A 144,179-nucleotide genomic window follows, 5' to 3' on the forward strand; every position below is an offset into this window, starting at 1 on the left:
GCCTTCTGCCATGTGAATCCCCGCATCTGGTTAGGTCCCACAGAGTCGGCCTTCTCCCGGTCCCGTCAACTAGACAATGTCACTTGGCGGATCCTAGAGGAAGAGCCTTCTCTGTGGGGGCCCCGGCCTTCTGGAATCAGCTCCTCCCAGAGATTCGCACTGCCCCCACCCTCCTTGCCTTTCATAAAAATCTGAAAACTTATTTATGCCGCCAGACTTGGAGTCACTAGACCCCAGCTTCTGGCCATTGAATGTGTAGGATGTTTGCAGTGTGTATTTGAATGAATGACTTTTAAATGTTTAATTCTTTTAAATTATTATATTATTATTATTATTATTATTATTATTATTATTATTATTATGCCAGGCTGCACATTACGAGCCCCAATTAAGTCCAAAGTGTAAATTCAAACACACACACACTGTTGTAAAGTAAACAAAGAGTCTGTTTATATTGTACACATGCACTTTAATCATCCAAAGTGCTCTCCCACAAACCACAAGCCTGGAATGCTGTGAAAAGCAAAAACAAAAGCAGAGCAGATAAAGGCAGCTGTGAAGACGTCACAGCCACTCCCCTTCAAGAGTCCACTGTGATATATTCCAAAAGTCCTGGTAAATCCTGAAGCAGTTCAACATCAAAATCAGCACTCGTCTCTCACCAAACGGATAATCTCCCACACCAAGAGGCAGCGATGCTGGCAATTTATCAGCAGCCCTATTAGCCTAATTGCCCCAACCACAGGTGTTCTCCCTTATCTTCTATAATACTTGTGCAGTTGTTCAGTTCTCGTCATAAACCTGTGCCTGTGAGCATCTATGAATCCCTCTTCCTCCAAATCTAATGATGATTCACTAATGGGATCATTAGCTAATAGGCTGCCTGTAACTACCTCATCATCCGTTCCTACTTCACTCCCATAATCTTCCCTTGACACAGAATCTTCACTGTCCGAAGCTGTTGGCAGTAAAACCGGTCTCTGGTAATGTGAGAATTCTCCCAAACCAACCCCCACAGTCCTCGAAGCAGGAACTGGCCCAGAGCCAACCACAACTATTATTATTATTGTTGTTGTTGTTGTTGTTATTATTATTATTATTATTATTATTATTAAACATTAAATATGTTAAACTAATTATTTATGTCAATTGGATTTAGATGTATTTTATATATATATTGTGATTTTTATTAATATGTTGTGAGCCGCACTGAGTCCACAGAGAGGGGCGGCATACAAGTCCAATTAATAAATAATAAATAAATAAATAAATAAATATGTTTTAATCTCCAGTCATTTTATCATCTTAGTTAAACAGCAGTGTGATTCACTTAACTGCTGCAGTGATCTACTTAACAACCAAGTCCAAAAAGGTTTTAAAATCGGCAACAGCTCTCTTAGTAATCGTCTTGCTTGGCAACGGAAATTGTGATCTCAGCTGAGGTGAAAAGTCAAGCAATACCTATATTGATTATTTCAGGACCTGTCAAGAACTGAGTCATCCAATTGGCTTTGTACCTAAAACAGGATTAGAGCTCCAGCCAATCTCCAGCCAGGTGTTTTAATCATTAGACCAAACTGGCTGTCTCTCAGTCCTAGCAAATACAACAACAACAACAATTGCGGCCCTATCTGGACCGGGACTCACTGCTCACAGTCACTCATGCCCTCATCACCTCGAGGTTCGACTACTGTAATGCTCTCTACATGGGGCTACCTTTGAAAATTGTTCGGAAACTTCAGATCGTGCAGAATACAGCTGCGAGAGCAGTCATGGGCTTCCCTAGGTATGCCCATGTAACACCAACACTTCGCAGTCTGCATTGGTTGCCGATCACTTTCTGGTCACAATTCAAAGTGTTGGTCATGACCTTTAAAGCCCTTCATGGCATCGGACCAGAATATCTCCGAGACCGCCTTCTGCCGCACGAATCCCAGTGACCAATTAGGTCCCACAGAGTGGGCCTTCTCCGGGTCCCGTCAACTAAACAATATCGGTTGGCGGGCCCCAGGGGAAGAGCCTTCTCTGTGGCGGCCCCGACTCTCTGGAACCAGTTCCCCCCAGAGATTAGAACTGCCCCTACTCTCCTTGCCTTTCGTAAGCTCCTTAAAACCCACCTTTGTCGTCAGGCATGGGGGAACTGAGACATCTCCCCCGGGCATATACAATTCATGCATGGTATGTTTGTATGTATGTTTGCTTAGTAATGGGTTTTAAAAAATATTTTAAATTATAATTATTAGATTTGTCATGAACTGTTTTATTGTATTGTGAGCTGCCCCGAGTCTACAGAGAGGGGTGGCATACAAATCTAATAAATAAATAAATAAATAAATAAATAAATAAATAAATAAATAAATAAATAAATAAATAAATAAATAAATAAATAAATAAATAAATAAATAAATAAATAAATAAATAAATAAATAAATAAATAAATAAATAAATAAATAAATAAATAAATAAATAAATAAATAAATAAATAAATAAATAAATAAATAAATAAATAAATAAATAAATAAATAAATAAATAAATAAATAAATAAACAAATAAACAAACAAACAAACAAACAAACAACAACAAATCCTCAGATACTGTAAATATTTCACTGAATGTCTGAATCAATGTACCATGTGGTACTAAGTTTAAAAAAATAATTTTGTAACTTACTAACTTAATGACTTCAGAAATTACATCCTCTATAAATAACAGCTTAGAAGATTTCTGGGTGATACTCAGAACCCCAAAAATGAGGTTAATATTAAACTCAAATACATACATTCCTGAATCTTTCAGTAACTTTAATTTCTACAAAATCAGTCTGAGTTTCTGAGATAGTGCTGTGAAGGATAAACTGAAAAACAATTTGCATAATTTGTATAATTTATTGCAAGTCAAAAACGCATTAATGGACACATTTCAGTTTATCTCCCTTACATTGCACAGAGTGGTAATTTCAGACACTAAAGGCAACAAAAACTATGCTATTGAATGGTTCAGAATTTGATGTCAACTTTTAGATATCAACAGAATCTAACTTTAGAATGAGAAATAAAAACAGACGATCTTGAAGGAATCCATTTACATATATGGTAAAACTGGGTGTGTTTTTTTCATTAGACCAGAAATTGCAAATCTCAAACTTGGCAATTTCAAACAGGTAGACCCTGGTTGAGGAATTCTGGCAGTTGAATTCACAGCTTAAAGTCGCCAAAGTTGAGAAATATTGCACTAGTGTCATTCTAGGTGAGAACAGAGAAATCTATTAATTTCTGGCACAATACTTATCTTAAATAAACAATTATGGAGCGGTTAAATCAGCAGCTTATTCTAGTGCCCCTTGTTGACTTTTCCCATAAGTAAGGAATTCCCCCAATTTTTGGGAAAGTAGAAAAGCAATCAAGAATGCAAAACCATTGATGGCAAAATCCAATTTGTTGACATTTTATGCCTACGAAGAGTGCTTTTGACCAGTGCAAGAAGGAAAGAGGACACAATTATTTCTTTGTTGAAGAAGTGGCACCTCACAGCCTGAGATTCTTTTGTGGTTAGCTAGGCAGTGGCACTCCAGTCAATGTGATCAGGTGATGATTAACTTGTGCAAGGTCAGAAAATTGGAGCTTCTAAACTGGGCTTCATGTAGTGTTTGCTGTCTCTCTCTCTGCAGCCATGCAGTGGTCATTTCAAGTTTTTCATTCTGGATCCTGTAGTTTCAACTTATCCCAAGGTCCTATAAGCAATACCTAGGAGATTTTAGCCCACCCAAGGATGGAGGTTTTGTTCAAGACAAATGTAAAAATACCAGCAAGCCTTGCTGGAAGTTCTGCCATAATCATTCCTTTCAATAAGGTAAATGGGTTCATTCATGGGTCTACTGCATGGAGAGGCAAAAAGAGAATTCTCTGTGTTCAGATCCTTTTAAAATGTAGATGGTAACTGCAATAATCTGACTTTATGCTGCAAATCCTTACTTATTAGCTGTCAACGTATTGGCAGAAAATATGACTTCAGTAACTGAATTTAAACATGCCTGGGATAAACATATATCCATTGTAAGATAAAATACAGGAAATAGTATAAGGGCAGACTAGATGGACCATGAGGTCTTTTTCTGCCGTCAGTCTTCTATGTTTCTATGTTTCTATGTCAATGCCTGAAATGCACTACCTAACTCTGTTTTTGATTAGAATAGAATAGAATAGATTAAAACAGAACAGAATTCTTTATTGGCCAAGTGTGATTGGACACTCAAGGAATTTGTCTTGGTGCATATGGAAACATAGAAACATAGAAACATAGAAGGGCGACATACAAATCCAATTAAATCTAAATCTAAATTCTATACTCTAAGTCAGTGATGGCAAACCTTTTTGCTTCGCATGCCAAAATGGGGGGGAGCACACATCCGTGCCCACACCCATAATTCCATGGGTCCATGCGCATGTGACCTCTCTACTCCCAACACACAATGGCACTCTTGTTTTTTGTTCTCTTCAGGCTTCAGAACTTTTCTAGGAGCCTGGGGAAAGTGGAAACAGCCTCCCCACCACCCCGGAGGCTGAAAACAGACTGTTTCCCAACTCCCAGTGAGCCCAGAAGGCCGAAAATCAGCTGGCTGATGCACACATGCCTGCCAGACCTAAGACCACATGTCCATTGATATGGCTCCGGGTGCCACTTCATTTTTTAAAAATTTTATTTTGTCCAAAACACAATGAGGTTACAGGGGATATACGCATAGTACATCAACCAATGGAAGAATAGATGAGATGATGTAGGAATAATATAAAACATAGGAAGCGTAGTAGAAGAAGAGATAGAGATATAGTGATAGAAGAAAAAGAGAGTTATAGAAGAGAGAATAGGACAGGGGACGGGAGGCACGCTGGTGCACTTATGCATGCCCCTTACTGACCTCTTAGGAATCTGGCGAGATCAACCGTGGATACTATAAGGGTAAAATGTTGGGAGTTAGGGGATGACACTACTGAGTCCGGTAATGAGTTCCACGCTTCAACAACTCGATTGCTAAAGTCATATTTTTTACAATCAAGTTTGGAGCGGTTAATATTGAGCTTGTATCCGTTGTGTGCTCTTCTGTTGTTGTGATTGAAGCTGAAGTAGTAGTTGACAGGTAAGATGTTGCAGCATACAAATGTTGCCACCCCTCTCCGAGTCTATGGAGAGGGGCGGCATACAAATCTAATAAATAATAATAATAATAATAATAATAATAATAATAATAATAATAATAATAATAATAATAATAATAATATCTTGTGAGCAATACTTAGATCATGTTTAAGGCGTCAGAGTTCAAGGCTTTCAAGGCCCAGGATTGTGGTATGCATGCCATAGATTCATCATCATGGATCTAAGGGGTCAGCGTGACAATTTCTCCAGAGTAACAGATATCTTACCTTGTCTTTTACCATTTTTCCAGAGCATGGGCTTATTTCCTTGAACATTCAAATCGAGCTGACGCATAGTGACTAGCTCTTTATCATTGTGGTTTTTATTTGGCCTCGCAGTAAGAGTTACTGACTTAACGTGCTTTATAATTTTTCTGATACATTTTATAAAAGAGTCCATCCATTTTCACAGTTACAATCTATATATTATTACATGCTGGTCACATCTCTTGGCATTTCTCAGGCATCCTTAAAATAATGCATAGCCCAAGGCATATTGGAAGCAGATAAAATATTGAATGGAAAAATGGAAAAAATGATGGAAAGATGGAAAGAGTCAACACAAAAGGAATGCATCAGGAAGGTCCACAAAATATTAAATATTATTTCTCAGGCATCCTTAAAATAATGCATAGCCCAAGGCATATTGGAAACAGATAAAATATAGAATGGAAAAATGATGGAAAGATGGAAAGAGTCAACACAAAAGGAACACATCAGGAGGGTCCACAAAATATTAAATATTTTTTAATGCATAGCCCAAGACTTCCTGAATCAACAATTAGGTAGGAAATGTAGCCCACACTGCCCCCTGCTGCCTGGCCCATTAGCTAGCAAGAACATTGAAAAGTCACCTCTACACATGTCCTAGCACAAATTATAATACTGACAGCAAATGAAATCAGCATTACAATTAAATGTCATATCTAACATTCATTCTGCTGCACCATTTTGCTAAATGGTAATGACATTAGCAATCCATGTATCATATTAAAACACCAGCTGCCAGCTACTTGCTAACACCTGCTCTCTCCTCTCTTTTCTGCTGTTCAGGAACCAGAGGGGAAGAAAATCTTATCTTCCATTCAAAAACATCCAGCAAGGGAACCTGAAACCCTTCCACTACTTCTGAAAGTAATATACAGTGGTACCTCATGATACGAACTTAATTGGTTCCAGGAGGAGGTTCGTAAGGTGAAAGGTTCGTAAGACGAAACAATGTTTCCCATAGGAATCAATGTAAAAGCAAATAATGCGTGCAAATCTTTCAGGAAAATCCCAAACCTTAGAAGGGAGGTGAACAGAGGGCAGGGAGGAGCAGCTAAAGGGGGCAGGTGGAAGAAGCAAGGCTAGGCTAAAGGGTGAGTGGGAAGGAAGAAAGGCAAGGGGGGCGCCCCTCACTTTTCTTTCTTCAAAAGACACCCTTTCAGTGCCTGTGCAAGCACGCTGTTCTCTGCAAACTCTTTCCCCCTCCAAGCCGCCCCTCCCTTTTCTTTCTTCAAAAGACACCCTTTCAGTGCCTCTGCAAGCACGCTGTTCTCCTACTTTTGTTAATGCAAAGTCTTTCCCCCTCCAAGCCGCCCCTCCCTTTTCTTTCTTCAAAAGACACCCTTTCAGTGCCTCTGCAAGCACGCTGTTCTCTGTAAACTCTTTCCCCCTCCAAGCCGCCCCTCCCTTTTCTTTCTTCAAAAAAGGGGAAAAAAAGAAACCCCTTCATCCCAGCAGCAGCGGCTTGGGTTCGTAAGGTGAAAATAGTTCGGAAGAAGAGGCAAAAAAATCTTAAAACACCAGGTTCGTATCTTGAAAAGTTTGTTAGAAGAGGCGTTCGTAAGATGAGGTACCACTGTATATTGTATGCTTGTTAGGGTAGGTGGGTTATTTACAAAAATCTAGATAACCACTAGAGCAGTAAGGGGCAGCCAAAAATTTTACTGCCACACTATGGGTGTGGCTTATTTGTCATGTGATTGGGTAGGAGTGGCTTGCCAGCTATGCGACCAGGTGGGAGTGGCTTGAACCATCATTATCGTTCAAGTGAACTGTTAAGTCCTTGACTTACAACCTTACCAGTGTCACTCACTGGGGTGACAATTTGCTTCGCGTTTCCTGTGCTCTCCTTCCTGGATTGCCTCCCTGCCTCAGGCTAGGTAGCCATGCAAACGGGTGCTGGCAGAAGCATAAATGCTGCCAGCGCCGCTTCCACCCACGCCTTCTGCTTGCTCCTTAGGTGGGAGATGGCTGCGTGAGGCTGCAGGGGAGCCAGGCAGGAGAGAGGGAAGCTTGTCCGAGGCCAGGAAGGAGGAAAGAGGAAAAAAGCAAGGAGCGCAGACGCATACGCATACGCAGCAGGGGAAAAAAGGAGAGCCCAGCTGAGACCGGTAATCCAGAAAGTTTTTAAGATGTTGGATAATCATCTGTCTGAAGTGGTGTAGGATTTCCTGCCTAAGCAAGGGGTAGGAATAGAAGACCTCCAAGGTCCCTTCCAACTGTTCTTCTATTCTATTCTAAGAACATCCATCGTGGCTTCAAAACCTAAAGGACTGGTTTGGACAAAACTCAACAGCACTTTATAATGTGTCTGTTGATAAAAATAGGATTGCCAACATGATTGTCAATATCCAATGACATATATGGCACAAGAAAAAGATGATTCATTAAATGTGTATGCTACTGGATCTATTAAACTTATGGCCAGCATACAGTCCAAAGTACAATAACAGAATCATTGAACCTAATAATAAATTATAATAAACAATGAATTAAACAGTGGTCAATTAATTCATTTAAAGCCAATTATTGTCTTCCTTAAATCCCGGGACTATTCCTCTGTGATGTGAGAAGCAGAATGTGTAGAAGAGAGAGAAGAGCAATAAATAAAAGTTAGAAGAAAAAATGTGCTGACAGGCCCAGCATTGTATAAACCATGTCCTCTTTCTTGATCCTGACATCTTGATAGATGTACTGGATCCTGCCCATAAACCATTCTTTTTCTATCATAGCAATGCTTCGTCCTGGCATCCCTCCTTTGCTCATTCTGTTTCTTCAGGAAGATATGTCATAAAACAACTGTCTAGATATTTGATTTCCTAGCTTTTCCAATATTGCTTGTCTGTTTTATAGAGATTTGCCAAAATGCTACTCTGTCATTTGTGATAGCATAATAGGTGTTAAAATCATTTGTGTGTCATCCTGTTGATTCTGCACAGACAGATTCGATCCTTTACCTAAATTGATGCCATGAATAATGTTCTCTCTGTTTGAGATTGTTTCTTGTTGCTATTGGTTTCCCAAACTATTTACAAGGTAGTTCCTGAGATACCTGGTGGTGAGATGTGCTTAGAAGGAGACATAAACAATTCTGTTATTTTTGACTTCTGAAAGATTCTAGAAACAGTTTCAGAAGCAGTTTGAGACCATTAACGAAAATAACGTATTAAAACTGCATGAAGATTAGAACTTTAATGTGGTGACAATATTCTTTCTTTCTTTTTCTTTCTTTCTTTCTCTTTCTCTGGCTTTTTTCTCTTCCTTTCTTTTCTCTATCTTTTCTTTCTCTTTCCTTCCTTCCTTTCTCTTTTTCTTTCTGAATGGCATGATTCAAGAAATATTGCTTTATGTTTTGAAAATTAATCATTGTTGTAAAAGATAGCAATGGATGCATATGTAATCATTTATTTATAAATGTACAGGTAAAGCCGGCACTGTGAGACTTCGCTGTTTGATGATTTCAAACATCAACGCCTCCTTTGCTTGCATTCTCCATTATCTTCTGTTCTATACCCCATTTCTTATTTAGGAACAGGTTTTTTATCTTAAAATAAGAGAGAGGATTACACAGGGAAGCCTCAGCCTGTCAAAGTGACCAGGATTGACTTCCAAACTGCAGCCTCTACGAAGGAAGCCTGGTGTTAGCATATCCTTATCATCCTTGAAACTTTTTTTATTTCCATACAGCTGTTTCTTTTCAGAGTGTGTGAAGAGATAATATGCTGAAGCTAGAAACAGGAAGTTTGCATAGATGGAACATTTTTGTATTATAAACAAGGGGGAAAAATAAAATCTTCCAGAAAGCTAGGAGGGTTAGAGGGTTAGATGTGGTATGGCACCCATACCACATCTCGGACATCAACACCCTTGAAAACGTCCAAAGACATTTCACCAGAAGAGCCCTTCACTCCTCCACTTGAAACAGAATACCCTACAAAAATAGACTAACAATCCTGGGTCTAGAAAGCTTAGAACTACGACGCCTAAAACACGATTTAAGTATTGCCCACAAGATCATATGCTGCAACATCCTACCGGCCAATGACTACTTCAGCTTGAACCGCAACAACACAAGAGCACGCAACAGATTCAAACTTAATATTAACTGCTCCAAACTTGACTGTAAAAAATATGACTTTAACAATCGAGTTGTCGAAGCGTGGAACTCATTGCCGGACTCAATAGTGTCAACCCCTAACCCCCAACATTTCTCCCTTAGACTATCCACAATTGACCTCTCCAGGTTCCTAAGAGATCAGTAAGGGGCGTACATAAGTGCACTAGTGTGCCTTTCGTCCCCTGTCCAATTGTCTTTCCTTTATCTCAATTATCATATATATTTTCTTCATTTCATATATCTTCTCCTCTATTTTTATATATTATCTTTACATATATTACTTCATGTCTATTCTCTTCCACATGTATTGTGTATTGGACAAAATAAATAAAAAATAAATAAATAAATAAATATAGTATAGACAATTTCTAACAAAGTAATTGGCAGATAGCAGACAAGCATATGGAGAAATGAAAAGAACTGTCTAGCAAAGCAGGAACATTTAGTCAATGAAACTTGTCTTCTTGGACAAGGCAACGTGATGTTGGTCATATTGTTCCTGCAAATAATTATTGATGTTCCATCAACAAGAACATGGAGACCATGATTCTATTCTTCTGTGTCCCAGTGTCAAATCTACCCACCACTTTCTATACAGTAGTCCCTCGCTATACCGCGCTTCACCTACTGCGGCTTCACTTCATCGTGGGTTTCTGAGGAAGTCGATCGGCAGATTTAAACAGCCCGCCGAACTCGATTGGCAGGTTTGTTTAAAAAAAGTATATCTAAAATTGTAAATACTGTATTTAAATACTGTATCTAAAATAAAAACTGTGTGGGAAGGGTTTATAAACACTTAAAACAATGAAAACTTACCAAACAATTACAATATAAATACTTAAATAAGTACTATCAGTCGATAAATTCCCCATCGCGGATTTCACCTATCGCACCCAGGTCTGGAACGTAACACCAGCGATAGGTGAGGGACTACTGTAGTTCCCTGGAGCAATGTTTTACCAGGAACATTGAGGAAATCTACCATCAGAGAAGCTCTCAGACAACCAATGTAGAAGAAAACCAATCTGAATGAATTTTGGTCACTCAACTCCTCTCAGACCAATCCTTCTGGACATTGAAAAACACACATGCATACTTCCAAGTCAATCCATTGTGCAACTTTTTAGAAAAAAATTGAGTGGATGCTGGTGTAATATCCATATTTTTCTAGAATAGAATAGAATAGAATCCTTTATTGGCCAAGTGATTAGACACACAAGTAATTTGTCTCTGGTGCATATGCTCTTAGTGTACATAAAAAAGAAACATTTGTTAAGAATCATGAGGTACATATGATTGTTATAGGGTACAAATAAGCAATCAGGAAACAATCAATGTTAATATAAATTGTAAGGATGCAAGCAACAATTTACCATCATAAGTGGAAGGAGATGGGTGATAGGAGCGATAAGAAGACTAATAGTTATGTAGTCTTAATGAATAATTTGAGTGGTGAGGGAATTATTTGTTTAGCAGAGTGGAGGTGTTGGTGTACAGTGGTCTATAGTGTAGTTTTGAGGGTAAGAGTTGAAACAAATTATGTCCAGGATGCGAGAGGTCAGTAAATATTTTCATGGCCCTCTTTTTGATTCATGCAGTATATAGATCCTCAATGGAAGGCAGATTGGCAGTAACTGTTTTTTTCTGCACTTCAAACAAATTCCATGACCCTGATTTGGAGTTTTTAGATAAATGATTATAGACTTTACAGTAATAGTTGTACACAGTTTTAGAGACCAGGACAAAATATTGCATTCATTAGGGCTCCAAAACAAGTGCTGATTTTATGTGCTGGTCTTTCAACTGCTGTGGGGGAAAAACCAGGTATTAAGCAGGATCCATACAAACTGAAACAGAATGCATTAAGACATTGGAAGCTCAATTTATTTGGATGTGTTTTATAGACTTAGTTCTGATGGGCTGCCATTCAATTTGGTATGCTCTAGTTATTTTGTAAGGTCTTCTAAATTTACTGTTCTCCACGCCAGACCTTCAGGATGAATTGCATTTATTGTTTAAAATATTATTTTTAAGTGTAGGGGAACTATAGTCCTGAAGTTTTTGTTCATTCAGGCTGAATGAAGGCCCTGTTGTGATGCTGCAGAATCAGGGACTGCTGTGTTCAATTACTGTGCTTTAAGGACTTATTTCGGCCCTACCTGGGAAGCAGTGAAGTTCAAAATAGAATTACAGCAGGGTTTCAGATCTGCAACTTCAAAAGTCACCATCATGTGGGTAGAGAACAATATAAGAGATTACCTGTCCACAACTATAATTCTCAGACTGGCTTAAGCTACAACACAAAGAAGAGCAAGACAGATAGCCTTGAGTATGTTTTTTTTTTTAAAGATTTTTTATTTACATATAAACAATTAAACAGATAAACAATAACAACTTACAGTACATTGCGTACAATACAGACAAAAAATTGAAAGACGTGAATGTAGTATCTCTCCTCTCCCCTCCTGAGGCTGGCTCAATTGACAGCCTCCTTATTTTAATTTTTAGCGGTATTATAACCAATGGTTTAATCAATATCATATAATTTGTGATTTATAATATGCAGTATTGCATTTTTTGTTCTTGTTTTACAATTTGAAAACATATATTTCATTAACTAAACCGAGAAAAAAGTTGTGTTTAATTCTTTAATGGTTTATATTTATACCATTTTGTTGTCACGCAGCACTACTAGTGGTTGTTCTTTTGTTCAACCATGTGTAAAAATCATTCCAAATTCTATAGTATTTTGAGTCGTCTTGTTCTTTTAGCTCCATTGTGAACTTGTCTGATTCAGCACAGTCCAACATTTTTTTTAATTAAGTTTCATTCGTTTGGCATAGCTTCATTTTTCCAGAATTGAGTTATGGTTATTCTTGTTGTTATTTTTAAATGTTGTATAAGATAATACTGTTCCTTTTTCATTTGATTTTCAATGATGCCAATATTTCCAGTTTCATTTCTAATTCAATCTCAGTTATTTCTTTTATCCATTTTTGGAGTTTCAACCAAATTCCTTTAACTTGTCTACAGGTCCACCACATGTGGAAATATGAGGATGTTTAACCATCTGCAGCAAAAGGAATATAAACAGTGGTGAAATCCAATTTTTTTTAAACTATGGGTTCTGTGGCCGTGGCTTGGTGGGTGGAGCAGGGGAAGGATGCTGCAAAATCTCCATTTCCACCCCACTTCAGGGGAAGGATACTGCAAAATCTCCATATCCTCCTCACTCCTGGGGGGAAGATACTGCAAAATCTCCATTCCCACCCCATTCTGAGGCCAGCCAGAGGTGATATTTGCTGGTTCTTTGAACTACAGTGGTACCTCATGATATGAACCCCTCGCCATACGAACAACCCGAGATACGAACCCGGGGTTCAGAAATTTTTTGCCTCTTCTTACGAACTTTTTCCTTCTTACGAACCCGCCGCCACCGCCGAGAAGCCCCGCCGCCCGGCTGTTGCTTTTTGAAACAGCCGGGGGACTTCTCGGTGTCCTCCTGAACCCGAACCCCAAACCCGAACTTCCGGGTTCGGCGTTCGGGAGGCCGCCGAGAAGCCCCCCGGCTGTTTCAAAAAGTGACAGCCAGGCGGCGGGGCTTCTCGGTGGCCACCTGAACCTGAACTTTTGCCGAACTTACGGGTTCGGCATTGGGAGAACACTGAGAAGCACCCAGCTGTTTCAAAAGGTGACAGCCGGGCGGCGGCGGGTTTTTTCCCGATGCACGCATTAATTCATTTTACAGTTTCCTATGGGAAACAATGTTTCACCTTACAAACTTTTCGCCTTACGAACCTCCCCCGGGAACCAATTAGGTTCGTAAGACGAGGTATTACTGTACTCAAATGTTCCGCTACTATCCAGAATCTGCTGGATTTCACCCTTGAATAAAAGGTGAATTTCACTCCCACATCACTTTCAGTGAATCTGTAGGAGACTGAATCCCTTGCTTTATCAGGGGCACCCAATGACATTTCTTTTGTACTCATTATGAATATTTTTTGGGAAAGTAGGCTTCTTTTCCCACATATTCAAGCTTATCCTTGGACATTTATTTCAGTTGAGTTTTTCCCATAGCAATTGCATTCATGCAGCACAATAGCGGCTTATGCGCTGCTCAAAAAAATAAAGGGAACACTCAAATAACACATCCTAAATCTGAATGAACGAAATATTCTCATGGAATACTTTGTTCTGTACAAAATTGAATGTGCTGACAACAAAATGAAGGAGCCTCAGCGAAATCGCAGTATCGCAAAAACACCGGTCCTCGAAACCCCGCCTCCAGACTTTGGTGCTTTTGCGATGCTGCAATTTTGCTGAGGCTCCCCACGGTGGGAAACCCCACCTCTGGACTTCCGTTGCCTGCTGGGATTCCCCTGCAGCATCGCAAAAACACGGAAGTCCAGAGGTGGGGTTTCCCATGGAGGGGAGCCTCAGGGGAATCCCAGCAGCACAAAAATGGGCGCTTCGCTGGCAACGGAAGGTCCGGAGGTGGGGTTTCCCAACGGCGGCGGCGGGTTCGAAAGGTTAAAATACTTTGGAAGAAGAGGCAAAAAAAATCTTGAACCCCAGGTTCGTATCTCGAAAAATGAAATTGATTGTCAATCAGTGTTGCTTCCTAAGTGGACAGTTTGATTTCACAGAAGTTTCACAGAAGTTTGAAGTTACATTCTGTTGTTTAAGTGTTCCCTTTATTTTTTTGAGCAGTATATTAATTTTGTGGTTTAAAATGTAAGCAAACTCAGTCTTTTTCTGGTGCAATGTATTCTATTAACCCCAAAAAGCTATTCATTCAAATAATGAATTTAAGATATTGTTTGAACACAACTAATGCTTTCCCTATCCTGGACTAATTGATATATTGCCTTTATTATCACATCTGCTCGCATGGGGTGGCTCTTATCATGGGAGAGAAGATGAAGCAGATTCAAAATAGCTTTCTCCTTCTCTTATTTTGGGGACTCAGTGCCTTGTTCCTTGTTTCACGGACTCATTTCCCTGTTCCTTTGCTTTGCGGGACTGTGCGCAGTCAGAAGCTGCCATTTGTGTGTGTGTGCATTTTGCTCTGGGACTTGCCAAGAACGTGGGAATGTTGGTGGGGGGGAGGAACTTGGAGCATTAATGGGGAGTATGAACTCTCAGCTGGCTATATGTATGATCTTCGTGCCTTTTCCTGGGTCATCATCACAATACAAAGCAGGAATATTGATAACAAGACACATTATTTATTAAAATAAGGACTTCATATTTTCTTCAAACATATATCTACATATTGTACATTGGACACGATTTATACGTGACTCAAATATCTTGACTTCAATCCACTTTTTTGTCTTGCTTTAAAGTATTATTATCCGTTCCAGTGTTCACTTTACAAAACATGTTTATTACTTTCAGCAGGAGTTCGATTTTGGTAGATTGTGACAGTTCATTAACTTTTCAGGATCCAATATATCAGCATCTGCGGAATTTTTTCATTCTTTACTTTTAGTGAAGTCATACAATTTCCATTTCTGAGCAAAATGCAACACTTTCTTTCTCTGGTCTTCAAAATTTTCTCGCAGTCCTTTCCTCCAAAGCCGGGGTTCCAAATCTAGCATGCCACCAATTATTTCCTTTCGAAACAGGAAAGAATATTATTTTTTCTTAAAATAACAGAAAAACCCACACCTGTTCGAACAAAGAGTGTCAAGCAGAAAAAGAAAATCATTCTAGCTTTGCATGTTAAGAAGAGATGAGTCATCTAACTGGCTACCACATTAAAATGTTTTATGCACGCTAGACCTCCCAAAAGCCATGGAAGGCTGGGGGTGGAATATGGATTTGAACTAAAATAATTCCCAATTCATCTAGGTAACATACCTGGAGTTATTCCATAAATCTATTCCTGACGCTTGTAGGAACAGAATATCTCTGTTTTTAAATATATATATATTCAAGTCCCAGTGGGTATGGCTAGCTGATGAGGCCAAAATAAGGCCGAAATAGATCTATCCTAGTCTCCCTTAATTTTTAAATTCAGCAAAAAAAACATGTGACACATACAGATAGAATTGTCGGCTATCAATAAAATTAACTGCCTTGGAAATGGCCCTGGATTGGGGCGAGAGGCAAATAAGGAGCTGTGATTCGACACAAAAATATGTAACCCTTCCCTGGTGCAGAGCTGAAGGGATTGGATACTGTAGCTTAGAGGATAATTCTCTGCCTTACAAGGCAAAGGTTACAGGTTCAAGTCCCAGTGGGTATGGCTAGCTGATGAGGCCAAAATAAGGCCGAAATAGATCTATCCTAGTCTCCCTTAATTTTCAAATTCAGCAAAAAAACATGTGACATGTGTGTGTGTGTGTGTGTGTGTGTGTGTGTGTGTGTGTGTGTGTAGATTGTTCTGAGTTCGGGTTTTGCCCCGTATAATATTTTTCATGTCTATGCGACGTTTCGGTGAAATCACATTCACCATCATCAGGCTGAAGTTGTAAGCTTCGTGCTGCTGTAAATATATTATATTTATTATATAATATATATTATATAATATATATTATTATTTATTTATTTATTTATTATTATTTATTATATTTATTATATAAATATATTATATAATATATATATTATATGTAAATATATTATATATATTATATATATATATATATAATTTTCTTTAAGGAAAGCCCTTCATGGCACCGGACCAGAATATCTCCAGGACCGCCTTCTGCCGCACGAATCCCAGCGACCAGTTAGGTCCCACAGAGTTGGCCTTCTCCGGGTCCCGTCAACTAAACAATGTCGTTTGGTGGGACCCAGGGGAAGAGCCTTCACTGTGGTGGCCCCGACCCTTTGGAACTAACTCCCCCCAGATATCAGAGTTGCCCCCACCCTCCTAGCCTTTCATAAGCTCCTTAAAACCCACCTCTGTCATCAGGCATGGGGGAATTGACATTTTCCCTCCCCCTAGGCTTATAAAATTTATGTATGGTATGCTAGTATGTATGATTGGTTTCTAAATTGGGGTTTTATAAATTAATTCAATATTAGATTTGTTACATTGTATCATTATTGCTGTGAGCCGCCCCGAGTCTGCGGAGAGGGGCGGCATACAAATCTGATAAATAAATAATAAATAAATAAATAAATAAATAAATAGTTATCGGCAGTTTTGATATGTTGCATGCTGGGAGCTTTGACAAGCAATAAAACCCCAGATACAATGTTTGCATCCTCAGGTAATTCTAAAGAATATAGTTATTAACCCATGGCCTACAGTAAAGTTTTTAAGTAAATACACAAAAAGCACTAATCTTGCGGAACAGAAGCTGAGCATTTTAATACCTTTCCAAAGTAATGAGGGAACATGTACTGATTTTCAATGACGTGAGCGAAACCACCTTGCAGGCCAAAATCTACAGAGAAGTAAGGCAAACCTTTTGGCACCTAAATACCAAACAAAAAACAAAATCATCATCATTATTATCCAGACAGTACGTAAATTATTTCTTTCATACATATTAAATTCCAAATCCTTAAAATGTTTAAATTGATGGTTGGCTTATTTATTTACCTTCCGATAAGTTTCCAAACTTATAAAGTTTCCAAATTTATTCAAGCTAAAATTTTGCACTGTGGGCTCAATCTCTTTAACAACCCATGACAAATAGGAGACACAGTAAAAGAAACACCCCCACCCCCAAAAGACAAATTGTTGTCACATGGTCTCCCATCAGAGCTTTCGTTACCAACATAATACAAGTAGAGGTTGTCTTAAACAATGAACTACCGATGTAAAATGGCAAACTAGACACTTTTAGTAATCAATAATGTTAGGACTTCCAGACTCAATATTAGGTATCGAGCCAATCAATAGTATCTTAAAATGTTATAATTGTCTAAGTAGCAAAGAACTTTCTCTTGGGCCTGCTTTCACATTCTGCTATCTGCCTTGCTAGGAGGCTTGTTTAGTAAGATTTTCTTGGAGGAGCAAGCATGCCAAATGTTGAAGAAATTAAATGCACCCTGACAATTGCTGTCTCCAGTAATTGTTGCTCAGGCAATTACAGTATCTCCTCTTGCTGTTAAACAGTCAGCCTGGGCAAATTGGGGCCTACAGAGGGAAAAATGTGATGGACTACAGTGAAGCAGCAATTTTCCAGGAAGAAAATTGTTCCTCTATAACCTTCATCATGTATTTTACTATGTGTATATAGATATATACCCACTAAAACCCTCATTGTGTATTGCAGAGGTCCCCAACCGCCGGTCCGCGGACCGGGACCGGGCCGTTGGGGGTTTTCAGCCGGTCCGCGGCGGCGCTGCCCTCCCGGCAGAGAACATTATGCAGGACGGGGTGGGGCGTCGGGCGGTGACGCAGCCCTCCACACTTCTCCACAGGGCGGGGAGAATCAGGAGGCTCCTTTGGTGGCTGGGGGCTGCCTGGCTTTGTGATTTTGGCTGGGGGGGGAGTTAGGAAGGTCCTACTTCTCCCCCCCCAGCCAAAAATTCAAAGCCTATCTGCTGGATACGGGCGATGAGTGGGACAGAGCGGCGCGGAAGCCTCTTGCAGCAGCTGCCACAGCCACCGGCTTCTGCGCCGTTCGTCCCGCCCATCGCCCGTATCCAGCAGAAGCTGCTGCCCGAGTGCTCTTGGCCGGCGGGATTCAAAGTGCTGGGGTGGGGGTGTCCTGACAGCCCCCCCACCCCAGTGCTTCGCCTCCCGCTGGGACACCCCCCACCCCAGCACTTTAAATCCCGCCGGCCAAGAGCACTCGGGCAGCAGCTTCTGCTGGATACGGGCGATGGGCGGGACGAACGGCGCCGAAGCCGGTGGCTGTGGCAGCTGCTGCAAGAGGCTTCCGCGCCGCTCTGTCCCACTCATCGCCCGTATCCAGCAGATAGGCTTTGAATTTTTGGCTGGGGGGGAGAAGTAGGACCTTCCTAACTCCCCCCCCCCAGCCAAAATCACAAAGCCAGGCAGCCCCCAGCCGCCAAAGGAGCCTCCTGATTCTCCCCGCCCTGTGGAGAAGTGTGGAGGGCTGCGTCACTAAGCTCCACCCCTCCATAACCCCACCCCCATATGACCAAAGGCCCCCCCCCCCTCCTCCCACCGGGCCGTGGAAAACTCGTCTAACTTAAAGCCGGTCCCTGGTGCTAAAAAGGTTGGGGACCTCTGGTGTATTGGACAAAATAAATAAATAAAATAAAGACAGGTGAGACAAGAAGCATCATAGCCCAGGGTCCAGATTCAAAGAGAAAATGTTAGAATGGTAACTCCCTAAAATGTCTCAGGATACATCCATTAGGATGAGAATAATAAGGGTTTAGACTGGCAAGATTCTGTCTATTGTGCGTAAACAAATAAAGAAATAAAGAATAAACTGAATTAAAACCAAGTTAAAATTTAGAGGTTATAGATTTAAAGGTTGCAAAGTTAAAGAGGCTTTGAAAAGTTAAAAGATTCAAGTCCAACCTCCCCCATAGAATCTCAATAGGTGATTTTGAGCCAATCGTTATTCCTTGGTCCAAAATACCTCACAGAATAACTATTTGGGAAAATAAAAATGAAAGATGTTCTCTTTATAAGCAGCACTAAAACCATGGAAGAAAGGCAGGATAATAAATAGCCTTTCTTCCCAATTCTGCATCATAGCTCTTCTAAAGGAAACAAATCATCTAGCTGAAAATTTCAAATTATTCCAGGTCTATAACCCAATTCAAGATCCCAGAAGCCACTACATATAATGCAAGCCATGCATCTTTCACTAAAATCTTAGTGAATTTAATGGGACTCAACAAAGTAATTACATATGGAAGACATATGGAAGTGAAGCAGAGAAAATCTACCAATAATGCCAATACCTTCAAGAATTACCTTATGAGATAATTAAAAAGTATTCCCGTTGATATCTCTCAGAGTTTCCTTGAAATATGCCAGTTACTATGGTTAGATTTAGCCTTGGAATTCAGATGTGTTTTTTCATCAACTTTATTTAATGTATTTTTTCTATGTAATCTTTTATTATAAAGACGCTGTCTTTTGAAAAGCACTGCTTGCATTCACATGTAGAAATCAGCTTTGCATTACAAATGACGAGCTTGGAATACTTACCGATTTGCGAACATCTTTTGAGCCTAGATTAATTAGTTTTTTATTCATGGCCCATTCTTCATCTGATTCCATTATAGCTTTCTGGGGGTGAAAAATATTGCAAGAATATATAAAATGTCCACTAAATGGCAAAGTGTTGACGCGAAGTACAATACATTTGGACCTCTCCCCACCCTCAAATTATGATCAGAAGGGAGACTGAAGATTTTTGGCCGCCTGTTCAATTGTGTCCGGTTTTTGGAGACTGTAGTTATTTTAGCAAGGTTTTTCAGAAGTGACTTTGCCATTGCCTCCTTCATAATGCTGCAAGAAAGTGTCTGGCCCAAGGTCAGCCAGCTGGATTTGCGCCTGATGATCTCTTGGTTTCTACTTTTGATACACCTTAACCACTACGTCAAACTGGCTCTCCGAAATGTCATTAGTACATACTAATTAGGTAATTCAATTTAGGTATTAGAGTAAAGCATAGTGAAGATTGATGTAGTAATAACTTTACTCTGTAGATTTCTCTTTTTATTTCACTGTTTCAGAACTGCAATTTAACTGTAATAATAACAATAACAATAATAATAATAATAATAATCGCAATCCCAGGGGACAGCAGAATTGAGGAGAAGCAGCTAGAGAAATTAGTGAAATACGAAAATCTAAAAATTGAGCTGCAACGACTCTGGCATAAGCCAGTGAAAGTGGTCCCAGTGGTACTTGGCACGCTGGGGGCAGTGCCAAAGGATCTCAGTGGACATTTGAAAACCATCGGAATTGACAAAATCTCCATCTGTCAATTGCAAAAGGCCGCTTTACTGGGATCGGCAAACATAATTCGCCGCTACATCACGCAGTCCTAGGTGCTTGGGAAGCGCCCGACTGGAGATGAAATATGAAATCCAGCATAGTGATCTCGTTTGCTGTGTTGTATTGATAAATAATAATAATAATAATAATAATAATAATAATAATAATAATAATAATAATAATAATATATTAGATTTGTATGCTGCCCCTCTCCGAAGACTCAGAGTTCAAAATAGTTCAAAATAAGAATTTTCACGTTATAGAATAATGCACTCTATTGCCTCTCAATAATTGTGAAAATTTTGGGGAGACTATTTTCATGTATACCCACTCATACATCACGACTATCACCATATGAAGGGAAGAGGGAGGGGAAGGGAAGGGAAATTCAGGCCAAAGAATCATAATGTCAGTAAAAGCTCCCATATTTACTAATATCTTCACATGCCATTTAAATTACTTCAAAATACACAGTATATAAATGGCATTTTGGATTCAACGGATCTGTTGGAACAAATCCAAATCAGTCATTTTTAGGAAAAAAATAATTTGCATTTTACAACATCCTATATTTCACTTCTACTAGTGGGTATCATTCATGAAAAAAGCTTGCTTTCTCCTCTTTGATCCCCTGGGAAGTGGATCAAAGCGGATACAGTGTTCCCTCGATTTTCGCGGGTTCAAACTTCACGAAACGGCTATACCACGGTTTTTCAAAAATATTAATAAAAAAATACTTTGCTGTTTTTTTCCCTATACCACGGTTTTTCCCGCCCGATGACGTCATACGTCCTCGCCAAACTTTCATCCGACTTTAATAAATATTTTTTTTAATAAACTTTAATAAATAAACATGGTGAGTAATAATCTAAATGGTTGCTAAGGGAATGGAAAATTGCACTTTAGGGGTTTAAAGTGTTACGGGAAGGCTTGTGATACTGTTCATAGCCAAAAATAGTGTATTTACTTCCGCATCTCTACTTCGCGGAAAATCGACTTTTGCGGGCGGTCTCGGCACGCAACCCCCGCGAAAATCGAGGGAACACTGTAATACCACCTCCATAGCTAGTTTAATGTGACTATTTCCAGGTAGTGGCATACTTTAAAAATACTTTTTTGCTTTAAAAGGTGAGGGGGGGGGGGAGAAAAAAGAAAAGAAAAAAAGAATCGTCATCTGAGTCTTTAACAAGCAATAATTTTCTTTGCTGATGGAAGGTCTTGTAAAACAAAAATACAGTTTCTATTATGTGCCTATAAAAGGAAGTACAATAAAATGAGAGATGCCTTTGCTAGTTTTGGCTAACTTTCTTATAAAAACAAATCATTTAAGAACCTGAAGACCATATTATCGGAGTAGTTTCATATAACTCATTTAGGTTTTCTATGCTTTAGGGTCAAAAGAAAACAAGATTAGTTTAAAAAAAATTGTTACCTTGAAATAGATGGGAGCCATATCCCCCACTTCCTTTGGGAGAGGAATACATTCATATACCATGTGGTATTGTTTGCTTATACTTAAATTTGTCTCCAGAAATACACAATCCAATTCTTCAGCTTCAAACATCTTTACCAAGGCTTTTCTGAATACCTGATACAAGAAAAGGTGGGGTGGAGGGCAGGAAGGGAAAGAAATAGAGAAGAAAACAATAGTTTTCAAATATTATTAGGCAATGTGACTATGCAAATACAGTGATACCTTGTCTTACGAACTTGACTGGTTCCAGGACGAGATTCATAAGGTGAAAAGTTCGTAAGACGAAACAATGTTTCCCATAGGAATCAATGGAAAAGCGATTAATGCGTGCAAGCCCGAAATTCACCCCTTTTGCCAGCCGAAGTGCCGGTTTTTGCGCTGCTGGGATTCCCCTGAGGCTCCCCTCCATGGGAAACCCCACCTCCAGACTTCCATGTTTCCACGACGCTGCAGGGAAATCCCAGCAGGAAAATTCCAGCATCGCAAAAACGGGCGCTTTGCTGGCAATGGAAGTCCGGAGGTGGGGTTTTCCAGCAAGGGGAGCCTCAGCGAAATCGCAGTATCGCAAAAACACCGAAGTCCTCGAAACCCCGCCTCTAGACTTTGGTGCTTTTGTGATGCTGCGATTTCGCTGAGTGTCCCTCGCTGGGAAACCCCACCTCCAGACTTCCGTTGCCTGATGGGATTCCCCTGCAGCATCGCAAAAACACGGAAGTCCAGAGGTGGGGTTTCCCATGGAGGGGAGCCTCATGGGAATCCCAGCAGCGCAAAAATGGGCGCTTCGCTGGCAACGGAAGGTCCGGAGGTGGGGTTTCCCAACAAGGGGAGCCTTCACCTGGCAATGGAAGTGCAGAGGCGGGGCATCCCAGCAGCAGCGACGGGTTCGAAAGATTAACATAGTTTGGAAGAAGAGGCAAAAAAATCTTGAACCCAGGTTCATATTTCGAAAAGTTCATATGACGAGGGGTTCATAAGACGAGATATCACTGTATAGAATAGAATAGAATAGAATTTTTATTGGCCAAGTGTGATTTGACACACAAGGAATTTGTCTTGGTGCATATGCTCTCAGCGTACATAAAATAAAATATACATTTGTCAAGAATCATGTGGTATAACACTTAATGATTGTCATAGGGATCTGCAGTGAACTGAAAAATTTTACGCTTTTCATAGTGTTAGAAGAAATACATTCTGGTTCCAAGTTGGGGGTGGGAAACACTGGAAATAAAATGGAGGCTGGCTACAAGGGGAAAAAAGATCTCAGTTTATTTGGTTTCCAGGAAGTTCAGGGACAGCAGCATGTTTCTGCGATGGCTGACATAGTGAGTGGATGGATTTTTATAAGGTTCTGGGGTTTGGTGATTGAGATGCTCCAGGGGGTTGTGCAATGTAGTGAGCCTTGTGTCTTTTGCTATTCTAATGGCGGTGGATAAATCCTATTATGTCTTTAAGGTCATGTCCTACCCTTAGAATTTGGGTGGGGGAGTGTAAATTGTTAATTTGATCAGCTCCAGCCTTCTGTGGAAGTTTGTGACTGAAGGGGATCTGTTTATGAATAGATTGTCCCAATCTTTCTGAATGGATACAAAATCTCCTATCCAAGAGACCTGTTTTCCTATGGCAGGAAGAATGGGGCTGTGTTCTGTCTTTGTTAAAAATTCTTTCCATTTCTCCTTTAGGGGGAAAGATCTATCCTGCCTCTTTTAAATATTATGCATAAAGAATATTTTAACCAGGGGGTGGGAAGCTTCCTACATTTTGCATTTTTGCTGCATGCAAAATAAAATATAAAAATGAATAATTTAGCCTACTGGATAATTTTAAATATTTATACAGTATGCAGAATGTCAGAGGAACATCTTGTGGGGTCCTTGGTACACAGAGTCTTCTTATATGTCAAACGAAAGGTGTACTGAAGTTCAATTATTGGGCAACATGAATAGAAGTAGAAACAACAGGGGGTCCTTTAGGCACATTTACACAGAAGTTAATTTCTTCTCTTATATTGACTCCAAATGCCACCATTCTTCCACTCTGCCTTCCAATTACATAATTTGTCAAAATGTGGTATTTTCATCAGGCTTCGTTGACCTTTAAGTGCAATAATAATATTCCCTTAAAGAAAAGCAATCATATATCTCTCATCTCTGTTCTGCAGAGGTTTATCTAACCTGTTAACTGTAACAGACTTGACCTCTATTCACAGTCACTCATTATCCTGCATAGGCTGGAATGCCACAAAGAATTACGGAGATAATCAATTTGTATCTCTGTCCCGGTCTTTGGAAACTGGGACTTTTTAGAAATAAACAGAAAAGGTGGAAATCACAGTCCAGATTTCCAGTAAATGAAAGATGAGTCTATAACCCCGACTTGAAATATTGTAATAATATTCAGTAAGGAAGATGAAAGTGCTAAGAACTGGAGGTCCTCAAAATAATAACCCTAAGTCTGCATCTGCTTGAATCATGGGCCGATTGTACAGCATCTTAGATATTATAAAACTCACATTTCATAATATACATAAGCCAAATAGGATGAGGAGACAGGTTACACTCTTTGCCAAAAAAATATTTGGAGAAAATCTGAAGACAGCCAACAAACTTCCATTTTAGATTATTTTTTTTCCCACTGTGCTGAGAATTCTTATCAGCCTCAAGGTTGTCGCAGAGATAGTCAAAGGCTATCAACCAAAATCCTGGCATCAGAAGGTCTGAGTTTCAATGACAATTAAATGCAAAAATAAACAGAAACAACCTCCTTCCTGACCAGCATTTTCAGGAACCATTTTACCAGTCAGCTAAATATCCCGTTCTTGTCATCCAGAGTAAGAAATTAACTCAATGGTTAATTCATTACCACTTGACATTACCACTAGCATACATTCTGGGAGACTTTTGTGGCAAAGTACACACACAAAAAACTGCTTTGTCACAGTAGTTACTACGATGAGGTTCGGTTATCATTCAGCATATATAATAACCAGTACCAGGTTTAATTCTCTGGAAGATTTAGGAGACAATTTTGATATTTTTATAAATATTGCTTGAGGTTAGCTAAGCTGAAGTTGCCTAGATTCCCAAGGACTTCTAAAAGTTGTTACTTATTTGTTTGCTTATGTATTTTGTAACCTAAAGCATGAAGACAATTAAAATAACATACATATTAAAATACACAGAAGCCGACAATAAAGCATGCATAATTTACATGACTAAATTAATGGCCTAAAATTGCTTGGCAAAGGAATCAATGTTCATTTGAAAAGCCCAGTAATGTTAGCCATAGAACAGACCTGGGCAAGGGGGGGCCTGTGGGCTGCATACGGTCTGCCCGCTGTCTGTGACCGGCCCACCCTCTATCTGTAACCGGTCCACGGATGTCAGGGTCTGCTCCAGTGCGAAGATGAAAGAGCTCACTGCATCTGCCGGGACTCCTCCGGTTCCTGGTTTCCTGATGAATCATGAGGAAAGCAGGAACCGGAGGAGTCCCGGCAGACGAGTTGAGCTCTTTCATCCTCGCACTGGAGCGGACCCCGACCTCCTACCGAGAGCGGCCAAGCACAGAAACCACGCAAACACTCCAGAGCAGTGACTGTGGTGCACCATGTTGCCGTAAAGCAAACAATTAGGGGTCTGTAGAGTGGGTCTGGGTGTTTAGGTCAGGCTTTACAGTACAGTGGTACCTCTAGATACGAGCTGCTCCACATGCGAGTATTCCAAGTTACGAGCCGTGACACGAGCGAAATTTCTGTTCGACACCCGAGCTCAAATTCCAGATACGAGCCGAGCTTCCGCTAGTTGGCGCAAAAATCTCCTTGCTTCCGGTTATCTCGGCATGAAAAACAAAGTCTAAAGACATTCCTTCGAGATACGAGTTGATCGACTTACAAGCTCAGGTCTGGAATGAATTAAACTCGTACGTCGAGGTACCACTGTATTGGGTAGAACTGCGTTAATTATATTAGTCCGGCCCTGTAAAACCATCCCAATTTCTCATGCGGCTCCATGGCAAAATTAATTGCCCACCCCTACCATAGAATAATGCTTTAAATCAGATCATCCTGTCAATATTTTTGAATTTAAGAACAAAACCTGGAAACAAGAAAACCTGTATTCCCAAATTTCCAAAGAGAAGTACACTCAGTCCAGCAGAGAACGAAGAACAGTGCAATGTTTAATTTTTATCGATTTCCCTTCCCTGTAGCCTTATCCGCCATTACCCAGACCAAAATATCTGGGAACCCAGAGACAGCAAGGAAGAACAAACATTACATCTCCCAATTTACCAATGTCAGTGTCATAACAAGCAAAGTTTCTCGCTTGGGAAATTGACAAAATCCACAGCGTAACAACGTGACTGATGGAACCAGAGACTTAAGACTAAAATAGATCAAAGCTTGACTTTCCAAAAGACAGGGCTTAGCTCAGCTCTGAGACAAAGGCCTTCGCTAGGCCTATCAGCTCTGAGCTTTAAAAATCTGGATGACCATCTGACGGCAAGAAAAAAAACTACACTGTATTTTATTATTTATTTCCTGCTACAGAGTGTCATCTGGATTTCTGCAATTGAGATCCAAAGTCCTCCCTTGTTATAGATTTCATTAAACCTTCTCTGAGATTTTGTATTTCATATCCGTGATCAGAGTGCAAAAGTTTATGCCTCCACTGAAAACTTTATATATTTCAGACTGAAAGCAATAATGGCAGCATTCCAAAAGACATGTCTGACACCCATTTTTAATATTGTTTTTCCTATGTGCTTGGATTGTAATTTTGTTTATTTATGATATATCCAAATTTGTGGTGCAAGCAGAGCACAAGAGGTGATTTTAAAAGATCTTTATTTTGCAAATTAGATGGTACTTGCACATTGCAGCTGACAAAACCAAGCTTTATTAACAGCAAGCTATCTCCAGATTAAATAGTTGCGTGCCCAATTTTTGTGCCAAGTAAATGTGTCCGTTTCAACAACAAAGGCGAAAGATGAACAGGGAGTTTTGCACAAATGCTCAGAACTCCAGGTTTTATGAAATGTTTAAGAACACTGGGGATGGATCTATATATATAAAAGCCAAGTTCCACTCACTCATCATGAAATCTCCAGAACTGTAAAGTCTACAAACTTGAAACTTGGCACATATGTTCCTCTTAGTTTCTAGGTGCAAATAGATATGCCCAGAGGTTGAGGAACCCAGGTGTAAAGCATGGTATCATGATATACAATACCTACAGCATACAAAACCCACATCATAAAAAGCCGGATCAAACTAGAAGCTATACTCACCTGAATTTCTTCCCAAATGTCTTCATCTAGAACTGTGGCAGCCGTGTAATGCTGCATAGGAGTGATCAGGCAATGACCTTCAGTAAGAGACAGGTACCTTGGCAAGGATAAGTAAACCTAGAAAAGAAAATGCAACGTTTGAGCATCCAATTAGTGCATATTGACCTTAAGATTTCCATGATTCATTCCAGCTAAACTAGACCTGATATAAAACTTAGAGAGACTCTCACTTTAAAAGAACTAAAAGTTCCGGTAGTGGGGAATCTGCTAAGTGGTTTCCACATTCAGGGTTCTACATATCCATATAGGACAGGATCCATATGGGACAGGTTCTTGAATGAGACAAAATGGCAAAACAGGAAACGTTATTATTTCTCAGCCATAAGGTTCTTTTATTTGTATATAGAGTCTGAAAAAATACACAGAGAGAAAGGAAGGAAGGAGGAAGGAAGGAAGGAAGGAAGGAAAGAAAAAAAGAAAGAAAAAAAGAAAGACAATAAGAAAGAAGGAAAGAAAATAAGGAAGGAAGGAAGGAAGGAAGGAAGGAAGGAAGGAAGGAAGGAAGGAAGGAAGAAAGAAAGAAAGAAAGAAAGAAAGAAAGAAAGAAAAAGAAAGAAAGAAAGAAAGAAAGAAAGAAAGAAAGAAAGAAAGAAAGAAAGAAAGATTGCCATGACATCCAATTTGGACCAGAATCCCTTCACTAAACATATTCAAGCCCGTTTCTTAAGGATGCTGGATTTCTGCAAGAAGCAGAAGATTGAATGTGATGCCTTAAAATAGTTTCTTTCAGCTCTTTGAAGCTAATTCCAAATTCATTTTATAAGGAGGAGACGCTATATCTGTTGTTTTTAAATATCTGAATGACTTTGTTTGCCTTTGTGCCTTTGTTTGCTTCTACCAATTGTAATTTCACCTTTCCTCTATGACTCTTCTCGTCTTAGAACTCAACTCTGCTTTGGCCTCCAGTTATTTACTCTCCTTGTGCCACCTAAATATTCAGATCTTGTGTACCATTGCAGCAAGGTCATCAACAAATCTGAAGTACGGAAGATTAAGTTTATCATTCAAGACAGAGCCGGACGCATATCTGCTGCATCCTTGAAGTGGCTTTTTCCTCTTAATTGAAGAGCCTGGGTTATTCAAAAGCAATCATTCATGTCATAAGAAGCCATCTTAATTTTAATTTCACAACATCATGCACAGAGAACAGCCTTCGTTCAATCCGTCCATTTCTACGTCAAAGTAACTGATGCTCTTCCCTTACCTTGTTACCAATTGCAATGATTAAGTGTTTAGGTAGTTCAGAGCTACCAAAGCAATGAGGGCATTTTTCCATGCACGCGGCAAGTCGCTGATGCTCACGAATCGCTTGGTTTCTCTCCCTTTCCTCCTCTTTCCCACTCTCCTCCTTCTTTGCTGCTTTGGAAACGAACATGTCATCCAGAGTGTAATAATCTCTATCCGTTTTGTCTGAAAACTAAAGCAAAAGATAGATCAGGTGAGCTGAAAAGCTTAATCAGGCGGTAGGGAAAGCAAGTATTATTATTATTATTTTAATTAGATTTGTATGCCGCTCCTCTCCATAGACTCGGGGCGGCTCACAACATACAATAAAACAATTCATAACAAATCTAATAAATTTAAAAACATTTTAAAAACCCATTATTAAACCAGACATACACACAGACATACCACACACAAATTGTATAGGCCCGAGGGGGGGGGGGATGCCTCAATTCCCGCATGCCTGACGGCAGAGGTGAGTTTTAACGACTTTACAGAAGGCAAGGAGGGTGGGGGCAGTTCTAATCTCCGGGGGGGAGCTGGTTCCAGAGAGTCGGGGCCGCCACAGAGAAGGCTCTTCCCCTGGGACCCACCAGACGACATTGTTTAGTCGACGGGACCCGGAGAAGGCCAACTCTGTGGGACCTAATCGGTCGCTGGGGTTCATGCTTGGCTGCATAACAAGCAGGAAGAGGGAGATTGTGATCCCGTTGTATGGAGCGCTGTTGAGACCACGTTTGGAATACTGTGTTCAGTTCTGGAGACCTCGCCTACAAAAAGATATTGACAAAATTCAACGGGCCCAAAGACGGGCTACAAGAATGGTGGAAGGTCTTAAGCATAAAACTTATCAGGAAAGACTTAATGAACTCAATCTGTATAGTCTGGAGGACAGAAGGGAAAGGGGGGGGAACATGATCGAAAAATTTAAATATATTAAAGGGTTAAATAAGGTTCAGAAGGGAAGTGTTTTTAATAGGAAAGTGAACGCAAGAACAAGGGGGCACAATTTGAGGTTAGTTGGGGGGAAAGATCAGAAGCAACGTGAGAAAATATCATTTTACTGAAAGAGTAGGAGATGCTTGGAACAAACTTCCAGCAGATGTGATTGGTAAATCCACAGAAACTAAATTTAAGCATGCCTGGGATAAACATATATCCATCCTAAGAAAAAATACAGGAAATAGTATAAGGGCAGATTAGATGGACCATGAGGTCTTTTTCTCCCATCAATCTTCTATGTTTCTATTAACTAAGGTTATAAAATTTATTTGATGATTTCTAGAAACTGATATATACCTCTAGATATAACAACTGTGTACTGTATTGTTTTGCAAAAGGATAAATGCAAAGAGTGCAGTGGTGCCATGGGTCCAACCTCAAAGTACTCAAACAATTCTGGGATTGCCATGACGTAGCTTGTATGTGCGTACAAAGACAACATGTGAAAACTCCTACAACGACCAAGCTGACCCTGCAGAAAGATGCAATTGCTTCCAAGCTCAAAGGAGCGTGCTTCAACCAGCTCCACTGACGATATCTGCACAACCAAATCTCATTTCATTTTTATTTTATTATTCATGCAGAATGCAGCTGCGAGAGCAGTCATGGGCTTCCCTAGGTATGCCCATGTTTCACCAACACTCCGCAGTCTGCATTGGTTGCCGATCAATTTCCGGTCACAATTCAAAGTGTTGGTTATGACCTATAAAGCCCTTCATGGCATCGGACCAGAATATCTCCGAAACCGCCTGCTGCCGCACGAATCCCAGCGACTGATTAGGTCCCACAGAGTGGGCCTTCTCCGGGTCCCGTCAACTAAACAATGTAGGTAGGCGGGCCCCAGGGGAAGAGCCTTCTCTGTGGCGGCCCCGACTCTCTGGAACCAGCTCCCCCCAGAGATTAGAACTGCCCCTACTCTCCTTGCCTTTCATAAACTCCTTAAAACCCACCTTTGTCGTCAGGCATGGGGGAACTGAGACATCTCCCCCGGGCATATACAATTTATGCATGGTATGTTTGTATGTATGTTTGCTTAGTAAATGGGGTTTTTAAAATATTTTAAATTATACTTATTAGATTTGTCATGAATTGTTTTGTTTTGTTGTGAGCCGCCCCGAGTCTGCGGAGAGGGGCGGCATGCAAATCTAATTAATTAATTAATTAATTAATTAATTAATTAATTAATAAAATATAAATAAAATATAAATAAAATATTAAATAAATAAATAAATAAATAAATAAACAAACAAACAAACAAACAAATAAATAAATAAATAAAGGCACCTTGCTTTTCGTCAGTGGGAGCTACTGCCCAAATCCATAGCTTGTCTTTATTCTTCTAGTCTGCATTAGATGGAGGATCATGATAATGCAAATTGCAAGTGATGACAATGAAAAAGACGAAGTCATGATAGGTAAATTTAGGCATTCAAAAGTTGCTCCAGGTATGGGGATAAGCGGAATCTATTAAATCAAGTTAATATATAGATACAAGGCCACACTCTGCTATCTTACTAGCACAAGCCCATAGATTTGCAATAGCAGCTGTATTTATTTTGGTGCCTAATATTCCCAAGTCCCCTCTCCTCTTGATTTATGGGAGATGTTTTCCTCCCTGTTTTATTGTTTAATTTCTACCTTTTGGTTTCTGAAGGAAAAAAATGTGCAGGAAGTAACATGAGTGGTGTTGGGCGAACCGAACCTGCAAAGTTCGGGTTTGTGCCGAACTTTATTTATTTATTTTATTTATTATTTAGATTTGTATGCCGCCCCTCTCCGCAGACTCGGGGCGGCTCACAACAAAGTGAAAACAATTTACAACAAATCTAAATTACTGTTTAAAATTTTTTAAAGACCCCATTTTCTAAACACACATACATACAGACATACCATTCATAAATTGTATATGCCCGGGGGAGATGTCTCAGTTCCCCCATGCCTGACAACAAAGGTGGGTCTTAAGGAGCTTATGAAAGGTAGGGGCAGTTCTAATCTCCGGGGGGAGTTGGTTCCAGAGGGCCGGGGCCGCCACAGAGAAGGCTCTTCCCCTGAGGCCCGCCAACCGACATTGTTTAGTTGACGGGACCCGGAGAAGGCCCACTCTGTGGGACCTAATCGGTCGCTGGGATTCGTGCGGCAGCAGGCGGTCTCGGAGATATTCTGGTCCAGTGCCATGAAGGGCTTTAAAGGTCATAACCAACACTTTGAATTGTGACCGGAAATTGATCGGCAACCAATGCAGACTGCGGAGTGTTGGTGAAATATGGGCATAGCTAGGTAAGCCCATGACTGCTCTCACAGCTGCATTCTGCACGATCTGAAGTTTTTAAAAAGTTCGGGTTTGGCAGAACACCGCGAAATGCCACCCGGGAGGAGAGTGAGGAATCCCATCGTGGGATTTCCCACCTCCTTTTGCTTGCAGCACCGCTGCGGCATCCTTTTCTATAAAAATAAAAGGAAGCAAAAGGAATTCCCCACTTCCTTGCTTATTTTTTACAGAAAAGGTCAGTGGCTTGCTGCAAGCAAAAGTTTGGGTTCGGGTTCAGGTTCGGCGAACTCACCCAAACTTCACGGCAAAGTTCGGGTGAGTTCGCCGAACCCGAACTTCGTTGGGTTCGCCCAACACTAAACATGAGCTTCATTACTTCATCACTGGATCTTTCTTCTTAAAGGGAAGTTACTTTAAAGTTATTTTAAAGTTTTATTGTGCCCAATTCTCAGAGACTGCCTGGACCCGTACTTTTCTTGACGAGGTTTTTCACGAGTGGTTTGCCATTGCCTCCTTCCTAGGGCTGAGACAGAGTGACTGGCCCAAGGCAGGAGTGAAATGCTCCCGGTTCACTCGTGCCTATCAGTCGTCGGAGAGCCTGTCGCGAAGGGAGCACGAGGCTCCACCCACTTGCCCGGACACTGCCAGTTGGGTTCTTTTACCCTTTGCGCATGCACAGAATGTTTTTTATTATTAATATTTATTACATTTGTATGCCGCCCCTCTCCGCAGACTCCGCAGACTGCACATGCGCAGAGGATTAAAGAACCCAAATGGCGGTGTCCAAGTGAGTGGGCGGAGCCTCACACTCCCTTCGCAACAGGCTCTCTGACGACCAATAGGCACGAGTGAACCACGAGTATTTCAACTCTGGCCCCAGGCCAACCAGCAGGCTTCATCCCCAAGGTGGGACTAGAACTCACAGCCTTCCAGTTTCTAACTTGATGCCAGAACTACTATAGCAAATTGGCCCTTTTAGAAAACAAGAAACGTTTTGGTTATTCTGTGGCAAACTGAAGCTTTTATGAAGCTACGCATATAATTTCATGAACTGATTGGTTTTTTTTTAAGTAGCACTTTTTAAATAGTTTAATTCTTGCGTCAATAATTAAATTCTTCCACAAGTCGGTATCTTTTAATGTGTGCTGACAGCTGAATACTCAGTGCCACTGAAAGTTAATATAAAACAATTTTAAAGTCTTGACAATATATCATACGCAGAGTGATTTCTGTATCTTTTCCTTGTACTAATTAATCTGAACAACACATTGAATTTTAAATTAAGTCATCTTGTAAATTATTTTAAAGTGCCATACAAAAGAAGAAAGTAGGGTTTAAACCTGGGTTGTCTTGTCTGTGCATTGTGTTTCTGTTTTGTTTTGTTTATTTTACTCTTTTGTGCCTTTCAGATTTCAGAAGTGAGGGTTTTGTTGTTTGTTTGTTTGTTTTGTGTCTTCAAATCAGTGTTGACTCCTGATGGATGTAAATATAGGCCTTCTCTGTGGTGGCTCCGACCCTCTGGAACCAGCTCCCCCCTGAGATTAGGATTGCCCCCACCCTCCTTGCCTTTCGTAAACTCCTTAAAACCCACCTCTGCCGTCAGGCATGGGGGAACTAAAACATCTCCCCCTTGCCCATGTTGTTTTGATGTTTGTTTGATTGATTGTGTGCTTGTTTTTTATATATATTGGGATTGTTTTATGAATTTCTTAACTTAAAATTGTAATTGGATTGGTGGGCATTGGATTTGTCACTATGTACTGTTTTTTGCTATTGTTGTGAGCTGCCCCAAGTCTGCGGAGAGGGGCGGCATATAAATCCAATAAATCTAATCTAATCTAATCCTAGAGTAGCATTTCCTTTTATGGTAGCTAAACAGAGATCGTGTTTCCCCGAAAATAAGACCCTGTCTTATATTTTTTTTGAACCCTGAAATAACCGTTTGGCCTGATTGCCATGCACTAAAAAACCCGATTGGGCAGGGGATGTCTTATTTGGGGGGAAATAGGATACCTATAGTAAGCCCAATAAGGATTTGTAATAAACTGTAATATCACAGTAATAGATATGAAGAGGCATGTAGCCATTAACCTCCACCCATTTTTTCCTTTATGAATACAGTGTTCCCTCAATTTTCGCGGAGGGATGCGTTCCAAGACCGCCCACGAAAGTCAAATTAGAGATGCGGAAGTAAATACACCATTTTTGGCTATGAACAGTATCACAAGCCTTCCCTTAACACTTTAAACCCCTAAATTACAATTTCCCCTTCTCTTAGCAACCATTTAGATCATTACTCACCATGTTTATTTACTAAAGTTTATTAAAAATATATATTTATTAAAAGCGGACGAAAGCTTGGTGATGACATATGACGTCATCGGGTGGGAAAAACCGTGGTATAGGGGGGGAAACCGCGAAGTATTTTTTAATTAATATTTTTGAAAAACCGTGGTATAGACGTTTCGCGAAGTTCGAACCCGCGAAAATCGAGGGAACACTGTATCTTTAATCCCTTTAAAAGACTGTCCAAATTACTACCATCATTTTAATGACACCCTAATATGGAAGAAAAAGAAAATGCCTCTATTTTTTTTTTTACACCATGTATAATGTCCTTTTTTCACCCTATATTCTTTTCACCCTTCTCTTCTTCTTCTTTTTAAAAGTAAACTATCTTTATTAAAAGTTACTGTTCTATCTATCTGGGTTACTATAGAAACCACGCTCAATAGGTTGTCATGTTCTTATTCCCAAGTTACAGTATTGAAGCCTGGACAAGAACAGGACAAAACTTCCACATTAGTGGAGCCCAATTATAGGAAAAGTGCCAACTCCAAAGGCTCAGATCTAATTCTCAGAGGCTCATTATCCACTAGGAGAATGTATCTTACATGTCTTGAGGAACATATGCTTACTGAGCATGTGTACAGATTGCAAATGCCTCCTTTTTTCAGAAGATCACTTGATGTTTGCCATCAAAACAGTGTCAACGCTTGGTAACATACGAATCCTTTCTAGGGTGAAGTTTTGGATATAAATTTGACATTATTTTAGAGGTGTCTGTCTGTCATCTGCACCTCTATAACTGTCTCGTTCGGTTCTGCAACCCAACACAGACTTCAGAGGATAATCAGAGCTACAAAAAAAAAACCAATTGCTGCCAACCTGCCTTCCATTGAGGACCTGTATACTGCACGAATCAAAAAGAGGGCCATGAAAATATTTACTGACCCCTCACATCCTGGACATAAATTGTTCCAACTCCTACTCTCAAAACGACACTAAAGAGCACTGCACACCAAGACAACTAGACACAAGAACAGTTTTTTTCCTGCATGCCATCACTCTGCTAAATAAATAATTGCCTTACAACTGTCAAACTATTAACTGAAGCTTCATTACTACTACTATTAGTCTTCTCATCGTTCCTATCACCCATCTCCACCCACTTATGACTGTATGACTGTCAATTGTTGCTTGTATCCTTATGATTTATGTTAATATTGATTGCTTCCTGATTGCTTATTTGTACTCTATGACAATCATTAAGCGTTGTACATCATGATTCTTGACAAATGAATCTTTTCTTTTATGTACACTGAGATCATATACACCAATGAAAATTCCTTGTGTGTCCAACCACACTTAGCCAATAAAGAATTCTATTCTATTCTGTGTGATTTAAGTTTTAGTTTTAAAGCAAAGATTATGAAGAAACCATGTTGCATGATGGGTGAACTAGACTCAATACTTCATCTATCACTAACATCGGGGTTGTTGTTTTTTTCCTTACCAATACCATCTGAACCTGAAAAAATAATCCAAAAACATGTTTTAATAGGTTTATAATAATGTGTGGGCTTAAAGAATTGTAATTATTTAGACGAGATACTGTTTATTTCACATCAGTGCTTGCTTTTGATAGTACAGCTTGATAGTAGTTTTTCTCATCACTCCTATCACCCATTTCCTCCCATGTTGACTGTATGACTGTAACTTGTTGCGTATATCCTAAGATTTTTATTAATATTGCTTCTTCATTGCTTATTTGACCCCTATGACAATCATTAAGTGTTGTACCACATGATCCTTGAGAAATGTATATTTTATTTTATGTACGTTGAGAGCATCTGCACCAAGACAAATTCCCTGTGTGTCCAATCACACTTGGCCAATAAAAATTCTATTCTATTCTATTCTATTCTATTCTACAGCTTGATAGTATTGTTACTGTTTCAATTCAAGAGGGAAGTTCTTGAAATGTTCAGCTTGGAAAAAAATACACACACAAATACACTATACCAGGGTTAGGAAAAGTTGGCTCTTCTATGATTTGTGGACTTCAACTCCCAGAATTCCTGACCCAATCATGCTAGCTCAGGAATTGAAGTCCACATGTCATAGAAGAGCCAACTTTGCACTATACAAATGCATAAGATATAAATCAAGTAAAAAACCAGAATCAATAACCACCTTTATCGCCAGGCATGGGGGAGTTGAGATATTCCTTCCCCCTAGGCCATTACAAGTTATGCATGGTATGTTTGTGTGTATGTTTGGTTTTATAATGATGGTTTTTATTTGTTTTATTAATTGGATTGTTACATGCTGTTTTTTTATCATTGTTGTTAGCCGCCCTGAGTCTGCGGAGAGGGGCGGCATATAAATCCAATAAATAATAATAATAATAATAATAATAATAATAATAATAATAATAATAATAATAATACCAGTCAGATTTTCCTTCAGTTGCAAATTTTATGTTTCTCCTCTATATGTAATAATAAGACTCTAATTATGTCAGGTTGACTTATATTTTTTCTATGTTTATTGGGTTTTGAAAGTAATTATGTAGGAGGAAACGTTTTGCATTCTGGAGAGGAAATAGTTCAAAGGGGTGAGAATTGAAAGTACATTGCATTTTCTTAGATTTTTCACTTGCCCATTACTGTTTATTATTTTGAAGCACCAGATAACAGCAGAAAGCAAATTCTAGACATGCTGGGACCTGTCTGTAAGCAATGTCTGTTTTCAGAACAGACACAAGCCACTCAAAAACCAAAAGTGAGGAGTTTCCATCAATCACAAACTATGTGAATTTCCAAATGACATGAGCGCACACTGAAAAACACACACTGTTGGACTATGGCTGATTTGCTACTGCAGCAATTACATCTGCCAGAGACAAAGCTTTGAAAATTCTGGATTACCTTTCTACAGTCAATAATACGTGTAATTCTATATATACATCATAGTACATAGTACATAGTACATTGTGCTGAAAAATATCTCCAGAAATTTCCCAAAACAAAAGAGATCACCCTAAAACTGAGAATATACTAGCTACATGGCATCGGACCAGAATACCTACAAGACCACCTTCTGCCACACGAATCCCAGCGGCTGATTAGGTCCCACAGAGTTGGCCTTCTCCGGGTCCCGTCAACAAAACAGGACCCAGGGGAAGAGCCTTCTCTGTGGCGGCCCTGGCCTTCTGGAATCAACTCCCCCCGGAGATTCGAACTTCCCCTACCCTCCTTGCCTTCCGTAAAATGTTGAAGACTCACCTTTGCCACCAGGCGTGGGGGGATTAATCTCCCCCTCCCTTTTTGCTGACCTGATTATGTTTATTATGTTTTTTATTTAGTTGGATTGAGTGAGTATGACTGTGTAGTAGATAAGTTTTTATAATGTATTTTTAAATTAGGTTTCCCCCCCCCCCCCATTTTTTCACATTAGATTTGTATGTATATTGTATTGCTATTGTGTTGTGAGTCGCCCCGAGTCTTCGGAGAGGGGCGGCATACAAATCTAATAAATTATTATTATTATTATTATTATTATTATTATTATTATTACTACTACTACTACTATTACTATTACTATTATAAGTCTAGTGGGAATGTGGAAGACCATTGTTATTTCAAGGAATTTAGTTATGCAATCTGTGTTCTCCTTTATATAAAGAATAGTCTAGAAACGGTGATGTGAACCTATGCCACGCGTGCCACAGGTGGCACATAGCGCCTTCTGTGGGCATAGAAACCGTAGCCGCAGTTCTGCTCCACCACGCATGTGTGTGTGCCTCCTGCCGGCCAGCTGGTCATTGAGTCTCTGCTGTGCATGCAACGGGGTAGGGCGCAAAGTGCATGCAGGGGGCGTGCATACATTCATACGGGAGCAGGGCATGTGTAGAGGAACACATGCGGGGGCACATGAGCAGGGGCGGGACATATTTAGGGGGCACAGTATGCACGGGGCAGTTTGCTGACTCTGTAAACAGCTTAGAGAGGACTATCAAGCACTCTAAACTGGTACAGTGTTCCCTCGATTTTCGCAGGGGATGCGTTCCGAGACTGCCCGCGAAAGTCGAATTTCCGCGAAGTAGAGATGCGGAAGTAAATACACTATTTTTGGCTATGAACAGTATCACAAGCCTTCCTTTAACACTTTAAACCCCTAAAGTGCAATTTCCCATTCCCTTAGCAACCATTTATATCACTCCTCACCATGTTTATTTATTAAAGTTTATTAAAAAAAATATTTATTAAAGTCGGATGAAAGTTTGGCAATGACATATGATGTCATCGGGCAGGAAAAACTGTGGTATAGGGAAAAAAACCGCAAAGTATTTTTTAATTAATATTTTTGAAAAACCGTGGTATAGACTTTTCGCGAAGTTCGAACCCGCGGAAATCGAGGGAACACTGTATATAAGTCTAAGTGCTATTGCTATTATCTCTAGATCCAAAAGAGCCAATTGCTTGGGCACCTGAACGCTACCCTAACACTTGGCAAAACAATAAGGTGATCAGTTTTAATCTCCCCCATCCTTCCCACTATAAGGACAAGACCTGTTATAAGCCCGTCACACAACTATCTGTGATATGTGTTATGTTAGCTAGATCTTCTATTTAAAAAGGGGCTGTACCCATTTTTCATGAAAAAAGAAAAAGGAGAGGTTTGCCGTTGTTGTTTTAAAAAATCAACCATTTTAAAGTATGTTGATGTAAAAGCATAAATAAAACACCAGCAAAATGACAGTCCTATTAATTTATTGCAATGAGAAGAACACATAGTTCTATGGCGTTTTAAGGAAAACCAAAATAAATATATTATGGAATAAGCCTAGGATGGCAATGTGCTTGCCAAAATGCATTTACGTGTCTGCCCAACTCCCTACTCTATTTAATTATATTTGTTTAGGTTCTTTTAATAAAAAATTAAAAAATGGAAAGCTAACATGCTGAAACAAAGAAATAACCTCAACACACTAAGCATTTCTATCAAATCTTTGTTTTCCATACCTGAGGAATTATTACTGCGGGGAAAGGGAAGATGACTTCAGTGCTTTTGTGAAGGCTTCAAGGTCATACTCTCCAAGCCTCCATTTCAAGATAGTGCCAACTGTCAAAATGTCAAAACTGCTCACTGGTCCAAAGGTATTGAGAACACCTGATCTAAACTTTTATAGTTGACATTTTACTTTGTGAGAGTATCTGAAGCTGAAGAATTCCACTCTGAATCTCCAGTAAATCATTATTTGAGCATTTTGTGCATTGTTTAAGGAACTGCTATCATTAGAAATATAGAAACATAGAAGACTGACGGCAGAAAAAGACCTCATGGTCCATCTAGCCTGCCCTTATACTATTATTATTATTATTATTATTATTATTATTATTATTAATTATATTTGTATGCCTAGGTGCTAATGATCTTCCCAGAACCTTGCAGGCTCTTTCATTGTCACTATCTATGAAGAATGTTTTCCAAGCTTTAAATCTTTGCAGTTTTTTTCCATTGCTCTATTTGCAGTTTCTTTCCAGCTCTAACAAGGTGCTAATGATCTTCCCAGTTCTTACCGGCTTGCAAGCTCCTTCATTGTTACTCTCTCCGAATAAGGTTTTTTTTTTAAAGCCCTAACCAGGGGATAAAATAATGTGTTGAAGCTGACCCAGACTAATGATGCTAGCCAGACGAATATCTAGTAGGCAGATTTCCCCCCGCTATTTTTCTCGCCAAAAACTAAGCTGTGTCTTATACTCTGCTGTGTTTTATAGTCCGAAAAATATGGTAATTTGAGGTCTACTTAGATATATGATTCTAAATTTATTAGCATTTTTAAAAAACTAGTTTTCTATTAATCAATTTCTGTGGGCTGTTTTCATTCTTCCTTGTATTGAACTAACATTTGTTCTGGTAATAACACTAATGCAATATCAATTCAAGATGCACCTTCCACATGAATGCAAGTTACAGCTGCCGTGAAAAACTGCCAGAACAAAAAAGGTGTAGAAATTGTATAAACGGCATCAATGCGATTTTAAATTGCCATGGCAACACTGACATCATCCAATCTCAATGGTAGAATATGTATTCCAAGAATGTTAGATTCCAAATACAGTGATCCCCCGGGTATTGCGACCCCGATCATTGCGAAATGGCTATATGGCGATTTTGCAACCCGGAAGTAAAAACACCATCTGCGCATGCGCGCCCTTTTTTCTATGGGCACACATGCGTAGATGGCGCCGGGCAGATCAGCTGCTGGGCGGCTTCCCTAGGTCTTCCCCCTCTTGCTGGCGGGAGGACGAGCGGCGGGCATCAGCGAGGAGTTTCCCCACCGCCCACGCAAACTCCTCGCTGCCGCCCGCCCTTCGCCCGCCCACGCCGTTCCTTCTCGCCGCTTCCCAGCTGAGTCCTGAAGCGAATTGGCTTCAGGACTCAGCTGGGAAGCGGCGAGAGCGAGCGCAAGCGAACGGCTTGTCCGCCGCCCGCTCGCGCATCGCCCGCCCACGCCGTTCATTCTCGCCGCTTCCCAGCTGAGTCCTGAAGCGAATTCGCTTCAGAACTCAGCTGGGAAGTGGCGAGAGCGAGCGCGAGCGAACGGCTTGTCCGCCGCCCGTTCGCGCATCGCCCGCCCACGCCGTTCATTCTCGCCGCTTCCCAGCTGAGTCCTGAAGTGAATTCGCTTCAGGAATCAGCTGGGAAGCGGCGAGAGCAAGCGCGAGCGAACGGCTTGTCCGCCACCCCGCTCGCGCATCGCCCGCCCACGCCGTTCATTCTCGCCGCTTCCCAGCTGAGTCCTGAAGCGAATTCGCTTCAGGACTCAGCTGGGAAGCGGCGAGAATGAACGGCGTGGGCGGGCGATGCACGAGCGGGCGGCGGACAAGCTGAGTCCCCTTCCCAGGAACCCCAATCTTCGGCTCCTCGCTAGCGCTGCGGAAGTAAAAACACCATCTGCGCATGCGCAGATGGTGTTTTTACTTCCGCAGCGCTACTTCGTGAAAACCCGATCATTGCTAGGGGTCCTGGAACGGAACCCTCGCAATGATCGGGGGATCACTGTATATTACAGAAAATAAAACATAGGCTATATAACTTTTTAATTGATTATAAAATGGAAACAGAAATAGTTAAAGGAAATATGATTAGTTGGGCTAAAAATGTAGGACATAACATATATTTAGAACAATGGGAATTAATGAGGAAAAATTATAAAATAACAAAATCTGTTCCATATAAAGAAAATATCCAAAAAATGTTCTATAGATGGCACCTAGCACCAGCTAGACTAGCCAAAATATATCCAAACCTGAAACCAAATTGTTGGAGGGGTAAAAATAAAAATGGGACCTTTTTTGGTGAACATGCCTCCAAATAAAAAAGATATGGAAAAAAGTTAAAATGTGGATCTTCGAAATTACTACAATTAAACTGATATTAAAACCAGAGACCTTTCTTCTAGGCATAATAAATCAAAAACTTAAAAAAGACTACTATTATTTAATACAACACATGATTACTGCAATTAGAATTACAATAGCGCAAAATTGGAAAAAAGAAGAAACACCATCAGAAAGAGAAATGATAAAAAATATATACGACTGTGCAGAAATGGACAGATTACCGTATATACTCGAGTATAAGCCGAGTTTTTCAGCCCCAAAAATGGGCTGAAAAACCCGACCTCGGCTTATACTCGGGTCACCACAAGAGGGCGCCGGATCACCACAAGAGGGTGCACCGCGGGAGCCTGTCAGACATTGCTGGCTTGGGCGGGTGTGGGAAAGGGCAAAGTGCGGCGGCAAAGGGCGCTCCAACCGAAGCGGCTGTGGCAAGAGTGGGGCAGTTGCCTCCTCCCCAGTTCTAGCAAAGACGCCAGCCCTTTGCCTTTGCTCTTAGAGCTGGAGCTTCAGTCTTCTTGCAGGTGCCTTCCCTTCCCTGGCTCCAGCAAAGGCGCCAGCCAACTGCTCCGATAGCGTGCGAGAGGGGGAAAAGGCGATGGTGAGGTCGGGGGGTAGATTCCTGCTTCACGAGTCCCCCCCCCACCTTGCCGGCTTCCCCTCGCCTTTTTTCCCCTCGCACGCCATCGGGGCAGTCGCGGGGAAGAAGAGAGAGAGGGTGCAGCCCCACTCGGAACCGCGGCTGGCGGCGGCGGAGGAAGGCTCTCTTTCGCCCAGCGCTGCTTTGGAAGGCGCGACGGGAAAGCGCTCCGGCGTTGTCCGGGCTTCTCCCGCCACGCGCAGCCCAGCAGCGGCGGAGGAAGGCGAATGTGGTTTGGAAGCTGGGAGGGGGGCGGAAGCTTGCCACCAGGCTCGGCTGGGGGGGGCTTGGCTTCTACGTGGGGGGGGGGCGGCCGGGTCCGGCTCCCGCCGCTGACGCGCCCCTCTGACGCGCCAGACCTCTTGTCTGCCCAGCCCGAGGCACGAAATCGCTGCTTATGCCAGGCGGCATTGCTTGTGTTCCAGGCGAGCCGCCTGGCATAAGCAGCGATTTCGTGCCTCGGGCCGGGCAGACAAGAGGTCTGGCGCTCCCACGGGGAAAAGACGGCGGCTTAAGCCCTTCCCTGTGCTCCGGAAGCCGCTGACGCGCCCCTCTGACGGCATTGAAAAGGCGCGATGCCGGAGAAGCGAGCGATCCGGGAATCCAGGACAGTTTTGCGCGAAAACGGCAGCAGGGAAAAATCAGCCGGGCTAACGGCCGCGGCTCAAAAAAGGTTGGGAAACACTGAGATAGAGAGAAAGTGAGAAAGAGAGAGTGAGAGAAAGAGGGGGAGAGAAAGAGAAAGAGGGATAGAAAGAGAGAGAGAGTGAGAGATGCTCAGTGAGCCTTTCTTTGAAGTTGCCTTTCTTTCTTTCTTTCTTTCTTTCTTGCTCTTTTTCTTTCTCTCTTTTACCTTCCCTTCCTCTATTTCTTCTTTTCTTTCTCCTTCCCACCTTCTTCCCTCCCTCCCTTCACTCATTCCTCTCTTACTCTCCCCTTTCATAGGTTTCCTTGCTTCCTTCCTCTGTTCCTGTCCCTTCCCCCTTTCTTGCTTTCTTGCTTTCTTGCTTGCTCTTTTTCTTTCTCTCTTTTACCTTCCCTTCCTCTATTTCTTCTTTTCTTTCTCCTTCCCACCTTCTTCCCTCCCTCCCTTCACTCATTCCTCTCTTACTCTCCCCTTTCATAGGTTTCCTTGCTTCCTTCCTCTGTTCCTGTCCCTTCCCCCTTTCTTTCTTTCTTTCTTTCTTTCTTTCTTTCTTTTTCTTTCTCTCTTTTACCTTCCCTTCCTCTATTTCTTCTTTTCTTTCTCCTTCCCACCTTCTTCCCTCCCTTCACTTATTCCTCTCTTACTCTCCCCATTCATAAGTTTCCTTGCTTCCTTCCTCTGTTCCTGTCCCTTCCCCCTTTCTTTCTTTCTTTCTTTCTTTCTTTCTCTTTTTCTTTCTCTCTTTTACCTTCCCTTCCTCTATTTCTTCTTCTCTTTCTCCTTCCCACCTTCTTCCCTCCCTCCCTCCCTTCACTCATTCCTCTCTTACTCTCCCCTTTCATAAGTTTCCTTGCTTCCTTCCTCTGTTCATAGAAACATAGAAACATAGAAGTCTGACGGCAGAAAAAGACCTCATGGTCCATCTAGTCTGCCCTTATACTATTTTCTGTATTTTATCTTAGGATGGATATATGTTTATCCCAGGCATGTTTAAATTCAGTTACTGTGGATTTATCTACCACATCTGCTGGAAGTTTGTTCCAAGGATCTACTACTCTTTCAGTAAAATAATATTTTCTCATGTTGCTTTTGATCTTTCCCCCAACTAACTTCAGATTGTGTCCCCTTGTTCTTGTGTTCACTTTCCTATTAAAAACACTTCCCTCCTGGACCTTATTTAACCCTTTAATATATTTAAATGTTTCGATCATGTCCCCCCTTTTCCTTCTGTCCTCCAGGACTATACAGATTGAGTTCATTAAGTCTTTCCTGATACGTTTTATGCTTAAGACCTTCCACCATTCTTGTAGCCCGTCTTTGGACCCGTTCAATTTTGTCAATATCTTTTTGTAGGTGAGGTCTCCAGAACTGAACACAGTATTCCAAATGTGGTCTCACCATCATTCTATATAGTGGGATCATAATCTCCCTCTTCCTGCTTGTTATACCTCTAGCTATGCAGCCAAGCATCCTACTTGCTTTCCCTACCGCCTGACTGCACTGTTCACCCATTTTGAGACTGTCAGAAATCACTACCCCTAAATCCTTTTCTTTTGAAGTATTTGCCAACACTGAACTGCCAATACAATACTCAGATTGAGGATTCCTTTTCCCCAAGTGCATTATTTTACATTTGGAAACATTAAACTGCAGTTTCCATTGCTTAGACCATTTATCTAGTAAAGCTAAATCATTTACCATATTACAGACGCCTCCAGGAATATCAACCCTATTGCACACTTTAGAGTCATCGGCAAATAGGCAAAACCTTCCCTACCAAACCTTCCCCTATGTCACTCACAAATATATTAAAAAGAATAGGACCCAGAACAGATCCTTGTGGCACACCGCTTGTAACCTGACTCTGCTCAGAATACTCGCCATTAACAATAACTCTCTGATGTCTACGCTTCAGCCAGCTGCAAATCCATTGAACTATCCAGGGATTAAGTCCAATCTTCACTAATTTATCTATCAGCTCTTTATGTGGAACCGTATCAAAGGCTTTGCTGAAGTCCAGGTAGGCAATATCCACGGCACCACCTTCATCCAACACCTTTGTGACATAGTCAAAGAAATCAATGAGATTAGTCTGACATGATTTGCCTTCAGTAAAGCCATGCTGATTTGGGTCTAATAAGTTATTGTTTTTTAGGTGCTGATTTATCCTCTTTTTGAGTAGAGTCTCCATCATTTTAACTACAACTGATGTCAAGCTAACTGGCCTGTAGTTACCAGCTTCTTCTCTACTGCCCTTCTTGTGAATAGGCACAACACTGGCCATTCTCCAATCCTCAGGAACTTCTCCTGTTAACAAGGATTGGTTAAACAAATCAGTCAGGGGGGTAGCAATGACAGATCTGAGTTCTTTAAGAACTCTGGGGTGGATGCCATCTGGACCCATTGCCTTATTTATCTTTAATCGTTCAAGTTCTTCTAAGACATCGGCTTCTAAGATCACTGGAGCTGAATCCGTACAGCTGGAAGCAATGCTATATCCCTCTATAGTATTATTTTGTAAGGTGTCTTTTGAGAAAACTGAACAGAAGTAGCTATTGAAATGGTCAGCGATCTCCTTATTCCCATTAATGCATGTATTATTCCCGGTACTAAGCTTCGTGATGCCGCAGTTTTTCTTCTTCTTATCATTAATATATCTGAAGAAGGTTTTATCCCCCTTCTTTACAGATTTGGCAATTTCTTCCTCTTTTGAGGCTTTAGCAGCATATATTATCTGTTTCGCCTCCTTCTGTCTCATTTTATATACCTCCCTATCAGCTATACTTCCAGACTCTTTATACCTCCTATAGGCAGCCTTTTTTTCATTGACTATAGCCCTTACATCATTGCTAAACCATAGCGGTTTCTTCTTCCTTTTACCTTTAGTTATTTGTCTTACATACAGTCCAGTGGCTTTTAAGATGGCCTTTTTTAATACACTCCACTGGATGCTCGCTCCTGCCATTTTATCCCTCCTCTTTAATTCATTATCTAAATATTCTCCCATTGCATTAAAATTTGTTTTTCTGAAATCCAATACTTTGGTTGCATTATAGGATTGCTCACAATGAGTTTTTACATCAAACCACAAACATAGATGGTCACTGCAACCTAAATTTTCTCCCACCTTGACATCTGAAACCCAATTCCCATTCGTAAAAACTAAATCTAGAATATTCTCCCCTCTAGTTGGTGTCTTAACCAGCTGTGCCAGAGCTGCTCCTGTAAAGGCCTCTACTATATTCTTACTTTTGCATGTAAGGGCACTGGGGATATTCCAGTCAACATCAGGCATGTTGAAATCACCCATAACCACAATATCTCCCTTTACTGCCATTTGGGTAATTTCATCCACCATCTTGTTGTCATATTCCTCGGATTGCCCTGGAGGCCTATAGATCACCCCAATTCTAATGACAGAACCTTCTTTATTTTGCATGCAAATCCAGAGAGTCTCTAGATCTTGACACGTATTTTGAATTAGTGTTGTTTTTAGACTTTCTTTAATATAAATGGCTACTCCACCTCCCCTTCTCTCTATTCTATCCTTCCTATACAGTGTATATCCTGGTATGGATATTTCCCATTCATTAGAATCCTTAAACCATGTCTCAGTTATGGCAACCAGGTCCAAATTATCTCTAGATATTATGGCCATTAATTCACAGAGCTTGTTGCTCAAGCTTCGAGCATTTGTGCACATTACCCGAAGAACATTATTTTCGTTATTAGTTTGCCCCTTATCATCAACAACTACATCTATATTATTTGCAGCTCCCTTTTCATAAGCTTCCAAAAACTGCTTTATCCTCATTGGTCGGGGACAGAAATCACCCACATCAGTTACATCTCTGTCCCCTTTACCTAGTTTAAATGCCTGTCCAAAAAAGTTCTGAATTCCTCACCGAGCACCTGGGTACCTCTGTATGATGGATGCAAACCATCCCTCTTAAACAACTCCCTATTAGACCACCTACTGACATCATGACTTACATAGCCAAAACCTTCAGCTTTACACCACTGCCTTAACCACACATTAAACTCTCTGATACACGTTGTTTTATCCTCTTGGCCACAAACCGGTAACACCTCTGAGAAAGTCACTGAATCAGTTATTTTACCCAGCTCCACACTTAGACATTGAAAATCTCTTTTTACTACATTAACATTTCTCTGGGACAAATCATTTGTGCCAAGATGCACCACCACATCAACGTTATTACCTTTACTCACAGTCTTAACAATGTTTGTAATCCGCCTCCTGTCCCTGCTGGCAGTGGCCCCTGGGAGACACCTCAGCACCTTAACCACATCCTTGCTCTGTCCCAAATCAACACCTCTAACGGTCGAATCACCCACAAGAAAATGTGTCCTCTTTTTATTTCTACTAACTGTACTTGATGGTTTGGTGACATTTACGACAACTTCCCCTTTGAACATCCCCTCATTCTCTGCCTGAGGGACCTCCTGTCCCTTCCCTCTTTCCTTCCTTCCTTCCCACCCTCCGTCCATTCATTCACCCATTCATCTCTTGATCGCTTAAAGCTAGTTTACTGGTTTTCTTTAAAATAAATATTCTAAAACATGTCTCAATTAATGTAATTTTATTGGTTTCTATTTTTATAAGTTACCAGTAGCCACTGCATTTTCTAACCTCGGCTTATACTCGGGTCAATAAGTTTTCACAGTTTTTGTGGCAAAAATTGGTGCCTCGGCTTATACTCGGGTCGGCTTATACTCGAGTATATACGGTAACCCAAAAACCTAAAAATAAAGAAGAATCAAAATACTATGAAATTTGGAAGAAATTTTATGACGGGGTCGAGACAAGAAAAAATAATGGTAGTAAATAAACTAGATGTTCCTAAAATCAATCCGAGACACAAAATTAAGATCAAATCAATTTGACTTTAGATTAATTGAATGATAGAACAAATGTTCGATAACCGCTGATGCCATAAGCTGTATATTGATATATATATATAAAAAGAACTGTGTAGCTAACAGTTCAATGGGGAGGGAGGGGGAATTAGGGGCAGCTCTGTATAATATATTTTAGAATCTAAGTACAACAACTATACAAATAATGATTATATTGTGGAATGATACAATATGTTCAACACCATATGCCTGCTCTTTTTAATCTTTGTATTATAATAAAAATTTATTTTTTAAAAAAATAAATAAATAAAATTTAAAAAAAGAAAAGATTTTAGACAAATGGGCTACAAATGCAAAAAAATATGAGTTTAAATGCATGAAATGTTATTTCATTCACATTAATAGATGAGAATCTGTATCTTAATTAAATATTAAATAGGTAGATTTCATTACTCAAATGTCTTTATTAAATAAGTTGATGTTGCCTGGAGATTGAAATGGACTCTGCAGTTCTGATGTACATTAGGATTGTTAGCTCAAGGGGGAAGACTGCTGAAGTGGAGCAGTGAACAATTCAAACAGGTGCGCTGAAGAAAGGTGCAGACTAATGTGGGATGGTGTCAAAGGTGTCAAAGGAGGGAAGAAGGCCATGCTCTACTGTTGTGGTTAGGTCTGGCCCAGCTCCTGCCCCAAGGACTGTGGATGTGAGGGAGACACCCACATGCTGCAGGCCTGTTTTGCTCCTGGTGGAATCTGCTGATGAAGGCTCCTCTGACCAAGAAAACATGAGTGACAGGGAGGAGGAGAGTGTGGCAGACAGCTCAGAAGGAGATCAATTATCTAGCTCCTCCTTGGATTCAGAACAAGAGTTAATGATACAGTCACGCATGCGGAGAGCGATGCATAGGCAACAACAAGTGAGAGATTATTATCAAAGAAAATGAGGCCACCTGTGGTTGGGTGGGGCTGTGGTCATTAGTGAGGCTGCTATAAATAGCAGCCTGTGGGTTTGGCCATTGTGGAGGATTATCTGATTGTTGTGTTTCGTGACTGCTTTACTGACTTTGACTTTTTTTGTGCTGATTTTCCCCCGCTTTGAAACTAAAACAGATCCCTTCATGGCATCGGACCAGAATACCTCCGAGACCGCCTCCTGCCGCACGAATCCCAGCGACCGATTAGGTCCCACAGAGTGGGCCTTCTCCGGGTCCCGTCAACTAAACAATGTCGGTTGGCGGGCCCCAGGGGAAGAGCCTTCTCTGTGGCGGCCCCGACTCTCTGGAACCAACTCCCCCCGGAGATTAGAACTGCCCCTACTCTCCCTGCCTTCCGTAAAGTTCTTAAAACCCACCTTTGTCGTCAGGCATGGGGGAACTGAGACATCTCCCCCGGGCATGTACAATTTATGTATGGTATGTTTGTGTGTGTGCTTGTTAGTATATCGGGGTTCTTTTTTAAACTTTTTAAAAATATTTAAATTTATTTGAAACTATTTGGATTTGTACGATTTGTTTATTCCTGTTGTGAGCCACCCCGAGTTCACGGAGGGGCGGCATACAAATCTAAATAATAAATAAAATAAATAAAAGTGTGTTTCACTTTGTGAAAGAAGAAGGACTGTGAATTGCCTCACAGCTGCAAGCTAAGTCTCTCAGAACTGATAATTACCAGTTTGTTTGGAGACCAGTGCTCTTTGCTATACCAAAAGAGGGCTTAGTTTAAGTGAATTGTCATTATAAAGAACATTGTTTTGAATTTTCAAACGTGTGTGTGTCTGGAATTTGTACCTGTGAATTTTTGGGAGGATTCTACCAGAGAGCCCAACAGAACATCTACCAATCAAATTGTACCAATGCCAGACCGTGAGAGAACAATGGTCAGTATCACCATATCGTTGTTCAGCATCTTTCATCTTTTTTGAAGTCTGCTTAAGAGTCTTCAGAAATAGAACAGTGTACATATAAATTAAACCAACCTTATAGAGTGCACACATAAGCTATTAGAGCTGCATGTTTATGGCACAAAAAGTTCCCCCTTTTCAACACAAGATGTGGCCTTAATCCTTTTCTGTTGATTATCATTATAAACTGGCAAGAGAAGCTATGAGAAAGAATTATTTCTGTTTCTTTCTTTTATAATATGATAAAGTTAGAAGTGTTATATTTCCTTGTATTTCTTATTTTTTATCTTTTTGAATAAGTATATGATATTTCATAGATAAAGAAATTTAACTAACATAATTAACATAAAGAATATAGAGTTAAACTTAACAAGAATGTAATGTGCACGTATGACATTTCTGTACTGATCTGACAATAGTTAGGGTTTTATATTTTTGTATTAGTTAGACTTCTAGGATAAGCGGAGCAAAGGTAGCTCCTTAAATGTTTAATGTCGTTTGTCTTTGTTTGTCTTTTTTGAAAAATAATAAAAAATATTTTTTTAAAAAAGAGAGAGAGAAGCTATTGAGAGCCCAAGTTGACATATCTAGTTGTAAATTACACTTGAGAAACTAGGCTGGAGTAACCAAAGGGAAACACCTAATTGGAACACTTATATTAATTTTTCATCAAATCATTGGAACTCATGAAAAAAACTTGACAGCTGTTTCAAGAATAACAAAGCGCAAAGCAGGAAGTAAAAACGAAGAAAGAAGAAAGTATAAGGCAAAAATAAAGACAAAATAAGTGTTGAGACACTTCTCCTTTGTATTTATGTTGGAATATTGCACACAAATACCTAAGGATTGTATTATGACATTACAATGCGGATTTCATGATTTTGACAAGCCATAGAACTGATGAGGAGATTTATGCGTAGAGACATTTATCTATCTCTAATCTATAAATTAGTATTAACAATCCTAATTTTATAGCAATAGAATTTGCTACTTAAAAACTGCTGTCGGGTCTGCACTGTAACAGACTGAAAATCTTTTTTTGTTTTTTGTCTCAAATTGGCTTAGCATTCAGCTTTAAGGATCCTATTATAACTTTATTGAAAACTAAAATTCATGGGCATAAGGACTATAAATGCCACAAAAGAAAACAAGCAATTGATATTCTTGTTCTTAAAAATGAAATTTCTTTATATAATCTATTAAATGAAAGCCCTGTTATCTAAAATATTACACTACTAAGCTGATTTTCTCAAAATTAAACTCTAACTTAAGTCTCTAAAGACATCTTAGAATACAGTGATATCTTGTCTTACAAATGCCTAGTCATACAAACTTTTCGAGATACAAACCCAGGGTTTAAGATTTTTTTGCCTCACCTTACAAACCCACCGCCACTGCTGGGATGCCCTGTCTCCGGACTTCCGTTGCCAGTGAAGCACCCGTTTATTGCGCTGCTGGGATTTCTCTGAGGCTCCCCTCCATGGGAAACCCCACCTTCGGACTTCTGTGTTTTTGTGATGCTGCAGGGGAATCCCAGCAGGGGAATCCCAGCAGTGCAAAAATGGGTGCTTTGCTGGCAATGGGAGTCCGGAGGTGGGGTTTCCCAGCGAGGGGAGCCTCAGTGAAATCGCAGCATCACAAAAATACAGAAGTCCGGAGGTGGGGTTTCGAGGACTTTGGTGTTTTTGCGATGCTGCAATTTCACTGATGCTCCCTTCCAATTAAGTTTGTAAGACAAGGTATCACTGTATACGAAAGACTTTATAAAAAATTAAAACACTAAAAATGTACTTTTAGTAAGGATTCAGACTGTCAATTCTTACCTTTGATGCCATTCTCATGAAAAGCTTATTTTGATCCTCTGACGTACTCATCTTTTCATTCCTAATCAAATCCTTCAGGTCCAAATGATCATCATCTTGAAAATATCGGATTCTTTCCTTATTCACATGAGTAGGGATCTAATAATATCAGAAAATAAAGGTTGTTGATATGATTGCCAACTTATTTTAAAACAAACCCAAAGCCAAAAATCAGCTGGCTGGCACACACATGCATGTCGGAGCTGAGCTATGGCAACGGCTCGCGTGCCAGCAGATATTGCTCCATGTGCCTCCTGTGGCACCCATGCCATAGGTTCGCCATCACTGTTCTAGCTTATGGTAGGCCAAAGTCTCCATCTCAAAACGATGGCTTCGGTCTGACACCCATGAAAAATGTTATGAATTATGCTATCACAAACCAACATCTGAAATTATAGGTAGACCTTGACTAAAAGATCATTCGTTTAATAATGGTCAGAACTTAAGATGGTGCTGAAAAATCTGATTTACAACCCATCCTTAAAGTTATGACTATTGAGACACCTTCGGAGCCACATGATCATGACTTCAGCACTTGGCAACTGGATCGCTTTTACAACGATTGGAGCATCCTGTGGATAACATGGCTGTAATTTGCAACCTTTCCAGCCATTTTCCAACAAGCAAAGTCCATGGGGAAGCCAGCAGGAAATGTCTCACTTAATGATCATGGTGATTCACTTAACAACCATGGGGAAAGGGAGTCATAAAATTTGGTGTAGTCCCATGATACCTCACTTAATTAGCCTGCTGTTCAATGATGAATTTTCTGGTTCCAACATGATCATACGTTAAGGACATCCTATTCAGAAAATCAGTTTCAACAAAACGTAAATTGATAGAACGTATGGAGTATAAAATATAATTTGATATAATCAACAAAATGGGCATCTGGAAAAAGCTGTTCAAAATTGTAGAAAAGTATCTTAAAGATAGCTTTATTTTTCTTAGAACAATTTTACAAATCATTCCTTCAAAGGGAAGCCAAAAACAGGGATGTATAAGGGATTTCTATTCAAAATGGACCAACCAAAGCCGGGCGGCGGGGCTTCTCGGCAGCCTCCCGAACGCCAAACCCGGAAGTTCGGCAAAAGTTTGGGTTTGGCGTTCGGGTTCGGGAGGACACCGAGAAGCCCCCCGGCTGTTTCAAAAGGTGACAGCCGGGCGGCGGGGCTTCTCGGCGGCCACCCAAACCCGAACTTTTGCCGAACTTCCGGGTTCGGCATTGGGAGAACGCTGAGAAGCGCCCAGCTGTTTCAAAAGGTGACAGCCAGGCGGTAGCGGTTTTTTGCGTTTTTTTTTCTTGCACGCATTAATTCATTTTACATTGTTTCCTATGGGAAACCATGTTTCGTCTTACAAACTTTTTGCCTTACGAACCTCCCCCGGGAACCAATTAGGTTCGTAAGACGAGGTATTACTGTATATACTAATAAGAAGATTTATAACACTCACCATTTGATTCTTCTTCCTTCTGCCTACATGATCCAATGTTTCTTCTGGAATATTAACTGGCCATGTTCTGCCACATTTATCAGTTCTCACCAAGATCGCTTCATGGTCTTCTTGAAAACCAGTTTTCTATATAAAGATAGGATTAATTAATTAATTAAACAAACAAACAAATAAAAAATAAATAAATAAAACAGAGAAAGTTAACAATCAGTGGAGCAGGTGTCATACCTTAATTTATAAACTCAACAATTGTTATATATTAAATTTGTCATTTAAACAGAACTGATACAATCCAGAAAATTAAAAATATTTTTTCTACTAAAATAAATACAGAATCAAGACACTTCCAAGAGCAAAATCTATACTCTACTACATATACAAATGACCTGTTTGGTATAATTTCATTCACTAAGTGCTGATATTATGAATAGGTTTGAAAATATTTTAACTTATTGGACATGTATTGTATACATTATTCTCTATAATCTTTAAAAGACCAAGCAGCAGTTCATTGAACTTCAAAGTTACAGACCAATTAATTTAGGCCAGGGGTTTTTTTGTGATTGACATGAAACGTTATCTTGAGCTGATGGGAAAATATCATGGAAAACGAAAACTACACCCCCATCAGAGCCCAACCAATCTTTGTAATATATGCCAGTTTTTGGGTTCATCTACTATCATGTGATCTTTCTGTGGAGGAAAAAACTGATCTACCATTCTCTACTCCAGCATAGCTGACTGGAGAATTCTAGGAGTTGAAGTCCACAAGTCTTAAAGTTGCCAAGTTTGAAGACCTCTGCTCTACTCAGTGTGGGATCGAGATTAGGTTTAAAAGCATATAATTTGCATTAGGATTAATTTGGTCAAAACTTTCCAAGAGAATCTGGAAATTGAATTAAGCCTCTTTTCTAAGCTAAGGATTTGTACTTTCCCAACTAAGTAAATCTTTTTTGTAGTAATCACACTACCTTTAATAATTTTGAAACAAACAACCCTTAAATATTTTGTTATAATTAAATAAGCATTTATAATTTCGTTATGTTAAATAGGTGTACAGTGATCCCTCGAGTTTCGCGATCTCGATCTTCGCGAAACGCTATATCGCGATTTTTCAGAAAATATTAATTAAAAAATACTCCACTCTTCTCTCTCTCTCTCTTCCTCTCTCTCACTCTCTTCCTTCCTTTCTCATCTCTTTCTTTCCTTCTCTCTCTTTCTCTATCTCTCCCCCTCTTGCTCTCCCTCTTTTTCTCACTTTCCCTCTCTCGTGCACCGAGCGGCGGGCAGGCGGGCAGGCAGGCGGCAGACAAGCGGCGGGCGGACAAGCGGCGGGCAGGCGAGCAGGCAGGCGGCGGACAAGCGGCGGGTGGACAAGCGGCGGGCGGACAAGCGGCAGGCGGACAAGCGGCGGGCAGACAAGCGGCGGGCGGACAAGCGGCGGGCAGGCGGGCAGGCAGGCGGCGGACAAGCGGCGGGCGGACAAGCGGCGGGCGGACAAGCGGCGGGCGGACAAGTGGCGGGCGCGGCAGCAGCGAGGAGCCAAAGATCGGGGTTTCCCCTTTGCGTGGGCGGCGGGGAAACCCCGATCTTCGGCTCCTCGCTGCTGCGGCGCTGCCGAGCAGATCAGCTGCTGGGCGGCGGAAGGAACCTTCCCTGGGTCTTCCCAGGTGCAGAAGTAAAAACACCATCTGCGCATGCGCGGCCATGGAAAAAAGGGCGCGCATGCGCAGATGGTGTTTTTACTTCCGCACCACTATATTGCGAAAAATCGAGTATCGCGAGGGGTCTTGGAACGTAACCCTCGCGATACTCGAGGGATCACTGTACTTCAAATTAATAAAATGGAAGTTCTCTGATCATTATTTTTACAAATGTATTTATCTTTTAAAAAATCATATTAGTGGTCTGTGGGACTTAAAATTATGAATTGGTGGTCTGCGGGATTTAAAAGGATGATCTTGGTGATCCATGAGTACCAAAAGGTTGGGGGGGCCTGATCTAGGGACTTAACACCTAAGCTGGAACTTATACTGTCCAGAGGCCTCTAGTCCCATGCTTTAAATATTATAACAAACTGGCTTTTAATTTAATGTGCAAAGTAAGTCACAAAATTATGAGTGCTAAAAAGAATAAAAGAAATGTTTCTTTCCCACTCCACCTATGAAAATGATCAGGAATCACCCTTTCCTTATTCTTCAACATTTACAGCTATGTCAAAATGTTGCAACCTTTATCTCTTTTATTACATATATATCATTTAAGCATGCTTATCCTGGTCTTCCATGAAAGCTCCTGTCACTACATAAAACCGAATTAACCTGAAATGATTTTTTCAACTTAATTGCATTAATAGAGGCCTCCATAAGATGCAAGCGCATATTTCAATTTATAAGCTTTGGAAACAGAAATTAAGAGCAGAATATAAACTTCTCTCTCAGTCATTAGAGAAGCAGCAGCTCACTGTCTGTTAATTGATTAAATTATCTCTAATAAGGGGAATGTCATCAAAATTGGGCACATTAAAACTGACTTTGTCAACTTTGATATTCTTTGAAATAAATCTCCATTCAAGTCATTTTCAGGCAAATAAACAATGTGTTGAACTCACATCTGCTCTGCTACTAAATGACAGCCCACCCCCTGAAAATTCTAAGACCAAAAAGTTCTATAGTTATGGAAGTATCAAAGCTCTAAGGACTTAATTATATTCTTCAGAAAAACCAACACAGCAATAATAAAGAAGTGCGGGGAAAAACTGCAGAGCTGCACATTTTGCCCTTGTTATATTTTGAACTGCAACAATCTCTCTCCTGATGCACAAAAGATTAATCATACTTTTTGCATTAGCATTTTATTTTTTAGAAAAGTTAATACAGTGGTACCTCTACTTAAGAAAGCCTCTACTTAACAACTTTTCTAGTTAAGAACCAGGTGTTCAAGATTTTTTTGCCTCTTCTTAAGAACAATTTTCTACTTAAGAATCAGAGCCCGGAAAAATTTCCCAGGAAATTTGAGAGCAGCATAAAGGCCCGGTCAGTTTCCTGACATTCCCCCTGGGTTTCTCTCTCTGGCGCACCCTATGGGAGGCAGCCTCACCCCAGGTGTACGGGAGGCACGTGCAGGGGTCGACAAAGTTGTTCAGAATCTAGGAGCCAGCCAAAAAATTTAGGAGCCAGAATTTTTTTTAAGCAAACTTGGTTTTTTGCCGAGTCTCCACCTGACATCGCTTTCACCCCCTCTGTCTCCTCCTTCCTCTCTCATCTCTTTCCTTCCTCTCCCTCCCTTTCTCTCTTTCCTTTCTCTCCCTTTCTGTCTATCCTTTCTATCTCTCACCCCTTCTCCCTCTTTCATTCCCTTTCTCTCCCTCCCTTTCTCTCTCATTCCTTTCTCTCCCTCTTTCCTTCCTATCTCTCTTTCTTTTTCTCCCTCCTTCATATCTTCTTTCTCTCCCCCTTCCTCCCTCTTTCCTTTCTCCCCCTCCCTTTCTCTTCCTTTTTCTCTATCCTTTCTACTTCTTACTCTTTCTTTCTCTCCCTCCTTCATTCAATTTTCTCTCCCTCCCTTTCTCTCCCTTTCTCTCTCTTTCCTTTCTCTCCCTCCCTTTCTCTTCCTTTTTCTCTATCCTTTCTACTTCTTACTCTTTCTTTCTCTCCCTCCTTCATTCAATTTTCTCTCCCCCCCTTCCTCCCTCTTTCCTTTCTCTCCCTCCCTTTCTCTTCCTTTTTCTCTATCCTTTCTACTTCTTACTCTTTCTTTCTCTCCCTCCTTCATTCAATTTTCTCTCCCCCCCTTCCTCCCTCTTTCCTTTCTCCCCCTCCCTTTCTCTTCCTTTTTCTCTATCCTTTCTGCTTCTTACTCTTTCTTTCTCTCCCTCCTTCATTCAATTTTCTCTCCCTCCCTTACTCTCTCTTTCCTTTCTCTCCCTCCCTTGTTCTCCCCTGGGGCTGCCTGTGCCTGCCCTGCACCACCCAACACGGACGGACAGCCCCCGGTCGTCGGTTCGTCGCCCCCACCCCCCCACGGAGGGAGATCAGGCTGGCGAGGGCGGTAGAACTACGTCACCAGCCACTGGAGGGAGATCGGGCTGGCGGGGGCGGCGAATCCACCTCCCCAGCCGCGCGGAGGGAAATCCGGTAGGCGGGCGGGTGGCCGCGGCTCCCTGCGCGCCCCTGGAAAAGCGTACAGGGAACGGTGCCCGGGGCCGCTTTAGCCGCCCCCCGCTCCCCCCGCCATCTCCCCGCGACTGCCTGTGCCGCTGCAGCCGCGGCCCCCCCCCCCACCGCCAGTGCCCTCCCGCCCGGCCCCAAAGGACACTTGCCGATGACGACAGGGAACCTTCAGCTGGGCGGGCGCTGCCGTGCCGGTGCCTCCGACCTCCCGGTTCCTGCTCGATGCCGCGGTTTCTGGCGCTCTCCTGCTGGGCCCCAAAGAAGGAAGGCGGGAAAAAGGCGCGAAGAATGGAGCTCTCCTTCCTGCCTGCCTTCTTTGGGACCCAGCAGGAGAGCGCCAGAAACCGCGGCATCGGGCAGGAGCGGAGAGGTCAGAGGCACCGCAGCGCCCTGCCCAGGCGGCACACCGGTTGGGAAACGCTGACATACAGTACAGCAGGCAACATTTTCTAGGCGCCAGACAACATTTTCTAGGCGCCACTGGCGACCAGGCGCCTGGGTTTGTCGAACCTTGGGCACGTGCTTCTCCTCACTGCCTCAGAGTCCCTCTTTTTTTTTTTTTAAGCCTTAAAGTTTTGGACTTTTTTAAATTCCCCTCACCTCACCTTCTTCCTTCAGCAGCGACTGTCCTCCTCCTCTTGTTCCTCCTCCTCTCCCACCCAAATTCCAAACTTTTATTTCTTTCCTAATGGGTTTGCACGCATTATTTGCTTTTACATTGATTCCCATGGGAAAAATTGCTTCTACTTAAGAACTTTTCTACTTAAGAACCTGGTCATGGAACTAATTAAGTTCTTAAGTAGAGGTACCACTGTATTTCTTGTCAACTACGAAGCAATATTTTGTATTATTTCCAGATATGGGACATGCTTTAAGTTCTAAATGTTATACTTCAACTAGGAAGAGTCCCTGAAAATGAATACAGTAGTTTATACTAATAAAAAATAATTATTGATATTGCCATCAACAGTATTTACCCATTTGTTTTTAAAATAATGAATTTTCTTTCTTGCCATGCAACTGAATTCCCTGGAGCCTTTGAAAGATGTAGTATTACAAATATCTCATGCCCTGTAGATGTTTTATAATACTTTTACTAAAGCATTTTGCTTATGTATTGTTCACTGCTGTTGGGACAAAGGTTTTTCATACATGGTCCAAAAGGACTCTGATATTCTCTTTATATAAATTCTTTTCTTTATATAACTACTATTTTAAAGGACTACTTTATATAACTATCCCAACAAACTATGAGAATTTCTCACTAACAATGTATAAAATTGAATTCCATGCAGCATCTAATGCGACAAATCCCTCATAACTTGCATATGTCAGTATTGTTAATAGTCCCACTCAAAAAATATGTTGCTATTGGACAACAATTTTCCATATAACATTGGTATACATAGGTATCTTTAAATTATCTATTAATTCTGAAGTATGTCAATGAAATATGCCATAAGATATGCAAATAACTGTAGTCTAAAATATTTGTCAATCAAAAAGTCTCATTCAAATTTCAGGGTAGCTCTTTCATAAATTACTTTCAGACGAGCTTATCCATATCAGGAGCTTATTTTACTATTTATATTTTGCTCAAGAATAGTGGCAGATGTTTTTCTAAACATGTCTAAAAAATTGTGCAAATCAAAGACAAATATCTGTCTCCTTCCAAATGTTGAATTCCCAACATCTCTTCTCTCAATTGTCAACTAATTCAGACTATCTAAACAACCCACAGAGTTACATTTTTAAATGACATAAATGATGTAGACATTTAGGGAAAAGACAGCATGAATTTCTTTGGAATTCATGTTCATATGTCATGAGTACTTTAATAAAGTCACTGCCACAAAGAAATGGACTTGCAATTTTTCATGAAAATGCTGCTCTGCTAGGCTTGGGTACCTACAAAACATTCATTCACCAAAAGGTAGCTTGTGAGATTAACTCATTAAAGCCCTTCATGGCACCGGACCAGACTATCTCAGGGACCGCCTTCTGTTGCACGAATCCCAGTGACCAGTTAGGTCCCACAGAGTGGATCTTCTCCGTCAACTAAACAATGCCGCTTGGCGGGACCCAGGGGAAGAGCCTTCTCTGTGGCGGCCCCGGCCCTCTGGAACCAACTCCCCCCCAAAATTAGAATTGCCCCCACCCTCCTTGCCTTTTGTAAGCTACTTAAAACTCAGCATGAGGGAATTGAGATACTCTTTCCCCCTAGGCCTTTCCAATTTTATGCATGGTATGTCTGTCTGTATGTTTGGTTTTTATATTAATGGGTTTTTAATATTGGATTATTATTGTACGCGTCTTATTATTGCTGTTAGCCGCCCGAAGTCTCCGGAGAGGGGGCGGCATTCAAATCAAATCAAATCAAATCAAATCCTAATTGGGATCTAGTCCCATTTAAATGACTAGATGGCCAAAATTACCGTAGTTTTCAGAGTATAAGATGCACCGGAATATAAGATGTACCTTAGTTCGCGGGAGGAAAACAAGAAAAAAAATTCTGTCTCTGCCTCCCAGCAATTTGCCTCCCAGCAAATAGCAAACTGTACAGATGATATATATTGTTTGCTATGTTTTTCTGTGCTTGTGTGCCTGACTCATAGAAATAGCAAAGAATTGGAGAAATGTACATTATGGCAGTATATTAATGCCCGAAAGTTTTCTTAAATGTAGTCACACTAATTCCTCCCAACTATTTAAAAAGGTCTACTTCAAACATGACTAAGTCAAGGTTTAACTCAGCTGCCTTATCTTAAGAACACTGTTACATTTCAGATTATACTTTTACATAACTTTAAAATTGATATGGCTTTCTGGAACTATAGTTATTCTCTGCTATTTAAAAGAAGACGCAATACCATTGGGCCTCTTCAGATCAAGCATTTATTTTAAAAAGCTTCTTCATTTTGTTGTCTAGAATAATAAAGCATCCTTTAAAATATAAGTCTAATACAAAATTTTAACAGGCCCAGATAAAAAATTCATCACTAAAATGTATAATTATTTATTAAATTATGAAAATATAGAAGAAATAGTCAAACATAATATGATAGCATGGATGACAAATTTTGGCTACTCAATTCAAATAGATGATTGGGAAAATCTATGGAAAATAAATTATAAGATGACACTGTCTATACCATATAAAGAAAATCTATATAAAATGTTTTACCAATGGCATTATGCCCCAGCACGCTTAGTATAAGTAACAAAGGCTGAAAGTGCAAAACAAACATTGGAAAATATTATCATATTTGGTGGTTATGTCCAGAAGCAAGGAAATTTTGGATTAGAACTCAGACCTGGCTGGAAGAAATATTGGAATACAAATTAGAAACAAAACCTGAAATGTATTTATTAGGAATAATTAGAGGCCAACACAGCAAAGAAGACTATTACCTAATAACACACATATTAACTTCAGCAAGATTGGCATTTGCACAAACCTGGAAAGAAGAAAAAATACCAAACGAAGAGATGGTGATTAAGAAAATGTTAGACTGCGCTAAATTAAGTAAACTAACGTATGAAATATAGAACAAACAAAATAAGAACTACTATCAGTGTTCCCTCTAATTTTTTGGGGGGGTGGGCGGAAAAGTATAGTGTCTGAGCGGCAGTCCCTTTGGGACTGGGCGGCACAGAAATAATAAATAAATAAATAAATAAATAAATAAATAAATAAATAAATAAATAAATAAATAAATAAATAAATAAATAAATAAGCAAGCAAGCAAGCAAGCAAACAAACAAACAAACAAACAAACAAACAAATAAGTAAAAAACCCACCCTGTTTTGCCTCAGAGAATTTCAAAATAACAGTGAGCTCATAATAGGGCAACTCTATCAATATCAAAATGCCACTTAAATAGTTGAGCTAGTTTCAAACCAGATTTTGATTTTCTTTCTCTCTTCCTTACTCCCATTCTTTTTCTTTCTCTTTTCCTTCCTCTCTTTTTTCTATCTGTTTCTCTCTCTTCCTCTCTCTCTCCTTCCCTCTCACTCTTTCCCTCTCGGCTTCTGGGCAGGTTTGGAAAACTCTGAGTTGATGATGATTTTTAAGTGAGCGATTGCTCACTGCTCAGCTTAGAGGGAACTATGACTACTATAGAGTGTGGGAGAAACTGTATAACTGGATAGGGGGGGAAAAAGAAAGGGAATTAGTATTAAGGGAACATAAGGTATTTAAAACAGAATTGTAAGATATTAGTCATTATGTCTATAAATAAGTTTTAATGTTTAATGTTGTTTGTATGTTTGTCGATATAAAATTAAAAAATAAATAAAATAAATAAATAAAATATAAGTCTAATAATTTGAACATTCTACAGACATTTAGAGTTATCGACTCATCTCCTTGCATCCAGTTCAGCAGAAAATAAAAATCTGCCTCTCAGATACAGCAGTTTGCCTCCTTGCAACTAGTTTCACTTTTAGTAAAGCACTGGCCCAGTCATAGTTCCCTCTAAGCTGAGCAGTGAGCCATGGCTCACTTAAAAATCATCATCAACTCAGAGTTTTCCAAACCTGCCCAGAAGCCGAGAGGGAAAGAGTGAGAGGGAAGGAGAGAGAGAGGAAGAGAGAGAAACAGATAGAAAAAAGAGAGGAAGGAAAAGAGAAAGAAAAAGAATGGGAGTAAGGAAGAGAGAAAGAAAATCAAAATCTAGTTTGAAACTAGCTCAACTAATTAAGTGGCATTTTGATATTGATGGAGTTGCCCTATTATGAGCTCACTGTTATAGACACACAGCACAGTATTTTATTTTGAAATTCTCTGAGGCAAAACAGGGTGGGTTTTTTATTTGTTTGTTTGTTTGTTTATTTATTTATTTATTTATTATTTCTGTGCTGCCCAGTCCCGAAGGGACTGCCGCTCAGACACTATACTTTTCCGCCCACCCCCGAAAAAAATTAGAGGGAACACTGGGCCCAGTCTCAAATGTCAAATCAGCAAGTCTTCTTTAATTAAATCTGAAAGACTATCATATGTTTAAAAAAAACCTTAACTGATCAAAACATGATTGTAAAAGCATCAGAGTTACTTCTTTTGGCATCAGAACAATCACATAAAAATGTTTCTTTGCATGCTGCACATACTCTGTACATATACCATATGTATTTGATTAGTCCAGTACTGTGTATATTTATATCAATTGTATATAGAGATTACATAGTAGAAACTTTACCACCAATTCCTGCATTTTAATTCTACAAGCTTCCTACCTCTAGAACAGTGGTTTTCAACCTTTTTTGAGCCACGGCACATTTTTTACATTTACAAAACCATGGGGCACATTGAGGGGAGGGGGGCGGCTAAAAAAAGTTTGGACAAAAAAAATTCTCTCTTCCTTTCGCTCTATTTCTCTCTCCCTCTTTCTCTCCCTCTTTTTCTCTCTCTCCATCCCTTTCTTTCTCTCTTCCTTCTTTCCTCTTTTTTGCTCTTTCTCCCTCCCTCCCTCCCTCTATGTCTTTCTTTCTCCCACCTTCCCTCCCTCCCTCTCTCTTTCTTTCTTTCTCTCTCTTGCTCTCTCTCTTGCTTTCTTTCTCTCTTGTTCTCTTTCTCTCTCTCTTTCTTTCCTTCTCTCTCTTGCTTGCTTTCTCTCTTGTTTTCTTTCTCTCTTGCTCTTTCTTTCTTTCTCTCTCTTTCTTTCTCTTGTTTTCTTTCTCTCTCTGAGCTTCGCGGCACACCTGACCATGTCTCGCGGCACACTAGTGTGCCACGGCACACTGGTTGAAAAACACTGCTCTAGAAACAGCCTCGATGGATGGCATGCCAAGTAAGATACTGTATACTTTTAGGTAATTTCACATCAGAAGCAGAAAAGGCTCCACAATGCAATGAAACTGGAACACAACACACAGCTGAGCAAAGCAGACTGATTGCATGAGGTCACTATCTCATTAAAATGGACCTGTTTTTCAATATTTATTGGGTAATTAATAAAATTTTAAGAATAGCTCTGTCACAGAGAGGGGAGGAAAGGGGGGGGAAAATGATTCTTAAGGACAAACATAACACAAGCTGAGCTAATGAAAAACATACACCCAGGTCCAATAGGGTGCAAGATAAATGTAGTTCTCTATACAGAAACTAAACTAGATTAATCCAGATCCAGTATCAACAAAAAACATCAATATTTAGATAAAGAAGTCATACAGCATTAACAGGCAGACAGGAATGGAAATGTTTAGACTAGTGTTTCTCAATTTGGCAATTTTAAGATGTCTTGCTGGTTGGGGGATTTGGAAGATCTTAAGATTGCCAAAAACTGACAAACTGGATTATTTCAAGTGATCGAAAATTGACTTAATCAATGAATTACTGCAAATATGAATGCATATATTATTATTCATGCAGCCAAGTAGGTTAACACCAAGGCACACAGAATAAAATGGGACAGCCAAAATTAAGATAAACAATTTGAGACTACTGTATAAAGGAGAGGGGCTGAGTAAAGTTCATCCATTCATTCATTCATTTATTTATTTATTTATTGGATTTGTATGCCGCCCCTCTCCGTAGACTCGGGGCGGCTAACAACAGTAACAAAAACCAGCATGTAAATCCAATACTAAAACAACTAAAAACCCTTATTGTAAAACCAAACATACATACATACAAACATACCATACATGAATTGCAAAGGCCTAGGGGGAAAGAATATCTCAGTTCCCCCATGCCTGATGGAAGAGGTGGGTTTTAAGGAGCTTACGAAAGGCAAGGAGGGTGTGGGCAATTCTAATCTCCGGGGGGAGTTGGTTCCAGAGGGCCGGGGCCGCCACAGAGAAGGCTTTTCCCCTGGGCCCCGCCAAACGACTTTGTTGACGGGATCCGGAAGAGGCCCACTCTGTAGGACCTAACTGGTCGCTGGGATTCGTGCGGCAGAAGGCGGTCTCGTAGATGAAATTAAAATTAATTTTTTTAAAAAAAAATCAAGCTTGAAAAACAGCCACACAAAAGGTAGGTGAGATAAAACTTTTGAGGTTTTAGCAGTATATATTATACGCTGAGAAGGAAAATTAAATTTGGGGCAAAATGTGAGAACTCCCAGATTATATGCAAAGGTAGCTGGAAAGGACAAAAAAAGCTCCTCCTTTTTTTTAATTTTTCCAACTCCTTTGCTTGCAAGCAGTTTAGCAACAAGGCATCAGATGCAAATAATGCAAATTATCTTCTGAGGATTGTAATCCCGGTGTGATGGGAGGGGTCAATAGCTTCAATATTCTGAGAGCTACACCAGTAATGGTGTGAGTTCCTGATGAAGCCTTCTTTGCCAGTGATTGAAAAAGGAGGAAAGGCGAGCTAAGAGCAATCCACAGTAGAAATAGAAGACTAATAGAGCTCTGCAAGTGTGAAGGAAATGAATCTCATTCAGAAATTCAAAGGGTGTGGACAAATCAACACAGACTGTGGAAATGTTACACTGGAACTCAAGCATCTTGCAGTGTGTGACTTTCCATTCTTCCTCCATACTCTGGGTTCTTGGTTTCCAAATGAGATGCAAAAGTTTCCACAGTCTGTGTTGATTTGGGGAGCCATGTCATCTGCTGGTATTCATAGAAACATAGAAGACTGGCGGCAGAAAAAGACCTCATGATCCATCTAGTCTGCCCTTATACTATTTTTTGTATTTTATCTTAGGATGGATCTATGTTTATCCCAGGCATGTTTAAATTCAGTTACTGTGGATTTACCAACCACGTCTACTCTTTCAGTAAAATAATATTTTCTCATGTTGCTTTTGATCTTTCCCCCCAACTAACTTCAGATTGTGTCCCCTTGTTCTTGTGTCCACTTTCCTATTAAAAACACTTCCCTCCTGAACCTTATTTAACCCTTTAACATATTTAAATGTTTCGATCGTGTCCCCCCTTTTCCTTCTGTCCTCCAGACTATACAGATTGAGTTCATTAAGTCTTTCCTGATACGTTTTATGCTTAAGACCTTCCACTATTCTTGTAGCCCGTCTTTGGACCCATTCAATTTTGTCAATATCTTTTTGTAGGTGAGGTCTCCAGAACTGAACACAGTACTCCAAATGTGGTCTCACCAGCGCTCTATATAGCGGCATCACAACCTCCCTCTTCCTGCTTGTTATACCTCTAGCTATGCAGCCAAGCACCCTACTTGCTTTTCCTACCCACTGGACTTAATGAAGCACATCCACTGTGCTTCATTAAATCCAGGGTCAACGCAGCCGTGTGGAATGTTACAATCAGTAAAAACTTCAGCATGGTCCAGAGGGGAACCAAATGGTCCAGGATTCTGCAGAATATTCTCTTTCCCAATTTGTGAAATTTGAACATCTTTATATTGTAAAATCTATGCTAGGACTTAGTATGCATGTTTTCCTTTGCAAACATCAGCCTGAAAGGGTAGAGAAAGAGATAAGAAACATCACCAAAATCTGAGGCAGGCGCTGAAAGAGGCTCTGAATTTCAAAGGAAGCTATTATGATAGACAGAACAAGAGAGAAGATGAAAGTCTTAGGCAACAAAAAGCACATGTGACAACTGAATGCATAGTTTCAAAATCAATCAGGAGCAATCTAAAATGTCAACCAAAGAATACAACAGAACAGGAACACAAGATCTTTTTAAGACCAAAGAACTCGTAAGACAATTTACAGCTTGTGGTAGGAATACTCGGGACGAATAGGATAGAATAGAATTCTTTATTGGCCAAGTGTGATTGGACACACAAGGAGTTTGTCTTTGGTGCATATGCTCTCGGTGTGCATAAAAGAAAAGGAAAGATACATTCATCAAGAATCATGAGGTGCAACATTTAATGATTGTCATAGAGCGCAAGTAAGCAATCAGAAAACAATATTAATATAAATCATAAGGATACAAGCAACATGTTAATCATATAGTCATGAGTACGAGGAGATGAATGATAAGAACGGTGAGAAGACTAATAGTGATAGTAATGCAGCGTTAGTATGGAAAGCTACAAAGGAAGTTAATATATATAGATATATACTGCTCAAAATAAATAAATAAAGGGAACACTCAAATAACACATCCTAGATCTGAATGAATGAAATATTCTCATTGAATATTTTGTTCTGTACAAAGTTGAATGTGCACAACACTTGTCAATCAGTGTTGCTTCCTAAGTGGACAGTTTGATTTCACAGAAATTTGATTTTGTGTTGTTTAAGTGTTCCCTTTATTTTTTTTGAGCAGTGTATAATACATACTTATACACACACGCATATATTACATGTGTGAATATGTATGTTTGTTTGTTATGTCTACAGAGAGGGGTGGCATACAAATCTAATAAATAATAATAATAATAATAATAATAATAATAATAATAATAATAATAATAATAATATGTACTCCAATAAGGGGGTACAGGTAGTCCTCAATTTACAGCCACAATTGAGCCCAAAATTTATGTTGCTAATTTGTTAAGTGAGTTTTGCCTCATTTTACGGCTTTTCTTGCTACATTTCTTAAGTGAATTCTTGTAGTCGCTAAATTACCAACACGATTGTTAATTGAATCTTGTTTCCCCATTAATTTTGCTAGTCAGAAGTATGAGGCCAAAATCAAAAACAGCTTGGGATTTAAACTGAAAAAGGAGAATGCAGGTAAATACACCAATATCATTCCTCATACTAGTAAAGTTTTGCTTAAGATCTCACAAAGCAGCAAAATACTACATTTACCCAAAGATTTCAGAAAAGCACATGAAATTAATTAGCTAAAATAAGATCATGTACAACACATTAAAGCTAATGAATGTGCCAGAACTGATTGATTATTCTGCTGACCAATTTTACAATGAATAAGGAGCTTTTATGAGAACTGAAATTGGAAAAACCAAGTGGTTCAGAATATGCAAAGGAGTAAAGCAAGGATGCACAATTTCCCCTACATTTGTTTAATTTACATAGTTATAGTAGAAGAATGACAAGATTGGAAGATATAAAGCTCGAAAGAAAATTCTATTTTTTTTCTAAATGGAGTTTTGGGATGTGCAAGTATTACTTTGTTACCCAAAATGAAATAATTTAGAGCATTTTTTTATGAAACTAAAAATGGAAAATGGAAAAAAAAATGGGTTAATGCCGCTACCGAGAAAAATAGTTAATAACAACCTACACTAGTGAATAGATGGCAGTGAATAAGCGAAGACAATAGTTTTTTTTAAGGCTCAAAATTGAAGCTGACAAATGTGCTGGAGAATAAATTCTAGAAAGAAAAGCAATACAGGTAGTCATTGTTTAGCGACTACCTCATTTGGCAATTGCGGTTATAAAAAATGTGATTTTGCAAACAATCTTCACATTTGTGACCTTCACAGGTGTGGAAAGCAAAGGGAAGCCAAAATCATAAGTACGGTTTTATTTAGCAGCTGCCTCATTTAATGATCAAACTGACAGTCCCAAATGTGATTGCTAAATAAGCACTACCTACAGTTAAGTTAAGGTCACAGACATTTCTTATGACAGTAAAGGCAGAAATTGTTAAACTAATGGCCTCTCCAGCGTTAACGTATGGCCGTGAAGCTGAACTATAAGAATGCCAAAAGAAAACTGGAAAACACTTTTGGATTACGCACTTGGAATACGTTATTAAGAATAGCAGGAATGGCAGGAATAACCAATCAAAAAGTATTGATTCCTTTCTTAAAGTAATCAATAAGTAGAAAATCACATACTTTAAGCAACTAAAGCTCTGGAATGATAGACTAGGGAAAGCAATTATTATACTTAACGAAGTTAAGGAAAATAGAAGAGGAAAACAATCGAGACAGACCAAGATAGGGAGTTCTGATCCATCCCATCAACAGACGTCAAACCTTACTTAATGACAATGACATAATCTCCCTCTTCCTGCTTGTTATACCTCTAGCTATGCAGCCAAGCATCCTACTTGCTTTCCCTACCGCCTGACTGCAAAATGGGTGAACAGTGCAGTCAGGCGGTAGGGAAAGCAAGTAGGATGCTTGGCTGCATAGCTAGAGGTATAACAAGCAGGAAGAGGGAGATTATGATCCCGCTATATAGAGCACTGGTGAGACCACATTTGGAATACTGTGTTCAGTTCTGGAGACCTCACCTACAAAAAGATATTGACAAAATTGAACGGGTCCAAAGACGGGCTACAAGAATGGTGGAAGGCCTTAAGCATAAAACGTATCAGGAAAGACTTAATGAACTCAATCTGTATAGTCTGGAGGACAGAAGGAAAAGGAGGGACATGATCGAAACATTTAAATATATTAAAGGGTTAAATAAGGTCCAGGAGGGAAGTGTTTTTAATAGGAAAGTGAACACAAGAACAAGGGGACACAATCTGAAGTTAGTTGGGGGAAAGATCAAAAGCAACATGAGAAAATATTATTTTATTGAAAGAGTAGTAGATCCTTGGAACAAACTTCCAGGAGACGTGGTAGATAAATCCACAGTAACTGAATTTAAACATGCCTGGGATAAACATATATCCATCCTAAGATAAAATACAGAAAATAGTATAAGGGCAGACTAGATGGACCATGAGGTCTTTTTCTGCCGTCAGTCTTCTATGTTTCTATCCCATCAACAGACGTCAAACCTTACTTAATGACAATTGATTACTTAGTGGTGGTGGCAGAAGAGTTTCTTTATTGAGATAATCACCCACCCACCCCTCCTAGAGGAATGAAATATTTTAGGATATACATACTAAAAGGGCAGAATATTTCCCCTAAAAGAGAAGTAGAAACTCACAGAAACTCAGCCCCCCCTACCACCACCACCACTTTTGTTAATAACCGGGCCAGTCTATTCTACATAACAAAGATCTACCTCCTTCAGACAGAGTCATATTAGGAATGGCTCAAAGCCCTTTCATTACACCATCGTCCAGCAAGACTCAGCCAAACTTGAATTTTTAAAAACAGCCTACAGAGATCACCCTGCATGGTCCAATGGGGGTCTGACAGCCAATCAGAGTGAATTTCTTATACAGGAACAGGAAACGCTAAGGTGGGGCCCAACAGAGGATATACAAAACTCAGGGACTCTCAGCAACGCCCTTCTCTGCTCCAACATCAAGTCATGTGATCCCTTTCCCTGGAACCTCAGACCATATGGTCCTGCTGTCCACCATTAAACCTTCATTCCAAGCAACCTCCATGAATCCAGTGTCTCTTTCCCACTTGGAACTAAACCCAGAGAGACATTATTTCCTATACTTGATTTCACATAATCTGAGCAATAATTACTAAAGTATTCTTGAGAATATGATGTAACCCTGGAAAGTCAAAATAGTTCCATATTGTAACTTTGATAAGAGCAATTTCTAGATAAATTATGCCCTCATATATTCAGCTGAGTTATAGAAACATGATCTCAGCTAATCCGAACAGGATTTCCTCCACTAAGCTTTTATTATTTTATTTTGCTGCCAACCTGCCTTCCATTGAGGACCTGTATACTGCACGAGTCAAAAAGAGGGCAGGGAAAATATTTACTGACCCCTCACATCCTGGACACAAACTGTTTCAACTCCTACCCTCAAAACGTCGCTACAGAGCACTGCACACCAAGACAACTAGACACAAGAACAGTTTTTTTCCGAACGCCATCACTCTACTAAACAAATAATTCCCTCAACACTGTCAGACTTTCTACTAAATCTGCACTTCTATTCTACTAGTTTTTCTCATCATTCCTATCGCCCATTTCCTCCCATGTTGACTATATGACTGTAACTTGTTGCTTATATCCTAAGATTTTTATTAATATTGCTTCTTCATTGCTTATTTGACCCCTATGACAATCGTTAAGTGTCGTTCCACATGATTCTTGACAAATGTATATTTTATTTTATGTACGCTGAGAGCATATGCACCAAGACAAATTCCTTGTGTGTCCAATCACACTTGGCCAATAAAATTCTATTCTATTCTATTTGCAATTCTGCGACAAACTATTTTCTTGTAGATGGTTTCCATCCTTTGGTCATTAGAGTCTTCAAGTATCTGAAACCCAATTCTCTCGATTCAGAATGATCCACCCATCTAAAGGGAATGAGGTCATGAAAGTATGGAATAAGTTAAGGACTTGTCTTATGTTAGCCATAAGAAGTGAGACGTGGTGGCTCAGTGGCTAAGACACTGAGTTATTGATCAGAAAGGTTGGCGGTTTGAATCCCTAGCACTGCATAATGGGGTGAGCTCCCATTACTTGTCCCAGTTTCTGCCAACCTAACAGTTCAAAAGCATGTATAAATGCAACTAGAAAAATGGCGACCATCTTTGATGGGAAGGTAACAGTGTTCCGTGTGCCTTTGCTGTTTAGTCATGCTGTCCACATGACCAACGAGACATCTTCTGACAGTGCTGGCTCTTTGGCTTTGAAACAGAGATGAGCACTGCTCCTAGTTGGGAACGGCTAGCACATATGTGGGAGGGAAACCTTTACATTTTTAGCCATAAGATGGTGGTCAATGAATTCCTGACCAGCAAAAGGCTTAACTTCCAGAATGTATTCTGCATATATTCTAAAATACATTTAGAATATTCCAGTCATTGGCACAAGGCACCATATAAATTTAATATACAGTAGTACGAGATACGAGTTTAATTCGTTCCAGAAGGGAGCTTGTATGTCGAACAACTCGTATCTGGAACAAATGGCTTTAGACTTTGTTTTTCCCCTCCGAGATAACCAGAAGCAAGGATTCTTGCGCCACCTAGTGGACGCTCGGCTCGTATCCCGAATTTGAGCTCGGGTCTGGAACAGAAATTTCTCTCCCCTCGTGGCTCGTAACTTGGAATACTCGCATGTGGAGCAGCTTGTATCTAGAGGTACTACTGTATTATAATAACTTGAAAAATATTCAAATGAACTGTTGCAAAGATCAGTTTCCTCCTTTACTCATCTCAATCACCAAATTTTAAAAAAAGGTTCTACCCTGTCCTGTCATATAACTTTTCACAAAAATAAGAAATTTAAAAAAACCACAATGATCTAATCAACGCACTTATGTACATACACATTACAAACTTGCAATTAACTGAAAGACCATCCATAGTCTCCAGATGCATTGGCTGAAAGCCAAACATCTTTATTTAAGGACTACAGCTTAATTACTCATCTTAAACTGGGTAATTACTTGTATGAAATCTTTTCCATACATTTTTGAGACCTTTGTTATAACACCATATTACACGTATGGCTATATTGATGAGTTTCTTACATAATTGCTTCTCAAAATTTAAGTATTCTTAATTGGATGACACTGAATCATGGAAAAAGCAGTTTTGATTTAATTAACACATATTTTATATTTTGGAACTAAGCCAAATATGTGGATTTTACAACCTTCTCCAGGATAGGTTGTGCCACTTGAGATGACAATGAATATAAAAACTAATGTGTTTTAGATAATAAATTAATTTTGGCTTATGAACAAGAAGCTCCCAAGGTTAATGGAGCTTTTTTTAATCAAATCAGCACACTTTCTGATGAGTTTTCCACAGAAAGGCCAAAAAGGAGGGGGGAAATACCAAATTATTGTTATATTAATTTGAAAGAGGCTGTAACGATTTTTAAGATCAGCCGAGAATTTATATAACTCCTTCCTACAGGTAACCTCTATACTGCAGTTTTGTTCAGTGGAACAAAAATCACATTATTATTTGTAAACTCATCCTCTGCTATAATTGCACATAATATAATGAATGAACACCACATTTTTACTGGTAAGTTTTGCAGTTTTGAAATAAGTTCTCTTTTTAGTGGTATCCATGTGTCCAGAATTAATTCCCAAACTTACTTTTTTTGGTGGTTTTAGATCATTGTACCTCCAACTTTCCTTAACTTCTACTGTTCCTTGTATCTTTCTAAATCTGTCGTATATTTTGAGTGAGGATTTATTAAAAATGTTCCTTAAAGTGCCATAGTCTATGAAGTGCATCATAGTTTACTTATATTTGTGGTTCATACTTGGTCCTAAAAGCACGCTGGAAGGGACTAAAATTCAAAAACATTCAAATTCTTATGTCTTATCTCCAAAAGAAAGTATTTGGCAACACATGAAATTTGTGGACTTTCTACTTTGCTGTTCTTTCTTGCCTGGTGTTTCTACTTACAATTACAAGTTGTCAATATAAAGAGTGCCCTATCTAATCCTGTTCCCGTTAACAGTGGACCAACACTCTTCATACTCTATATAAATGACTTTTGCAATCACATCACAAGCAACTGCGTTCTCTTCGCTGATGATATAAAATTCTTCAACATTACCGATAACACTATTACTCTCCAAAAAGACCTTGACTTTGTCTCAGAATAGTCAAACATCTGGCAACTTCAAATCTCAACCAACAAATGCTCTGTCTTACAGATTGGCAAAAAGAAACAGAACACCAAATACAAGCTGAATGGACAAGGCCTTACAGTCAACATTGACTCTGTAAAAGACCTTGGAATATTCATATCAAATGACCTAAGTGCCAAAGCCCACTGCAACAACATCGCCAAAAAGGCTTCAAGAGTTGTTAACCTAATCTTACACAACTTCTCCTCTGGTAATAAAAATAAAATAAAATAAATTACAATCTCTGGGTGGGATACGCACATGATTAATCATATATGTATATTATTTTCAGTATGTATAGGAAAGCAGACAAAATTATTGTATGTATACTCTATACAGGCTTATGGCAAACTAACAATATATACTCTGAAATACAAGACATAAGTAAATCTATGGTTATATTATTTAAAATTATATATGCCATCAGATATGCCATTATTCTAATGACCCTAGATACTGAACAATGTCTTTTCACAGCTTGCCTTCATTTTACCACACACTATAATTTCTAATTGTTTTGCAGGTATTCTCTGCCAATGCTAGGAACTATATTTAACAGTGTCACAGCCTGAGGTGCTGCACACCTGTCATTAAAGCTTTTGGGTTTTTTTGTTTCCAAAGGCACTAATCCAAAATGAATGCAAGATCATGCATACGTACTTACCGTATCAATTTTTCTAGCTTTAGCTTGTGCTCCACTGTCCTTTAGCTTGCGTGCCTTATCAAGCTGAGACTGAAGTTTTGCCGCTAAATCCTTCAAACAGAACAAATATTGCACAATGTAATTTTTTTTAAAAACGTACAATGCATTTCATGCTAAAATATTCTCTGAATAATTATTCAAGCTTTTCCTATAAAATAAATGTTGATGCTATGTAAACCGCAGTGTCATTATTTTATTTATCTATTTATTTATTTATTTATTCGTTCGTTCGTTCGTTCGTTCAGACAGACAGACAGACAGACAGACAGACAGACAGACAGACAGACAGACAGACAGACACAGACAGACAGACTTCTATGCCGCCCAATCCCAAAGGACTCAGGGCAGCTCACAACAATATAAAATTACAATGACAATGACAATTAAAAAAAAGAAGTCAAAGAAGAAGCCCTTGATTCCAGCTGATGAATGTTCATCAGCAGTCGATCAAATATTATGAAATCAAGCATAAAGTTGCTTCTAAAGATACAGCATTCATAAAATACACTGCTCAAAAAAAAATGAAGGGAACCCTCAAATAACACATCCTAGATCTGAATGAATGAAATATTCCCACTGAATACTTCGTTCTGTACAAAGTTGAATGTGCAGACAACAAAATGAAATTGATTGTCAATCAGTGTTGCTTGCTAAGTGGACAGTTTTATTTCACAGAAGTTTGATTTACTTGGAGTTATATTCTGTTGTTTAAATGTTTCCTTTATTTTTTTTTTAGCAGTATATTTTCATAAAACCACTTAACATTTTTATTACTTTGGAGGTATAATATTTGAACTGTGTTGCACAATTAGTCTAAAAGTGTGGAGCACTGTGGCTCACATGGTTAGGATACTGGGTTTACAATCTGCAAGTTGGTAGTTTGAGACCCGATTGCTGATGTGTGCCAGGGTGAGTTCTTGTCGTTTGTTCCAGCTCCTGCCCACCTAGCAGTATGAAAGTGTGCAAATGCAAGTAGATAAATAGGTATCACTTTGGTGGGCTCATTAACTGTTGTGGTTAGCTCTGGCCCAGCTCCTGCCCCAAGGACTGTGGATGTGGGGGAGACATCCACATGCTGCAAGCCTGTTTTGCCCCCGGTGGAATCTGCTGATGAAGGCTCCTCTGACCAAGAAGGCATGAGTGACAGGGAGGAGGAGTGTGGCAGACATCTCAGAAGGAGATCAATTATCTAGCTCCTCCTTGGATTCAGAACAAGAGTTAATGATACAGCCACACATGCGGAGAGTGATGCATAGGCAACAACAACTGAGAGATTATTATCAAAGAAAATGAGGCCACCTGTGGTTGGGTGGGGCTGTGGTAATTAGTGAGGCTGCTATAAATAGCAGCCTGTGGGTTTGGCTATTGTGGAGGATTATCTCATCATTGTGTTTCGTGACTGCTTTCCTGACTTTGACCTTTTGTGTGCTGCTTTTTCACCCGCTTTGAAACTAAACCAGAGCAAAGTGTGTTTCACTTTGTGAAAGAAGGACTGTGAATTGCCTCACAGCTGCAAGCTAAGTATCACAGAACTGATAAGGGGCTTGTAAAAATTACCAGTTTGTTTGGAGATGAGTGCTCTTTGCTATACCAAAAGAGGGCTTAGTTTAAGTGAATTTTCATTATAAAGAACATTGTTTTGAATTTTCAAAAGTGGGTGTGTCTGAAATTTGTACCTGTGAATTTTCGGGAGGAGTCTGCCAGAGAGCCCGACAGAACATTAACGAGGACATGAAAGGAGTTCCCAACTGGGTGTCCCTGGTAATGTCACCAGCAAAACCTTTTAACCCAGAAGTATCTTGGTGCTTTCAACATGAATACAACGACGAATCTTAAAACCATTGTATCATAGTTAGCTTAAAATATAAGACCAAAAAAAATCCCCTAATAAAATAAATCACACACCTTATTTCCCATCAATTCTGCTTTTACAATCCTGGCTCCCAGTTTGTTCATTTCTTCATCACTGAGAATGATAGGAGTCTCATCCTCTGAGACAGATCTGGTCAAATACAAACACAAAGCATTATGCAAAAGGAGAACGCGCCATTCACTGTCTCACCTGGATAACTTAGGTGGGAGAAAGTGGCTTACAACAGACCTGTAGGAAGCTCCATTGAGAAAATTCAGCTTTAGGTCCTGAGTATTTTACGTCAGACTACACTCATTTTTAAATATGTGGGTTTAAAAAAAAACCTTTAAAATTTCTTAAGAACATTTGCTACATTACTTGAGATCTCAAATTAGAGATTTCAGTTTTCCTAGTTTTACTGCTAATTTTAAAAGTGTACATGATTTCTGCCATTTTTGCCCCCAACAGACAGTTGGGATGTCTCTCCCTCCCCCCCCCCCCCCCCAAAATCCTGGTCCTGCCTTTTGCCATCAATGGGTAGGTCTGTTGTTGTCTTCCCCCCCCTCCCCCCAATTTCTGATCCTGGTTGTGGGAGGAGAAGTTGTCCAAATGTACATGAATATATGGAAGATCATTGTCTGTTATACCATCGTGTTGGAGGAGTAAAATCTCATTAACAAACCTTGGTCCAACTGGGCCGACTGGTAGCACCTTCTCCGGTAACCTCCAGGGTTACAGGAGAAGATTGACAATGGTTTTGAAGGCAGAAGAGGGCTCTACGTCCCAGAAGTAGATAAAGTGGCAAAACCATCTTCTAGGAGAAGGGAAACTCTGACTGCAAACCTACCTACTGTAAATGCATGTATAGGTAGATGAATTTAAAATGTCACAATAAAGCAGTCATGCAACTATAAAACCATCCTCCATCAAAACAAGAAGATAACCTAAATAATAATATAATTTATATAAGATTTGTATGCCGCCCCTTTCCGAAGACTCGGGGCAGCTCACAACAACAATAAACAAAGTAGTGCAAATCCAATAACTAAAACTAAAGCTGAAACCCCAAATACAGCTAAATATATCTCCGGGACCACCTTCTGCCGCACGAATCCCAGCGACCGGTTAGGTCCCACAGAGTTGGCCTTCTCCAGGTCCCGTCGACTAAACAATGTCATTTGGCGGGACCCAGGAGAAGAGCCTTCTCTGTGGCGGTCCCGACCCTCTGGAACCAGCTCCCCCCAGATATCAGAGTTGCCACCACCCTCCTTGCCTTTCGCAAGCTCCTTAAAACCCACCTCTGTTGTCAAGCATGGGGGAATTGAAAAGATTTTCTCCCTTCCCCCTAGGCTTATAGAATTTATACATGGTATGTTTGTTGGTATGATTGGTCTCTTAAATTGGGGTTTTTTAGATATTAGATTTGTTACATTGCTTTTTATTGTTGTTAGCCGCCCCGAGTCTTCGGAGAGGGGCGGCATACAAATCTAAATAAACTAAACTAAACTAAACTAAATACCTGGAACATGATGGCTTACTGTCCACTAGCTCCTTTTCTTCAACTGCAGCTTCTGAAATCTGTTCTTCTTTCTCTTTTGGCTCTTCCCCCTTCTTGCTGGTAACAGCCTTACTCGTTTCGGAATATTTTTCATCCGGAGTTCCTTTTCCAATTTCATCCTTAAGTTGTGCTTTGCGCCATCTTGGAGTCACATCAGCATCAGGTTTCCGGAAACCACAGCTCATAAAAGGAGGAGTCAATAATTGGGACGAAGTTCTCTGCCGCCTGCCTCCTTCGTCATCATCACTGCTTCCAGGTTTCAGAAATGCAGCTTTCACAGAGCTTGAGAAAGGTTTCTCATAATGGTTTAGTTGATGTGGATCTTTTCTGGTTGTGTAAGTCCAGTTTGTTGCTGTAAAGTCTTTACTACTTGGCCTTGGTTTTCCGGTTTCCGTCCGTTCGCTTCCTCTGTAATTTTTTGATTCCTCCGAACATACTTTATTATACTTCTCTTTAAATTGTTCTTTATGCGAAAACCTTTCTAATTTGTTTTCTTCCTGCATCTCTTTGCCATGCCTGTAAGAACGTCTGTTTTCAGAATATTTCCATTTTCCCCAGTCCCTTCTATCACATCCTGCAGCTGTCTCAGCTTCTCTTAACTTGGATTGAAATAGCTCCACTGACTACAAGACAGATGAAAAGGCGCATATTATTGTATAAAGAAAATACTATTAAGGTAAACACATGAAAGAAAAACCTGTGATGTTAACATGGAAACATAGATGACTGACGGCAGAAAAAGACCTCATGGTCCATCTAGTCTGCCCTTATACTATTTCCTGTATTTTATCTTACCATGGATATATGTTTATCCCAGGCATGTTTAAATTCAGTTACTGTGGATTTACCAACCACGCCTGATGGAAGTTTGTTCCAAGGATCTACAGTACTACTCTTTCAGTGAAATAATATTTTCTCACGTTGCTTTTGATCTTTCCCCCAACTAACTTCAGATTGTGTCCCCTTGTTCTTGTGTTCACTTTCCTATTAAAAACACTTCCCTCCTGAACCTTATTTAACCCTTTAACATATTTAAATGTTTCAATCATGTCCCCCCTTTTCCTTCTGTCCTCCAGACTATACAGATTGAGTCCATTAAGTCTTTCCTGCTACATTTTATGCTTAAGACCTTCCACCATTCTTGTAGCCCGTCTTTGGACCCGTTCAATTTTGTCAATATCTTTTTGTAGGTGAGGTCTCCAGAACTGAACACAGTATTCCAAATGTGGTCTCACCAGCGCTCTATATAAGGGGATCACAATCTCCCTCTTCCTGCTTGTTATACCTCTAGCTATGCAGCCAAGCATCCTACTTGCTTTTCCTACTGCTCAATCACTACCCCTAAATCCTTCTCTTCTGAAGTTTTTGCTAACACAGAACTGCCAATGCAATACACAGATTGAGGATTCCTTTTCCCCAAGTGCATTAACTTTGAAATGAACACCATTTGAAACCGCTCAGTTTCACAAACCTGCTGATAACTTATGACATATTTCATTTTTACCGAAATGTTCCCTGCGAGGCACTCGGGATTTTAATCGCTCTTTTTGTCAAATTATCCAGTCCTTTGTAGATTTGTTCTAGTAAGCCTCAAAGCTGAACATTGGTTTACTTATCAATCAATTTAAGAGCTGGCTCAACCATTGAAGAAAATAATTAACAAATATCCTAAGATTTTTATTAATATTGCTTCTTCATTGCTTATTTGACCCCTATGACAATCATTAAGTGTCGTACCACATGATTCTTGACAAACGTATATTTTATTTTATGTACGCTGAGAGCATATGCACCAAGACAAATTCCTTGTGTGTCCAATCACACTTGGTCAATAAAAATCTATCTATCTATCTATCTATCTATCTATCTATCTATCTAAAAATCAAAGAGAAAAACCATAATAACAAGAACATTAGAAACATAGAAGACTGACGGCAGAAAAAGACCTCATCATCCATCTAGTCTGCCCTTATACTATTTCCTGTATTTTTATCTTAGGATGGATCTATGTTTATCCCAGGCATGTTTAAATTCAGTTACTGTGGATTTACCAACCACGCCTGCTGGAAGTTTGTTCCAAGGATCTACAGTACTACTCTTTCAGTGAAATAATATTTTCTCACGTTGCTTTTGATCTTTCCCCCAACTAACTTCAGATTGTGTCCCCTTGTTCTTGTGTTCACTTTCCTATTAAAAACACTTCCCTCCTGAACCTTATTTAACCCTTTAACATATTTAAATGTTTCAATCATGTCCCCCCTTTTCCTTCTGTCCTCCAGACTATACAGATTGAGTCCATTAAGTCTTTCCTGCTACGTTTTATGCTTAAGACCTTCCACCATTCTTGTAGCCCGTCTTTGGACCCGTTCAATTTTGTCAATATCTTTTTGTAGGTGAGGTCTCCAGAACTGAACACAGTATTCCAAATGTGGTCTCACCAGCGCTCTATATAAGGGGATCACAATCTCCCTCTTCCTGCTTGTTATACCTCTAGCTATGCAGCCAAGCATCCTACTTGCTTTTCCTACTGCCCAATCACTACCCCTAAATCCTTCTCTTCTGAAGTTTTTGCTAACACAGAACTGCCAATGCAATACACAGATTGAGGATTCCTTTTCCCCAAGTGCATTAACTTTGAAATGAACACCATTTGAAACCGCTCAGTTTCACAAACCTGCTGATAACTTATGACATATTTCATTTTTACCGAAATGTTCCCTGCGAGGCACTCGGGATTTTAATCGCTCTTTTTGTCAAATTATCCAGTCCTTTGTAGATTTGTTCTAGTAAGCCTCAAAGCTGAACATTGGTTTACTTATCAATCAATTTAAGAGCTGGCTCAACCATTGAAGAAAATAATTAACAAATATCCTAAGATTTTTATTAATATTGCTTCTTCATTGCTTATTTGACCCCTATGACAATCATTAAGTGTCGTACCACATGATTCTTGACAAAAGTATATTTTATTTTATGTACGCTGAGAGCATATGCACCAAGACAAATTCCTTGTGTGTCCAATCACACTTGGTCAATAAAAATCTATCTATCTATCTATCTATCTATCTATCTATCTATCTATCTATCTATCTATCTATCTATCTAAAAATCAAAGAGAAAAACCATAATAACAAGAACATTAGAAACATAGAAGACTGACGGCAGAAAAAGACCTCATCATCCATCTAGTCTGCCCTTATACTATTTCCTGTATTTTTATCTTAGGATGGATCTATGTTTATCCCAGGCATGTTTAACCCTGCTGTTCTGTTTAAGAAAAGTAACAAATCTTCTGTTCCCGGGTCACCCTGACCCGGACCGAAAACTCTTCATTTGCAGTGCTTATGTTTGGTCTTTTTGAAAGCTTTTTTCACTTGGAAAGCAGTCTGAACATTTCTGCACACAATGATATGAAAATTGAAATGAAAAAAGTAAATCTTATTGGTTTATTTTGCGGATATAATGCACGCCCCCCCCATTTTTGTGAAATTATTTTCAATTTATGGATAGTTTTGCTTGCAAAATGCATTCTATTTTACTAAAGTTGGTATGGGATTGGTAGCTTGAACATTTCTGAACATAATGATATGAAAATTGAACTTGAAAAATTGATGCATATTGGTTTATTTTGTTGATGAAATGCATGCCCCCCCGTTTTTTTAAAATAGTCTTCACTTTATGGATAGTTTTGCTAGCAAAATACATTCTATTTTACTAAAGTTTGTGTGGGATTGGTAGCTTGAACATTTCTGAACATAATGATATGAAAATTGAACTGGAAAAATTGATGCATATTGGTTTATTTTGCACATAAATGTATGCCTCCCCCCGTGTTCAATTATTTCAATTTATATAAAAATTATGCTGTTAATTTCAAACTTACATACTTTTTTTTAGTAAAATGGATTTGTTTCATAAAATTAGTCCTCTGGCTACAATGTGGTTGATTTTCAAAAGGATATTCCAAATATTTCTAGACAAATATGTATAAACAGTGACAATAATGGCACATAGCAAGGCCGGGGGTGGGGGGTGGCCTTTTTGTGGCAAAAATAAACCAATAAGAACCATTTTTTTCAGTTCATTTATATTTTTCTTATATTCAGAAATGTTCAATTTAGTATATCAAACCTTTTGGGGGGAAATTCCTTAGGGATTTGTAGCCTTAAAAAAATAGAAATTGACACGAAATTAAAAAAGGATGGGGGGGGGAGGGGCTTTTTGATCAAAATAAAAATATAAGTCTCAATTTTTCCAGTTCAATTTTCATATCATTATGTTCATAAATGTTCAAACTAGTTTTCCAGTTGAAAAAGTTTTCAAAAAGATCAAATTCAAGTACCTAAAAAAATTATTTTTGGTCCGGTCATATACGAACAGAAACAGACTCGAAGTTATGATTTTTTTTTGCCCAGAAAACAATTAGCCACCACCCCAAAAATATTTTTTGATGATCAGCATTGTTAAATTGAGTAAATGAATGCCTAAGATTTTAAAGAATATTTCGGATTTGGAGGATAAAAAAATAAAAAGTGAAAATGGTTGCAAGCAGCCGAGGGGGGGGGGAGGCCTTATTTCTGATATTAAAAAACCAATAAGAATCATTTTTTTCAGTTCCTTTATATTTTTCTTATATTCAGAAATGTTCAAGCTACCAATCCCACACCAACTTTAGTAAAATAGAATGCATTTTGCAAGCAAAACTATCCATAAATTGAAAAAAAAATCACAAAAACGGGGGGGCGTGCATTATATCCGCAAAATAAACCAATAAGATTTACTTTTTTCATTTCAATTTTCATATCATTGTGTGCAGAAATGTTCAGACTACTTTCCAAGTGAAAAAAGTTTTCAAATTGACCAAACATAAGCACTTCAAATGAAGAGTTTTCGGTCCGGGTCGTATGTGACCCGAACAGAAGATTTGTAACTTTTTTTGCCCAGCAAAAACTAAGCCCCCCACCCCCCAAAAAAAATTCTCATAGAGAGAACCCCTGAAATGATGAACCAGCATGAAATTTCAAGTTTCAGATATGCAGGGAAAATTTTTTACAGGGACTCAAACTTGGCTTCGGGTCGCATACGACCCGAACAGAACAGCATGTTTAAATTCAGTTACTGTGGATTTACCAACCACGTCTGCTGGAAGTTTGTTCCAAGGATCTACTACTCTTTCAGTAAAATAATATTTTCTCATGTTGCTTTTGATCTTTCCCCCAACTAACTTCAGATTGTGTCCCTTTGTTCTTGTGCTCACTTTCCTATTAAAAACACTTTCCTATTAATAACATTAAACACCATTTCATGGAAAATACCAGCCGCTACCAAATTAAATATCTAATCTTAGCTTGCAGGAATATGTCAATTGTGCTAAATCTTAAAAAACAGGCAGAAATATTTGGAGAGAAGCATATATAACTTGACATTACTTCAGTGATTGGGAACAAAGCCAAATCTTCAAGGTATTTCAGAAGGCTAGGAAGGTAAGACCCTGTGATCTCAGGTGGAAGAGTATAGGAAGTCCTTGAGTTGCAACCAAACTGGAGCCCAAAATTCACGCTGCCGATTGAAACTTTAGTTAAGTGAGTTTTGCTCCATTTTTTAGCTTTCTTGCCACAGTTGTTAGGTGAATCACTGCAATCATTAAGTTAGTAACACTGTTTCCTAAGTGAATCTGCCTTCCTCAATGACTTTGCTTATCAGAAAATCGTAAAAGCTGAACACATGCCACAGGGTGTTATAACCATCATGAAAATGAAACAGTTGTTAAAAGCATCTGACTTTTGATGGTGTCATCATGGGGATGCTGCAACGGTCATTGTGTGTGTGGAGGGGGGAAAGGTCATAAGTTACTGTTGTGTTTGGGCTTGGGCCAGCCGTTACTCCCACAGATGGGAGAGATGCGGCACAAAGTGAGTGTGAAAGCCTGGCTGACAGCCAGGAAGACATGGCAGACAGCCCTGAGGATGAGGCCTCTAGTTCAGAGGAGTTGGCAGACAGCACGCAGAACCCAGCAGACAGCCCAGGGGATTTGGCAGGCAGCAACTCAGACAGTCTATCCTCCTTGGATTCCACTGCAGACCAGTTCATAGACATGCATAGCCGGAGAGCCATGCAAAGGAGGGCTCAATTAAAGGACTATTACCGGTGATCAGAGTAGCACCTGGGCTGGGTGTGGTTCTTATACTGAGGGCTGGGTGTGGTTCCCCTAATGAGGGTTAAATGTATAAAAGGGAACAGAGGCAAAAGGCAAACTGTGGCTGTTTATCTGTGTGACTTTGTGGTTCCTGCTCTGAAGCTTCTGTTCCGTGCCTTTGGATTTCAACCCAGCCTTTTCAGGCACGTGGGAGGCGAAACCTCTTGGACTAGCTGTTTGCTCTCAAGACTCCAAGATTCAAAGGACTCCTGAAACGTTTCTGCTCCGTTCAGGTTGTCTTTGTTTGCTTTTTACTGTGCTTTGTATTTGGCTGACTTACGCCTTGCACTATAATTTATTCCTGACAATAAGGACTGTTTTGGTTAACCCTTTTTTGTTTGTTTAATACAAGTTTGCTGATTAGAAAAGCACGTGTGTGTCTGATTTCTTTTCCTTGGACTGTTACTAATCGCCTGAGCCCAGTCAGGCAGAACAGTTACTAAATGAAATATCACTAAATGGACTGTTGCAAGTTGAGCACTACTTATATTAGGCACAAATAAAGTACATTTTTAAGTTCTTATCCTTTATGATTTTGGCATTTGTGAGGCAGCGCTCTGACAATCCCAAATAATGAAGACCACTTTTATTAGTCTTTGGGTTACTTAAGACATTAATTGATACTTTACTGAGAAGCTGCATTTTTTAATCTCTCCTGCACAAATATTTTCACTATTGTCGTCCTCTCAGCACTTACCCCATATCTTTCAGCTACAATTTCTTCCAAGTCTCGTTTTTCTCTCTCAGACTGCTCCTTCATTCTCTGGTAGGATTTCATCAGCCAGCTTAATCCACCATCTTCTACTGCTGTTGCTACAGAATAATGATAGCAAATAAGAGTATTTGCATTCCAAAATGTCATACAATTACCTTAATAACTAGTGATGGGCGAACTGAACCCACACAATTCGGGTCCGTACCGAATTTTGCGGTGTTCGGTATGCCAAAAACCAACCCGAATTTTTTCAAACTTCGGGCAAATTTCGGGGTCGTGTTCGGCGTTCGGAGCTTTGACATCACCGGCAGGTTGCTAAGGACGCCAAGGTGATCACTTCCTGGATTCCATGGAATCCAGGAAGTGATCACCTTGGCGTCCTTAGCAACCTGCTGGTGACCTCAAAGCTCCGCCTCCAGAATCTCTTCGTGGGAGGGATTCCCCGTTCGGGTTCAAGTTCGGGTTTGGTTCGGGTTCGGCCGAATTTTGCGTAAAGTAGTTGTTGTTGTTGTTATTATTATTATTATTATTATTATTATTATTATTATTATTATTATTATTATTTATTGGATTTGTATGCCGCCCCTTGTCCGAACTTGCCAAACGTGAACACCGTTGGGTTCGCCCATCACTATTAATAACCTTAGTGCTAACTGCATATGGTGTGTTTCACAGTTGCTGTTAGTCCAGTCAGAAATATTCTTAACAATGGTACATTTCTCCTATTTTTTTCATGCTCTTACATGCATTCGGAAACCACAGCCCATCTAATAGTCTTTAAAAATTAGTCCTCTTTTGAAGGTGACAGAGAGACAGTAGAAGTAATGGAGTCTGTTAACTTTTTCGCTGATCATTCTTGTAGCATATTCAGAGGATAACCACAGGGGGAAAACTATTATTCTGTTTTTAATTGAATAAGTAGGAACATACAATGGGAATGCATGAGAAAAACAAAACTCAGCAAGGAAGGTTGTTGTAATAAAATTAATCTTAGGGTCCTTTCATATTTGAATGAATTTTTATTTAGAAGTACATCTAAGCATATAAAGTTCAATTCTTGACACATTCAATTTCAGTATTTATTACTTTCGGCATTTTTACATTTAAGTAACTTGAGCTGCAAACATTGTGAAGTTAGGCTTTTTTCCCCCCTCCTGCATCACTATTTGCCATTCATCAAATATTCAGCACTGGCTGCCAATTGGTTTCCGGACTCAATTCAAAGTGCTGGTTGAGACCTATAAAGCCCTAGGTGGCATGGGACCAGATTACTTGTGGGACCGTCTCTTGCCACATGAATCCCAGCGACCGGTTAGGCCCCATAGTGTCGGCCTTCTATAGGTTCTGTCAAGTAGACAATGTTGTTTAGTGGAACCTAGAGGAAGAGCCTTCTCTGTGGGGGGGGACGGCCCTCTGGAATCACCTCCCCACGGAGATTCGCACTGCCCCTACCCTCCTCGCCTTTCGTAAGAGTCTGAAGACTCATCTATGCCACCAGGCCTGGGGTCATTAGACACTGCCCCCTAGCTGACAAATGTATAGTGAGCTTGCTGATTGAATGGGTATGAAAGCATTTTAATTGGTTTCTCAGGTTTTTAGATTAACTTAAATAATAATATTATTATTATTATTATTATTATTATTATTATTATTATTATTTATTAGATTTGTATGCCGCCCCTCTCCGTAGACTCGGGGCGGCTTACAGCAATGATAAAAACAATATGTAATGACAAATCTAATAGTTAGAATCTAAAATACCATTTAAAAAGTCTAAAAAACAAGAAACCCCAATATATATAAAAAACATACATACAGTCATATCATACACAAAGAATTGGATTTGGATATACACTGTTCCTTATATGCATAATTTTTAAATAGTATTGCACACATGCAGGCACACATACACACACACACTCACACACCCTTCTCTTTCCACAAGGAGACCAAATAGCCTGCAGGAGAAAGCAGACACATGAAAATGGGTTACATAAATAATATTCTGCCCCGAATAGCACCCTGGGTGTACTTTATTTAAAACCAGGATTCACAAAGTTCAGCCCCTGAATATTTTAAAGCTGCAATTTGTATAATGGAAAGAAGCAGGCCAAATGAGATGACAACAATTCATCATGTCTGAGTACAATCTGCTTTTTTTTTTTAATTAGTTCATGATGGATTCTGAACATTCTGAAGGTCAAGCTCTTAAGATTGCATGAAAAAGAAATGAGTTAAAATATTCTGCGGTTATGAGCTACAATTTTAATGAAGGTGTCATTACCAACTAATATTAATTTTATTTTCTCCTAACATCAACATAGTAATGAAGGTGTGTGTATATATGTGTGCATGAGATAGACAGACAGACAGAAACAGAGAGATAGAGACAGAGATAGAGACAGAGACATTGTCAAAATTTATAGAACAATGTTACCTTTTATTGGTGTCGATACTTCTGTTGGTAAGCCTGTACCACCATCTTTCCAATATGGGTTCAATTCTCTTTCTGAAAGCAGCAACTATTTGGCAATTCAAAAAAAAAGTTACATAGTTAATAGTTTCATGGATGTACTATTTGCACCTCATCAAATTTTACCTCTACAATCATTTGGAACAAATCTAGACGATCATATTCTTTTCTGTATTTACTTAATTTTGTCACATTGTCATGATTAATTAATTTTAATTAATAAGTCACCATGGTGTTGTGGTTGGCTCTGGCCCAGCTCCTGCCCCCAGGGAATGTGGAGGTGGATGCAGGGGAAACTTCAACATGTCACAGGCATGTGTTATTGCCGACAGAATCAATTCAGAATTTTAGTTTCCTTGGACGAAGAAGGTGGGAGTGACTCAGCAGAGGGGCGCTTGGCACACAGCCCAGGCAGTCAATCTCCCTTATCTTCCATTGATTCAGATGAAGACGTTTTGGATCCACGCAAGCGCAGAATTTTGCATAGAAGAGACCAAGAAAGAACATATTACAGGAGATAAGTGAAGCCACTTGTGTTTGGGTGGGGCTCCAGTAATTAGGGCTGCTGCTATAAACAGCAGCATGTGGGTTTGGCCATTGTGGAAGAGTATCTGGTCGTAGTTTGTCGGGAATCCTATGTTTTCTGGACTTTGTCTCTTTTTCATGCCTTTGAAAACAAAGCAGTGCAACGTGTGTGTGGTGTGTGTATCACTTCGTTGGAAGAAGAAGGGGTGTGAAGTTTCTTCACAGCTGCTAGCTAAGTACTCAATGACTGCTTAAGGGAAATTGTACGGTTGTTTTGGGACGAGTGCTCTTTGCAATACAAAAAGAGTGCTTAGTTTATTTTGAATTTTGTGATAAAGAACATTGTTTTGAATTTTCAAACGTGTGTGTGTCTGAAATTTGTACCCTTGAATTTTCGGGAGGCTCCTATCAGAGAGCCCGGCAGAACACATGGTAGAAAAAGAAGAAGTGGAGACCCTAGAAAGAGTGCAGGGAAGAGCAACAAAGTTGATAAGGGGTGTGGCGGCTAAACCATATGAAGAATGATTGATGTACCATTCCAGACAAATATGTCTAGTTTAACAAAAAGAAGAAGGGCTAGGGTTATATTATAATAATCTTCCAGAACTTGAGGAGTTGTCACAGAGAAAGAGTCAACCTATTCTCACGTGGGCAAGACAAGTAATACCCTGTTTTCCCGAAAATAAGACGTATCCCAAAAGTAAGGCATGTCAGAGGTTTTGCAGAATTTGCTAATATAAGGCACCCCCTGAAAATAAGGCGCAGTCAAGTTTACATACGGTACGGTGGAAAAACATATGGTACCATTCAAAGCTGTTCATAGCGGTACCGTAATAATGTGGCGTCCCCTGCTGGCCGCTTCCATCGCTTTCTACCATCCAGTACAGCAGACACAGTCTGCTGCTGTCTCACCGCCATTACAGTCTCCACTACAGTGCGTAGACTGTAGTTCCTCTGGTGGCCGGAAGCTGCAATAGCGGGAGTATACTGTTGTACCATATAAGTGCCGGCGTTTGTGTTTGTGGATGCCATACTGACAGATACCGTACCGTAATCAGTGTACCGTACAGAACACTTTCTTTCGGGGTGTCAGCTTTTCAGCCTGTGAATTTGTCTTATTTGAGAAATATAAGGCACCCCCCGGAAAATAAGACGTAGCACAACTTTTGGAGCAAAAATTAATATAAGACAGTGTCTTATTTTCCGGGAAACATGGTAGGTGGAAGATTATCAAAGAGAGATCCAACCTAGAATTAAGGAGAAATTTTCTGATAGTGAGAACAATTAATCAGTGGAACTGGTGTTGCATCACTGGAAGTTTTCAAGATACTGGACAGATATTTGTATGGAATAGCATATGATCTCCTGCTTGAGTAGGAGTTTCACTCCAAGATTCCTTCCTATTGTTTTGTGTTGTATGTTCTAACATGGTGCAGTGCTTAAGTCAGTGCTGCAAGCAAATTCTGCCCATAGCCTGGAGTTCAATCCTGATGGGATTCAAGGTTAACTCAGCTTTCCGTCAATAAAATGAGGAGCCAGATTGTTGGGAGGCAATACGCAAATAATGCTAATATTGTAAACCACCCAGAATGGTGTAAAATGCTACTGCTAATTTTGTATTTTAATTAAATTTGAAAAAGTACCACCAAACGTCAACTTATTTCAGCTAATAAATAATAAATATATATGTTTGATTGCAAAAGGGGAGGGGTTAGTTTGACGACAATGGCAAAAGTCAATTTCTAACAAAAAAGCATTGTTTGTTATATATGTGTAGCCATAAGGCATTCTACCCATCAATATAATGAATAATTAAAATACAGTTAAAAATGAGAAATCACAATTCAATACTGGCCTCGCAGCCAGCAAAAAAATAATTCAAGCTTTTTAGTTTAAAAACAAACAGGAAAACAATTGTTACCTGCCAAAGTAATCTAATTAAAATTCAGCGAAGGCTGATGCATTTTGTTTGCAAAGAAATTTATTTAATGTTATTTTTATTTATATTAAAATCATTCTGCTTTTCTAATTCATATACATCACGGAAAGTATGGCTTCATTTGCTCCCAGGATTTTATTTTCATTTTTTGGCAACCAGACAAGCAGAATACTTATTAGGGCTGGATGGAATGTCCTATGGCTACACATATATTATAAATAAAGCATGAAAACCTGAATTGGCTCTCAGGAGAACTGAATCCACAAATTAATATCTGATAACTGAAGGAATACACATTCTGGCTGTTGGCTAGTCCCTTGCAATTTTTAATCAATTAGTAACCAAACCTACCTGTTCATTTTCCTGGGCTTTCTGTTGCTTCAATATTTTTTCTTTCTGCTTTTCAGCCTTCAGTGCTGCTGAAGACACTGTTTTCATGGACATAAAATCTAAGGTCATCCATTCATCCCTCTATGAAAAAAGAAACACATATTTTTTTTTCTTATTAAAAGAGATCCAAACTCAGCAACTGCTTATTTTTGAGATAAATGACAGGAAAGATGAAATTACAGGCTGTGGAATGAAGAGTGTTGATGGATATTTTGAAGACATTAAAAATAGAATAATTTCATTTAACAATTCCTAAGCCTAGCCCATCCATCATTTTTATAAAATTCCATACATACATTTTAAAGAATGCATTTTAAGTAATGACAATAGATCATGTAAGAATAGGAATACAGTGTTCCTTCGATTTTCGCGGGTTCGAACTTCGCGAATAGCCTATACCAATTAATTAAAAAATACTTTGCGGCTTTTTTTCCTATACCACGGTTTTTCCCACCCAATGACGTCATATGTCATCGCCAAATGAATAATTTTTGCAAATAAATAACCAAAAAAAATTATTGTTAATAAATAATTATGTTTATAAATATCAGGATCACTGTGTCTTATTCAATGGTGAGTACCAGTAATAATGGTGAGTAAATGGTTGTTAAGGGAATGGGAAATGGTAATTACGGGTTTAAGTGTTAAGGGAAGGCTTGTGATACTGTCCATAGCCAAAAATGGTGTATTTACTTCCGCATCTCTACTTCGCCGAAATTCGACTTTCGCGGGCGGTCTCGGAACGCATCCCCCACGGAAATCGAGGGAACACTGTACATGCAAACGTATATGAAAATTGGGAATTTATTTCTCTGTTAAGAGTCTCACATTTTGACAATTTTATGATTCAATTATAAAGAGCTATGTCACGTGACTGCATTGCTTAGTGATGGCTATCCTATCAGTCCTGATTACTGCTGTAACCTCAGGATATAACAAAAAGAGGTAAGAGTCCAAGGTAAGGACTACACAATACCACAAGCAAGGATGTGGATATGGATGGATTCAGTTACAATGGCAATTCATGTAGCATTGGAAGATCAAGTTAGAAGGAGGAGAAATGTGTCTACATCGTCCCTCTGATGGCACATAATCATTTTTTACCCTCTAGGATGCAGGACTGCATGTAGTCAAAACTAGAAAAATCAAGGGTGGAATTTCCTGCTGTTTGCTGTAGCATTCTTTTTTCTCTCTCTTGAATACGCCAATGTCCAGAATACTATGAACCACTTTCTGGTTTCAAAAAAAGCGAACGTAGTAGTTGATGGAAGTCTATCAATTATTCTTATAGAACATTAGGCTCTGCATTCTAGGCTTTTTTAAAAAAAACACCTCCTGGACTGATAACTTTTGTTTGCAATCATGTTGAACTTTCAACTACAACATCTGTTGGAGGGGGGGGGAGACAAATCATAGAAATTGTTGCCTGTTTTTTATTGCTTTGTTTATTTTAAACAGTTTATATGATCATCACTTGATCACAATGGCAACTCTGGGAAGCAAACATAAACTACAACTGCAATCAATAGCGTCACCCAGAAAATAATGCACCACATTTTTTTCTCTCAGCCTACTATAGTTTCACGGATGTGAAACTTTAGATATACATTATTTGAATTGTCAGGAGCGTGTGTGTAAATTTTGCATTTCTTCAGACAGATAGCGTAGCTGTAGCAGTGTTTCGAAATGGCGTCTGTAAGTGATGTACATTACAAGCAGCCTGTCATCACTGAATTTCTCACTGTGGAGAAAGAAACTGTTGGGAACATTCACAAACATTTGTGTACAGTTTATAGAGAATCTGCAGTCGACAGAACTACTGCTAGCTCTGGGCAAAGAGGGTGAGGCCATTAGAAGAACAGAACAGAAGAACAGAGGGTGAGTCCATTAGAACAAGGAGTGGTACCGACAGGGCATATACACCCTTGTGTCTCGCTGGAGGAAGGCCGTAGAACGGGATGAAGATTACGTGGAAAAATAGGGAGTGTAGAAGAAACATCATTCTTTGTTGTTTGTTTGTTGGTTGATTGATTGATTGATTGTTAGAGTTGAAATGGACCATGAAGGCCATCGAGTTCAACCCCCTGCCCAAGCAGGAACCCTATAGTACACCAGTCAAGTGGCAGTTCAATCTTCTCTTAAAAATGTCCAGAGTGCTGGAGTTCACAACGTCCGCTGGTAGGTTGTTCCATTGGTTGATCGCTCTGACCATCAGGAAGTTCCTCCTTATCTCCATGTTGAATCTCTCCTTGGTCAGCTTCCAGCCGTTGTTCCTCGTCCGGCCCTCTGGTGCCCTGAAGAATAAAGTGACCCCCTCCTCTCTGTGACATCCTCTCGTATACTTGTAGACTGCTATCATGTCCGCTCTGGCCCTCCTTTTCTCTAGGCTATCCATGCCCAGTTCCCTCAGTCTCTCTTCATAAGTCTTGGTTTCCAATCCCTTAATCATCTTGGTTGCTCTTTTTTGCACCTTCTCCAGAGTTTCAATGTCTCTTTTGAAGTGAACTGAATACAGTACTCCAGGTGTGGTCAGACCAGGGCGTAGTATAGTGGTATTAAGACTTCCCTAGTCTTGGAATGTATTCCCCTGTTGATGCAGCTTAGGATTGTGTTGGCTTTTTTAGCTGCTGCTGCACATTGTTGGCTCATGTTTAGTTGATTGTCCACCAAGACTCTGAGGTCTCTTTCGCAGTCACTACTGCTAAGAGGGGTTTCTCCCAAGTTGTATGTGTGCCAGGGTTTTTTCTGCCTAGGTGAAGGACTTTGCTCTTGTCGATGTTAAACATCATTTTGTTGGTGTGGGCCCACTGTGTTAGTCTGTCTAGGTCTTTCTGTAATTTGAGCCTGTCTTCTGGGGTATTGGCTACCCCCGCAAGCTTGGTGTCGTCTACGAATCTGATCAGTTGCCCTTCTATTCCCTCGTCCAAGTCGTTGATGAAAATGTTGAAGAGCACAGGGCCCAGGACTGAACCCTGTGGTACCCCACTGTTGTGTATGTTTTATTATTATTATTATTATTGTTGTTGTTGTTGTTGTTGTTGTTGTTGTTGTTATTATTATTATTATTATTATTATTATTATTTATTAGATTTGTATGCCGCCCTTCCCCGAAGCATATGTTCAATAAATAATTGTTGAAGAAAAAAAATGTGTTGCATTACTTTCTGGGTGACAACCCAGGACAGCATAAATTGTTTGCATACATCAGTCTCACGGATCAAATTAACCTCTCAACCTCTATCCCCAGGAAAAGAGCCACAGTTTTAAAGCTTTCCAAAATCTCAGAAGGGATGGAGCCAACTGAACCTCTTGAGGCATGATCCCACAAAAGATGGAGGCTAGATCTTAAAATAGGACTAGCATTTGTTTGTTTTTTAAAAATCTTCCCAATCCAAGGGAAAACCAGAAACCCTAGCCTTGCAACCAGTTTGACATTTCCCTAATTGTCAACTTCTTTCCTCAAATAGAAACATAGAAGACTGACGGCAGAAAAAGACCTCCTGGTCCATCTAGTCTGCCCTTATACTATTTCCTGTATTTTATCTTACAATGGATATATGTTTATCCCAGGCATGTTCAAATTCAGTTACTGTGGATTTACCAACCACGTCTGCTGGAAGTTTGTTCCAAGGATCTACTACTCTTTCAGTAAAATAATATTTTCTCATGTTGCTTTTGATCTTTCCCCCAACTAACTTCAGATTGTGTCCCCTTGTTCTTGTGTCCACTTTCCTATTAAAAACACTTCCCTCCTGGACCTTATTTAACCCTTTGACATATTTAAATGTTTCAATCATGTCCCCCCCTTTTCCTTCTGTCCTCCAGACTATACAGATTGAGTTCATTAAGTCTTTCCTGATACGTTTTATGCTTAAGACCTTCCACCAATTCTTGTAGCCCGTCTTTGGACCGTTCAATTTTGTCAATATCTTTTTGTAGGTGAGGTCTCCAGAACTGAACACAGTACTCCAAATGTTAAGCACAATTCCCACCTATAAAAAGGAAGCTTACCTGAACTGGTGTAGGGTTTTCCACTGTTTCTTCTTCTGGTTGTTCTCTCTTTGCCTTCCAAGCCTCCTCAGTGCTAGAAGACTGTGCAACAACAGGCGCTTCCACCCATTCTTCTGATGAACCCTAATTACATATTTTCAAATAATAATATGTGTTTTAGAGCAGGGGTCCCCAACCACCGGGCCGCGGACCAGTACCGGGCCGCGGGGCATGTTGCACTGGTCCGTGGAGTCAGCAGCTGCCGGCCCTCATGCTGCCACCCCCTCCCTCCAGCGCTTCGCCTCCCGCCGGGCAAGAGGCCTCGGGAGGCAGGTTCTGCCGGCCACAGGACGATGGATGGGACAGAGGGGCGGGAAGGACCGAGAGGCTCAAGCCTCTTTTGGCTTCTGCCGCGGGGCGCTTTTGCGTTTTTGGCTGGGGGGAGGCAGGAGGGCCAGCCTGACCCCCTTTCTCCAGCGCTTAGCTCCCGCTGGGCAAGAGGGCTTGGGAGGCAGGTTCTGCCGGCCACAGGACGATGGCGGGAAAGAGGGGCGGGGAGGACCAGCACCCCCATGCTTAATCCCGCCCCCAACCACGCCCCTTTCCGCCCCCACTGGGCCATAGAAAAATTGTCTTGCTGAAACTGGTCCCTGGTGGGAAAAACGTTGGGGACCACTGTTTTAGAGGATTGCAGAGGTCTTTTAAGGCTCAATGAAAAATTTAAAAGTCATTTAAAAACCCATTTCCTTTTCTATACGAATGGGAAAGATATCATAGCTATACAGAAAGAGAGAAAATAAAAGGACTATTATAACATTATAATAACTTTATTGGCTACTGCAGCTCTTTAAATGTATTTATTAGAATTGAGCGATCGGATAAAAAGTAACTAAGCGCAGCTGATATTTATTACTTTTCCCCACTGAAAATAGGCCATCAATTTGTTCACTGGGGTACCACTATTAATACAGTGCTACATAAAAAGACAGGTTTTTAACTCTCAAAAGACTTTTCAAAGGGAATGACTTTTGCAGACTTCCTGTTATAAATGACCACTTTAAATGCTTAAATAAAGCCAGCACATTTTCACAGCTGGAAGTCATGCGATCGGCAGAACTTGTGGGAATGATGAGAAGAAGCAACAATGCATAATAACACAATTAGAAGAAAAACCCAAACAAAGTGCAGACAACAGTATTGTTAACGGCACTTGCTTCAAGTGAAATAATCGACCTTGATCCTAAGCAGATCTGTAGCTTAAGAAAAAGCATGCAGCCACCAGATATAAAACACTGCTTTGTATCAAACCAGCTAATCCAACTGCGCATCAGGGACTTGAAATCCAATTCTATCTGGCGGTTACTATATTATAAAAGACTGGGGGATTTTCTACCGTTGGAGAATCTTAAGCTAAATTTGTAAAATTGTGCAGAGCATATCCAGTAATAATGTGGAATGGAGTCCAAACAACATTCCTGTCAAGCATTACAATGAACTGCATCAATAGAAGCAATAACAAGACAAACAAGTTCATATTTAACCTTTCAAGCAGGCCGATATTCTGTGTGCTGTGTCTAATGATGCGTTATTACCCATAATGAATGCATATAGCACTATGAGAAAAAGCCCCAGCAGCTGAAGTCTGGCTCTTTCTACAATGTGCTTTCTATTTCTTCCATATTGGGGAGCCGGAGTGGCGCAGCAGGTAGAGTGCAGTACTGCAGGCCACTAAAGCTGACTGTAGATCTGTAGGTCAGTGGTTCAAATCTCATCACCTGCTAAAGGTTGACTCAGCCTTCCATCCTTCCGAGGTGGGTAAAATGAGGACCCGGATTGTGGGGGAACTATGCTGGCTCTGTTAAAAAGTGATATTCCTAACATGTTGTAAGCCGCCCTGAGTCTAAGGAGAAGGGCAGCATAAAAATCAAATGAATGAATGAATGAATGAATGAATGAATGAATGAATGAATGAATGAATGAATGAAATAAGTAAGTAAGTAAGTAAGTAAGTAAGTAAGTAAGTAAGTAAGTAAGTAAGTAAGTAAGTAAGTAAGTAAGTAACTATTACACCAGATGTATGTTTCAAAATGAATGTTCATCCCACTATCTGTTCATCCCATTTTCTTAATATAGGTCAGTGCTTCTCAAATGGGGGGGGAGCTGGGGTAGCGGAGCAATGTCAGGGGGGCTCATGACCTGGGGAAAGTGGGTGGGGATGGTTGCTGCAGGGAGTAGGACATGCCTCCTACCTGATACTTGTCCATTGTGTCTTCAGCATTGCGTCTAGGGCAGCCGGTTCTAAAAAAAAATCAAACTTCTCGAACTCGCAAGCAAGACATTTTCTTTTAGAATGGGCCGCCCTGGACACAACGCCGAGGAACCCGACGGAGATAATGGTACAAGTGTCAAGTAGGATGCATGTCTCGCACTGGGGCACAACTCGGGGGTGCCAGGTCGGATGGAGTGGGCCGCAATAATATTTACAGTCGCTACGGAGACTTAGGGGGCTTCTTCCTAGGAGGGGTGTAACAGAAAATAATTGAGAAGCACTGGTATAGGTGGAATTTTCTTCCTCTGACCCAATGGTCTATTTACATGCTTGCCATTTTTTAAAAAAAAAAAAATAGACATCTAAATTAAATTAAATTAAATTAAATTAAATTAAATTAAATTAAATTAAATTAAATTAAATTAAATTAAATTAAATTAAATTAAATTAAATTAAATTAAATTAAATAATTAAATTAAATTAAATTAAATTAAATTAAATTAAATTAAATTAAATTAAATTAAATTAAATTAAATTAAATTAAATTATTAAATTAAATTCCAGGATACTGATCAAACTAAGGCCTGAGTATACTGTAATCACTAATATAGGTAACAATAGCTTTCTCTCAGCTGGCGACTTGGATTTTAAAACTTACCGAGCTGGCGTCAGATGAATCATCTGTTTTTTTTCTTGTAGTCTTTTTCTTCTTTTCCCTTTTTTGTTTTTTTGAATGCTTCTTCTTTGTAACAGCGTGTTCCTACAAAAAGCAACATTTGTATCAATCTGACAAGCCACATAACAAGAATTAGGATATTACACGGCATTTTATCGTTTTTAAAATTACCATTCTGCTAAAAACGTCCCAGGATACTTTGGTTAATGGTTTATTTTATTATATATATCACACATAAAGCTTTCTGATAAAAAGATACTTAGCATGCATTAAAAGCATACATATGTATGTATGTATTCTAGAAAAACAGTTGATTTTACAAAGCTACAATTATTATTATTGCCAACCCAGTGAAATTTTACTTGACTAAACAACATGTCCCTTCTTCATTTGGCCCCATCACTGTTGATTCAATGAACTAACCAATGACCAAAAAGATACCAGAGGGTCAAATTACTATATCTTTTTTTGTATGTAAAATTAAGTGATAATCTGATATATCCATCATGGTTTAATACCCTCCCAATATCCAGAGCCAGAAAGTACATAGGCTGAAACATCTGGATCAACTGTACTTTCCAAATAGAGTGATACCTTGTCTTACAAACTTAATTGGTTCCGGGACGAGATTCTTAAAGTGAAAAGTTTGTAAGACAAAACAATGTTTCCCATAGGAATCAATGGAAAAGCGATTAATGCGTGCAAGCCCAAAATTCACCCCTTTTGCCAGCCGAAGCGCCTGTTTTTGCGCTGCTGGGATTCCCCCGAGGCTCCCCTCCATGGGAAACTCCACCTCCGGACTTCTGTGTTTTTGCGATGCTGCAGGGGAATCCCAGCAGACGAATCCCAGCACCGCAAAAACAAATGCTTCGCTGGCAACGGAAGTCTGGAGGTGGGGTTTCCCAGCGAAGGGAGCATCAGTGAAATCGCAGCATCGCAAAAACACCGAAGTCCTCGAAACCCCACCTCCGGACCTCTGTGTTTTTGCGATGCTGCCATTTCACTGAGGCTCCCTTCCCTGGGAAACCCCACCTCCGGACTTCCATTGCCAGTGAAGCGCAAGTCTTTGCGCTGCTGGATTCCCCTGCAGCATCACAAAAACACGGAAGTCCGGAGGTGGGGTTTCCCATGGAGGGGAGCCTCAGGGGAATCCCAGCAGCACAAAAATGGGTGCTTCGCTGGCAACGGAAGTATGGAGGTGGGGTATCCCAGCGGCGGCAGCGGGTTTGTAAGGTGAAAATAGTTTGTAAGAAGAGGCAAAAAAATCTTAAACCCCTGGTTTGTATCTCGAAAAGTTTGTATGACGAGGCGTTTGTAAGAGGAGGTATCACTGTACTCTTTTTAGGTAACCACAACCAGGTCATGGTTGTCCCAAAGGTGCTTTTTCAGGAGGAAACTGAACTTTTTTTCTTTTGAAGATGTTTCACATTTCAACTCATCCACGAAGCTTCTTCAGCTCTGACAGGAGAGTGGGGAATGAAAGGATTTATAGGTGAAACATGAGAAATTATAATATCATACCAAAGTTCATTTATTTCAGTAATGCAACTTAAAAGGTAAAATGTAACATGTGAGAGAGACTCGTTACATGCAAGGCAAGATAGTTCAAGCCGTGATTTGTCATAATTGTGATGATTATGGCATACAGCTCATGAAAACCCCAAATCCACAATCTCAGAAAATTAGAATATTAAGTGCAATCAATAAAACAAAGGTTGTACAGTAGTACTTCTAGATACGAGCTGCTCCACATGCGAGTATTCCAACTTACAAGCTGCGACGCGAGCAAAATTTCTGTTCGACACCTGAGCTCAAATTCGGGATACGAGCCAAGCTTCCACTAGGTGGCGCAAGAATCTCCTTGCTTCCAGTTATCTTGGCGCGAAAAACAAAGTCTAAGGGCATTCGTTCGAGATGCGAGTTGATCGACTTACGAGCTCAGGTCTGGGATGAATTAAACTCGTATGTCGAGGTACCACTGTACATAGAAAAATATCACACCTCTGAAACGTATAAGCATGCATATGTGCTCAGAACTTGGTTTGGGCCCCTTTGCAGCAATTCAGCGTGGTTCAGATAATGGGGTGCTTTTGGCAGTGTGGGCAGGTACCAAGTCCTGCTGTAAAATTGGGCAGGTACCAAGTCCTGCTGGGCAGGTACCAAGTCCTGTGTGGGCAGGTACCAAGTCCTGCTGTAAAATTGAAGTCAACATCCCTATAAAGCTCGGCTGTGAATGGAAGCATGAAGTGCTCCAAAATCTTCTGGTAGATGACTGTGTTGACCCTGGACTTAATGAAGCACAGTGGACCAATACCAGCAGATGACATGGCCTCCCAGAGCAACAGACTGTGGAAACTTCACACTGGACTTCAAGCATCTTGCTGTGTGTGCCTCTCCATTCTTTCTCCCTACTTTGGGTTCTTGGTTTCTAAATGAGATTCAAAGGTTTTAAGAGTCTGTGTTGATTTGGGAAGCCATATCATCTGCTGGTGTTGGTCCACTGTGCTTCCTTAGGGTCCACGCAGGGTCCAGGGTCAACACAGCTGTCTACCGGGAGATTTTGGAGCACTTCATACTTCCTTCCGCAGCCGAGCTTTAGGGGGTTGCTGACTTCAATCTCCCAGTAGGACCTGGCACCTGCCCACACTGCCAAAAGCACCAAAACTTGGTTCAATGACCGTAGGATTACTGTGCTTGATTGGCCAGCAAACTCACCTAAACCTCATAGAGAATCTATGGGGCATTGCCAAGAGAAAGATGAGAGACATAGAAGTGTTGAAGGCCGCTATTGAAGCATCCTGGTCTTCCATAATACCTCAGCATTGTCACTGGTTGATAGCTTCCCTGTCACGCTGCATTGAGGCAGTAACTGCTGCAAAAGGGGCCCAAATCAAGCACTGAGTACTTATGCATGTTTATACTTTTCAGAGGTCCGATATTGTTCTATGTACAATCCTTGTTTTATTGATCGCATAGAAACATAGAAACATAGAAGACTGACGGCAGAAAAACACCTCATGATCCATCTAGTCTGCCCTTATACTATTTTCTGTATTTTATTTTAGGATGGATATATGTTTATCCCAGGCATGTTTAAATTCAGTTATAGCATGTAATATTTTAATTTTAATGTAATAGCATGTAATATTCTAATTTTCTGAGATGGTGGATTTGGGGTTTTCATGAGCTGTACCCCATAATCATCACAATTATGACAAATCACGGCTTGAACTATCTTGCCTTGCATGTAATCAGTCTCTCTCATATATTACGTTTCACCTTTTAAGTTGCCTTACTGAAACAAATGAACTTTTGCACGATATTCTCATTTTTCAAGTTTCACCTGTATTTAAACTTCTTAAGAGTCCTCCTGGATTCTTAAATTTACTTCAGAGGATGTCCTTCCCCCTCAATCATTACAGAAAGATGATGAATGAAATCTATTTCAGTGATGATATTAACAATGTAGTCATTTCCGCATCATGTAATATTTCATCCGTTTTTAACTGAACTAAGCAATACTTTTATATACAGTGGTACCTTGACATACGAGTCTAATTCGTTCCAGACCCGAGCTCATATGTCGATCAACTCGCACCTCGAACGAATGCCTTTATTGCTTTCCGGGCCAAGATAACTGGAAGCATGGAATTCTTGCGCCACCTAGTGGAAGCTCGGCTCGTATCCCGAATTTGAGCTCGGGTGTCGAACAGAAATTTTGCTCGCGTCTCGGCTCGTAACTTGGAATACTCGCATATGGAGCAGCTCGTATCTAGAGGTACTACAGTGATCCCTCGATTATCGCGAGGGTTCCGTTCCAAGACCCCTCGCGATAATTGATTTTTCGCGATGTAGGGTTGCGGAAGTAAAAACACCATCTGCGCATGCGCGCCCTTTTTTTCTATGGCCGCGCATGCGTAGATGGTGGAGTTTGCGTTCCCCGCCGCCCACGCAAAGGGGAAATCCCGATTCGGCTCCTCGCTGCTGCTGCGCTACCGAGCAGATCAGCTGCTGGGCGGCCGAAGGAACCTTCCCTGGGTCTTCCCGACCGCCCACGCAAAGGGGAAACCCCGGCTCCTTGCTGATGCCCGCCGCTCGCCCGCCCGCCAGCAAGAGGGGGAAGACCCAGGGAAGGTTCCTTCGGCCGCCCAGCAGCTGATCTGCTCGGCGCAGCAGCAGCGAGCAGACAAAGATCGGGGTTTCCCAGCCACCCACGCAAAGGGGAAACCCCGGCTCCTTGCTGATGCCCCCGCTCGCCCGCCCGCCGCCCGCCGCCCGCCAGCAAGAGGGGGAGAGATAGAGAAAGAGAGAAGGAAAGAAAGAGATGAGAGAGGGAGGAAGAGAGTGTGAGAGAGGAAGAAGCAAGATAGAGAAAGAGAGAGAGAAAGAAAGATGAGAAAGGAAGGAAGAGAGTGACGTCATCGGGTGGAAAAATCGCGATATAGCGTTTCGCGAAGATCGAGATCGCGAAACTCGAGGGATCACTGTACTGTATTTTTCAAATCACTGTTACTTGTTCATCATAACTAGAATAGAAACAAGTGGGCAAATCTTCTTCTTACTCACAAATTAAAAATGATTGCAGCAGCAATATCACTAGTACCTTTTAAAACTTGGCTTGACCACAATCATTAATTGTTGTGGTTGGCTCTGGCCCAGCTCCTGCCCCAGGGGATGGGGAGGTGGATGCAGGGGAAAATTCAACATGTCACAGGCCTGTGTTATTGCCGACAGAATCAGTTCAGAGTTTAGTTTCCTCGGACGAAGAAGAAGGTGGGAGTGACTCGGCAGAGGAGGGCTTGGCACACAGCCAAGGCAGTCAATCTCCCTTATCTTCCTTTGATTCAGATGATGACGTTTTGGACCCACGTAAGCGCAGAATTATGCGTAGAAGAGACCAAGTAAGAACACATTACAGGAAATAAGGGAGGCCACCTGTGTTTGGGTGGGGCTCCAGTAATTAGGGCTGCTGCTATAAATAGCAGCATGTGGGTTTGGCAGTTGTGGAAGAATATCTGATCGGAGTTCGTCAGGAATCCTGTGTTGCTGAACTTTGTTGCTTTTTCACACCTTTGAAACCAAAGCAAAGCAACGTTCGTTGGAAGAAGAAGGGGTGTGAAGTTTCTTCACAGCTGCTAGCTAAGTACTTAATGACTGCTTAAGGGAAATTGTACAGACTACCCGGTTGATTTGGGAAGAGTGCTCTTTGCAATACAAAAAGAGTGCTTAGTTTATTTTGAATTTTGTGATAAAGAACATTGTTTTGAATTTTCAAACGTGTGTGTGTCTGAAATTTGTACCCTTGAATTTTCGGGAGGCTCCTATCAGAGAGCCCGGCAGAACATTAATATATTTCCCATAGCAAATATTCATTAGTCGACATCACAAGCCTCACCTTTTTCATTTCTTCTAAACGCTCATTCACATCATTCAGCATCCACGTATCTTCCCCTCGCAATCGCTTCAGTTCCTCGCGTCTTTCATCTTTTTCATAATTAGCTTTTGCCTGAAGTGGAGAAATAGACATGGATAATGCACCAAATTGCAAATATGTGTATAAAGCAATGCTTAGCTCTTCAGTGAAATACTCTATTTGGAATAAATCAGTGATGCTCCATTATGTCTCAAAGATACTTGATTATGCCAAATCAATCAAGCATAAGACTAGCTGGAGAGTTTAAAAAGGAAAAGAATTATAGTGAGCTCAATTTTGCTACTAAAAGATCTGGAAAGTATAATACGCCTATGAATGCTGAACGAAAATAAAACTGAATTCTAAAATTTACACTAAATCATCCCATTTATCAAAGAAAACGTTTATTTCACAAGCTAAAACTTACTCAAAAATTGTATTATATTTAAAGATTCATTCTCTCACTCACACACACGAACACCCACACAAAATTGTGAGATTGCATTGCTTGGAATCCTAGACTAGCATATTCTTTTTTTTCTTTTTACTGTATATTTATTTAACTAATCATATGCATGCAATTTCTGTGCATGCGCAAAGGGTAAAACAACCCAGATGGCAGCATGCAGTTGAATGGGTAGGTGGAGCCTCATGCTCCCTTCGCGACTGGCTCTCCAATGACCCACAGGCACGAGTGAACTGGGAGAATTTCACCCCCGATCCATTTGTGCTGTTCTCTAAAATAAAATCTCTGGTTCTAAGTGTCTTTTGAGATTCTCGGTCATCCAGGTCATGGTTGCCCCAAAAGTGTTTTTTTAAAGAGGCAACTGGGCTTTCTGGTTTTTCTTTGAAGACCTTTTGCTTCTTAGTACTTCTTGCAGACTGTCTTCAAAAGAAAAACAAAAAACCCCCGGTTCTTATCTAGAAAAGTTCTTAAGTAGAGGCATTCTTAGGTAGAGGTACCACTGTATGTTAATTCTGGCAACCCTTTTGAACCTTCTGATCCCCAACTGAAAATATGTTTTATGGATTTGTTTATGGATAACAGATGGAATATGTGATGAAGAAATAAACATTTGTAATCTTAGGAGTGAAGAGTTTCCACTAAATCTGTTTATAGGTGATAAATTTGGAAGTCACTTTATACATTTCTTTTCTTCTTTATTACATCTAACTTCTTTCTACCCTTTTTGTTACACTTTTTATTCCTTTCTATTCTATTTCTTGCCTTAAACCACTAAGTTAAGTTTGTATCAGATTTTACTACCCTGTTTCCCCGATAGTAAGACACCCCCGATTGTAAGACGTATCGGGGGTTTCAGGGAGGTCGGCTAATATAAGCCGTACCCCGAAAGTAAGACATGTGTCTTACTTTCGGGGAAACACGGGGGTATTGCCGCCTCCCTCTCATCTAGTCTGCGCGCAGCCTCCTGCCCACGTCCGCACCGTCCCCCTCTCCATACGTCGCCACGTCTGCCACCTCCCTCTGATCTTAATGAGCGCCGCCTGCTGCCCACTTCCGCGCCGCTTCCCCTCCATACGTCACCGCGTCTAAATGTTAATTTTATGGTTAAAACAAAAAATTCGACAATTTTTTTCCAATATAAGACATACCCCAAAAGTAAGACATAGTGGGGCTTTTGGGGATAAAAAGAAAGTAAGACACTGTCTTACTTTCGGGGAAACACGGTATTATAATCAAAATCCTTAATTTAAAAAATTACACGTATATCAATAAATAAACGGCATAACTTTCTATAAAATAAATATAAAAATCTAAAGGAAATAAATATTAGTTGTTTCATAGAAGGGATGACAGCTTCAGAGATGCACCTCGGATGCCACTACTCTTTTTCAAAAAATATCCCCAAATTTTAGGTTCTCCTCAACTAGTTTCTATTTTGATGACTGTCACAAATCAGTGAGCAAAACACAAGTAAGTCTTGTCACTGGTCACATATTTCAATATTTTTCTTCATAAGAATAGAGAACCTGTTCTAAATACTGTAGGTTTTTCCATAATTCCCTCTGGCAGTCAGTATAGAGGGAATTCCTAAGTTAAGTAATAAGATATCCATTTAGTAATGTCTTTCAATGTTTGGCCGAATACACTCTTTCATTTATTAGATATGAACTTAATTTAAACTTAAAAATTTAAACAGTTATTGTTTTTTATCCTACCGTAATAACCAAGCAAACAGAGCTATAAGTTATGTCATTGTAGGACTTTTGCTGAAGTTAGACATCCTTAACTCAAATTGTGATATTCTGATGATATACATCTCTATACATTATTCATAGAGTTTTCATTCCTGCCTAGCAACAGAAAATAATGAAAGATCAGATAATAAGATCTTGAAAAAGCTAATATCTGACAAGCATAAAAGCCTGTCTGGCATTTTGCATAAAGTAAATCCCCTTCCCCCGAAAAACATTTTATTTTATTTTTTTAGTCACAACAGATATGTAAAATTAATGGTAATAGAATTATAGACAACCACCACTGCTTATGTTTAATTTAATTAGCTCCTACTGGTGGAATGACAAAATAAACACAAATTGATAATATACAACTCTTATTTTAGTTGCATGCTTCAATGCCACCCAAATCATCTGATAGGGCTGTAATCCAAAACAGATTTAGGAATGAACCATTTAGCCCTCATACTCTCATACTGAAATATCTAATGGTGGAAGAATTATTGAATTACTGAATAAACTTTCCTTATCTTTTTCAACACAAGCTAGGATTAAAATTGACAAATAGGGTAAATGAATACAGTACATCTTACTGCAATAACTAAAACCATAAACATATTACATATAATAGGATTATGTTTTCTTAATAGGCTTGTTTTCATTTAATACTTTCTTGTGCAAATGAGGTTTTGTGCTCATTAATTTTTGAATACATATTTGAATTTAATAAGAAGATACATAAACATCCATATCACAGAACTACCTTGAGTGGGAAGTGGATTATTTTAGAGTTGTTTGCTGTTAATCTATGTAACTTATTAACTGTAAAAAAGCTAATAAACCATGAAGAATATGTTTTATTTATTATTGTTTACATGTACATAATATTAACATGTGCTTAATAGTAACTTTAAAATATTAGCTAAACTTGGTATGGTCCCGTTCATACAAGACTTGCTTGATTACAGTATTTTTCGGAGTATAAGACGCACCTATTTCCTCCCCAAAAGAGGCTGATAATTTGGGTGCATCTTATACTCTGAATGTAGCTTTTTTACCCCACAGCCCTAACTAGCTGCTAACGATCTTCCCAGCTCTTACCTTGCAGGCTCTTTCATTGTTTCTCTCTGCAAAAAATGTTTTCCAAGTCCTAAGTCTTTGCAGGGTTTTTTTCATTGCACTAACTTGCTCTGAATAATTTTCTTTCCAGCCGTAACCAGGTGCTAACGATGTTCCCATCTCTTACCGGCCTGCAAGCTCTTTCATTGTTACTCTCTGCTAAGAATGTTTTCCAAACCCTGCCTTTGGTTATTTTTCCATTCTCTACTTGCTCTGAATGTTTCTTTCCAGCCCTAATCAGGTGCTAACGATGTTCCCAGCTCTTACTGCTTGCAAGCTCTTTCATTGTTACTCTCTCTGAATAAGTTTTTTTAAAGCCCTAACCAGGAGATAAAATAATATGTTGAAGCTGACAAAACTAAGGATGCTAGCCAGATGAATATCTGATAAGCAGATTCTTTCCACTATTTTCCTCCCCCCAAACTAAGGTGCATCTTATACTCCGGTGCATCTTATATTCCACAAATACGGTAGCGAATAACAAATGGTAACAGTCCATGAAACAATAGCATCTATGCAATTCTGCGCTACTCAGTTTATCCACCCAACATTATTCTTTCATCAGGATTTGGTTCATGTTTCCAAAGAAAAGAAACTTCAATATTTCATTGGTTATATGGAAACAACCAGACCAGAGTAAAACTTTTTCATTTACCTTTCCTGAATAACCTTCAAGAATAAATTTATCAGGCAATGCCAGCAATTATCATGAGGTTACATCAAGACTGATTTAGGGTTAATTTGAAGTGACTTAATCTTTTCTGGTTCATGTTAGATAATTGCTTTCTTGATTCCAAAGTATAGTAAATATATATATATCTATTGATTGGAACACAAGTAATAAAATATTTACTCAACAACATACAAATCCACTATAAGACAAAGATCAGTTTTATCCAAATGTGTGTCCCTCTTCCCTCCTCCAACATTTTAGAGTCACAACTGACATTCCCTATCATATCATCAGCTAGGACTTCTGGAAATTTGAAGAACAGCAGATTGAAAATTGGTAAATGAAGGATAGCAAGCTGGTGAAAACTGGCATTTTAGAAGAACATTTATTATTTATTTATAGAAACATAGAAACATAGAAGACTGACGGCAGAAAAAGACCTCATGGTCCATCTAGTCTGCCCTTTTACTATTTCCTGTATTTTATCTTACAATGGATATATGTTTATCCCAGGCATGTTTAAATTCAGTTACTGTGGATTTCCCAACCACGTCTGCTGGAAGTTTGTTCCAAGGATCTACTACTCTTTCAGTAAAATAATATTTTCTCATGTTGCCTTTGATCTTTCCCCCAACTAACTTCAGATTGTGTCCCCTGGTTCTTGTGTTCACTTTCCTGTTAAAAACACTTCCCTCCTGAACCCTATTTAACCCTTTAACATATTTAAATGTTTCGATCATGTCCCCCCTTTTCCTTCTGTCTTCCAGACTATAAAGATTGAGTTCATTCAGTCTTTCCTGATACGTTTTATGCTTAAGACCTTCCACCATTCTTGTAGCCCGTCTTTGGACCCGTTCAATTTTGTCAATATCTTTTTGTAGGTGAGGTCTCCAGAACTGAACACAGTATTCCAAATGTGGTCTCACCAGCGCTCTACATAAGGGGATCACAATCTCCCTCTCCCTGCTTCTACTAAGCAGCCTTAGTAAAAAAAAATCAATTAATTAATTTATTGTAACTGCTGAGTGCCTCCAACATCCCCAGTTCTAGTTCTGGTTATAGAACCTTGGTCTTTATAAAATGTATTAACTGCCCATCTTACCATAGAGTAACCTATCTACTGTGTTTTCTCTTATAATCTTTCCTCGGGGGCTTATCCACCTCAGAATAAGAAAAATATAAACTTTTGACGTTTTTCTTAATTTACTCTCATTTAAACAACTGTTAGGAAGCCCCAATCGCATTTCTAGTCATAGCACATCGTTATGTGATTCTTTCTAATGAACCAATATTAAGCAGCCTTAGTAAAAAAAATTCAATTAATTAATTTATTGTAACTGCTTAGTGCCTACAACATCCCCAGTTCTAGTTCTGGTTATAGAACCTTGGTCTTCTAAGATATATATTGCCGATCAATTTCCGGTGACAATTCAAAGTGTTGGTTATGACCTATAAAGCCCTTCATGGCATCGGACCAGAATATCTTCGAGACCGCCTTCTGCCGCACAAATCCCAGCGACCGATTAGGTCCAACAGAGTCGGCCTTCTCCGGGTTCCATCAACTAAACAATGTCGGTTGGCGGGCCCCAGGGGAAGAGCCTTCTCTGTGGCGGCCCCGACTCTCTGGAACCAGCTCCCCCCAGAGATTAGAACTGCCCCTACCCTCCTTGCCTTTCGTAAACTCCTCAAAACCCACCTTTGTCGTCAGGCATGGGAGAATTGAGATATCTCCCCCGGGCCTATATAATTTATGTATGATATGTTTGTAGGTATGTCTGTTTAAAAATGGGGTTTTCTTAACTATTTTAAATTTTAAATTGTAAATTATTAGATTTGTCATGAATTGTTTTATTGTGTTGTGAGCCGCCCTGAGTCTACGGAAAGGGGCGACATACAAATCTAATAAATAAATAAATAAAATATAGAAGCACCGATCTACTAACCAGAGCATACAAAACATTTGTCAGACCAATTCTTGAATACAGCTCACCTGTATGGAATCCACACTGCATAACAGACATTAATACAATTGAAGGAGTCCAGAAATACTTCACAAGAAGAGTCCTCCACTCCTCCTCACGCAACAAATTACCTTACTCCTCCAGACTTCAATTACTATGTTTAGAAAATTTATAGCTACGCCGCCTCCAAACTGATTTAACTGTTTTTCATAAAACCATGCATCACAATGTACTCCCTGTTGGCGACTACTTCACCTTTAACAACAACAACACGAGAGCATGCAATAGATACAAACTGAATGTAAATCGCTCCAAACTAGACTGCAGAAAACACGATTTCAGCAATAGAGTGGTCAACGCCTGGAATTCACTACCGGACTCTGTTGTTTCTTCCCCCAATCTCAAAATCTTCAACCTTACATTATCTACAATAGACCTCTCCCCTTTTCTCAGAGGTCTGTAGGGGTATGCATAAGTGCACCTTTGTGCCTACCGTTCCTGTCCTAATTTCTTTATCTTTTCTATCTCTACTTTATACTTATATTATGTTAAACATACTACAATACAATACTATATTTGTATGACAAAATAAATAAATAAAATAAATATTAATAGCTATGCCAACCCTACTAAGAATTATTAGCAATCATGCCAGCTCAGGAATTCTGGGAATTGAAGTCCACATGTCATAGAAGAGCCAACTTTGCCTACCCCTGACATAGAAGGTTCAAATAATTGCTTAGAATATTTAGAATACTGGAAGAAAGAATGCAGAAAAGAATCAGAGAAGGCAGACAGGAGAAGCAATCAAAGGCTGGGGGTGTTAGTTTCTCTGGGTAGGATGGGCAAAAGGAAGAAACACCATGGAGCCAGTCCTGTACTACAAATACAGTGTTCCCTCGATTTTCGCGGGTTCGAACTTCGTGGAAAGTCTATACCATGGTTTTTCAAAAATATTAATTAAAAAATATTTTGCGGGTTTTTTCCCTATAGTGATCCCTCGAGTTTCGCGATCTCGATCTTCGCGAAACGCTATATTGCGATTTTTAAAAAAATATTAATTAAAAAAAACCCACTTCCGCGTTTGGCTTCGGGAGTCAGCTGGGAAGCGGCGCGGCTGTTTTAAAAGGTCGCAGCCGGCCTGGGGAGCTTCCCAGCACCCCCCCGAACCCAGGTTGGGGGTTTGGGGGGGTGCTGGGAAGCCCCCCAGGCCGGCTGCGACCTTTTAAAACAGCCGCGCCGCTTCCCAGCTGAGTCCTGAAGCCAAACGCGGAAGTTCGCCTTTGGCGTTTGGCTTCAGGACTCAGCTGGGAAGCGGCGCGGCTGTTTTAAAAGGTCGCAGCCGGCCTGGGGGGCTTCCCAGCACCCCCCCCCAACCCCCAACCCGCTTCCCCGCACGCAAAGGGGAAACCCCGATTCGGCTCCTCGCTGCTGCTGCGCTACCGAGCAGATCAGCTGCTGGGCGGCCGAAGGAACCTTCCCTGGGTCTTCTCGGCCGCCCACGCAAAGGGGAAACCCCGGCTCCTCGCTGATGCCCGCCGCTCGCCCCGCCCGCCAGCAAGAGGGGGAAGACCCAGGGAAGGTTCCTTCGGCCGCCCAGCAGCTGATCTGCTCGGTAGCGCAGCAGCGAGGAGCCGAATCGGGGTTTCCCCTTTGCGTGGGCGGCGGGGAACGCAAACTCCACCATCTACGCATGCGCGGCCATAGAAAAAAAGGACGCGCATGCGCAGATGGTGTTTTTACTTCCGCAACCCTACATCGCGAATAATCGATTATCGCGAGGGGTCTTGGAACGGAACCCTCGCGATAATAGAGGGATCACTGTACCACGGTTTTTCCCACCCGATGATGTCATATGTCATCGCCAAACTTTCGTCTGCCTTTAATAAATATTTTTTTTAATAAACTTTAATAAATAAATATGGTGAGTAATAATCTGAATGGTTGCTAAGGGAATGGAAAATTGCAATTTAGGGGTTTAAAGTGTTAAGGGAAGGCTTGTGATACTGTTCATAGCCAAAGATAGTGTATTTACTTCCGCATCTCTATTTCGCGGAAATTCAACTTTCGCAGGCGGTCTCGGAACGCATCCCCCGCGAAAAGCGAGGGAACACTGTACCTCCTAAATTCTCCTACCAGCCCAAAATTGAGAAATCCCTTCTGCTTGCAGAAACTGTAAATAAATTTATTCCTTCCTTCATTTTTACTTCTATCCCAAATGCTAACAACCCATTTCAGGCACACGAATAGGATTTGCATATAGAAATAGAAAAACAACCGTCAAAACTCTTTGTCCCCTGAAATAATGATTAAATGGAACTGTCAAATTCCCTTCCAGCTTCTCCAACCACCTCTTTTTCTAATTCATCTTGTATATCCATAGATGACAAGGTAACTGGAAGAAGGACTGGGAGATGTTTTCTCAAGATAGCTCAACTGGAGGTATGAATAGGTAATAGTTCTCACAACTCAGTTCCGATATGGAGCGTAATCCTCCTAAGGGCCCATTATGCCTATTAAATCGTATTCCCATTTCTATAAAAATTCAAACTCATTTCATCTACTGTATTCTGAATACGGGAGAAAAATGTAGGCTGCAGACTTTATTAGCCATCATTTTCTGATTTTCATTATTAGTTTAGAAGGCCGAATTACTGCAATACTCTTGCTTCCTTTCACAGCACATCAGCCTTTTCTGAGGTATTCAAACTTTTTGCTTTATATAAATCTAATATTTCAGCCTTTCAGTATTCTCATAGCACATATGAAAATGGTTCCTGGAACTCCTGATCTATAAAGCAGAAGTTTTTTTCCTGCAAAGTAGCCATATTCCTGTATAATAAATTAAGTTTATTTATTATTAATCAGATTTGTATGCCGCCCCTCTCCGCAGACTCGGGGCGGCTCACAGCAATAATAATACAACGTAAACAAATCTAATATTTAAGTTAATTTAAAACCCCAATTTAGAAACCAATCATACATACTAACATACCATGCATAAATTTTATAAGCCTAGGGGCAGGAAAGTCTCAATTCCCCCATGCCTGACGACAGAGGTGGGTTTTAAGGAGCTTACGAAAGGCAAGGAGGGTGGAGGCAACTCTGATATCTGGGGGGAGTTGGTTCCAAAGGGTCGGGGCCGCCACAGAGAAGGCTCTTCCCCTGGGTCCCGCCAAACGACATTGTTTAGTTGACGGGACCCGGAGAAGGCCAACTCTGTGGGACCTAACTGGTCGCTGGGATTCGTGCGGCAGAAGGCAGTCCCGGAGATATTCTGGTCCGGTGCCATGAAGGGCTTTATAGGTCATAACCAACACTTTGAATTGTGACCGGAAACTGATCGGCAACCAATGCAGACTGCAGAGTGTTGGTGTGACATGGGCGTATTTAGGAAAGCCCATGATAGCTCTCGCAGCTGCATTCTGCACGAAGAGTTTCAAATCTGCTAATCATTAGTCACTTCTGATTCTTTGTGATCAGATAATGGTTTGCAAGGATTTTCAGTCCATAATTGCTTCAAGTTCTTATAATCAAAAGCTCATATCAGAAAAACTACTAAGATGTTTTGTCTTCTGATACCTTTTCTATTGTCTTTGATTTCCTCCAGGATCGGTATGTTTTCCAAATAGTCTATCTTCCCTGCTACATATCAATGTTATTTAAAATTTAGCTTTGTTAGTACTTCAGTGAACTGTCTGGTCTCCCCTCATACGTTGAATTATTGATCCTTCAAGATACCTTCAACAATATTCTCCAGCACCACAGTTCATTGTCATTATCACCTACAAATGGTAGGATTGTTAACTCTTTATCAGCAATCTTAGGATAGTGGATGTTCTGCGCTATTGATTTACATACAGAGAGATTATTTTATGCATTAAAAAATAATACCACAGGCCTTCTCAGCTATTAGGACCTCCATGCTATGAAACACACTTTCCCCAGAGGCATACTTGGCTCCATTCTTGCTTATCACAAGATTCTAAAAAAATATATATATTTTCCATCATATTTTTGGTCTGAGCTCATTGCCTGTAATCTTACTCCGGTTAGGAATCTTTATTTTTATACTATTTTGTTGTCCTTAATTCTGCTTTTTGTGAACCGCCAGAAGAATCCTTTGGGATTGGAATAGTCTACAATAAATAAAACCACTAGTTTCACATCCTCAAATATAAGGATAGGAGCCATGAAATGCCCCAAAAATGTTTCTAATTTGTAGAACTTTTCCCACACTATTGGTGGGAAACCAACACAGGAAAAAAAACATTTCTTGCATAAATAGTAATAGGTTGCCAAAAATGAAAGATTATACCCTAGATTAAGGGTTGTGTTGGCTTTCTTGGCTGCTGATGCACATACTGGCTCATATTTAAGTGATTGTCCACTAGGACTCCAAAATCCCTAGTTTGGGTAATGAAAAATCTGCAGAAAGCAAGAAAACAACCAACCTCAGACAGCAGCAAGGACTTCTCACTATGATACCTCCACTCAGAATGTCCATTAATACTTTGTCTGCAATTTAAGAGACTTTGTACAAGACTGTATTGTATAATTCTCTCATTTCATAGCAATCTTCAAGACCGCCTTATACCGCATAGCTCCCAGTGACTGATAAGGGCCCACAGAGTTGGTCTTCTCCGGGTCCTGTCAGCTAAATAGTGTTGGCTGGTGGGTCCGCAGGGGAGAGCCTTCTCTGTGGCTGCTCTGACTCTTTGGAACCAGCTACCTCCTGAGATCCGGACTACCCCCACCCTCTTGGCCTTCTGTAAAGATCTGGCTTTTCCGGCAGGTCTGGTGCCGTTAATCTGATGGTGTACCATCGAAATCCAGCCATAAATGTTTTTTTTAACTGTTGGATTTAAATAGTTTTAAAAATATTTTTAGAGGTTTTAATTATTATTATTATTATTATTATTATTATTATTATTATTATTATTATTTAGATTTGTATACTGCCCCTCTCCGCAGACTCGGGGCGGCTCACAGCAATAATAAAAACAATGTATAACAAATCTAATAATTAAGTCATTAAAAAACCCTTATTAAAAAGCAAAACATACACATAAACATACGATGCATAAACTGTATAGGCCCAGGGGAGATGTCTCAATTCCCCCATGCCTGGCGACAGAGCTGGGTTTTAAGAAATTTACGAAAGACAAGGACGGTGGGGGCAATTCTAATCTCCGGGGGGAGCTGGTTCCAGAGGGTCGGGGCCACCACAGAGAAGGCTCTTCCCCTGAGCCCCGCCAGACGACATTGTTTAATATTATTTGTATGTTTTAATTTTGGTTGTGAGCTGCCTCAAGTCCCTAGGGAGATGGGTGATACATACATACATACATTCATACGTACGTACGTACGTACATACATACATACATACATACATACATACACAAACACAAGCACACACACACAGTCATATACATATATATTCCAAACTTGCAAAGCACTGATAAAAAAATAAAGGGAGACTGGCATAAATCTACGTATTTCAAGCTTATTAGCTTTGAAATAGATCTATACCATTCTCCCTTTATTTCTCTATCAGTTCTTTGCAACTTTGGAAAATATGGTTTGATGTCTGGATGGCCCCGGGAATGGGTCTGAAAGGCAAAAGGGAGCAGTGAGCTCCCTCCCATATTTGGATATGCCAGACGACTCAATAGAAAAACACCTGGGGCCTCTGTCAGAAAGGAAGCTGTGATGCTCTTTCTATATACCAGGGTGATAAAAAAAAAAATATCACACACACACACACACACAAATACATACATTATATACATATATATATATATATATATATATATGTATGTATGTATGTAGATTTGTTTTTGTAGATTTTCACAGGTATATGTGTATAGATTGTTGTGAGTTTGGGTTTTTTTCCCATGTAATATTTTGAGTGTTTTTGCAACATTTCGGCGAAATCACATTCAATCATACACAAAGCAGCATGAAGCCAATAACTTCAGCCTGATGATGGCGAATGTGGTTTCGTCGAAACGTCGCAGACATTCAAAATATTACATGGGAAAAAACCTAAGCTCACAACAATCTACATACATACATACATACATACATACATACATACATTGCTCAAAAAAATAAAGGGAACACTTAAACAATAGAATATAACTCCATGTAAATCAAACTTCTGTGAAATCAAACTGTCCACTTAGGAAGCAACACTGATTGACAATCAATTTCATTTTGTTGTCAGCACATTCAACTTTGTACAGAACAAAGTATTCAATGAGAATATTTCATAGGATGTGTTATTTGAGTGTTCCCTTTATTTTTTTTGAGCAGTGTATATAAAGAATTTAGTTGTAAATAAGACTGTACAGGTAGACTTTCCTTATGAAGATGCCCGACAATCAAATAATAGTGGATTTATACTTTGATCGCTTTACTTTCGGTAGAAGAGGGGGGGGGGTCTACATTAATAAATAAATGTGAGCTTTGCGGGGGTTTCTCTACCCCTTACTCCAAAAACTGTCAGTGACTGCAATTCAAGGGACTCCCCGATGTCTCCAAACCTGGCAACTTTTAAGACTTGTGCATGGACTTCAACTCCAATTTTGGGAATTGAAGTCCACAAGTCTTAAAGTCGTCAAAGTTTGGAGATCCCTGCATGGGAGCATCTCTCTAAGAGCAAATACAACTAGAGATGGCTTCATTGGTCAAAACTACATTGCCCATAATTTCCGGGAAAGGTTCGAAACGAGATAAAGAAAGCCCAGGGATTACATTGGGGGGCTACTCTAGCCATTAGGCGCAGTCCTTCAAAATGAAGGGTCATTTTATTTTTTTTATGGCGACGTCCCCAAGGCGAGAAGGGGGTCCAGACCAGGGGTAGGCAACGTTGGCTCTTCTATGGCTTGTGGACTTCAACTCCCAGAATTCCTGAGCCAATCATGCTACGTCTGGAATTCTGGGAGTTGAAGTCCACATGTCATAGAAGTGCCAACTTTGCCTATTCCTGGTCTAGACGGGAGAGCTCGGTCACGTCCTAAGAGAGAGAGAGCAGGGAAGGCGGAGTCCCAATTCCGGAGTTTTGTTTTAAAGATCAGAAACGCGAGACTCCCCCCCCCCAACAGGAAGCAAAATGGCCCCCGACGCGGAGCGAAAAGCCGAGGGGGGGGCGGGTGTCACCTGCTGCAGCAGCGCCTCGCGCTGGCGACGCTTCTCTTCCTTACGCGCCGCTAAGACCCGCTCGCTTTCAAACGCGGCCGCCATGATTGTTTCGAGGGGAGGGAAAGGGATGGGTGGGGAAAGAGTGGCTGGCCGTAAAGGAAACCGGCTAGTGCGCCTGCGCAACGCATAGTCGTCAAGATCTGCCAGTCTTCATTTAATAAAGGCTTCCGGATTTTTTGCGCGTGCGTAGTCGGAGTCTTGAGGGTCTGAACATAGCTGCTGGTGCTTTTCTCTTTGGCAGTTTGGAAGGATCTTCCCTGGGTTCATTTTTATTGTGTTGGCTTGAACATATGGCAGGCGTCCGTAATGTATTGTAGGAAGTATGGAAGTAGTTTTCATTACCGTTCAGGCAACATGGATTATGTATTTATATTTTTGTCAAGCAGTGTATTGGTAGTAAACATTATAACAATGTTTATAAATGTGATACTAGTAACAGAGAAACATTAGGACAGGGGACGGAAGGCACTCTGGTGCACTTATGCACACCCCTTAGTTACCTCTTAGGAATCGGGTGTGGTCAACGGTGGATAGTTACGCAGGAGTAGGCAAAAATGGCTCTTCTATGACTTGTGGACTTCAACTTCCAGAATTCCTCAGCCAATCATGCTAGCTCAGGAATTCTGGGAGTTGAAGTCCACATGTCATAGAAGAGCCAACTTTGCCTACCCCTCGTCTAAGGGTAAAGTTTTGGGGGTTAGGTGATGATACTACAGAGTCTGGTAGTGAGTTCCACGCATCAACTATTCGGTTAATAAAGTCGTATTTTCTGCAGTCGAGTTTGGAGCGGTTTACTTTGAGTTTGTATCTGTTGTGTGCTCGTGTGTTGTTGTGGTTGAAGCTGAAGTAGTCATTGACAGGAAGAATGCTGTAGTAGCAGATGATTTTATGGGCTATGCTTAGGTTGTGTTTAAGGCAATGTAGTTCTAAGCTTCATAAACCTAGGGTATTCTGTTGCGAGTGAAGAAGTGGAGGACTCTTCTTATTGGGCAACCTTTTAAAACAGAATAGAATAGGAGTAAGAGTAGAGTAGAGTAGTGTATTGAGAAAGAATGGAGAATAGAGAATAGAATAAGCTGGAAGGGACCTTGAAGGCCTTCTAGTCCAGCCCCCTGGTCAAGAGGGAGAACCTCTATTTTACATGTGAATGCCTAGTCTCTTCCTAAAATCCTCCAGTGATGGAGCGCCCACGATTTCTGGAGGCAGGCTGTTCCACTGGTTAATTATCCTCACTGTTAAGAAGTTTCTCCATAATTCCAGGTTGCTTCTCTCTTTGATTAGTTTGATTAATTTGACACCCTCTTCTTTGGGGCTTTGGGTTTGCCCATAGAACTACAGTATAAAGTAGGCAAACAGCCCCATGCAGGTAGTCCTTGACTTACAACATTTCATTTAGTGACCTTTCAACGTCACTGAAAAAAATGACTTGGGACCCTTTTTCAGCTTACGACCTTTGTAGCATCCCCATGGTCAGGTGATCAAAATTCAGACCTTTTGGCAAGCAAAGTCAATGGATTCACTTAACCGGGTTAGTAACTTATCAACCACAGTGACTCACTTAGCAACTGTGGCAAGAAAGATCGTAAAATGGGGTAGATTAGAATAGAATTTTTATTGGCCAAATGTGATTGGACACACAAGGAATTTGGCATTGGTGCATATGCATCAATAAGGGTAAAACTCATTTAACAAAAAGTCTCTTAACAACAGAAATTTAACGACAAAATTTTGTCGTCGTAAGTTGAGGACTACTTGTACAAGTAACCAGACTTCTTGTTTCTTGAAATAATATTTGAGATGAATAGTTCAGATTGGTAAACCAATGTTTCTTAACTGCAACCTTAAGATATATGGTCTCCAACTCCTAGAATCCCCTGCCCGTATGCTGGTGACACTATGAAGCAGTATATAAGTCTAAGTGCTGTTGAAGTTCCTGAAGTTAAAAACACTAGTTTAGACTAACAACAATTGCAATCTTCTCCATAACAGAATAACAAAGTTGGAAGGGACTTTGGAGGGCTTCTAGCCCATCATGCATTCTTCCTCTTTGGGAAGAAAGGGGGAATTGGAATTAATGGAACTCTATTGGATAAACTTTTTAAAATTCAGTTGACCAACTGAGAGTACATGGGGTTTTTTTCTAATTCTAACCATAATTATATTCGCTTATTTATGTTCCTATTAAATATATTTGCATGCATATAAGTATACACAACATTCATATTTTACTTAAACATAACAATATTCTTTCTTTATCCAATGTCTACTTCTTATCTCTAACCATTGATAAAACCTATTCACCTTAAATCAGTGGTTTTCAACCTGGGGGTCAGGACCCTTTTGGGGATCAAATGAACATTTCACAAGGGTCACCTAAGACCATGAGAAAAGACAAAAATTCCCCATGTCAGGAACTAAAGCTTCTATTCTGGCGCCTTGGAACATATTTTTACAATCCGACCAATCAGGCGTTTACAGTGGGGGTGTCCCTCTGACCTTCCTGCCAATCAGCTCAAAGCTCTGCTGGGAGAATTGGCGCTAGACTTATGGTTGGGGGTCACCACAACATGAGGAACTGTATTAAGGGGTCGCGGCATTAGAAAGGTTGAGAACCACTGCCTTAAATAGTATTCGGTGTCTCCTTTATCTTTTATTTTCAGTGTCAATCTATCCATCTCTGCATAATCCAATATTTTCCAGATTACATTTTCATCTGGTGGGTTGTTCTAATTTTTCCAATATTGTGCAAATACAATTCTCACTGCTGTCAATACATGTAACATAAAGTATATAGTCCCTTTGTCATAAATTTATAGCAAAAATGTTGGAATGTTGGAAATGTAATCAGATTCCAAGTACCTCCAAGTCCTCGCAGTCTGATTACATCAGTGGAAATGGCCAAGTAACTCCAAAAGCATCAGATGTGGTGGACATGCGTGAAGGCAAGAAAATATTGGACAAAATTGCATACATGGTTGGAGAGGATGATTATAAGCAACACATAGATTTTAAACCTGAGAGTACGTGTCTTTAAAGATCAGAAATCAAGCAGTGTGGCAGAATTTATCCTCCATCTAAAAGAAAGAAATAAGATTAAATTTTGATAAACAGTTTGGTTAGAACAAATGTGGGAAGACTGTGAATATTAATAATTATGATTATGGCAGGTTAACTAAAACTTGGACATCAACTGGCACAATTATAATTCTTTGTGCTGAAGTCCCAGTTTCCCTTGTGGAATTACTCAGGAAGGGCCAGAATAGAAATCTGGAATAATCTAGACAGACTTTGATCAATATAATGCAGTTTTATAGTTCTGTGGAATTATTTATGAATTATTTTTATAATTAATCTTAATCAAAAACAGATTTTGATATTAAAACATTAATATGTTAATATTGCAGAGTACAGTAATACTATTGCCATGAAAAATAAATTAAAAATGATATATCAACCCCAAACATTAGCTATATTCCTAATAAAGGGTCTAGTGAAGCAACTTTACTAATTTGCTGTCATCTTTCATTTCATTCCACAGTCCCTCTGGCTCTTTATCAATGAAATTTAATCATTTCAAAGCAGGCTTTTTATTCCCAAACCCATCACAGTAGCCATTTTTGACAGATAAATAGGTAAATATAATTTATTACAGCTAAAGGCAAAATCTAATTAATGCCAAAGGCACAGCCTCAAAATACTAATCAAGGAGAGAATCTAGAAATGGGAATTTTCCTGACAGAATAATTAATCAGTGGAACAGCTTGCATTCAAATGTTGTGGATGGTCCAATACTGGAGGTTTTTAAGCAGAGAATAGACAACCAGTTGTAGAAAGTTAGCATCTACCCATCTCCTAGAACAGTGTTTTTCAACCAGTGTGCCATGGCACACTGGTGTGCCGCGAGACATGGTCAGGTGTGCCGTGAAGCTCAGAGAGAGAGAGAAAGAGAGAAAGAAAGAACGAGAGAGAGAGAGAGAGAAAGCAAGAGAGAGAGAAAGAGAGAGAGCAAGAGAGAGAGAAAGAGAGGGAGGGAAGGAGAGAGAGAGAAAGACATAGAGGGAGGGAGGCAGGGAGAGAGAAAGACAGCAAAAAAGAGAGGGAGGAAGGAAGAAAAAGAAAGAGGGATGGAAAGAGAAAGAAAGAGGAAGGGAGAGAAAGAGGGAGGGAGAGAGAAATAGAACTAAAGGGAGGAAGAGAGAGAGAGAGAATTTTTTTGTCCAAACTTTTTTTAGCCCCCCCCCCCCTCCCCACTCAATGTGCCCCAGGGTTTCGTAAATGTAAAAAATGTGCCGCGGCTCAAAAAAGGTTGAAAATCACTGTCCTAGAAGAATGAAGTGTTTTGAGAAATATTAAAAAAGGCAGATTATTATATTTCTCTGGATGAGAAATTGAGAAACGTGTTCTTGGAGACAGAAAGCAGCCCCCATCTTTCTTGAAGTCCTCAGCAGATATCAGCACTTAGATAAAGAACTTATTGAGATCTAGGTAGTTTTATTAAGCAAATTTCCTGCAGCAAGGTCTGAAGAAAGGTGGGATGAGTCCTCAGCCACAATAGGAATTGCCCAACAAGCCCCTTAATTGCATCAGGAGACCACGCTTCAACCACGTTTGGCTCAGACAACATACAGAGCCAGCTATGACCCTACAATAGCCAATAGAATAAAAGACCAAGAGAAATCAGAATTTTATGAGATTTGGAATAAAGTGTATATATGGATAAATAAGAAGAAGAAGCAAAAGTAAAAATAATGTGAGAATTGTAGAAGTATGATATGATTTAAATTTTGTGTTTGGTTTAGTTTATATATGAAGGTATATTATATAAGGTTAAACAAGTTTCTTCTTTTCATTGAAAGTAATAAGTTGATTTAAAGTATTAATAATGTATTCTTTTTTTCTGTATGGAAATTCGACTTCTAGAATAAGTGGGGAAGTTGCAACCCCAACTTTGTGTTTAATGTAAGTTTGTCAGTTTTGTCTTTTTTATGAAAAATCAATAAAGTTTATCAAAATAATAATAATATTTTTTTAAAAAAAAGGAATACATGTACTTGCGTAGGAACAGGAGGCTCAAGTACAAAGCCCAAGAGAAGGTATAAATACCCACACACACTCTCAGCTCGATGTGATCAGCTGTAGCAGGACCACAAATGTGGTCTTGTACATCAATAAATGGAGCCTCTTTCCAATCAGCTTCCAACTTCCATTTTGCCTTCAGTGCCTTTTTCCCAGCTTGGAACTGGACCTGGATATTTCATCCAACACATTTTTCTGAAATGGTATGGGATCTCCTGCTCTCAGGGAATTAGATTAGAAGACCTTCAAGGTCCCTTCCAACTCTGATATTCTGTTACTCCTCTTCCCCCCAAATTTAAACAGCTTTACTATAAAATATTACAGAAAATCCTCGTTTTCTGTAATATTTTATAGCAAAGCTGTTTAAACATTCTGTTCCCCCAGAATGTTTGTGTTCTGTCGAGCTCTCTGGTAGAATCCTCCCAAAAATGCACAGATACAATTTTAGACACACACACGTTTGAAAATTCAAAGCAATGTTCTTTATAATGAAAATTCACTTAAACCAAGCCCTCTTTTGGTATAGCAAAGAGCACTGGTCTCCAAACAAACTGGTAATTTGTACAAGTCCCTTATCAGTTCTGTGATTCTTAGCTTGCAGCTGTGAGGCAATTCACAGTCCTTCTTCTTTCACAAAGTGAAACACACTTTGCTCTGGTTTAGTTTCAAAGCGGGGAAAAATCAGCACACAAAAGGTCAAAGTCAGTAAAGCAGTCAGGAAACACAACGATCAGATAATCCTCCACAATGGCCAAACCCACAGGCTGCTATTTATAGCAGCCTCACTAATTATCACAGCCCCACCCAACCACAGGTGGCCTCATTTTCTTTGATAATAATCTCTCAGTTGTTGTTGCCTATGCATCGCTCTCCGCATGCATGGCTGTATCATTAACTCTTCTTCTGAATCCAAGGAGGAGCTAGATAATTGATCTCCCTTTGAGCTGTCTGCCACACTCTCCTCCCTGTCACTCATGTCTTCTTGGTCAGAGGAGCCTTCATCAGCAGATTCCACCGGGGGCAAAACAGGTCTGCAGCATGTGGATGTCTCCCACACATCCACAGTCCTTGGGGCAGGAGCTGGGCCAGAGCTAACCACAACAGTTTGTTTGTTTGTTTGTTTGTTTGTTTGTTTGTCTGTTTGTTTATTCAATTTTTATGCCACCCTTCTCCTTAGACTCAGGGCGGCTTACAACATGTTAGCAATAGCACGTTTTTAACAGAAGGAAGGATGGAAGGCTGAGTCAACCTTGAGCCGGTGATGAGATTTGAACCGCTGACCTACAGATCTACAGTCAGCTTCAGTGGCCTGCAGTACAGCACTCTACCTGTTGCGCCACCCCGGCTCATTTTAACTTTCTTCAGTGCTGCAGCTCCATTTCTGCTAGTGGAAAGGCGTTCCGTGATGTCCCGACTCTTGCCCAACCCTGCTTTCCGGATATTGCTCTGTGATTCTCCTACACAGATGCCACATGGTGCCATTTTTAAGTTTCATTGCAAGGTAAAATTAAAGAAGAAAGCAAAGCTAGGAAAATAAGAGGGCAAAGAAACACAAAAGTAATGGATTTTATATTTATCTATCTATCTATCTATTCAATTTTGTTGTCGCCCTTCTCCTTAGACTCAGGGCGGCTTACAACATGTTAGTAATAGCACTTTTTAACAGAGCCAGCATATTGCCCCCACAATCCGGGTCCTCATTTTACCCACCTTGGAAGGATGGAAGGCTGAGTCAACCTTGAGCCGGTGATGAGATTTGCACCGCTGACCTACAGATCAGAATATTGCATTCTATTCCATTCCAACCTAACTCATCCCATCCCATTCTATCTGTAAGATTTTTTCCTGTTGGAAGCAGGAGTAACAGATATTGGATGGCTATTTTTACTAAACAATTGCCCTGCCTCCTAAGAAAGGTACAGTAAAGACACTGGCTCATTTCCAATGTAAAAATAACATTAAAATACTGAGATTTTGTATAAAGGAGGAGGAGGAGGAGGTGTTACTTTATCCTTTCCTCAGCTATCTGTTCAAATTTCCGGGACCATTGTGCACATAGCTGAGTTTATGAGTTACTCCATTTTTAAAGACTCGTTTAAACCAAAATGTTCCATTTATCATTTTATAATTTTGAAGCTTTTGGGGAAGAAGACAAATGTCAGAAGGAAATGTCAAGGAGGGATACCAAGCTGAAATGTTATGAAACATAGCTTTCAAGGAGATACATACTCTTATAAACACTTATCTTTTCACAAGCAAGCAATAAAATCCTAAATAAGAGAAGGCGGATTTCCAAACCTCAATCTCTCAACTGTATAAGCGGAGATGCTAAGGAAGATATATTTTACCCGTGCAGAAGAAAATAAATGTGATGTGCCAGGACCAATAATTCAAACCGATTACAGCATGATATGTACACAAGTGCTGAATTCATTTCTGCATAGAGAATATTTTTACAATATTTGCCTTCCATTTTGGAAATCATTTACAGTTCCCTTCAGATTAATGGTCTCTTGGACAGTCACAGAATAGAGTCTCCTGTATTTATGATGACAAATGGACCAGGCAAAGTATCATTCTGTTAAGGGGAAAAATCCATTTTCAAAAAAGATATATTCTTTAGATTCATAATTTTTATCTTGAATTTTACACTAGAGAGTGGAGGCAGGCACTCAAATACAGAATTTAAAACTGCGCAGGACACATATCTCAATATGAGGTTGGAGGTAAATACATTTTAAGCACATTCCAGTTTAATATGACCAACACAATCATAGGCCTTTCTAGAGTCAATAAAGCACCTGTTGATATTTTTGGCATTCTTTGGCCTTCTTTGAATCAGTTCATAGGCATACTTTAGCATTCCGGTCTGAGACTGGAACTTATTCTTAATCGCTTGCAAGCTCTTTCATTGTTACTCTCTCCGAATAAAGTTTTTTTAAAGCCCTAACCAGGGGATAAAATAATGTGCTGAAGCTGACCAGACTAAGGGCTAGCCAGATGAATACCTGGTAAGCAGATTCCTTTCCCTATTTTCCTTCACCCAAACTAAGATGCATCTTATACTTCGGTGCATTTTATACTCCAAAAAATATGGTAGGTACAGGTAAATTAGGAGAATAGGACAATAAGACATGGACGGTAGGCACAATGTTGTGCTTATGCACGCCTCTTTAGAGTAGCAAAATAATATTTATATTATATATATAACAATGGGATAATGCCCCAAGACATTCCTAAAACAAAGTCTTTAGGAGATGAGAAAATCCTTTTTATATTAGAAGAAATATACCTTAGAGAAAACATTTTAAAAATGAAGTATAGAAAAGACGAGCACTCTTCCATTTGTCTACTTTGAAAACCTTACCTAAGTTTAGCCCTCATAGTTACTAGCAGACAATGTTTTCTCTTTGTTCTATAATCATCTCTGGTAGCTGGGGGGAAATGATCATGTTAATAAAAGGCAATGGTCTCAGATGACATGAACTCCAGCAGGAAGGCATTAACCTTTGCAAAGTGAGTCACCATATCCCATTTAGCAGAGAGTTTTAATGTGCTCCCTGATAGAAACAGCATGAGCCATTGGCAATTTCCACAGTGAGCAACTGCATACAATTTAAAAAAAAAACAGGAAAGACCATTGGGTAAAAAAGAAGATGGGATATTTAATGTCTGGGAGGGGAGGGGAAGGAAAAAAGCAAGATTTTTGACCAAGGGTGGCCAAAGTAGGGGAATTATTATTATTTTTTTTTAAGTAGTTTGGGACCATTAAAAGAATAACAGGAAAAACTGGGATTTAATAAATAAATTCTGGGTGTTTTTGCAGGAGGTCTCCGCCTGAATCTTGATGGATTTAATCTTAAAGGATGTTGAGACGCTAGAAAGGGTGCAAAGAAGAGCAACAAAGATGATTAGGGGATGGGAGGCTAACACATATGAAGAACGGTTGCAGAAACTGGATATGTCTAGTCAGATGAAAAGAGAGACTAGGGGACACTTGATAGCAGTGTTCCAAAATCTCAGGGGTTGCCACAAAGAAGAGGGAGTCAGACTATTCTCCAAAGCACCCGAGGGTAGAACAAGAAGCAATGAGTGGAAACTAATCAAGGAGAGAAGCAACTTAGAACTAAGAAGAAATTTCCCGACAGAACAATTCATCAATGGAACAACAGCTTGCTTCCAGAAGTTGTGAATGTTCCAACACTGGAAGTTTTTAAGAAGAAGCTGAATAACCATTTGTCTAAAGTGGTGTAGGGTTTCCTGCCTAAGCAGGGGGTTGGACTAGAAGACCTCCAAGCTCCCTTCTAACTCTGTTGTTGTTGCTGTTAACTCTATTTCAGAAAGTATAGTCATATCTCATAAGGCAGGAAGGCAATATGGAGAGAGATGGGCTATCCCTGTGTTGAAAATCAGCTGCCTCTCTCGTTCAGTTATTTATATCCCCTTGTTTTAGGAAATCATCCATTTCTCAGTTGAGTACTGTACTCTTGATCTGTTTTTCAAGGATCACAGAGACAGAAGTGGGAATATTATACGCTGTGATTAAAGTAACAGTTTTGGGCCTGTGAGACATTGCGCAATAATAGCATAAAGGGGGGGAAATGTATATCTATTCACTGGAGCTTATAAAGGCTTGCCTGAATTATGATTTTAACTGCCACGGATGCTTTCAGTCATCTAGGTGAGATATGCGTTCATTTGATAGGCAGATAGCACCTCCTAAGGGGAATCTTGTAAATAAAAGAAATTTGGCCTAGGAACATGACAGTGCTGCTAACATTCATTCATTCATTCATTCAGAGTTTTTACTGGTACAAGTGCAATGGACCTTGTGTGGCCAAAAACCTATTCCAGTGATGGTGAATCTTTTTTTCCCTCGGGTGCCGAAACAGCATCCGTGCACACTATCACGTATGCACAAGTGCCCACACCCATAATTCAATGCCTGGGGAGGGCAAAAACAGCTTCCCCCACCCGCGGAGGCCCTCCGGAGGCTGGAAACAGCCTGTTTCCCAACTTCTGGTGGCCCCAGTAGGCTTGTGTTTCTTAATTAATTCTTAATTTATTAGATTTGTAAGCCGCCCCTCTCCGAAGACTCGGGGCGGCTCACAACAATAATAAAAACAATGTTACAATGGAACAAATCTAATATTAAAAGGGAAAAAGAATCATTTAAAACCAAACAACACATACATACCAAACATAAAATATAAAAGCCTGGGGGAGGTGTCTCAGTTCCCCCATGTCTGGCGATACAGGTGGGTCTTGAGTAATTTACGAAAGACAAGGAGGGTGGGGGCAGTTCTAATCTCCGGGGGTAGTTGATTCCAGAGGGCCGGGGTTTCATCCTCCCCAGGCTCCACAGACTTTCCTGGAGCCTGGGCAGAGTGAAAATGCCCTCCCCCATCCCCCTGGAGGCTCTCTGGAAGCCAAAAATTCCCTCCCAGAGGCTCTGTCTGAGCCAAAAATCAGCTGGCCGGCACATACATGCAGGTTGGAGCTGAGCTAGACAATGGCTTGCGTACCAGCAAATATAGCTCTGCATGCCACCTGTGGAACCCATGCCATGGGTTTGCCATCACTGGCCTATTCTTTCCATTCAGCAACGAAGAGACCAATCTAATCTCAGGTGCTCAATTGTTATGGAACAAGAAGATTGCCATTGAAAGGCATGGCATCCATCCATCCATCCATCCATTCAGTTTCATTCTGCCGTACTCTCGTTGATTCTGGGCAACGTACAATTAAATAGAAAACCAACAGCAACAAATCTCAAGGAACATGGCTATCCTCAGGCGTACTTCTTGCAGGTCTGATAGGCCAGACAGAGAGAATGAGAGAGAAGGACTTTGAAGTCCAAAAAGACCTTGACTTCATCTCAGATTGGTCTAACACTTGGCCACTTCAAATATCATCTAGCAAATGCTCTGTTCTCCACATTGGCAAAAAGAATCCGAACCTCGTATACAAACTAAATAAACAAAATCTAACAAACAACCCCCACGCAGTAAAAGACCTTGGAATACTAATATCAAATGACCTAAGTGCCAAAGGCCACTGCAACAATATCGCCAAAAAGCTTCTAAAATTGTCAACCTGATCCTACGCAGCTTCTGCTCCAGCAATCTCACACTACTCACCAGAGCTTACAAAACTTTCGCCAGACCCATCCTCGAATACAGCTCACCTGTCTTGAACCCACACCGAATTTCGGACATCAACACCCTAGAAAAGGTCCAATGATACTTCACCAGAAGAGCCCTTCACTCCACCACTCGAAACAGAATACCCTACGAAAATAGACTTACAATCCTGGGTCTAGAAAGCTTAGAACTACTGCGCCTTAAACATGATCTAAGTATTGCCCACAAGATCATATGCTGCAACATACTGCCTGTCAACAACTACTTCAGCTTCAACCGCAATAACACAAGAGCACACAACAGGTTCAAACTTAATATCAACTGCTCCAAACTTGACTGTAAAAAATATGACTTTAGCAATCGAGTTGTTGAAGCGTGGAACTCATTACCAGACTCCATGGTGTCAACCCCCAACCCCCAACATTTTTCCCTTAGACTTTCCACGATTGACTTCTCCAGGTTCCTTAGAGGTTAGTAAGGGGCAAGCATAAGTGCACTAGTGTGCCTTCCGTCCTCTGTCCAATTGTCTCTCCTATATTTTATGTATCTTTTCTCCCATCCATATATCCTTCCTCTACTCTTCATTGATGTATTCTATTCTCATATCTCTTCTTCTATCCCTTCCCTGATATTTACTACTACACATTTTTATTCTTAACTTTCAATTTGTATTGGACAAAATAAATAAATAAATAAATAAATAAATAAATAAATATAAATGAATGAATGAATGAGTGAGTGAGTGAGTGAGTGAGTGAGTGAGTAAGTAAGTAAGTAAGTAAGTAAGCAAGTAAGTAAGTAAGTAAGTATCTTGGCCTGAAGGACTTTGTAAGGAACAACCGACACCTTGAATATTATCCTTAATAATTTCTCCCACCACAAACTCTCACCCCAGAATCTTTCAGCTTGTTCCTCAGTGACTGATTTTTGTGCAGCAAAATATTCTGAAGAATGCCTTCATAGTAGCATCCTTTAGGCGCAGAAAGCCCAAACTGACATATCAATAGGTAAGTGAAATTGGACTGCTCATACCCCACTTTGAAAATCCCAATAACTGATGTGTAGGAGTAAATGGTGTATGGGAGTTTTTAATTTCCAATTTTTTTAAAAAATACCAATTGTGTTGGTAAGAAGATGGCACTCTAGAATAAATGGAGTTTGTATGATATATTAATGAGGTCATTTTAGGGGTTTCACCCCCTTTCTTTTAATTTGGATTGGTGTAGTTTCATGATGGTAAACCTATGGTACATGTGCCGTAGGTGGCATATGGAGCTATATTGGCCGGCACCCAAGTCGTTTCCCTAGCTCAGTTCCAGTGCATATGTGGATGCCTACCAGCTGATTTTTGGCTCTGGGAGGGCATGTTTGGCTTCTGGAGGACCTCCAGGAGGAGGGGAAGGCATTTTTGCCCACCACAAGCTCCAGGAAAGTCTCAGAAGGCTGGGGAGGACCAAAAAATGGGCCTACTGGGCCCACCAGAACTTGGGAAATGGGGGAGCGTGGAGGTGTGCGCAGGAGGGGGCATTGAATTATGGCTCTCTTTCTACTCAGAATTCCTTACATATGTCAGCAGCAACCTAAGTTTGTTAAATAAGAAAGAAACCTGAGCCAGGCTGTTTGGGAATGAGATGGTACCTTGGTTAGGACCTGGATGTAACAGTAATAACAGTATGGCAAAGGTGGAAGTCCAACCCCATGGCCAGACAGGAAACCCTACACCATTTCAGAGGAAAGCTTTCTACATGGGGCTATCTTTGAAGAGTGTTCGGAAACTTCAGATTGTGCAGAATGCAGCTGCGAGAGCAATCATGGGCTTCCCTAGGTATGCCCGTGTTACTCCAACACTCCATAGTCTTCATTGGTTGCCGATCAGTTTCCGGTCACAATTCAAAGTGTTGGTTATGACCTATAAAGCCCTTCATGGTACCCGACCAGGATATCTGCGAGACCACCTTCTGCCGCACGAATCCCAGCGGCCGGTTAGGTCCCACAGAGTTGGCCTTCTCCGGGTCCCATCGACTCAACAATGTTGTCTGGCGGGACCCAGGGAAATAGCCTTCTCTGTGGCAGCCCCAACCCTCTGGAGCCAGCTCCCCCCAGGGATCAGGACTGCCCCCACCCTCCTTGCCTTTCGTACTCTCCTTAAAACCTACGTCTGCCGTTAGGCATGGGGGAACTGAGACATCCCTTCCTTGCCTATGTAGCTGTATGTATGATATGTTTGTATGTATGCTTTTTTTATATATTGGGGTTTTTAGGGTTTTTAATGTAAAATTGTTATTTTAAACTTTAATATTAGATTTGTTACTGTATATTGTTTTTATCATTACTGTGAGCCGCCCCGAGTCTGCAGAGAGGGGCGGCATATAAATCTAATAAATAATAATAATAATAAAGGTTGTCCAATCTCGTCTTAAAAACCTCCAGTGTTGGAGCATCCACAACTTCTGGAGGCAAGTCATTTCACTGACCAATTGTTCCAACTGTTGGGAAAATCCTATTTGTAGGATGGGTATGCTAACAATCCTAGCTCCAGGTGTAGCAAAGTTAACAAAATCCCATACCTACATTCTGTCCCAATGAGACTTATCTGTATACACACATTAATATCCCTCCTCCCTTTTCATATTGCTATTTTTAAGAGTCATTTTGCTACAAGATCTAGATATTTTCAAGCCTGCCATTCCATATTAATGTGACAAGTGCTAGAAAATTACAATTGGGTAATTTCCAGTTTAGTTTGAATCTTAGCACATACCCTGTCAACTTCACATCAGAGCAAGCAGAAACAAATTCAATTAAGCTAGCAAAAAATAGATTTATAGCTTAAGGTTTCGTTAATAAACATCAGCAAACATGAAAATATTTTTGCTAGACCAAAGCAAGAGCAGGCAGAACACTAAGAAATAGAAAAATGAATAGCTAGAGTGTTAAATAGGTAGTAAGGTGTAGCTGACAGTAACGAGGCAGACTCAGGAGTAACAGCAACAGCAACCTTTAATTCAGCACCAACAGAAAGAACAGAGAACAAGCAGCTTGACAGCTCCTTTTATAGTGGAGCTGTCAAATTCCGAACCAATAGCAGGGCTTCATTTTCCCGCTTTCCGGTTGGTTGCGTCTGAGCCAGTCAGCTTCGAGCAGCAAACGGGGCAGTCATAAATGTGAGGACACAGCACCAATGACTTAATATCAACAATCCAAACATTATAGTTATAACTATATCATACCCTTTCCCAGGATAACTTGAAAGATACTATGCATACTTACCATGGATCAGTGGATCAATTTACCATGGAGCAGTGATGGCGAACCTATGGCATGGGTGCCACAAGTTGCATGCGGAGCCATATCTGCTGACACGCAAGCTGTTGCCCTAGCTCAGTTCCAACATGCATGTGTGTGCCGGCCAGATGATTCTTGGCTCACAAAGAGGCTCTGGGAGGGAGTTTTTGGCTTCCAGAGAGCCTCCAGGAGGGTGGGGAAGGCGATTTTACCTTCCCTTGGTTCCAGGGAAGCATTTGGAGCCTGGGGAGGGCAAAACACGATCATACTGGGTCACCAGAAGTTGGGAAACAGGCCTTTTCCAGCCTCCAAAGTGCCTGTGTTTCTGCTCTTGTTGATAGTATTTGGAGTGATCCTATGAAACCAATTGTCATAATGGAGGACAATCTCTCCGTTACCTTCATATCTGAAACTGAATATGTGGGAGCGCGTTCACGGCACATCGACATAAGATATAAGAATGCCAGAGAATATGTGAAACAAGGATTCGTGAAACTACATTATGTGCCTACAACTGAACAAATTGCTGACATGCTGAACAAACCATTGCCAGCTGACCAACACAAATACCTCCGCAAAAGAATGTGTCTCATGTGAACAATGTCACTGAAGACTGTCAAAGAAGGGGTGTCACGCTGTATATTGACAGCCCCTCAGAGACATTTAGTAATGAAACAGTTAACTAGTAATAAAACAGTTAATTAGTGTGTCTTATTAGATCCTCCTCTCTTTAAGAAAGAGGGACAGAGAGAAAGAAAGAGAGGGACAGAGAGAAAGAAAGAGAGGGACAGAGAAAGGGAGAGAGAGAAAGAGAAAGAAAGGTAGAGAGAAAGAGGGAGAGATAGAAAGAAAGAGAGAGGGGGGCTTGTTTGTATATTTTCCCAATTCCCCTAGGGCAGTGTTATTGTAATAAATATTTTAGCCTACTTTTTGGCTCAAAATATTTTTTTTCTATTTTCCTCCTCTAAAAACTAGGTGCGTCTTATCAGCAGGTGCGTCTTATAGAGCGAAAAATACGGTATACGTTCTCCTGTCCCTCGAAACAGTCTTTTATTTGTTTTATCTCTGTTTTTAAAATAAATATCTTGTTTAAAAAAAATGATTGAGGCTTCTATCCATCGACCTCCGGAGTTAAGGTCCTAACAGATTTTAATTTCTATGACAGTTTTCACCCTCCCCGGGCATTGAATTTTATTTATTTATTTTATTTATTCATTTGTCCAATACATAAATACATAGGAAGAAAATAGACATGTGATAATATAAAGAGGGTGAAGGTGAACTTAGAGGAGAGGATATATGAAAGGAAGAGAATATATAAGATAGGTGAAAAAAAAGGAAAGACAATTGGACAGGGGACGAAAGGCACACCAGTGCACTTATGTACGCCCCTTATTATTTATTTATTTATTTATTACTTGGATTTGTATGCCGCCCCTCTCCGAAGACTCGGGGCGGCTCACAACATGTAGAAACAAATCATAAGTAATCAAACAATTTAAAATTTTAAAGATTTAAAAAACCCCATATACTAACAGACACACACACAAGCATACCATATATAAATTAAACGTGCCCAGGGGGAGATGTTTCAATTCCCCCATGCCTGACGGCAAAGGTGGGTTTTAAGAAGTTTACGGAAGGCAGGAAGAGTAGGGGCAGTTCTAATCTCCGGGGGGAGTTGGTTTCAGAGGGCCGGTGCCGCCACAGAGAAGGCTCTTCCCCTGGGGCCCGCCAACCAACATTGCTTAGTTGACGGGACCCGGAGAAGGCCCACTCTGTGGGACCTAATTGGTCGCTGGGATTCGTGCGGCAGGAGGCGGTCTCGGAGATATTCTGGTCCAGTGCCATGAAGGGCTTTAAAGGTCATAACCAACACTTTGAATTGTGACCGGAAACTGATCTCTTAGGATCTCTTAGAAACTGGCCTCTTAGGAACCTGGAGAGGTCAATCATGGAGAGTCTAAGGGAGAAGTGTTGGGGTTTAGGGGTTGACACAATTGAGTCCGGTAATGAGTTCCACGCTTCGATAACTCGATTGTTGAAATCATATTTTTTACAGTCAAGTTTGGCGTGGTTCATATTAAGTTTGAATCTGTTGCGTGCTCTTGTGTTATTGCGGTTGAAGCTGAAGTAGTCATTGACTGGTAAGACATTGCAGCATATGATCTTGTGGGCAATGCTCAGATCGTGTTTTAGGCGTCGTAGTTCTAGGCTTTCTAGGCCCAGGATTGTTAGTCTATTTTCGTAGGATATTCTGTTTCAAGTGGAGGAGTGAAGGGCTCTTCTGGTGAAATATCTTTGGACATTTTCAAGGGTGTTGATGTCTGAGATGTGATATGGGTTCCAGACAGATGAGCAGTAGTCTAGGATAATAATTGTGGGTGTGAATTGTGATAAGTAGTCTAGGATAAGAATTGTGGGTGAGGGCACTCGTGCTTGTACAATAGTGTGTGCGCAACCTCTTTTGGCACCCGAGGGAAAAAAGATTTGCCATCACTGTCCTAGAGGAAGTTTGGTTATTCCAGCTTCTGAGTAACATCCTATAGCAGCAAAAGAGAGATAAAAGTAAGGATATTGTGTTATCTCTCCTCCATAAAAGAAATAATTTGATGAACAGGGACGATATGTCCAACATCGAAAAGATCCAGTATAGTCATTGCATTTACTGCAGAATCTAAGATCTATGATTCATCTCAGACATCCCTTCTCAAAATCACAACTCCAATTACCCCTCCCTGTTGGTTTCAATGTCGGAGGGAGTTGAAGTTCTCAACAGCACAAGATCCTTATATTTCTCACCATTGTACATATTAATAGGGTTATCAAGAGTGTCGGCTGTACTATTAAGAACTGTACCACAGGGGAAATACTGTCAGATTCAGTTAGTTCCACCTTTGTAGTTGTGTGAAATGTGTGGGTTTTTTAAAAAAAAGCACCCCACAAGCACAGTTTCCTTTGAGTACAACCTTTGAATGCAGCTTACATTACGCAGTGCTTCTCAATTATTTTCTGTTATGTCGCCCCCCACAGAAAGAAGTAAACATTTCATGCCCCCCAACTCTGCTGTGAGTGTAAATAGTATCATGGTAAATCCAATTAATTAGCCAAATATCTAACCTGAAATCCCTAATATTTTCAAAATCAATCGTACACACTCAGACCTCAGCCACTCACAATATTCATTGGCCAGGAGGCCTAAGATCTAATTGCCCCAAGCCTGGCGACATAAATGAGTCTTAAGGGGGGACATGATCGAAACATTGAAAATTGAATGGGTCCAAAGAGGGATTCCAAGAATGGTGGAAGGTCTTAAGCATAAAACGTATCAGGAACGACTTAATGAACTCAATCTGTATAGTCTGGAGGACAAAAGGAAAAGGGGGGACATGATCGAAACATTTAAATATGTCAAAGGGTTAAATAAGGTCCAGGAGGGAAGTGTTTTTAATAGGAAAGTGAACACAAGAACAAGGGGGCACAATCTGAAGTTAGTTGGGGGAAAGATCAAAAGCAACATGAGAAAATATTATTTTACTGAAAGAGTAGTAGATCCTTGGAACAAACTTCCAGCAGACGTGGTTGATAAATCCACCGTAACTGAATTTAAACATGCCTAGGATAAACATATATCCATCCTAAGATAAAATACAGGAAATAGTATAAGGGCAGAGTGGATGGGTCATGAGGTCTTTTTGTGCCGTCAGTCTTCTATGTTTCTATGTTTCTAAGACTCTTACGGAAGGCAAGGAGGGTGGGGGCAGTGCGTATCTCTGGGGGAAGCTGATTCAAGAGGGCAGGGGCCCCCACAGAGAAGGCTCTCCCCCTAGGAGAGAGCTGGTTGACAGGACCTGGAGAAGGCCAAATCCGTGGGACTTAACCGGTTGCTGAGATTCATACCGCAGAAGGCGTAAATCTTAAGAACAGTGGAAGTAAGTGGACACCATGTTTAAAATCTCCAGGAGAAGTTAGTGGAGAACATCCTTCCTTTTATGAGTCATGCCATTTGGAGAAAATATCTGTGTTTTTCAGATACTTTGATATACATAAGAAAGTAGGGCCAACATCGTCACAAATCAGAGACCTCACACGTACAACACTTTCACTAGAACATTTAAACAGATGGATTAAAACTTCACACTCCAGATGGCTTCAGGCATAGCCAATCATTAATAGGGAACAATGTTAACAGCTCTGATTAAGGTCAGAGCCTTATTTTTTTTAAAAAAATAGATAGCCTCTATTGTAGAAAAATATTTTATAGAAAACATAAAAGTTGAATATCTCCCCATAATTTTCCTGGAATATTTCTCTACCATAGTTTTATAAGCAATTTTTTTCTCTAACTTGAATTTCTGTTATAATTACAATTCCTTAAGGGATCCATCTAGTGTATATTTATTTATTTTATTTTATTTTATTTTATTTATTTTATTTATTTTATTTATTTTATTTATTTTATTTATTTTATTTATTTTATTTATTTTATTTATTTTATTTATTTTATTTATTTTTATTTATTTTTATTTATTTACAGTATTTTATTTATTTTATTTATTTTATTTGTTTTATTTGTTTTATTTGTTTTATTTGTTTTATTTGTTTTATTTGTTTTATTTGTTTATTTATTTATCCAATACACAAATACATAGGAAGAAAATAGACATGAAGTAATATATATAAGGGTGAAAGTGAACATAGGGGAGAAGATATATGAAAGGAAGAAAATATATATGATATATGAGATAAGGGAAAGACAATTGGACAGGGGATGAAAAGCACACTAGTGCACTTATGTACGCCCCTTACTGGCCTCTTAGGAACCTGGAGAGGTCAATCGTAGATAGTCTAAGGGAGAAATGTTGGGGGTCAGGGGTTGACACTATTGAGTCCGGTAATGAGTTCCACGCTTCGACAACTCGATTGTTAAAGTCATATTTTTTACAGTCAAGTTTGGAGCGGTTCGTATTAAGTTTGAATCTGTTGCGTGCTCTTGTGTTGTTGCGGTTGAAGCTGAAGTAGTCATTGACCGGTAGGACGTTGCAGCATATGATCTTGTGGGCAATACTTAAATCGTGTTTTAGGCGCCGTAGTTCTATGCTTTCTAGACCCAGGATTGTTAGTCTATTTTCGTAGGATATTCTGTTTCGAGTGGAGGAGTGAAGGGCTCTTCTGGTGAAATATCTTAGGATGTTTTCAAGGATGTTAATGTCTGAGATGTGGTATGGGTTCCAGACAGATGAGCAGTAGTCTAGGATGGGTCTGGCAAAAGTTTTGTAGGCTCTTGTGAGTAGTGTGAGATTGCCGGAGCAGAAGCTGCGTAGGATCAGGTTAACAACTCTAGAAGCCTTTTTGGCGATATTGTTGCAGTGGGCTTTAGCATTTAGCATTTAGCATTTACTTCAGATTCATTGGTAAAGCAAAATATTCCAGGGTGAATCTCTGGTTAGAAACCATCAGGGAAGTGATGAGAAAGATCTATGCTAGAATCTGCCTTCAGATTACTAAACTTGAAGGGCAAGAGAAGGCAGTTTCCACCTACACCTTATACCTGCTTCCCTAAGGAAAATATGGACTTGATTTTCAAGATACTTTCACTTGGAAGGCTGGAGTCAGCTAATAGTGATATCTCCGCTTCGGGTCCTCGGAGAGGGGCGGCATACAAGTCTAATAAATTGAATTGAATTGAATTATATTTTCATTAATATTTGCCAGACATCCTCACCTGGGCTCACCTGGACTCAGCCATAAATCACTGTTTCTATAGTTTAGCAATAGCATTTAGACTTATATACTGCTTCACCGTGTTTTACAGTCCTCTCTAAGCAGTTTACAGTGTCAGCATATTGCCCCCCAAAAATCTGGGTCCTTATTTTGCCAACCTCAGAAGAGTGAAAGCCGAGTCATCCTTGAGCCAGTGAGACTCGAACTGCCAAACTGATGGCAGCCAGCAATCATTAAAAGTAGCCTGCAGTACTGCCTTCTAACCCCTGTGCTACCATGGCTAGATTCCTTAGCTAGACTTGCCTGAAAAGTCTCAGATGAGGTTCTGATAATTTAAGATATCAATTGTAGAGAAGAATGAAATCTTATAAACTAATTTTTTGCCCATTGCTCATGCAAAAACATAAAGATCTTAAATTCCAAAGCATTTAAACTCAAGGTTCTTTCTTCCACCCATTTGGTGGGAGACTTGGCAACCTTGAAGCTGAGTAGAGTTTATTAAAATTTGTTGCAGAAAAATCAATTTCCAGAAGCACACACAGATGACTGATTCAGCTGGATTCATAATTTTTTTTCATAAACATAGTAACAGATGAATTTACAATACTATAAGCAGAGTTCTTCTTCAAGCAGTTACAGATAGCAGAGAACAGTTAGTTTCATTTCAGCAGAACAGAGGAGCACAGAGAGGAGAGTGAGGAGTGGATTGAGCCATGCCCAGCCTTGGGATTCAGTTTTTAGTTTCGGTTCTCTGCACAGACTAAGAAGTGTTTAGCTCTCATTGGCTGATTTAGTTGCTATGGCTATTCATTGGCTGACCTTGTTAACACTGGCTCTCCCAGTCATGAATATTCTAACAGGGTTCTTTCTGTAATGGGCATCTTAGAGACTGCCCATTATTCACCTTTACCATCTAAGTCAGGGGTCCCCAAACCTTTTACACAGGGGGCCAGTTCACTGTCCCTCGGACTGTTGGAGGGCCAGACTATTTAAAAAAACTATGAACAAATCCCTATGCACACTGCACATACCTTGTTTTAAAGTAAAAAACAAAATGGGAACGTACTATTTAGAGGGGGGAGAAGATCTGAAATTCATATATGTTTATATTTTGTTTTTAATTTTCTTTTGTTAACATCTGATTGGCTATACAAGGTTTTCTTGGCTCATGAAAAATGTATAAAGAAAGAAGGAAGCACTTTGGCATAATGGTTAATAAGTTAGAAATATAATTGGTGTTGCACTTTTTGAAGGAACATTAAGGAGGGAATTCAATTAAAAGAAAATGAATGTAACTGGATGACAAAATTAGAAAAAAACCTTTTCCAACTTTTTTGATGATTGATATTAGTTACTAACAAAGTACCGCATTTTATTCATGGAAAATTAGATGGTACACTGTATTGTTTGAATGTATGTTGAGAGAAAAATTAAAAAAAAATTACCCCCCCAAAACAGTCCTTCCTTCCTCTGTCCCTCCATTCATTTCATTCTTCCTTCCTTTCTTCCTTGTTCCCTCCATCTCTCCTTCCTTCCTTCTTTCCTTCCTTCCTTCCCTCCTTCCTTCCTCTCCACTTCTCCTTCCCTCCCTCTCTTTCTCTTTTCATTCTTTTTCTCTCTCTTTTCCCTGTGCTCTTGTCACTCAATGGCGGGCCGGATAAATGGCCTCAGTGGGCCGCAAGTGGCCCGCGGGCCGTAGTTTGGGGACCGCTGATCTAAGTGGTTGAAAATAGCTATATTACATGTTTTTGTGCGGGGAAGTGCTCTTTTAAAAAAAAATTCCAGCTATCCTATTGATCCAATATTTCTACACTTGTTCTGAGCAGAGATTTTTTAAAAATGTTTTACTCATTCTTATTTAAGCGAGGTTTCATAACATGCTCCAGGGAAAGCCAAATCATCCATCACTGTGATAATTCAATGTGTAGACCGATTCATTTATCTGGAATTATCCCATTAACAAGACCATTATTCCATTAACAAGAGCAATAATTTATTTTTGTTGCACAGATGATCAAATCATACTTAATTAATACACAGCTTCTGGGTGTAGACGGCACGTGCAGTTTCTCATTTTTTCCAAAAAAGAAAGAGAGAAAAAGGATATGGTATTATAGTTAAATGCCATCCCACATTTTCATGTCTGGCTTTCATTAGAAAAGATGGTTTCTTGGCTCAGGACAACTCCAAATGTTTGTTGAGTAAATAATTGGAACCTTGTTTAAACCAAGTTAATGGTCCTTTAGGCTTCCTCCAGGTGAGTAAGAATTCACTATTTGAATAGTAAAAAGTATATGTCACAGGGGGGGGGGCATCAAGGTTTTAGAGATGCTTAGATGGGGCATGGCCAAAAAAAGGTTGGGTACCACTTGTATGTGTCTGAAGCAGGATAATTTGAATCTGGTCATTTGTGCCCATTGGTTTGCAGAACTCAAGAGGTCTCACAGTTCAATAGTCTTCTTTGATTAGCCTTTGATACGGTTCCACATAAAGAGCTGATAGATAAATTAGTGAAGATTGGACTTAATCCCTGGATAGTTCAGTGGATTTCAAGCTGGCTGAAGCGTAGACATCAGAGAGTTATTGTTAATGGCGAGTATTCTGAGCAGAGACAGGTTACAAGCGGTGTGCCACAAGGGTCTGTTCTGGGTCCTATTCTTTTTAATATGTTTGTGAGTGACATAGGGGAAGGTTTGGTAGGGAAGGTTTGCCTATTTGCCAATGACTCTAAAGTGTGCAATAGGGTTGATATTCCTGGAGGGGTCTGTAATATGGTAAATTATTTAGCTTTACAAGATAAATGGTCAAAGCAATGGAAACTGCAGTTTAATGTTTCCAAATGTAAAATACAGTGATCCCTCGATTATCGCAAGGGTTCCGTTCCAAGACCCCTCGCGATAATCGATTTTTCGCGATGTAGGGTTGTGGAAGTAAAAACACCATCTCCGCATGCGCGCCCTTTTTTTCCATGGCCGCGCATGCGCAGATGGTGGAGTTTGCGTGGGCGGCGGGGAAGACCCAGGGAAGGTTCCTTCGGCCGCCCAGCAGCTGATCTGCTCGGTAGCGCAGCAGCAGCGAGCAGACGAAGATCGGGGTTTCCCCGCCGCCCACGCAAAGGGGAAACCCCGATTCGGCTCCTCGCTGCTACCGCGCTGCCGAGCAGATCAGCTGCTGGGTGGCCGAAGGAACCTTCCCTGGGTCTTCCTCGCTGATGCCCCCGCTCGCCCGCCCGCCCGCCCGCCCGCCGCCCGCCAGCAAGAGGGGGAGAGATAGAGAAAGAGAGAGAAGGAAAGAAAGAGATGAGAGAGGGAGGAAGAGAGTGTGAGAGAGGAAGAAGCAAGATAGAGAAAGAGAGAGAGAAAGAAAGATGAGAAAGGAAGGAAGAGAGTGACGTCATCGGGTGGGAAAAATCGCGATATAGCGTTTCGCGAAGAACGAGATCGCGAAAATTGAGGGATCACTGTAATGCACTTGGGGAAAAGGAATCCTCAATCTGAGTATTGCATTGGCAGTTCTGTGTTAGCAAAAACTTCAGAAGAGAAGGATTTAGGGGTAGTGATTTCTGACAGTCTCAAAATGGGTGAGCAGTGTGGTTGGGCAGCAGGAAAAGCAAGTAGGATGCTTGGCTGCATAGATAGAGGTATAACAAGCAGGAAGAGGGAGATGGTGATCCCCTTATATAGAGCGCTGGTGAGACCACATTTGGAATACTGTGTTCAGTTCTGGAGACCTCACCTACACAAAGATATTGACAAAATTGAACGGGTCCAAAGACGGGCTACAAGAATGGTGGAAGGTCTTAAGCATAAAACGTATCAGGAAAGACTTAATGAACTCAATCTGTATAGTCTGGAGGACAGAAGGAAAAGGGGGGACATGATCGAAACATTTAAATATGTTAAAGGGTTAAATAAGGTTCAGGAGGGAAGTGTTTTTAATAGGAAAGTGAACACAAGAACAAGGGGACACAATCTGAAGTTAGTTGGGGGAAAGATCAAAAGCAACGTAAGAAAATATTATTTTACTGAAAGAGTAGTAGTTTCTTGGAACAAACTTCCAGCAGACGTGGTTGGTAAATCCACAGTAACTGAATTTAAACATGCCTGGGATAAACATATATCCATTGTAAGATAAAATACAGGAAATAGTATAAGGGTAGACTAGATGGACCATGAGGTCTTTTTCTGCCGTCAGTCTTCTATGTTTCTATGTTTCTTCAACACCAATGTTTATTTGAATTTAGTTTATTCGGATGCTATCTCTGTTGCTACATAGCAACTGCAATAAAAAATGCTATTTTATCTAAATAGCAGAGATTTTGCATGCCACTTAACACTCATTGTTTTGCAGAGTGAGATGGGTAGCATGTAAATGTAAATGAAGAAGTAGAGAAGAGCCACTTTTGTTATCTTTTATTTGATGGTGATCTTGCCAATTTTTCAACTAAGCTCTATAAATATGTTCAATAATAGGAACAGCTGTCAGACAGTAACAAAAACCTAAATATTGTGATATGGTTCAATTCAATGTAAAGCTACAACTTGTTTTATCTTCTTGATCTTGGTTTGCTCCAGGAAGCTGTCCAATGTAACAAAACAGCATCTGTGAAGATAAGTTTAAGACAGTTAAGCAAAAATATGACAAATTTTGGGGAAAACCCCCAATGATAACATATATTTAATGATACATGCATTAAAGCACAATAAATGAAGCACTGCAATATAATTGACTCTGGTAATTAAATCAGAATAAATGATAGTAACTAATCAAAGCATGATTAATGGCAAAAAAGAAGAATAATTCAAATGAAGAAACATTAAACTTCAACTCTGCTTAGCATACTGAGAATACAGAAAATATCATATTTAAGCAGAAAAAAAACACGTATTTACTACTCCAGAGGAAAGTCAAGATCATTAAATAGTTTTCAGATTCAGATGAAAAAGTCCAGAATGCTAAGAAAAGTTTGAGAACGTGAAGAAGACATTAAAAAGAGAAGTTTTTCTTTGTACTTATTTGGAAAATAAAGTAAAAAAAACCCTAAAGCAATTTATTGTCAGTTGATATATATTGATTATCTATGATGCATGAGAAACAGAAGTCCATGTAACATTCAAGGTTATTGAAGTTAGATCAAACCACAGATGAATCACTCCATTCTGTTAAAGTAAACATCTATGTATCAAAACAGCACATTTCTACAAAGCTGTATAAGAAAAATAATTATAATATTTACTTCTGTTTGGAGTGTTACTTGAAACCCTGACAACCAGCCCAAGAATTAAGAATTTTGGTGCCTTTAAGCAACACGAAAAAAATGATCTAGTCTAATGCTTAAGGCATCAGACTGGGGACATTAATGGGAAAAATGAAAAATAAAATAAAGACAACCTATTAAATAGTCAACTAACTTAAATAGGCAAATAACAGGGAAAGAAAAGAATCGAGGATTGGTTGAATATAGGAATAACAGAGATACCAATGTAAGACCTATGTAAAATACGATGTATATAGTATTAGAAATATTAGATGATGTTATATAGAAATATCATTACAGAAAATAAAAAACAGGACTGCCAACATCGTCCAATGCTTTTATAATGTTTTGTTTATGTATGTTTATAATAAAATATATTTTTTTAAAAGAAAAAGAGTTCTAGTCCTGCCTGAGACGTGGATGACCTTGGGATGACCAGTCACTTTCTCTCAGCTCTAGGAAGGAGGCAATGGCAAACACTTCTAAACCCTTGCCAACAAAACCGCAGGGACTTGTTCATGCTGTCCCCCAAAATTGGACACAATTGAACCAAAGAGGGGGTGGGTTGCAGGGGGGACGCAGCAACACTATAAAATCTTCTTAATGTTATTTCTATCTAGTTAATATAAGAACTTCCACTAAGCTCTAAGCCTAAGGTGTTAGGGTTGCGTTTAAGGTGTTCTATCTAGTTAATATAATAACTTCCACTAAGCTCTAAGTTGTTAGGGTTGCGTTTAACTTCAGTGGGTGGGGGAATGGGCATGGCCAAGTGCTAAGGCAGGACTTCATTGAGACCACTGTTCCCCCTAATCTGAGTTGTGCACTGTAGCGCAGGAGATTTAAAATCTCAGCGCAGAAGATTGCAATTCTAACGCAGAGGTCGCTAGAATTGGCAATTAGAACTGTTGCTGAGATTTTAAATTCCTCCCTTATCCCTTCCTCGTTTCTCCTTCCTTGCTCTCTTCCCATCTTTTTCTTTGTCTCTCTTCTTTCCCTTTCTCTTTTCTCCTGTCCTTTCTTGCATGCTCAAATAGAAAAGGGGAAACATTTCTCTTTTTGTTATGTTTTTAGTTTGTTTTGATAGCCTCTACCAGGTGAGAAGGTCTCATCTACACACACACACGCACATACACACACACAAGCTCCATTTTCACTGGCAGAGGGCTCAGGAGGCTATCCAGGTTGAAAACAGAGTGCTGAGCAGCCAGCGGTGGGCTACAAGCCGGAACGCTAAATTGCGCTCACCGCTGTGGCTCATGCCGCGCATACCGAAACACGGGTGCACCTGTGGCTTCGTGCACGGTTTTGCTACCTCCAAAGATGCAGAAGCAAAATAGCGCTGGCCCCGCAAGCACTTACGAGCCACGGTGGCTGTTGTGGTTAGCTCTGGACCAGCTCTTGCCCCAAGGACTGTGGATGTGGGGGAGACATCCACATGCTGCAGGCCTGTTTTGCCCCCGGTGGAATCTGCTGATGAAGGCTCCTCTGACCAAGAAGACAGGAGTGACAGGGAGGAGGAGAGTGGGGCAGACAGCTCAGAAGGAGATCAATTATCTAGCTCCTCCTTGGATTCAGAACAAGAGTTAATGATACAGCCACGCATGCGGAGAGCGATGCATAGGCAACAACAACTGAGAGATTATTATCAAAGAAAATGAGGCCACCTGTGGTTGGGTGGGGCTGTGGTCATTAGTGAGGCTGCTATAAATAGCAGCCTGTGGGTTTGGCCATTGTGGAGGATTATCTGATCCTGTGTTTCGTGCCTGCTTTGCTGACTTTGACTTTTTGTGTGCTGATTTTCCCCCGCTTTGAAACTAAACCAGAGCAAAGTGTGTTTCACTTTGTGAAAGAAGAAGGACTGTGAATTACCTCACAGCTGCAAGCTAAGTATCACAGAACAGATAAGGGACTTGCACAAATTACCAGTTTGTTTGGAGACAAGTGCTCTTTGCTATACCAAAAGAGGCCTTAGTTTAAGTGAATTTTCATTATAAAGAACATTGTTTTGAATTTTCAAACGTGTGTGTGTCTGAAATTGATACCTGTGAATTTTTGGGAGGAGTCTACCAGAGAGCCCGACAGAACAGTGGCGAGTGCAATTTAGTGTTCCGGCTTGTAGCCCGCCGCTGTGGGCAGCCACACGTGGCCCTCCCAGGTCCATTTTCGCTAGCAGAGGCACTGCAGGCCTGTCATTTGCTGTTTCCAGGCCAGCCCTGTGAGTCACATCTAAGCACCGGCCAGGTCGGGTCTGATCCACAGGTTTTGAGTTTGACCCTCCTGCTCTAACGAGTTCTGTATTCAAACAGGGATGCCAGAAGCAAAAGTAATTTCATAGTTTTCACTGCCCTTTTTTATTGGGAGCTGCATATGCATTATCTTCACCGTTGCATATTTCATGCCTCTCCCAGCACTGTACATTTTGTGATTTACTGCGCACCTTTCATAAATAAAATCCGTGTCCTGTCTGGGCAGAAAGCACACATAAATTTGTGTTACTTAATGTAAATTAAGTAAGTCTACTAAAAGAAGATTAAAAGATTAAAACTAAGCATTAGCCAATTTTTTTTTTAAAGTCAGAGTTAAAAGCAGCCTGGTGCAGCAAGAACTGAATGTTCTACAGAAAGTGTTTGTTTTAAGCCTTTTGAAATTTATTTATTTATTTATTCGATTTTTATGCCGCCCTTCTCCTTAGACTCAGGGCGGCTTACAACATGTTAGCAATAGCACTTTTTAACAGAGCCAGCATATTGCCCCCACAATCCGGGTCCTCATTTTACCCACCTCGGAAGGATGGAAGGCTGAGTCAACCTTGAGCCGGTGATGGGATTTGAACAGCTGACCTACAGATCTACAGTCAGCTTCAGTGGCCTGCAGTACAGCGGTACAGTGGTACCTCTACCTAAGAACGCCTCTACTTACCAACTTTTTTAGGTAAGAACCAGGTGTTCAAGATTTTTTTTGCCTCTTCTCAAGAACCATTTTCCACTTACAAACCCGAGCCTCCGAAACTGTAACCGGAAAAGGCAGGGAGAAGCCTCCGTGGGGCCTCTCTAGGAATCTCCTGGGAGGAAACAGTGACGGAAAAGGTGGGGAGAAGCCTCCGTGGGTCCTCTCTAGAAATCTCCTGGGATGAAACAGTGATGGAAAAGGTGGGGAGAAGCCTCCATGGGGCCTCTCTAGGAATCTGGGAGGAAACAGTTACGGAAAAGGTGGGGAGAAGCCTCCCTGGGGCCTCTCTAGGAATCTCCTGGGAGAAAACAGGGTCTCCACCCTCCCTGTGGTTTCCCCAATCGCACACATTATTTGCTTTTACATTGATTCCTATGGGAAAAATTGCTTCTTCTTACAAACCTTTCTACTTAAGAACCTGGTCACGGAACGAATTAAGTTCGTAAGTAGAGGTGCCACTGTATACAACTTTTGCAGACATTTCCAATTGTCTGCTTCTAATCAATTTGAGCAATCTCTTATTTGTCCATGCCAGGCAGAGTGATGGCTCTGCTTCTGTGCTATATTTAATATCTACCCATGGTCATTTATTTTAATTGCACTCCTCACACTTCCCATTCCACTGGGCTGACTCCATTTAATTGGCTACCATTTGTCTCAGCTTCCCACTGTCATGCTCATTTATCTGATGCCATTAAACCCCTGCTGCAGCTGCATTAACCCAATTCTTTCACTTTAGATCTGCTCCTGGCCCTCCAACTTTTCAACTAGTTAGTATGTTGTCTCATTACCTGCAGCTCTCTTTTCGACCTTCACCAAAGACATTGTCCTCTGCCAGTCTCCGCTCCGCACACGGATATACTCCTCAAACGGGTTTCCCTGTAATTTCCAACTTCTTCTGGATCTCAAATTGTAGACCGGTATAATTAAAGGGAGCAGACTCAGGTCTTAGCTAATTAAGTCAAGCCTCCTGCAAGAAAGGAACAAAGACTGGGGGAGTTGGAGGTAGCTAGTATTTATTCGTATTAGTACATTCATATCCAGTTCAGAACAGCAACCAAACTCCATCTCCACTCCTATTAAAACTAATGGTGCCTCTTTGCTAAATTGCATTGACCTCATATTACTCCTCTGTCAGAACCCTTTAAAGTTACAGAATTCTTGGTTTCTTCGTCTAAAAACTCAGCAAATTCTAAACGTAGAATAAAGGGATTCCCATCCCAAGTAAGCTCAAAAGCTGGATGTAATTTCTATTTTAAGGGCAATGAATGTTTACAGATATGCAGTTTCTCATTTTGAATTATTTGGGTTAATTTCAAGTACAGTCGTACCTCTACTTAAGAACGCCTCTACTTAAGAACTTTTCTAGATAAGAACCGTGTGTTCAAGATTTTTTTGCCTCTTCTTAAGAACCATTTTCTACTTAAGAACCCAAGCCTGGAAAATTTCCCAGGTAATTTGAGAGCGGCATGAAGGCCCGGCCAGTTTACTGCCACTCCCCCTTTAATCCC

At 40.1% G+C, this 144,179-nt stretch overlaps 1 protein-coding gene across 1 annotated transcript; it reads right to left on the reverse strand.

Moving 5' to 3' along the window:
- Positions 1-14,788: 14,788 nt before the first annotated feature.
- Positions 14,789-114,363, reverse strand: CWF19L2 (CWF19 like cell cycle control factor 2). The gene is made up of 18 exons (XM_070749727.1): positions 114,193-114,363; positions 101,059-101,169; positions 95,646-95,747; positions 92,740-92,862; positions 88,690-88,809; positions 85,839-85,923; positions 83,384-83,499; positions 76,452-77,113; positions 74,986-75,082; positions 73,042-73,131; positions 52,866-52,991; positions 51,372-51,509; positions 28,499-28,711; positions 27,235-27,351; positions 21,907-22,062; positions 19,680-19,760; positions 16,910-17,011; positions 14,789-15,198 (listed from the first exon to the last, which is right to left on the reverse strand). Exons 1-18 carry the CDS (start codon positions 114,274-114,276, stop codon positions 15,058-15,060), a joined length of 2,664 nt encoding a protein of 887 aa, XP_070605828.1. The 5' UTR covers positions 114,277-114,363; the 3' UTR covers positions 14,789-15,057.
- Between the last annotated feature and the right edge of the window lie 29,816 nt (positions 114,364-144,179).

This window comes from Erythrolamprus reginae, chromosome 4 (genome assembly GCF_031021105.1).
Source record: "Erythrolamprus reginae isolate rEryReg1 chromosome 4, rEryReg1.hap1, whole genome shotgun sequence".
In the NCBI taxonomy this organism is placed as follows: domain Eukaryota; kingdom Metazoa; phylum Chordata; class Lepidosauria; order Squamata; family Dipsadidae; genus Erythrolamprus; species Erythrolamprus reginae.

Coding starts and splice junctions, on each gene's coding strand:
- CWF19L2 (XM_070749727.1), bottom strand. CDS start 114,276: ATGGCGGCCGCGTTTGAAAGCGAGCGGGTCTTAGCGGCGCGTAAGGAA. Junction 95,748..101,058: donor GTTTAGAAGAAATGAAAAAG/GTGAGGCTTGTG, acceptor TGCTTTTTGTAG/GAACACGCTGTTACAAAGAA. Junction 85,924..88,689: donor AAGCCCAGGAAAATGAACAG/GTAGGTTTGGTT, acceptor ATTGCCAAATAG/TTGCTGCTTTCAGAAAGAGA.